At 42.5% G+C, this 144,179-nt stretch overlaps 5 protein-coding genes across 9 annotated transcripts; 4 read left to right on the forward strand and 1 right to left on the reverse strand.

The window, feature by feature from the left end:
* Nucleotides 1-21,880: 21,880 nt before the first annotated feature.
* Nucleotides 21,881-29,787, reverse strand: cndp2 (carnosine dipeptidase 2). Of its 2 annotated transcripts, none has more exons than XM_018750308.2 (12): nt 29,648-29,787; nt 28,877-28,973; nt 27,849-27,992; nt 27,476-27,638; nt 26,893-26,981; nt 25,517-25,717; nt 24,793-24,877; nt 24,360-24,520; nt 23,839-24,003; nt 23,312-23,453; nt 23,060-23,207; nt 21,881-22,708 (listed from the first exon to the last, which is right to left on the reverse strand). In XM_018750308.2, exons 2-12 carry the CDS (start codon nt 28,934-28,936, stop codon nt 22,642-22,644), a joined length of 1,425 nt encoding a protein of 474 aa, XP_018605824.1. In that variant the 5' UTR covers nt 28,937-28,973; nt 29,648-29,787; the 3' UTR covers nt 21,881-22,641. The 2 variants fall into 2 exon arrangements, with proteins under 2 accessions (XP_018605824.1, XP_018605823.1); XM_018750307.2 differs by having other exon boundaries at nt 28,877-29,015.
* Nucleotides 29,788-30,408: 621 nt separating this feature from the next.
* Nucleotides 30,409-34,426, forward strand: LOC108933331 (zona pellucida sperm-binding protein 1). The gene is made up of 11 exons (XM_018750298.2): nt 30,409-31,531; nt 31,612-31,730; nt 31,840-32,389; nt 32,469-32,591; nt 32,691-32,863; nt 33,207-33,304; nt 33,478-33,620; nt 33,690-33,867; nt 33,949-34,087; nt 34,162-34,228; nt 34,310-34,426. The coding sequence occupies exons 1-11, from the start codon at nt 31,054-31,056 to the stop codon at nt 34,312-34,314; spliced, it is 2,073 nt and encodes a 690-aa protein (XP_018605814.2). The 5' UTR covers nt 30,409-31,053; the 3' UTR covers nt 34,315-34,426.
* Nucleotides 34,427-35,761: 1,335 nt separating this feature from the next.
* On the forward strand, nt 35,762-41,337 carry dus3l (dihydrouridine synthase 3-like (S. cerevisiae)). 3 transcript variants are annotated; one of them, XM_029248190.1, is made up of 14 exons: nt 35,762-35,879; nt 36,227-36,340; nt 36,462-36,741; nt 36,909-37,577; nt 38,053-38,094; nt 38,184-38,336; nt 38,720-38,836; nt 39,310-39,375; nt 39,597-39,707; nt 39,877-39,973; nt 40,076-40,151; nt 40,243-40,431; nt 40,765-40,893; nt 41,049-41,121. In XM_029248190.1, the coding sequence occupies exons 2-14, from the start codon at nt 36,231-36,233 to the stop codon at nt 41,119-41,121; spliced, it is 2,112 nt and encodes a 703-aa protein (XP_029104023.1). In that variant the 5' UTR covers nt 35,762-35,879; nt 36,227-36,230. The 3 variants fall into 3 exon arrangements, with proteins under 3 accessions (XP_029104023.1, XP_029104024.1, XP_018605808.2); XM_029248191.1 differs by having other exon boundaries at nt 36,253-36,340; XM_018750292.2 differs by having other exon boundaries at nt 35,762-36,340; nt 41,049-41,337.
* Nucleotides 41,338-41,966: 629 nt separating this feature from the next.
* On the forward strand, nt 41,967-119,628 carry LOC108933336 (cyclin-dependent kinase 14). Of its 2 annotated transcripts, XM_018750305.2 has the most exons (15): nt 41,967-42,209; nt 43,556-43,587; nt 57,027-57,272; nt 61,801-61,895; nt 63,133-63,212; nt 65,269-65,363; nt 65,865-65,927; nt 67,478-67,601; nt 71,276-71,396; nt 73,287-73,380; nt 79,437-79,500; nt 81,566-81,614; nt 87,916-88,055; nt 90,990-91,132; nt 118,390-119,628. In XM_018750305.2, the coding sequence occupies exons 1-14, from the start codon at nt 42,095-42,097 to the stop codon at nt 91,103-91,105; spliced, it is 1,434 nt and encodes a 477-aa protein (XP_018605821.1). In that variant the 5' UTR covers nt 41,967-42,094; the 3' UTR covers nt 91,106-91,132; nt 118,390-119,628. The 2 variants fall into 2 exon arrangements, with proteins under 2 accessions (XP_018605821.1, XP_018605822.1); XM_018750306.2 differs by lacking the exons at nt 41,967-42,209; nt 43,556-43,587 and adding an exon at nt 51,014-51,191.
* A 3,467-nt stretch (nt 119,629-123,095) lies between these two features.
* LOC108933334 (frizzled-1-like) lies at nt 123,096-125,260 on the forward strand. The gene has a single exon (XM_018750302.2). The coding sequence runs from the start codon at nt 123,402-123,404 to the stop codon at nt 125,076-125,078; it is 1,677 nt and encodes a 558-aa protein (XP_018605818.2). The 5' UTR covers nt 123,096-123,401; the 3' UTR covers nt 125,079-125,260.
* The last annotated feature ends 18,919 nt before the right edge of the window (nt 125,261-144,179 follow it).

The raw sequence follows: 144,179 nt of genomic DNA on the forward strand, positions 1-144,179 counted from the left end.
AATGGTAATGCAGCATTAGTTAAATTAATCAAAAATTCAGTGTTTATGTGTATGCATTCCCATTAATTTTCACTCTCATAAAAACACATATATGCTATTTGCTGAAACATATTGAATAGTTTATACTGTTAAAAAGTAAACTGGCGCCATCTATCGATGGAACCAGTCATAGCAACAGTCCAGTCCATGTAGGCTGCAGAACACATTCTAATTGGGAAATAATTGTGTACTTCTAAAAAAAGAAATATTTCATTTCATTCTCTTTTATTTATTTCAGTGGCTCTTTTTCCGTAGCAACACAAAAGGGTAGAACTTCAGTTGTCCGTATTTTTAAAAGACGGCCTTATTTTCTACACGTTAGGAGCAACGCGCTCATATCTATGAAAATAATGAGTCTCAATTAAAAAGAAGAGCAAGACTGAGCCAATTATTTCACCAACAAAGTCTCTTGGGTTGAGAAAGCAGGAGCAACAGAGTGAAGATGTGCTTTCATATCAACACCTTTCCGGCAGCCCGTTTGAGCCGGAGCTGCAGCTATGGTATTAAAAGGGTAACAATCGAGGTGCTATCAGTTTGTTAGACTCTTTATAGATGAGTTGTGCAGAAGCCGTTATCCTGCGACATCGCAAATGTCTCTTTAAATATTTCTATCGTCGGCGCACGCCCGAGACTTTGTTTCCTTGGCTTTACTCGTGCTGCGTTTGCTCACGGCGCTTTTGCCCTCTTTAGCGAAGGAGAAATGGACAAACACACATATAAATGCGTTAGTTATTCCTTCATGGTGATTCCACGTATCTGTTATGCACAGATGCTCGCGGCGTTGCGAGGGTGGATGTTATAGCTGCACAAAGTGTTTTCGCAGAGGGCTTCTTCTGGGTTACTTCTCCGATTTGCGGCCCGTGCCATCGGAGCAGACTGCAGAAGTGACACTCGTCTGCCCCCGACACACACATGAATGAACAGGACACACCCTTGCTTGCAGAACGCGTGGGGTTCGCGCAGTGTTAGCGCCTGGTGCTGTCATCAACCCCCCTCGTGCTTCATAAGCGATTTATAAGTGGTCCGCGGTGCTGTTGGGAAGATCACCGGGAGTCACTGAAGATGTGCTTTGGAAGCGGGTCGCGCGTCTCGGTGCGTGCGAGTGAGTGTGTGTGCGTGCGTGTGCGTGTGTTTCTGTGGGGTGACGGGAGCAGAGACCAACTGATTTGAAGAGATTATCCGTTTAGGGGACCAGCCGTCCCGTACGCTTCCATCGTGCTCTAGGAGAGCTCCGCAGTGCTTGGACACTCCGCCAAGTCTGAAGGACCTTGCTCTTCTGTCCTAGCAGCCTGGAGCAGAGCCCACGACCCTTCGTCGCAGTGCCGTCTGCTCCTCTCGGAGTGTCCCTCACTCCTTCCTGATTCCGTGTGAGAGCGTCTCTGCCTTCTGACCATCAGTGCGTATATGATTATTGTTTTATACACACACACACAAGTCAAAAAGTGCCCGCAAGCAGTGTAAGAGTTTATAAAAACATTATTGCGGACTCTTTTCGACTTCCACCAAATGTACGCGTGTGGATAGACGCGGATGTGGATGCTCGCTGTCGCATCACGTTGTGCTGTGGATTCATTTGTGCCGACCGTTAATAACAGGTGCGCCGGTGGTCATCGCAGAGGAAGAGCCCCGCATTCTTTCTCCCTCGTCCTACATTACAGACGCTGCAGGCCTTCTCTTCGTGAACTTCGCAGGAGGATCTGCTCGTGAGTTATGGGCGGGCGGGATTCATGGCCCCGGCCGCTGATAAACAGGATCCGGAGGAAGCGCGTCCGCAAGCCTTGGGTTTTTACTCCCCCTCTGGGGTCGTAAGCCACCCGCGATGTCACCGCTCTGCGCTCGCAGTCAAGGACACTGTGAACATCACTCACCGGCCCTTATTTTCCCATATTTAAAGATGGAGGCTGCCAGGTACCAGGGGTGCAGTACGCCCAGTCTCTGGAGTTTCGGGGAGCAGAATACACCGCGATTTCATTGTTCTGGTAAAGTTTGTACTGAAACCCAGGGAGGAGGGATTGGGATGGAAGACAGGACACAGGGTCGTATATGATGAAATGGGGGTACAGGGTGTCTTTACTGGCTGATACATTATGTTTTTTCCCTGTCCTTTAGTCAACATTCGTGCCAGGAATTGCTAATAGTATGCCGGGCACTGGTTTTCTTTCGGTATATTGAAGTCGTTCCTCAATTTAATGTCAGGACCTTTCAATGTAATATCAAGACATTTCTATACCAGATATCCATCGCGGGCAAGAAGTGTCACTGAAGAACTCGTGGTTTTTTTTTTTTCTTCCACTTTTAACCACTGGTATAATCTCTAAACATGTCACTTTCAATGATTTATTAACATCTACTGCATAATGAATGTTAGATAATATACAAAATGGATTAAAAGTCATATTTTTCTGGTTGTCAGAAGGTTACTGGACCCCTGGAGGCTGCCATCATAAGCACTGGCCATGTAAGCTGTAATTAGCAGAATGAGCAAATCATGTGAGGATTGCTCATTTCGATGTGGCAACACCGATGAAAAATCCAACTGCGACGAGTGCCACCGTGTCAGGTTCAGCAGTTCGGAGCCAAACTGTAAGACGTACAACGCAGCCCCTTTCAGCCCATAATGACCTTTTGCACTCTGGAGGCCAGCAACCATCCAGCAACCATCCTGTCCCGGTGCTCCAGGCCACTGCGGCGTGAGAACAGTCATTAACTGTCCTAAACTAAAAATTAAAGCACTTTTAAAAGCAGGCTTCACATATTACGCGTATTAATGGTAGTGCCCACAGTGATCGTTTGGCCAGTCTAGTGGTTATAGAACATATGATAAAATGGGGGACAGTTTGTTAGCACAGCAGGTGACACCGGGGCTCTGGGTTCAGATATGGGCTTCAATCTGGCTCGGTCTGTGTGGAGATTGCATGTTCTTCCTGCATTTGTGTGGGTTTCCTCGGGGTGCTCAGGTTTCCTGCCACACTCCAAAGGCACGTGTGTTCAGGTTAACCGGTGAATCTAAATAGCCCTTAGTCTGCGTGAGCCATTGAGTGCGTGTGATTGCCCTCGTAATGGACTGGTGTCCTGTCTAGGGTGTACTCTGCTTTACTCTCTGTACTTCCTGGATAGGCTCCAGACCACCACAACCCTACATTAATGAGCTATAATGATAGATGCATTCTTATGTGAGGCACCTGTATCTAAAGAGACATACACTACCTATACCTGGAGGCATGGTGGTTAGAGCTGCTGCCTTTGGATCCCTAGTAACAGGTTCCAATCCCACGTCCAGCTGTATTACCCTTGAGCAAGGAACTTACCCTAAATTGCTCCAGTAAAATTACCCAATGGTATAAAATGTGTAAATAATTGTAAGTAGCTTAACATTGTAAGTCGCGTAGAAGAAAAGTGTCAGCTAAATGAATAAGTGTATTTAGAGATTTACCTACTTATACATCAGAGACAACCAACGTACCGTAACGGTGTGGTGTTCTTTCCATGGTGTTCTCTGCATTACAGGATAGGTTCTGGACCACCGCAACCCTGCACTAGAAAAGTAGTTATGGATGGATGGATGGATGGATGGATGGATGGAGTCAAGCACCATACTGATATAATCATATAAATGCGAAAGATGGAGGCTTAGTAAATGAGTTTGAATGTGAAAAAGAAAATGCTTGAAAGCAAAACTAGTTACAGCATTAGAGGCACAAAGCGTAATTTTAAGAATCAAAGTACTTTTTAAGAATGTAGCTCTTACAGGGGATTGTAAATGCCTAGGATTTTATACGATCCCATATTTTTACGTGTCTTTGGACAGTACAACGGTTGCAGCAAACTCTACAGCTGGAACATCATTTCAGTTAAGATAATGGAAATTTAGGACTCGAGGAAAAAAAAAATCTTTGCAAGAACCCGATGCCTCCGCTGCTGTCATGACATCTTCCCCGCGACCTGCTACGAAATCATCCATACCTACAGGAAGTCAATTAAAAAGTGCCAGGGGAGATTAAGGACGTGGCGAGAGCTCTTAGAGGCTGGGACCACGTGTCCGCGGCGCACACCGGGGCCAGACGCACCGCCGGGTCCCCTTAAAAGCCAGCCATGAATATTTAAACCCCCCGGCAAGCAGCCGACTCCAATGCAAGTTTGCAAAACACGGTAATGTCCCTGTTTGCCGCGAAGTGAGTTCACTCCCGTATCAATAAAATCATGAGCCGTCATGCTGATTGCTCCCTTTGTTGAGGGACAGCACATTCCCATCTACGGATCGGCTCCGCTTTATGTCACCCGAAAAGACAATTCATAATTCCTCTCTCCCGGGCAGGAGAATTGAATGCACAAATTACATTCCTCCACCTTTTACTCCCACTAAATCTTTCCCTTTTTCCACTTTGCTGAGCCTGAATATTTTATTCCCTCCATCAAATATGCATCCCATTAATTAAGTTAAATTACTCCTGACTGCCAAATATTCTCCGCCGATGACTGTCAACACAAAATGCATGGCTGTGAACTTCTAATGGCACAGCCTCACTTAAACATGAGTTACAGCCTTCAGAGCTGCATCCGCGGGCAAATTATCAGCCTCTTCCCCGGGACCCGGCCTGAAATTAAGTGCCGGTTTCTTTTTCCTGAGCTTTTAACAAGTACACAATGGATGACACGCACACTTGACAGGCAAGAACTGCAATTTTAATTACATACCTTTTCCTCATCTTTTAATCGCTGTTGTTAATCAGCCATTAACTTCTTCCCCCTTAGTGTAAGATTCCTAAATCTCCCACAACACATTTCAGCTCAATAAATTCCATCGCTCTTCAGCCCTAACGTGTAATTTCATATATTTTTAAAACTGTCATTTTTCTAAACAGGGTATTTTTAATTTGTTCTCAGAGGGTGACAGTAACGGGGTTTTAATCATAACTTGCATAAAATTATCACTCTGAAATCTATCAAGACAAAAACAATTCAAGAGCGCGTTAAGGGCTTGCTATGGACTCATTGTGCGCCAGGCAACACTGGCATTACCACTGACTGATTCCAAACAACTGTGATTGAACTGTCGGGTTATTTCCCCTTCTGTAATTCCAACCTGTCCAGAGGGCTCGGGAACTGAATATGAGCAAAACAAATTAGCTACAATGGGTTTTTGTTTCTCCCCGCTGAAAAGACACAGATGTTCCTGCAACACAGACTTCGAACCGTGCGAGCCTAACCCGCGGAGCCCGCGGAGCCCTCGGAGACGCCGGCAACGCACCGCCATGCCATGCGGAACGCGCGCTGGCGCAACGCGAGGCTGTAGGGAACGCGGGCCTCGAAACCACAAACGCGGTCGGGTCCTTCGCGGAGGTGGACGCGGTACTGCCCGCGTCCCCGGGAGAACCTTCGCGGCTCAAAAAACGTCGATGTGTGAAAACGAAAAAAAAAAAAAAAAGTTCTTTTAATTTACTCTTTAGTTCGTTTTCTTACGAGCGGCATACGACTGACGGGTTTTAACTTCGTTCGGCAATCCACGAGCCCGTGATCGAAAAAAAACCTCGAGATCGTACTTAGAATAAACATCAAGATCACGCTCATGGTCACAGAAATGAACATTTGCTACATTCGGCAAAGCTGACTTGTTTATTCCCTGAATAGCTTTCTGTTTTTTTCCTGTTCAGGCTGAACGGATGATTCGTGAATGATGTTGCGAATGAGAAGAATCGCGAGTGAGTGACTGATCTTGGGCGACTCTTGAATGAATGAATGAATGAATCTGTGACCGTTTAGAGGCCATTAACGTTTTAGAAACACAATGCTTAAAATTAGACGAAACGTTTAAAAATAGCAAGCGGTGCCCAGAAATGCTTGCCGGAGGGAGTGTGTGGCAAAGAGCCAGCCGGGCCACTCCCAGCAACTGCTCCAAAACGTAATCGGTGAACACACTCAGGTGTGAACTATTAAGCAATAATTATTTCATTAAAGTTTCTCCGCTGAACCACAAGAGAAGCAAAGGGTGCTGTTTTGATCCTTCTCTGTGTGTGTGTGCGCGCATGCGCACAGCAAAAGGTGCTTTTGCTTCACGGCCTTTGCTTGGTATTTATAAAAACATTCACCTGGAAAATACAATAACAGCCCTTCGTCTTCCCACACCTGATGACTCGTGATCAGGAAGCACCTCCTCGCTCCACACGGCGACGCCATTCGGGTTTTCGTCCATTACCTCCCATCCCTTTGGAGAGCACTAATCTTCATCTGTCATTCAGAGGAGCTGTGACAGGATCTAATTCTCCCTCAGATCCCCGAAGCAGGATCTGATTCTCTCTCTGGCTCATTATAGGCTCATTATTTGTTCATTGTTGCGTACGGGCAAAAACAGAGACGTGTGTGTAACTAACCAGCGTCTAGAGAAAGGGAAGAAAGTCACTTGTGTTGCGAAGTTGCGCCCGTTGCGGTGACACGTGCCTGAAATTATCCGATCTGAGGCTGGGTTTTCACGAGCGCGCTCGGAGCGCTTAGATATTTCTTTGTTAAACTGTCTTTGCCATCACGCACGCGCACGCACGCACACACACACACTCACACTCACGTTCACACTCACGCAGCATACTGTAGTGCTAACATGCAATTACAATCAGTGAGCTAGCTGATTATTTATGACAACAGCAGTTAGGCTGTGCAGCTTGTACGTCCCGTGTGAAAGGTCCTTTGTGACTAATGAAGTGCCTGGAAGCGTATGATTGTTGGGTGTATGCAGGGAGCCGGGAGATATTCTAATTCAGTCACCGTGCTGACAAGGCTGAGGAACGCCAGGGCCGCCGTCCCCTTTCACGCAGCCCGCAACCTCCGCAGCGTCTCGGCCCGGTTTGTCGCGAACGAGCTCGACTTCGCGTCCTGTCGATTTTATTTCGTCCTTTCGCCATTAAAAGAAGCACGGGGTGGGGAGGCCGCATTGCACCGCTTTCAATGACTTTCGCCGAATATTATAATCGAACGTATGGACCGCAGCGTGACGGCTTATTGAATTATACGAGAAAGGCAGGCGAGTCATTTCTGCCTCTGTCACAATGATCCTTAGACTTCCTCAAGTTATACGCTGATTCGTCAGTTGTAAAGTAAGTCCTTACGCCCGAAAGCATCTAACAATGCTCAGTGTACGAGTAAGTCCCACTTTTGACAAGATCTCTGAATGTTTGAATGACGAGGGGGGACCGAGACCCTTGCTGCTCCAAGAAAGCCTTTAGGTCTTTCTAATATGGCGTATTCTGTGGCAATAAGGGCATGAATGGGCTCCTAAAGCAACAAAAAAGGGGTCAGTTTTAATTAAAATCTCATTCGAAACCTAAAAAACCTGCCCTCTTGGGTGTCGCACACTCGGAAATGGTCCTCTTTTATGTACAATCTTTCATTTTAACAGCAACTATTTTATCAGCTTGTAAGTTTAAGTGGACCCTCTTTTACTCATTGTCCTTGGGGGACATGGAAATTGCCATGAAGGGCTGTGACTTATTGGAGTGTCAAGCAATTGTCTGTAATGGATGCAAGGAGACAAACCCATATCATGAGTTATCAGTGCTGCCACTGCCAGAGCATAAATTAGCAAAGGTCCACTTTAGCCTTATTTAGGACGAGCTGTAAAAATTCACTGCTACATTAAATTTTCCACATCATATTTAAAAATACTTATTTTTAACATACAGCTCTCGGGCACAGACAAAAAAAAAAAAAAAAAAAAAAAAAAAAAGGAAAAAAATGCTGTTTAAGATGAGAGAGGAAGCCGTGCTGATAGGCTGTAAATTTGCATTACACACTCAGATGGGTCTTCTGTGCTCGCAGTCCTCCCTCCCGTCATCCGCACAGCTTGGAAGAGGCACGGGAGAATACACAGTGTGTGATAAGTCCGCTGGGGAAACGGCGCACGGCGCTGCCGCTGCCGGCGCACATGTGCCAGGGGGGACGAAAATGAGCTTCAGAAGGGGATACGCAGACAGTCGGACGAAAGCAGGAGACGACGACGGACTGTGAGCGATGCCGAGTTTGGTCCCAGAAGTCCTTTTGCCCTAACTGGGAGGGACACGGTGAGCACAGTGTGGTGTGTGTTCTCCCGGTGGTATGCGCTCTTCACATTTATTCTGCGCGGAGGGGTCATTCGTGCATAAGATTTTCTCAGCGCATAGGTGTGATCAAGGCGAACGCGAGCCTCATCCAGTACATTTGTCATGCGGAGTTATACGGCACCGGTTAAACGCTTCGCTTTCAGCCCTTTCCCAGAAAGTATGGCCTCAATATGGCCTGGAGAAAAAAAAAAAAAAATAGCCGGACATCCCAGCAGTCCACATCGCATCTCCAAACTTTCTTTAAGTGCTGAGCGGGGCCTTTTTCTGTTTGTTTTGATGAAGATGCCGTGATTAGGCCCCGTTGTGACCAGTAAAGCACCAGGCACCCTGTGCCGCGGACGCCGCCACACCAGCTGAAGGCATTATTAAAAAGCACAAGATAAATAGATGAGCGGGGAGTGTACGAGGAACACTAAAGGACAGGAACGCCTAATCAAACCTGGGGCTCGAAATTACAGTAATATCACACCCAGAATGTTGCTTACAGCACAATTGCACCTAACAAAGACCCAACTTAAAAGTAATGAGAAACTCGGATAAAGTGCTAATTAATATGCTGAACCGCTGCCGAAGTGTACGTCACTAACGGAGAGCTTGTCTCTAGGAGTCGGTGGGCCCTGCCAGAGAAAAATAACACTGAACGTCTTACACTCCTGTGAGTAACACAAACGGCTCAAAGGTTTACTTGGGACTTTTTGCACTATTCGGCCTAATACTAACCCCGATGCCGTTCAAACCGTCCCCTTCCCGGCTCGTTCGGATAATTTGATTATAAAATTGTTGTGCGGTTCAAGCTTGAAGATTTCTGCCTCCGGCAAGATAATGTCCCCACAGCTAATGAGCATCAGCCTCCTTGAATGCCGAAATTGATAACATTAATCTGAATACTGGGTACTGGTGCCGCTCGCTTCCGGTGTCCAGTTCCATTTGGCTCGCTGTAAACATTTACAAATGCAGTCGTAACATCTGACCCGCCGCGAATAGCTTTATCTTACTAGAGGAACCAGCTGGCTGTAAAGCCATCTGTTTCGAGGAGAGCTTTCGTCTCTCTCAGTCCTCCACAGTCGCACTGCGGTCATCCGACGCAATGAAACCAGTCACATTTTAAACCTCAAAATATTCTTGTTAACACTATTTCTGTTACCTTTTTATTATGAACCAATATTCAGCTAATGCCTTTCTGCAAGTGCCAGGTTTATTTTCTGAGCTATTATTCATCCATTTATACACCTGGGTATCTAATACTGCAGCCATTTAGGGTAAGTACCATGTTCAAGGGTACTACAGCAGGAGCAGAAATTCAAACCTGGGTCCTTCGATTTGCAGGCAACAGCTCTAAATACTCTTCTATCCACTGCCCACATTTGTGCTGTTCGGTATGGAATAAAGGATGTGCCATAGATCTGGCTTCATTACACACAGTGTTGCACCGAGTCCTTAAAAAATTTCAATTCATGTAGCTGACTCTATCACCAACGATTTTTTTTTGTCATACGAGCAAAAAATTCAGGCATACTTGATGCATACAAACATAAGTTTTTCCAACAGAACATGACCGCATCTTAGTACCTGAAATGTACGTGAAGCGTTTTTGCACCACTTTGCATTAATCCACAAGTATGCAAAAAAAGGACCTTGTTAAAACATAATTATTTTGTTTACTCCGAGGGAAAACAAATTTAAATGCTTAAAGATTTGAGAAACACGCATTAATTATGCAGCAAGGAAATACAGTACCCAGCATCACTCCCTACAATCTCAGCTTCCACTGTTTTCCGTTGCTGAATTCACGTTTACATTTACATTTATGAATAAATGTAAATGCATAAATGTTATTGCTAAATATTTTCCTCTTTCTGAAAATTGCTCCTTTTCGGCACCTCGATTCATTTGCTTTAAGATTTTGATTAGCATTTATTGGGTGTGCCATGTATGCTTTGAAAAGCTCTGCTTGTTGTCCTCTGGGCCACAAATAAAGGGCTTCCACAATTAGAGGTTTAAATAATGGAGTGTATTTCCTGCTCATCTTCAAGCAGAAGTCCAATAAAGTTGGTAACTCAAATACCAAGTCTGTTGTTCAAATTCTGACAGGCAATAATTTGGTCCATTATATTCTGCCATTTAATTGCCTGCTACGGACAGCCTTAGACATATTATGAAGCAATGATTTACAATTATTCGGGCAGCGAAGATCAGAGTGACATTATAATCATCTACATAGGGATTCCTTCCCCTCTGCAACAACTGTTACTGAAAATAAAAATAGTTTTAACTAGATTCTATTTGAGGATTATAAAATATTACCATGGAGATAGAGCGTAGACAATACGAGCTAAGTTAAGTGGTGGCTTCTTTTGGGATAAGCATACTGAGATTTGTGATTTCTGTCTGGCGCCAGAGTTCTTACATATATACATGAATGCATATTCAAGAGGAGGAAGAACATAACTGATACTTTAATCAGGATCACACAGACAGCGCTTACAGTCACCAAGAGCGAAAAGATACAGAACTCCGTTCATATGTACAGTACGTAATAGTCTGAGGTTATTACAAAGCATCACTTCAGCGTTCTAATACATGGGAGTCATTTCAGTCACCCAAGAAAAGGAATTTAAGAAAGATTTTTAAGAAAGGAAATTTAGGGGAAAAAGTGTAATTGAGTCTCAAGATCTGTCCAAGCTAGTCTGGACAGGAAGTCATCATAAAAGAGAACTGAGAAATCCTTAGAAATAAGAAATCACAGCTGCGCAAAATATTACTCTTAAAGTAGTATTTTACTACATCTCATGAGCTGAAGGACTTTTCTCATTGTACGTCTATATTAAACCAATGTTTCACAGTGTTTAAATTTCTGATACATAATTTAACATGTACAAAAAAAACGGCTAGCACGGAGACTCTTTGGGGAACAGTGGGAGTGGGGATGCAAGAAGGGGCTGGGGGGGGGGGGGGGGGGGGGTGGAATCCAGGGTCTGTTTTAAAAATGATGGAGGAGCAGAGAGAACTCTCATTAAGTGGCTTCACTTCACCGTGAGCACCGCACGCTGGAGGATTACGAGAAAATCACCGTCTCACGCTCCTGCATTAAATATGAAGGCCCTCATGATATTAGCTAGCAGGGAGTTTTGTTTGGGTCATCTTCAGCGCTCCCCTGCTCTTGTTGCGGGTCACATGTCCGCGGCTCCATTCTTATCTCAATCAATTGCTTGTGTGTTTTTGCGATCGCAAACACCTACCAAGGGTGTCTTTAATGGAGGAACTCATTTTCGAAAGCTGATAAAGCCAAACGCTGCAAAGTCCGCTGAGGTCAAGCTGTTTTATGACTGAATATGTTGCACTCCAGCTTTTGCTGCTCCCCACCAAACAAAATAAGACTTCTTTCCTGTCCCACTTACACATATCATGTGATAACAATGAAAAGTAAACAATTAAAATGTCATTTTCAGGAAGCCAGCAATTACGGTTCACAGCGCACACTTATTACCTCGATAAAACAAAATGTCCTAAAGCTAAAATAAAGATTTTTTTTCATTCTCGCACTTTTTTTTTTTTCTTCATCAAATGTCTAAATACGATTTTGCATCTGAGCTGACACAGTTTTAACACCGTTTGGTTGAGGAGACCTGAACTAAACATGGACTAATCGCTCAAAGTGAGCGCACAGCTGCACAGCAGAGGACACGGCGGCGCAGTAAAACACTGTTACCTGGACAAGCAGCCGAAATGTCCGATACAATACAGCTCCAGCATACAACACCAACCTATTTCATCGTAACGGCCAGGGACGGAATGTAGCTACGTGATGGCCTTCCATCACAGATTGCCGGTGCACATCAGTGATCAGTGTCTTATAGATGAGTGCATCACGCCAAAGAAAAAGGAGTTACTATTAAAGCGTTGCTCATAAAGCAACTTGATTCCACTGAGAATCACTGCTGGGGTCTGGTTGTCGGACGGTTAAGTCACACAAAGCTGTTCTCTGCAGTGCTCCAGCCTGCACCACCACTCAATTGGGAGGAGAGCATCCTTGAGGTGCAGGCGCCACTTCTACACTGTTCAGACTGAATGAAGTGCGGTTAACTTCAGACTCAGCATAAACCACTTTATTATTAACCATTACTCAGTTGATGCCTTTGTCCAAGGTACCTAACAATGTTTGTACACTAAACCGCTTACAATGATTTACCCATTACTACAGCTGGGTAATTTTACTGTATCAATTCAGAATAAGCACCTTGATCAATGGTGCTAGAGCAGGAGCTGGGATTCCAACCCGGGACCTTTGACCATAAGGCGACGGCTCTAACTACTATGTAATTATATACGACGCTGTACAAACACGCAGATGTTTAGTCATTTCTGCAGAAATCTTCAGAAATGTGCTTATTCTGTCCACTTTCGGCAGGGCAAACGCAAAGAAGGGATATTTCATGAGTTTAACATTCTGATCAAGCTGCGGGTGCTGATATGCAAAGGACACAGCTATTCATAGGACATCCACCTCCAGCTTCTCAGATTTTAGCCTAAACTGAAAAGGATTTGCCCTTTCAACACATATTATGAGCCATGCCTCTAGTCTGGCTCTTTCATGAGCAGTGTAAATGTACTGATAAAAAAGAGCCCCTTTTAATACTCGTTTACCCTGCTTGATTGGCAGGAGGGTCAAAGTTTCTCCCTGGCCTTAGCCTTAATTTACATTTCTTAATTAAATGCCACAACATCCTTAAGTATCAACAACTGCCTTCGATCTTCAGTACAAACATTTTTTTTCCCCCGGTTCCAGGTAAACAAGGTCGACAGCTGATGTACATACAGTTCCTTTGGGGCGGTCTGAATCATTTGTGCACGCTGTCAGGTTGAACCGCACTTCCCCCGGGGTGGCTACCGACATGCCGAGGGAGCGGAGGAAGCGCTCCTCGTTCGGCTCATTTTCAGATGTACGTTCGGGAAGGAAGTTGTTCCACGGTGGTGCGCAAAGGTGTGCGGTGTAGCAAGCCTTTGAGATTACGCACTTGACTTCAGTGACTCGTGGAATCGGGAATTCAAGCAGGAATCTCATTAAGAACATTTTGGATTAATGCTGTGGGTTTCCTTCTCCACCTAAAAGATATAAATAATTTCAGTTTTAATGCCCGATATGATACATAACAATAGGAAGATGAGGCCCGCTGGGCTTAAGTGTGTCAGATATTAGGAGGAGGAATATAATAATGTGATCGGCCTAGAAGGATCAGAGCTGTGGAGCCCGCTGGAGCTCGAGACGGCACTGCCACGGTCCCGCGTCTCGAGCAGACAAAATGCAGAACTGTCCGGTTTTGGGAAAGCTAAGCACATCTGAGTGCGTCCGACTTTACTTCTAAATCTCTCGTAGCATGACAAAGAAAGGGTGCCGCTCCGAGGAAATGCTCAATGCCGCGGCACAAAAACGCGCCGGTCGATCTGGAGTTTTCCTAACACGGACGTATCTCATACAAAACGCTATGGGAAAGTGCTGAATTATTCCGAACTCACACCTTTAATGTGAAATATATAGCTGTTCTTGACACCGTGAAGTGAATATCCTATAATTTAGTCAATTTACAGATTACAGGTTGGAGTTCACTTCAGAGTCAAAGAGCGGCGTGTCGTGTGCTGTGCCGAGGGATAAATTATCGCGGCATTGTACAGAAACAGAACAAAGAGCCTGTAAGGCTGATGGGTGTTTTCCTTAGCGGGTCTCTCTAAAGATATTTCTGACAACAAAAGCTTGGCAGCATCGAAATCCAGCTCTCCTCTCATTCAGTGTCCCAGCTGTTCGCCATATGAGTCCAACCAGCGAAGCCCGGTGCATCTCCATTCCCAAACATACATAATGCCTCCTGCGCGCGTCCTTCTGCATCACCTCCACAAATACGCAGCTGCAAGGCAGCGCTTAAAGCAGACGGAACGGAACGACGTGATCGCTTAATCCGAGATACAAGGTGCTAGTAAGGTTAGGTTATAAACAAATAAATGCATTACTTCACATGCCCGTGCCATTTTTACTCGGAGATGAACAGAGCTAGGATGAATAACTTGATTTGCTAAAAATACCAGTGGACATTTTCTTCTTGTTGGCCTCAGTTCTGTGGCTCTCGTGGATGCCGTATGTACCGACTCGCTTAGATTAAAGATGATTAATGTTTACCAAATGCACGGTTGTTGACTTCCGCCATCGTGCCTTGTGCCCGCTGAGCGACACGGAATGAAACAGAACCGCGACACTGAGAACTGTGTGAATAATAATAATAATAAAAAAAAACATCGACAAAGCGATGCAGATGAAGCGAGCGGCAATAAAGAACCACGACCGCGACCTTTCGGTCCGAAGTTGCTCTCTTCAAAAAGCCCGATGAGAGGAAGTGGCGAAAGACGCCCTCTCCACCGGGTCGTCGCTCTCTTTCCCCGAACTGCGCGTCGCAGATATCGGATTCAAAAGGTCGGGCTCGACGCATAAATCAATCCGGCACATCCGCTGGCCGTTCCATCATTAAAGCACTAATCACTTTGGTTTGGTTGTAGGGAGGTTTATTCCTAATTATTGTCATTAATAAATAAGAGGACTTCAGCTGACTGGATGAAGGAGCATATGGCCCTGTCTGCCATTTATCAATAGAGCGCAGTGCTCTTGTGGAGTCATTAGCCGTCTGCGAGCGTCGGTGGAATGAGGAGGCGGATGGGGCCCGCCGGTCGTTCTATGGCCACTTCCAGTTCCAGGGAGGGTCAGCTCGCGGATTAAGGGGTAAACAACTCCGTCGCCGACCAGAAAAAGCTCTTTAAAGAGGGTACAGCTGCGAGAGATTTCCTCCTCTTGAAAACGGGGCCGGCAGACACGGCAGACAGACGGATGAAGAACGTGCGATGAAAGAACGTCTCCTTTCGATAACCTAAGACCCCTCTGCAGTGTTTATTTCAGGGGTGCCCGCTGATTTGATTACGGACTTTTCTGTGTAGATTGCTAATATGCTCATACACGGTTCGCTAGCTGAGAGCTTAAAGTACAGCGCATTGAATTTTAATGCACTAATGAAGACTAAAAGGAAAGGGCTTCTAACAAGGGCCAGAAATGGGGGGGAGGGGATGTTTCACAGCTGAGTGCCAGTGAATGGTCGGTGGCGGTGGGGGGGAAGGGGGGGGGGGGTGGCAGCTCGCCGTTCACTGCTCTCCCGTCACAAAGCCAAGGAAAGGAACGGGTCCCGGGGCCAGCGGCGCCCTCGGAGTCCTCACAGCTTTTGTGCGTTTTAAGAACGCCGGGAGGAGAGAGACACCGCGTCTCTCAGCCATCACGTCTTATCAAATTAAGAAAGTCCATTCCACTTAAATGAGTTCCGTAAAACTGAAATCGACCATTAATGCAGTGTCATGTTAAATTAATACTGTCATCTAAAATGGTGGTATGAATCTTTCACATTTGAAATGAGACCAAAAATTATTAATTCATTTTGTAGAATCTCTGATGTTCCTTTCCATCAAAAAAAAAAAAAAAAAAAGAAAAAAAAAAGAGAAGAAAAATTCCACTCGCCCCCGAACCACCCCGCCTCTTTGGAAAAAACAGTTCGGAATTTATTCCCGCAACTTATGGCGCACACTTGAAGACGTGACAAAGATTTCTAAGAGTCCCAAATGTTCGTGTCAGAAAACAAGCTACTAATGTCATAATCGGATGGATGTTATGCCGGCTTAAACTAAACACGCTCCCCATTCCGGCATCGCATGTGACCTTGTGTGACTTGCCAAAGGAAATCCACCCCATCACCCACCTGGTGTCTAACATGTAACGGATGAGCCGGTGTCATCTGTGTTCGGAACCTGTACGCGCCGGGCAATTATCCATTACTCTTGTCTGGTTCATTGGCGGTCAGCTGGTTCTGAAGGGGGAAAAAATGAGTAATTTCTCATAATGCAAATCTATTACTTTCTCATTGGGAAAATGCACTTTTTGGGAAACTGACAAATACTTCTGCAACCTCCCCTTCCCCAGATCTTTCTGATTAATCAAGGAAAAATGCCCTTAATTAAAATGCTCTGGATGTGTTCCTGGCCCATCAGTGGTGTACTTCATGTTAAACAGTCGTGGGGGGAAAAGAAAAAAAAAAAACTATTTGCAAAATAAATGAAACAAATTGATATGCTGCTCACTAAAATCAATAATTTAGGAACATTGTAATGGTAATTGTGTTCACATAAAATACCTGTGTAATAAATGCATGGGAGAGGGATAATAAATGAAGTAATTACGCTAATAAAGTCTGTAATCGCAGGCGCAGGGGATGCTGGGAAAGGACAGGAGTTCAGGTGGTCTGGGAGTCCACAATGCACCATTACCATCACAGATGATGCCACATGGAGAGCGGCTGTTTTAGGAAGCAGCAGGAACTTCTCTATTATGGATATCCATCGTTGGTCGCGTCTCTCTTGACAACATAAAGCTCCAGGCTCGGATCTCTCGAACCTCTAGCCAGAAACTGCGAAATGAACCTCCCGAAAACTGCAGTGAGCTTCGGTCCCCATTCCTGACCTCTTCAGATATCCCGGCAAAATGAAATCTAATTAGCGGGTAATTCCGGCTGAACAGTTTGTACAAAGAGGTTTAAAAGTGCATCAGAACATATTTGTTTGTATCATCATCTTTATTTAATTGTCTGTCCACTTGCGCTGTTTAAATTCGATCTGACGAAAGGCCAGATGTTGGAGAGGCGGTGTGTGATGCTGCTCCGCTGGGTGTGAGTGCAGTGCCGGGGAACTGGGCTATGCAGGTGCGTGTTGTTCCCCCCTCGGTTGGCCGGGCAGCCGTCACAAGGGCAGAATGATGGATCCCCGCCGTGTTGAAAAGAGCTCCCAGACGCTGCCAAAAAGGCCTACAGGTCAGTCTGATTATAACCATGTCCCACTTACCTCCTCCTCCGCGTCCACGGTGTGAAATATTCTCAAAGCAAAGCCTGGAGGAGGAACCCGATCAACCCAAATAACGCGACAGAAGAGGGATCTGCTTTGAAACAGCAGAAAAGCAATTTTCTTTTTCTGTCTTTATATATCCTGTTACCTGACACAAACTGGACACAGACTCAGAACACAGCTGAAGATGATGCCGGTTGGGTTACATGCCTTTCAAGTTTATCGTTTTTCGAATCGTAAGGCTATGGACGAGAACTTGTTACATGAATGGCTCAAGTACGCAGCCAGGAGGATGCTGTATGTCAAATGATGGGAAACACAGTACACACTCCTTCGATTACATGATTTTACATAATAGGTTATATCTAACCCTGTTCTAGTCTTCGCCCGGTCAAAACTGCTGGTAGACCTATCCTCATGTGACAAATAACACAGAACAGACATTGCTTTGTTATCATTTATGGTAAATGCCATCGAGGACATCTATGGTTTACTTGGTACAGGAGGGTACAGAGGTCATTTTGCATGAGAAGGACATGCAAACTCCCCACACTGAGAGCTGGGCTCCTGCCTGTGATGGAAACAGCAGCTCCAGAGCTGGGAGGCACCACCATTTGGCTTTTTCGTTATTTATTACCTCAATCGAAAGTCAACATGTAGAGGCCAAGTGAACAAGGGCGCCTCATGGCCCAGTCTTATATCCTACAGTGTGAAGGAAGTCAATAGGGCGGCAGTTTGAGTTTTCACTCAAAAGATCTAGATTTGAACCTCTGCTCCTGCTGTAGTACCCTCAGTCAAGGTACTTACCCTGAACCAATACAGTAAAAATGACCCCGTTGTACAAAAAAGCAAAAAGTTGCAAGTAGCTTTTTATTACAGCCTAACATCGAAAGTAGGTATCATTATAGTAATAATAAATCTGTTGTGAATCTCGTGTGTGAATGGGACTTGGCGAAGTCGATACTGAAATGAAAATTGGTTTAGTGTAGTGTTGTGTAAGAATATTCCATTAACACTGCAATGAAGATCATCAGAGCAGGTTCGTGCGCTTCAGTGCGGCATTCAGCTTAAGTGAAAGAGCTAAAGGTTCACAACCGTAGAGCGAATATCAAACGAGACCCTTCAGACTTCGGCCACCTCGCCGGAGCTTTTTGGTACGTGTCGTACTGTCGCGGGCCGAACAGGTCAGTGTCTAATTGAAGAGACCAGAGGCACCGAAGAAAGCATTTTAAGAAAGGTAGGAAGAGTTAAGCGAACTAAGGGGGGGAGGAACCAACCGGCATTTATAAATGTCTCCTTTACTTCCCGGGTCCGCATTAAGGCGATTTTAAAAGCAATTAATACACATCGTCAAGAGAGAGTAATGGAGTTCATTCGGCGCTTAACCTAGCGATGGTTCTCAAGTCGTACCTGAGGCCAGTGCAAACCTATTTAGCATTACAAACGACAAAATAAATCTTAATGGATTAAGAATGATCAGTTATCCGCACACAGGGGAAATTAAGTGCTGAAAAGCCTGCGTTGGTTATTTCAAATGAGCAGTGTTACTCTCTTTTGGATTTCGCATGCTTTTATTGAGCTTAAACCCATCGACAAGACTTATTGACTAAAATTACAAGAGAATTCAAGTAATGGACACATCAATTATAAGTTGCACAGCTTGACCAGACATTGCACACAGAATCCTAATGTATGTCCAATTAGGACATTTCTGCACGGCTCTTGATTCTTGTTGCCTTTATTCCCTTCTTAAGTTAATATGTAGTATATATAGAGAGATTGCTTAGCCAAAATACACATGGTTTTGACAGAACACATGTGGTTCCAGCATTTTAATGTGAAAATGGCGTGAAAACAACACAGCAATGTTGATCTGTTGATCGCTAGTTAGACGTGAACACGCGGGAATTAACAGCAGGAGGACACGTCACGGCTATAGTCTTAGCATGTCTTTCTGGTATTTACTTGTATCGGCGAGAACATGCGATTCCTACAACGGGTGGCGGATTGCTGCCTGGCAGACCGCTGACCTGGAAGCACATCCTCCGCTCCGAAGGGTGAGACAGGATCGTCCACAGGGTTTGCTCAGCCACCGCAGGACTGGGGAGGCCTCTTCCACACGCCTGGAAACCTGTTTGGTCAAAACAGCCGGATCACCGCAGCTTCCATCACGAAACTGGATGTGCCAGAGCTCAATTGAATAATCCTGGAAAACGGTACCAGACACGGATTCCAAAGGTAAAACAGCTTCCCAGCCCTTAACGCAGCCCCCAGTGGCTTCCCTATGACCAACTAGGCCTTCTGGATTCTTCCTGTTTGTTGCTCCTATTTGAAGGGTTCTCTGTGCAGGTTCAGCTCAAAGATGGTGCCCCCTGCCTGGTAGCGACCTGAGCCTTATGAATGCAAGCTGTATAAAGAGGTAAATAATTGTGAATAGTTTAACAATGTGCCGCTTTGGAGAAAAGTGTCAGCTAAATGAATAAATCTAAAAGTAAAAATAACCAGGTTTTGCAGTTGGAAAGTACCACGGTACTGGAGACTTAGGTCAAAGTAGACAGCGCTGGTGCTTCTGCTTGGCTAGAGGTTTCAGTCAGGTGTCCACACTCACTTTCCTCGGGAAGCTTTGCTTCTCCTTCGGCGCTGGTGATCTCTTCATTCCCTCAGACTTCATTTTTCTGAGTAGAGCTCAGTGTACTTAGGTTGGGATGTTTTTGCGAAGAGCTGCTGCACATTTCTTCCTTTTTTGTGCATGCATTTGCTCGGTAAATTGCCCATAATGTTTCTGGAGTACGACAAGGCCTCACCTCAGTAACTGTATCTCCTCCTTGCGTCCACCTGCTTCTGATACACTGTGCTGATCCAGCTCTCATTTCTCTCCTCTGCTCATGTGTGTAAGGGTCACCTGTGGGGCATTTACCTTGATTCCACAATTCCTTTATCCACGTTCTATGTCCTTTACAGGTTCGATATCGTTATATGGCCCGTATTGTTTCCTTTTCGTTACATCATTTGCGGTACGTCCTGCTGTATCGCCTTCGAATTTCGGCCGCGCAACACTGTACGGTCTACTGCTAGACAGCAACTAGTAGCATACTGAAGATTCTTGCTCTTTAGAAGACTTTGCATTTTGTTACATCTTGCAAACAAATTGCTATCGTCTTATTTTTTAATTGATACAGAAACTAGAGTAATGTGAACACAGTCACGTGGCGGTTTAAGGATGCAAATTCTCAATTCCAAAAATAACCGTGAATCTGTATTTGAAACATTTTTAAAGAAACAGATGGCAAGCTAGGGTGCATATAATTATACGAATAAAGTCTTACATTTTCTTAACTCCGTAACATGGCAGCTTGTGGCCTTTCGTTTCATACAGAGTAACGCAGTTATTTGTCTCCATCTAGTGCTCACAGAACATAAGGAAATGATTCGACATTTAGGTTGATACTGTACACCTCTGATTTGATAAGTATAGCCCAATATACTATGGTAAAGCTTTTTCAGATATATATACACAATGTGTCATCAGGATTTTTCAACAGTACTTTTTAATTATTACAAAACTGTTATTTTTTCAGACAATTATTAGTGCTTTCCCATACAAATAAATATACAGCAGTGCACAGTGGTTCAGAGCAGCAGGATCCAAACCCTTGATCAGGATACTAACAAGCGAGCAGAATATTACAATATTTTTTGTTCTATTTAAAAAAAGGGTTCAAGCAAGCCTGTCCTAGAAGCTGTACTATCCACTGTATTAAAATAACCTGTAGACCAAGAGTACAATGCAGTTTTTAACAATGACAGTAACATCCATCTTTGCACAAACTACCCTATTATCTGGAAAAATGTGCCCAAAGCCCCAACCGAGGAATAAAACGCTGCTCTTTCCTGCAGCATCCTGCACTTTGTCACCTTTGCAATCCACCCGATCCCTGTCCTTGCTACGGTAAACATAGGGCTGCCCTCATCAGGTGTGCAGCTCCTCACCACGCATAGGGTCTGATGAAACACTGGAGCGGTACCTGTGGTACCGTCAAAGGGCCACGCGAGCACCACACGGTCCTACAGCCTCCAGCTCAGGACACACCTGTGCCCTGCAGAGAGGACCCATCAAGGCAGAGGGTGAAGAAAATCTGAAAACAAAGTCAAAGCAGAATCTTTAATGGATGTAAATAACAAGCAAAGGGAGAGGAGGGAGTTAAAAGAATAATAAAAAAATTCAGGAGAAGGGATGTGACGTCCAGTCAGATCTGGGGAAGGCTCATCAGCTGAAGCTAGCTGCCTGAGACAAGTTTGTCCATTCTCATTTATCCACCTCTGCACACACTGGCTTTACTGCACCCGGGGCACCGTAACGGGCCTGTGACATCAGTGACCTCTATGGTGTGCGGGGAAGCAGTGGCTGGTTGCATGTCATTCTACCTGTCCTTGGCACTGGCGTGGTGTAGCAGTCATTCGCATGCGTGTGTATGTTGTGCAGGGGGAACTGGCTCTTCTCACAAAGAATTGTTCTGTTCTTTCCCACCAGATGCTGAGGAAACCATGCTGATGTTAAAGGGCAGAGAAAAGTGAAGCAAAGGTAACAGCAACCACTGGCCTTACAGTATGCGTGTGTCTGCATGCATTCAGACAGCATTTTTAATTTTACACTGGATTTAGAATGCCTTTCAATGACGCATCCCCATTGACCATGTAGGCCGGTCAAAGACACAGCTTAATCAGCATCCGACAAATGTGTAAGAAATCGGAATGTCAGTTTCAAATGACAAACTACAGTGCTGTATTGATACACATCCCAGTGATCAGAAAAAGCAATAAAAGTAGCACTAACAGGTAATTTTGTCAGTTTATTATCACCTTCTGGTTTCACAGTGAAAAGATGACAAAACAGGAGGTAAAACTTAATCATTACAGATCATGTTAGGGTTCCAAATTCATTCAGTCTCAGTAAACCACTGCTAAAACCTCAACATACCACTCAGGAAAGCACTGCTTCTGAGAACAGAGAGCCACTACTACAAAATGAGGAACAAAAAAAATTTCACTTTGATAATGAATAATAACACAGACAAATATAGTAAGTGTAAAACTTATGTAATGTTATTAGAACAGAACATATAGCTGAGTGGTGTTTAGCTCTGGTCCCACCATGCTTATAAGTATACTTCTTAATTTGAGCTCTGCAGGTATCACTCAAAAAACCTGATCAAAACTCATACATACAGGAGCTCCATCCTTTGGACAGTGTGTTCAGTTTGACACTATTTGAACCATCAAAATAACCAAAAAGCTTAATAAAGAGATGAGCTGCAACAATAACCAGCATACACATTGGTAAGTGAGGACAAAGGTTGATAAGCGTTTATTACAGAAAAGAGTGACTTCCTTTCCCTTGTGATTACATGCACTGGTCCACCTTTTCACCTTGCCATAGGCAGGCAGATCTAGCATACAGGCAGTAACAGTGTTTACTGCTGACAACTTGATATGACATTTAACTATTTCTTCTCAAATGAAAATTGATTCACAGCCGTGAGAAGAATATAGTCCATTATTATTTTATTTATGGCTGTTAAGGAATGTGAAGCTGGTCGCATTACTCAAGCTGAGAAACTTCATGGAAATAAGCACCCAGCATCTTGATGCCTTGGATGTAGTTATACCTGGAAAATAGAATGACAAAACTGAATTCAGTAAATGGAAATCAACATTTCTGGGCTCACAACTGTTCACTCATAATTAGCAGCTTGTGTGTTCAACACAAGTACTAATGTACCCCTGCGTATGGTAGGTCCCCGCCGGATATCTCCATTACACTTTTCTTTCTAAAAACTGATACACTGACTCATCAAGATAAAAACTGTCAAATCACAAGTTTTCAAAGACTCATCTTCCATTTCATTTATTTTTTTTTAATTACATTTTCTTCAGTTATCACACACAAAGCTACACAAAAGAGCAGAGTTGAGACCTACTGATAATTCCAATCCTGAAATCCTCAGGTACAGACATACCGATTGAGTTTCTCGTTCTGCGAGTGTGCACCATCATCAGAGGAGCCCACCGGGAGCAGCATAACATTGCAGCCAGTGGCCTCCTGGAAGGTCAGAGTGACTGGGATGCTGCCGCCCTCACGGGTCAGGTCTGGCTCCACCCCAAACACTGCTCATCGCAGAGGAGAAAATGAGCAAACTTTAGTCCGACGCTGACATCCATTTACACTGACTATGCAATGCACTTGTTGAAAGAGTCCGCATTGCCCTTGCCTGTCTTCATAGCCTTTCTGCCGGCCATGTAATGGGGGTGATTGTAGTCCGACACCCAGGCCTTTGCACCATGACCCGAATACACCTTCAGCTTGTTGGGACTCTCGAGCTCAGCAAACTTCTTCTCCAAGTAGCCAATCACCTTATGGGGGTGGCAACAAAGTCTTTGTCAAGCAGCATTTATGCACCACCAGTAACTGTGCAGGCCTCAGACTTAATTCTGACAAAAATAAAACTGCTTTGAAGAGAATCTATCAGTATGTCTAATTTTTTCATTGCTGAGTCAATAAAATGAAACATTTTTGTACAAAATGCACACTTTTTCTACGGAATCCTGTTAAGGTCTGGCAGGCATTGGTAAAGGTTTACAGAGAAGTGTACAATTCCCATTTACAACACAGGAGGGAGCTCATGCGTAAATTAAACTTATTTGGTTTGTTATCCTAGAAATGCACTTTACATTTTTTTCTGGGGGGCGGCACTCCTGTCTTTTCACCCTTCAAATCCTAAATAAAATGAGCTCATACCTGCTTCTCCACCTTCTTAGGATCCATGTCAGGGACCAGGCGGATGGAGAACTTGCCAATAACCTTGCGGGGGATAACCGTCTTGGCTCCAGCATCAGAAAAAGCACCCTCGATGCCATGGAGAGAAAGGGAAGGGTATCTCCAACGATGCATAAGGATTTGCTCCTGTAAAAGACACACATATGTAAATGACCAATCAAATTATCAACCTGAAAGTTTTTGATAATGGTTTGAGGGAGATTAACCAACTCTGCACAGAATTTCCTTATAAAAAATAAATGATACCTAAGCCACAAAACATCATACCAATTATACTTTATAACATGTACATCTAACAAAGGCCAGCAGGTAGCTGAGTAGTTAAGGATGTGGATCTGTAAGATCAAATTTTGTGGCTGAAGTTCCAGGTAGGACTCTGTTGTACTTATTTTATCATATTTACAGCTGTAGGATAAGTTTCACCTAAGCATCTAGACATTAGTCATTGTGTAGTGTGACATAGCAAGGGGTGCCTGCCATACTTTGGTATCATGTAGCAGCTTGCAGGCCCCAACATCCTTGCAGTACTCCTCCATGTCAAAGTCAATCTTCTCATACAGATTCTTTTCCTCCGGTGAAAGCGGTGCCACATCATCATATATTCCAGGGACCAGGATTTTGCCCTTCTTACCCACAAGACAACCTTCAGACATGACACAAGACAACTGATTCCAAAGCAAATATAAAATTACTTCATTAAGCAGTGTTCTCACACTAAATATTTTACTTCATGTCCTTTAATACCCACTTGAAACTGACTGAACTAGACTAAAATGCCACTATTACTGTCATTGCCTGATATAATTTCTTTCTGGGATACAACGTCATCTTTTCCTTACTTTATTTTCATTCACAGACTCATTAGCTGGAATGCCACAACTCAAAGACATATCCATTCTGGTGATCTGCACTCACCCATCAATGTAATCAGATCTGTCATGGCTTCATGTACAGAACCACCAAACACTCCAGAATGAAGATCCTTGTCAGAGCATTCCATCTGTGTACAGCAATGACATATTCACTGAGTTTGGAATCATTTTTCATTTTCTGTCAGGCAAAGATTTAAAGAAACAGAAGACAAAACAAGTGCAACCAGATATTTACTAAGATAGGTATACAGTAGCCCCCCCTTATCGATGGGGCATATGTTCCAAGACCCGCAGCAGATGCCTGAAACCACGGATAGTACTGAACCCTATATGGGTGTGTTTTTTTTTTAAAAAAAAGAGGTTACTTTAACACAAGCACTGCGACACCACGACAGTCGATCTGATAACCGAGACGGCTACTAAGTGACTAATGAGCAGGTAGCATATACAACGTGCATATGCTGGACAAAAGGATGATTCATGTCCTGGGCGGGACAGCACCAGATTTTATCATGCTACTCAGAACGGCGCACAACTGAAAACTTATGAATTGTTTATTGCTGGAATTATCTATTTAATATTTTCGGACCGCAGTTGACTGTGGGTAACTGAAATCGTGAAAAGCGAAATCGCGGATAAGAGGGAGATCACTGTAGTACCTTTAGTTTTAAATATTAACACAGTGGCCTGAAAGCATAATTCTGCACTGTTAGGGGACTCCTCCTCAGCTACAAAACAGAGTGGAAGAAAGTCAGATTTTAACATACCTCTAGGAAGAAGTAAGAGATACCCCTCAGGCCATATGTAATGCAGGGCTTGGTCTTCCCCAGCCAATAGTTATCGGAGATGCACACGTAGTCCACACCCTTGAAGAAGGAATCTTTTCGAGCAAAAACCAGCTGGTCCAGCCCTTCAGACCCAGATTCCTCCATACCTTCAAAGCAGAACTTAATGTTGATTGGCAGCTCCTGCAGCATAAAATAAAAGCAAAGACAAATTGTATAGTAAAAAATTAACTAGTATTTAAAAGACAAAACTGTACAAATGATCACTCCAATCATTTTAAAAAGTGTTATACTTGTATTACACTTTACAAGAAATCTTATTGTTAATCAAGAGCCTTGACCAAAATACAGAGGTTGAGTTTTTTCAACTGATTTGGATAAAAACTGATTTTTCTTGTAGAATTTTCTACAAAAATATTAAAAGCCAAAATATATGTCCATCCTCTTTGACTATAAAAACAGACAGGGGGAGGGGAAGACTTTGGAAATGATACCTGAGAAATATGGCTGAAAATCTGTTCAAAATATAGTTGAATTTACTCCGGTATAATCTCACACACACACACACACACACACACACACACACACACACACACACACACTTTCTGAACCGCTTGCATTTCTTAGATTACAGCAGTCATTCTCTGAATGATTAAGGCCATAAATTGACCAGTATTGATAATATTACTGATGCAGACTCAAAGGTGCACTAAACACTGAAGTGTGCAGACCTTTGTACAGCTAACTTAGTTTATAGACCTTTGAACAACTTGCTGACAACCTGTTTCACTGCTTGGGTACATCCACTTGTAATCACCACAACGAAGTCTTCAAAGATAACCTGTGGACTCTATGGAATTCTGCCCATTTCTTAGCAAACTTTAATTTCTCTCAAAGCCAATGCACTGGTAATACAAACTGTGAACATATAAAGTACTCAAAAGATAAATATAAGATTTAAGCACAAAAAATAAAATACACAGTCTTTAGTTAAATGGATGCAGCTGACAGGTATTATTATGCAGATGACCTATACTCAGAATATTATTAAAACTGTCACAGTCTGATGTTCACCTGAGCCAGAAAAATGGGTAAGCAAGGTAAGACCTGCTATATCGGTTCAGTTAGCATCAGAACCACACCCTGACTCTTCAGACCAGGTGTGGTGCAGGTATTCAGACACAAAAAAGAACAGCAGAGGTGACTGAACCTATACACTTCCTCAGTGACAGTAATACCATCTGTTACTGTCCACACAGACTTTACTGAGCTCACTCAATAGCATCTAACTGAGGATCCTAATGCTGACCAGGAGGCTAGATAAGTTACAGTTACAGAGTCTGGATTTAGAAAATAACCTGTTGGGTCTTCTGATAGGCCTCGATACAGTTAAACCATGCCAGGACTGGTCCTTTGTCATCTGTGGAGCCTCTTCCAAAAAGCTTCCCTGTTAACAAAAAAAAAAGCATAAATTATACCCTGAAAAAAATCTTTTTGAAGAGACAGAACATGAAATTCCCAACAGCTAGAAAACCCTCAATACTTAAAATTATTTTTTGTCCAAAGAACCTCTAAACAGACCTTGCAACAGGGAGGGAAAAAAAAACAGCAACTTTTTAACCATATGAGTTCATATGGTTGTTGGACTGTTTGTGCCAGTTTAAAGATAAAAGGAACATGTGCCAGGAAAGTGCACAATTTACAACACAACAAATTAATTTCAGTTCCAGCTTTTGAGTCTATCTCAAGCAGACATTATCAAAACTTGCTTTACATTGAAGTTTTAGTCTTTCCTGTGACTTCTCATTCCTAGTCAATTTCAAACTGGACTCTAAACTTCACCATGTTTTAGATCCCATCAAATAGACAAACCTTTATTTGTAGACTTCTGCTTCTAAGGCATTACCTGACATGTCAAAACAAAAAGGAGCTTCTTCTCACCATCCTTCTCCACCAAGCAGAAAGGTTCTGTGTCCCAGCCATCCTCAGTATTGGCTGGCTGAACATCCAGATGGCCGTAGATGCACACAGTCTTCTTTGATGGATCAGAACCAAGCTGACCCAGAATGATAGGAGGCAGGGGGATTTCTTCTCCACTAGGCAGCTACAGCAGAATCATTAAAATGAATTAAATATCTAACCTATAAACACTGATAAAGCAAGTTAATTCATGTTCATACAATGTGGGATTCATATCTTTTAGAGACAATCATTTGAGCCATATGACATTCACATTACATTTAAGTTTGACTATAATTACATCACTTTAAAAACATACTGTACTTCTCAACTGAGTGCAGCCGGCAAGACTCACTTTCTGCATACCGATATCAACCACCTCCACGGTGCCTCCCAGCCTCTCAATATCCTTGGCCGCCATCTCCATCATCTTCTTGATCTCCCCACGCTTCTCTGGCCATGCCGACACGCTCTGTACAGCCACCCATTGGGCCAGCCGCTACAGGGGGATGTAACGTGTTCATAAAGGATATGCATCAAATTCTTTAAATTACATTTATTTAACTTTCATGTAACTGGTGACTCTATTCAAGGCAATTTACAATGTCAGATCATCAGCCTTACAATAATTTCTTAATTTATCCAGCAAGGTACTGGTACTGTATTAATCGGGGATCAAGAGTACTAGAAGACAGACATATGCAGTTGCAACTTTCAGACTACAATCACAGCCCTAAACATAACACTATCTACTAGACACTGATCTACATTGCAAAAAGTGCTAAGTCCACAGACATAGCAAAGGCCAAAGGAGGAGGTACATGGAAAAAGAGGAATCATATTCTGAAATATCGCTGACCAAAAATAAGATTTATAAACAGGTAACAAAGTAACTGTTATGTCTTTTTGAATTTAGTTACTGTAACAAAGTTCTTCAACAAGAATCTGAAAATATACACAAGAAGGGAACGGTTTATTTGATTCCTGAATTTGGTTAAACATCATGTGTCTACTAAACAGATTGCTGCCTGTGCAATAAATACTTCTTGTTGGGTAATCATGTGACAGAACAGTAACATGCTGCATGGACTTCTCGCTTGTAAGTTTCACAGCCTGCTTTAAAGGTGAACTTATGAAAGTTTTTGTGACTGACTAAGCAAAGCATTTCATTGACATGAACAAGAACGATTCAAAAAAAGGTCTTTTTTTCCTTTTTTTTAAGCAAGACTACTAAACGTTTATGAATTTTTAACTCAAACACTCCTCTAATAGCTGAGCCTTTGGCATGATTTGGATCACGGACTGGATTCCGAACTGAACTGCACTTTTTCAACAAGTGCCATGCGGCACATGCTGTTTAACTCTGTGAACCAAGATGCTGACCTGGATGTATTCCTCCTGATGCTCGTCTACGTATTTGAAGAGGGCTGGAAGACAGGCCATGTTGGTCCCAGGTGTAGCCGACAGGGAATGTTGCAGACTGGAGGGTCGAGCAGACAAGCAGCGTGAGGAGTGCGTGGACCTCGAAAGAAGAAACCGAAAAGAAAGACTTCACGCGGTTCTATATATAACAGAGCCTCGGATCTGGACTCCACCCCAGCAGCCCGTCTGAGTTTTGCTGACACGCAAAACTAGCAAAGAGGAGGAGGTACGACGATGGGGGAAAATCTCTCACTAGGACAACAAGTTAAAACTGGAACTACCAGATGACTGTCCAGATCGGATTCATTCATAGCAAATACTCAGTTATTACATTCCAGTGGGCACTGATTGCTTAATAAAAACAGAGCACATCACGGTGTGATCTCAAGCTGAAATATAGCCTATGATTCCATTCCAGGCTGAAAACTTAAATGCGCCCAATCCGACGAAAGATGTCTAAGTGTGCAACACAATCATCAATTCAATTCAGTTCAGTTTGTAAATGTTAACGCTTTATTTGCCTGATAGGGAGAATCTTGTACCGCGGCGCCACGCGACGTAATTGCGCGAGCTATGTTTCCAGATAAAGCACGTCTCCACTAGTCTGAGATAACGGGAGAGAAGATAAGACTAAGAGTTCCGAGTTCTGACACCCTTCGACGCGTTAAGCAGTGAACTGGCGGACTCGTCTTTGGATGCGACGCTGAAAAACCTGTGAGAAAAAGTGTTTACCTTTTAATTATATTAAAAGGCCGTTGGATACCCGGCTCGCGCCTGTGACGTACTCACAAGCTGACAGGATTGTTTTATCTAATTTTTTTTTCTTTCGGGAAAGGCACGTGCTACCACTTCCTGGTTATAAGGAGTGACGTGTTAGTGTCTACCGAGTCCGTGACTACCATTTCAGGGTTGCCAGGATCCAGCCTAAAATCTCCTTTCCACGATCTCCAATGCCAGTGTTGTTGCTATCTGCATGCATTAGAAGTCAATTCAGCTTCTACTAGATTATCATATTTCAACTTTTCTTCCGTTTCCTCACTTACTAGGAGATAATTGTTATCCAGTTTTACAGTATCCCTAAATCTCTGTTCTATCCATGCATCCTTTCACGCCAACCTGGCAACTCTAGTCGTGAGGTCCACTCTCAAGGGACCCAGCAGTGTGCGCGTGACTGTGAAGAGGTTCCGGCTGCTGACACTTTATCGGCTTTTTATTTTTATTTAAAATAAAATTTTCATCTGCCGTAGAGCTGCATGCTGTTAAGATACTATGTATGCGTAAATAACGTCTCAAATTGCATTTTTACTTGTTTAGTGTTAGAAGAGACTGAACTGTAAAAGTGTGTCTCTGCCTGTTCCAAGATAATTTTTCAAGTTGTTGTTGTTATTATTATTATTATTATTATTATTATTAAGTATCTTCCTTGGCCCAGGGGTCATAAATGAAACGCTGCTGTGGGGACCTCCCCGTGTACGCGAGCGTAATTCATGAACATTTATTTATTAACTGACACGTCGTTTGTGAATCATTTTAGAATAGAAAACCACAAATAACCCATTTATACAGCTGGGTATCTTTTACTGTATGAAATTTGGGCCAAGTACCTCAATCAAAGGTACTGCAGGAATGGAATTTCGAAGGAACTTTTATCCCAACGTGGTAACTTTGCACAGAACACCACCTGCTCTTCCTGCTTCCGCACTGAATCATGGCCATGTATGCGAAAGTGCGCTGAACTATAGTATTTCACACGCGCAGTGCTCCAACGAATAGGGCTGTATTCCCACCGTTTGCAGGCAGCCAGTGTCACTTGACTCAGTCATTCTGTTCTTGAGTTCCCTTTTTGTTTCCTCCCGAGTTCTACATCATGATCATCGCCTCGACGAAAATGGTTTACTAAACTCATACACGTAAATTGCGTGTTCTGTTCACGTAAGGAAAAATTAAAAATCTTCATACCACCTAAAGCCATGGTAGTGTCATTTCTTTGCGAAAAAAAAAGTGGCATGCCTCGATTAAGTCTAATGAGTTATTGAAACCCATGGGGTGTCCACGTGAGAATGTCGTGATGTGTTGCCTGCGGTGGCTGGTCGTCACGTGCCGAACGGACAACATATATTCTTGAGGGTGGGCGTGTAATGGGTTTTCGCATCTTTGTGTTTAGTAGAAAACAGTGGTTAGTGGCCGGCCTCATGGGTTTCATTACGAAGTCCGCTGTTGTGTGTTTTATCTTAAGTTGGGCTTGCGCGAAATTGAATGTAACGGGGTTGCTTGATGGCAGATATGACTACGGTAAAATACATAGCCTCTTCCATCATGAGCTGCCTGAGGATCTTGATAAAGCCTTATTTTATCCTTCGTATAATATCGATTTTGGGAATTACAGAAAGTCATCTACAGAGCAGTTGGATCACTATGATGTTCCTAGTGATGACTACTTCTCAGACACTGAAGCTGATATAGAGTTTGAACGTGTTGTACAGCCTGTGAGAGGTTTGGGAATGCTTCCTTTTCCTGAACAAAAAGACCCACCTGAGCCCTTAACAGTCCTGTGCAGTGAAAAGCAAATGAAAGTAACTTTGCCTGCTGGGCCAATAGAGAAAATTGGTATCCTGGGTAAGCAACTGTTGTATGTCAGGCTCTTTTGAGTATTGTCTTTCTTTCTTGGAGCTGGTTTAATGTGTGTTATGTATCAGGATCAAAAGGATTCATTCCAGTGCTGAAGGCCCCTGAGTCCTGTGGCTATATTATTAGGAAAGGTGTAGCTCATAACATGTTAACCATCCCTTCTCAAGGTTGCCATGTTACAGTCAAGGTAGGCTTTCTTTGTCTTGCTCATATTCTCTGTACTTTGGTATACTGTTCAATTAATTTGATTGTACCAATGAGTCATCTGTGTTAATGTGGCTGAAAATGTTTTGCAGGATGGCAGTTACACTGTCAGTGTGACTTATCAAATAGATGAAGAAAAGGGTGCTGTCACTTTGTCTTGTCCAAAAAGTTCTTCTCCACGCTCCAGCGATCGATTAATTCATGGGAATACCCAAAGAGATGAAGCTGCTTCAGGGGGTACCAGAAGGATTTTCCCTTTGGCTTCAAAGGATGGGGCTGCCCAAGCCCATAATAAAAGTGTATATCAAAGTTCTGGTACCTCCCAACACTCTAGGTCCTTCATTGGTAGAAATCCTTGTTCTAGTTTCCAGCCCTCTTCCAGCTCCAATGTTAAAAAGGGAAATCTCTGTACCAGCACTCATAGCTCCCCAGTTAAAGGTGGACCTCCTGGCTCCAACAGGCGTAGCTCCTTTGGCTCTGGCACTCGTGGCTCCCGTGTTAAGGGTGGCCCACCTGTATCTGGTACCCGCAGCCCTCCTAGAGCCACTGTGAAAAGTGCAAAGCCAAGGTCCCGTAGCAGAGGTGAACGGACATATTCCAGCATGCAGTTAACCAGCTCAAATCCAAATTTTATGCGAGAAGGTAAGTATATATGCTGTGCACTATTGTATCTGCATTGAATCTTAGTGATTCTAAAGTTTCTTTAAAAATTCCTGTGCAGGTTGCAATATCTTGCAAAGTCAACAGGTACAGTGTGGTCCTCCAAAAATATCAGCATCTCTTTGCTTAGCTAGAGGTTGCTGTGTAGAACCTCAGACCTCAGCTTGCTTCTACCCCATGGATGGTAAGATTAACCACTGTGGTAGTTTGTTTTATTTTTGCATTCATTTCTAAATCTTGTCAAAGCTTAACATTCTAATTGAATCTCAATCTTTCTATTTAGAATGCACAGCAGACAAAAAATTTGTCTTTGCTGTTTATTATAATGACTCTTCGTTTCCTGTGGATCCCACCAGCTTGATTGTAGCTGGAAAAGGCAGCTGCACTCCAGTAATAAAATCAAATGACTTTGCCATCTTCATGTTTTCAGTAACTGACTGTGGAACTCATACTTTTGTGAGTACACAAAATATTAGGCAGCAGACCTCAATAGACATCTAATTTTCATCAAAGAGAAAGTCAATAGTCTGACTTGGATGTAATTGAGTATTTTTTTACTACATTTAGGCTTGACTGACTTGAGTTTGCCACAAATAAGCTAAGCTGTAACGATTTCACTTTATTTGTAAGTGCATAAAATGTCTGATTTTTATTGCACCTTAAATTGTGCTTTGGATGTGCAGGGAATTAAATTTGTTGCTTTCACTATCCTGAAATTCATGTTGTGCTCTTTTGTATTTCAATTTGATGCATGGAATGTTTACCTATGAATACAAGATGAGACTTCTTGTGCCCCCAGGAAGTTGGACAGACTGTAGTGTACCTGGCCGAAGTGCAGACTTCTGTAAGAGTTTACAATCTGAAATATGGTGTCATCAGCCGGGACAGTCCCCTCAGGTCAGCATCTCCTGGTTAGTAATGCCAGTACTGCTCATATAAAAACATTTGAGATGTGACCAAAAAAACATGTAAAACTGCCTTTCTGAGGCACATGAGGTGAAGACATAATTTGCCTTACTGTGTAAAACCTGTGACTCATCAGCCCTTGTTCGTTCAATTTCTTTACACAGGTTACTTGTGGAATGTCGGTACCCAAAAAGTAGTCTTGGAGAGGCTACCTTGGTCAGTGTTGGATACATGGTCATGAGCCCTAGCTTGCCACCATCTGTGGTATCTGGAGGATTGTTTGGAGTACAGCTTAGGATTGCTACAGGTGTGTGCATTTCCTAGCATAATTTCTTGATGTTATAAAACTATTGCCATAACATGTGGTCATCTTCAGACAGGACATACACAAAGTTCTACCCTCATTACCATCGGCCCCTCAAGCTCCTGCTTGGCAAGTCTGTGTTTTTAGAGCTGCGCCTAATGGCCCAAAATCGTTCTGCAGTACTACTGGTGAACTATTGTTTAGCCTATCCCCGCTCGGCAAAGAACGCCCTGGTTCTCTTATATGAAGGGTAAGAGCCTAAAGTTATTAAGCTACATATGTGGATATCATTTGAGTGACTACCCCTGGGCCAATTAACTCTTTACTGCAGATGCCCTAATCCACTGGATGGTGTGCCTACCTCCATCCTTCATGTCAAGGGCTTGCCTCAAACCAAACATAAGCGCCGCTTTGAGATAAAAGCATTTCAGTTCATGGAGCTGAAGTCTAAAAAGTACCTTGATGAAGAGGTAAGAACTTCTCCAAGATGGATACTTGAATAAATATCTGAGTTGACTAATTTTGTTTTTCTTGTCCCTCCCAGATCTATTTCATGTGTTCCACAGAAGTCTGTCTACCTTCTGAGAAGCAATGTATAGAAGGCTGCTTTGGTAATGATTTTAGATCTTTTAATGGGTATTTGGTATCCTGCATCATATATAATGGAGTAACTTTTTCCTTTGGTCTTTCAGGCTAGGCCTCAGCATTCATTGGATCAGCCAGAATATCAGCCTCCAATAAAAACACTTGGAGAAGGCTTATGATTAATGGATCATGTTTTGTAATTAAAATGCAAATAAATTCTTTACCTACCATCTGGAGGCAGTTTGTCTTCCATCAGTTTCATGGTTGATGCTGTTCAACTTGCTGAATGGAGGTTTTACTATAGATCCTGTGCTTAAAATTGTGTCCACTTTTAAACTCTGTGTAGATGCTATGGAGTTAACTGCAAGTGAACTGGTTTCACCAATGTGTAGGAGCAGATAAATGAATTTTGAATGTGAAATTATTCCATTTAATGTGTATGACTAGAGGTACACAATGTTCACACTTAAGATGCTGATAGGTGAAAACATGTATGGTGAAAGCCAAACAGTGTACAGGTATCAAACATCTCCTTAACTTTACTGCCATGGTTGTGAAGTCAAGTTTTGACAGGCAGGCTTGTAACAGTTGAGTGTGGCCAATTACTTGTGAAATGAATCTTTAGGGGAATGTAGCTGATGTCTGAAACGTAAGACTACTATGCGTATATGCAATGATGTTCTTTTGGTAAAATATTGCAGTAGCGTGACCTATGGTAGAACCAGCTAGCTACCTTCTGAAATGAGGTTGTAATGGTGCTGTGCTAGTGTGAAGGAAAATGTAAGAATGACCTGTAGATGTTGTGATCTTACAAATGGTTTAACTTATTTGCATTTCAGTAGGCCTACAGTTGAGAAAAGAGCTTTAACTGGGTACTTCATTCAGGTAACAAGCTAGTTTGTTAATCTCAAAGCATTGATCCATCTGAAGTAGTCTGACTTTGAGAAACAATTTAACTTGCACAACCTAAATATATTAAAAACATGAGTTAAAAGGAGACTTCAGAATGTTCTGCTTTGCTCTTAACAGTTGGGTTTTCTCAAAGTAAAGCTCCACACGTAGAGTTCAAATAGTTCACTATAAAAAGTGTTTGGTAAACTTTTTTTTAAAAAAAAAAAAAACCTTTTTTTCAAAAAAAGGGTATGACTAAAATATCCTCTTCCTTGGTGTATTTCATTTAAATTGGAGGGACATTTTTCCCCATGGAGGAACTTTTTTTTTTTTTTTTTTTTTTTTTTTTCCCGCCCCTTCCACCCTGCAGAGGAGAAGGGTATAATAATGCAAAGCGAAAGGGACGCGATTACAATTAATTCCGAGAGGATCGAATAAAATCGCTACAGGATTAAGTTTTAACTATCGCTAGTATGTTTTGGGAAGTTGCCAGCGCCAATCACATAACTGTGAAATGTGCATCTTACATCATTCATTGTTTTAATTCAGATATTACCTTTTCCGAATCTAATTGTCTATAATAACAGACTTCGTATTTTATTTTTCAAGTAGGAACCACAGGGCTATCGTACGATGCGGGCCGGAACAGTAATGCAGTTACACCAACATCCCACGCGCTCATGAGAAGTAGTTGAGAAGTGTGCTGCGCGAGCTGAGCGAGTAGCGGCCGGACAGCATTAGCTTACATTTTCTGCTAAGGAAGAACAGAGTCGAACTCCTTGCCAGGTTCGTACTCTTGTGTCCAACTGTGCAAGATCACTAGGCTTTTAAACTGCCTGCTTCAAAACTTACTGCCTGCTTCTGAACTGAGCAAAATGATCTCCCAGAAGTGGATGTTTTCTTTCATGATTATGATCGTATAATTAATAATTTCAGTTTAAGCTTGTATTTATTTTATATAATATATGATCTTAAATGTTTGCTAATGTCAAGGATTTCCCCCCCAATCAGCCATTATTATAGATTATTTGCTGAGAAGACTTTATAAGACTAGAACTTCAGCTAGTCAGCTCTTTCCTCAATAGACAGACTGGTGTAGTATTCAGCTAGTAGTAACGTGGCCTGCTGAATAGGAGGATGTCATTTTCTGCAACAAAAGGATCAATGGAGGAAACGGCCAACAATGAGCCAGTTAAAAGCCTAGAGGTCAGCAGTTGGGACAAAGGCTCGGCTGCCATCAAGCAACAGTAAGTAAAGCTGTATGTTTTTTTTTTTTCTTTTATTTAAAAAAAACTGTTTTTCACTTTCTATGTTCTTGTGTTAGCATGCAGCCTTGTCCTGTCTAGCTTTGTCCTTTTTTGCTTGCAGGTATGTCACAACTAAAGAGAAATTCCACGAGTCCATAGACTCAGCGTGGCAGAAAGAGGGAGTCCAGAGGTGTGGTGGCAATGGCCAGTCTGCACAGGGGGATCGAAAAACTCAGGAGGAAGATGCTGTCGAGCCTCCGGGAAAGAAGATAAAACTGGAGGAGCAGACGGAGGACAGGAAAGAGAAAGAAGATGGAAAGAAAGCCAGAGGGCAGTTTAAGTGCAGACCACACCGGAAACCTCATAATTATGACATAAGGCTGTGCCCCTCAGTAGTTCAGGTACGTATCACAGACATTGAATGAACTAGAAATTGTACGTATGTGTACTATATTTTCTGCATATAGACTAGTGTCACGTTTATTTTCCTGTACATTTCAGAAATGCTAAGATCTCGTCATAATAATAAGCATAAATCCTAAAATGTATGTGTTTTTCATACACTCAGGAGCGCGCAGATAAGTGTTTTTATGGAGATAAATGCAAATTCTTCCATGACATAGCAGAGTACATGTCAGTGAAGCCTGAAGACATTGGGGAGCGCTGTCACCTCTTTGACACTTTTGGAAGGTGCCAGTATAGCGTAACGTGCAGGTTTGCTAAAGCTCACACCGGCGAGGGCTTCAAGAACTTGGTGAATGAGGAGCTGCTGAAGAAGCATGAGGGCAGGCTGATGGTAAAAAATGCCCTGGACAAAGACTTGCAGCGGCGCCTGCGCAAGAAGCAGGTGAGCTTTAAGGCTTCGGAGGCTTACCTGAAGACCATTAACAAAACGGCAAGTCAGGGAGCTTCGAAAAAGAAGGCTGCTGAGTGCCAGGCACTGCAGTGCTCTAATGGGGATGCTTCTACAGCTGGACAGGATGGACAAAACTGCACTGCTGAGGACGCTGCTACAGTAGATGGTTTGAAGGCTGAGTCTGTTGCAGAGAAACAGACAAGCGCAGAAGAGCTGAGTGGAAGTGCGGGAGACTGTGAGAAGAGGACTCCTCATGTTGAACCTACAGGCTTGAATTCCAGTGAGAAAACACAGGACACCCAGAAGCCGTCTCCTATAAAGACCGTTGGCGCTTTGACTGATGCTGATCTCATAAAACTTCGCCCTTCTGAAAAGAAACAGGTAAGTTTAAAGGTTAAGACCAAATTGCTGATGCTTGTGATCGCTGTCTGCAGTCCAGTCCTGGGTGCAGAGCGAAGGCCAGCCTCTTGCCTCGAGCCGCCGGTCCCTTGGCTGTTTCATACATATCCCGGCTGTCTTAGGTCGTGTTCATAGCCAGTGAATGTTGTCGCATTTCAGTTGGAGTTTAGTTTTCCTGCAGTTTTTCTTGACATGTAAAGGAGACAGAGCTGACAGGAACTGGAGAAGGACCACATGCCTGCTGTCTTTTCTTTCTAATGGACATAAATTGCTCCATAATTAGACAATCTATTCTAAGTTTTTGTGTGTTGTCTTATAAATTAATTTACATGTCTTAAACTGCAACTGGAGATGATGAACAGTAATTTAAAAATTTTTTTTCCCCCAAAAATCTTTTTCAGAGGACTAGGAAATGTGTGTTAGAGAGACAAATCTAACCACCACAATTTCCTTTTAGGTGGATTTTCGGGATAAGATGTACCTTGCTCCCCTGACAACTGTAAGCACAGTTTCATTTCACTCAAATACTGTTGTTTGTCAATGACCTTTCTTCAAAGCTTCATACCTGTATGTCTTTGTCTCTTACAGTGTGGGAACCTTCCATTTCGTCGCATATGCAAGCGCTTTGGTGCGGACATCACCTGCGGGGAGATGGCCATGTGCACCAATTTGCTGCAGGGCCAGTCGTCTGAGTGGGCCTTGCTCAAAAGGCACGAGAGCGAGGATCTCTTTGGTGTACAGGTCAGAGAAGTCATCAGGCACTTTGAGCTGGGGTGTGCAGTTTGACTGCTGAGGTGGGGACTCCTTAGAACTCTATGCCATCCATCCATGTCAATCAGATATGCCTTCTCAAATACATAGTCATTGTAGCTGTAATTATCATGGTGCCCATATTGTTGAAAAACACAGTTGCGCATAATTTCATGAAGATAAAGGTGACTGCTTTGTGCTGTGATGAATAAACTGGGCAAGAAGGTTTATGCATTCTGAAATCTACAGATAAAGATGTTTTTAGTTCTAGTATTTTAGCTAAAACAGCATATCTTTGTGCTGTGATATTAGTTTGAAGCGGAAGAACAGTTACACTCTATTGGGTTTGTGAAAACAACTCCATTCATTTTCAGCTTGAGGGCTGCTTTCCTGACACCATGACCAAGTGCGCAGAGCTACTCAACCACAACATTGAAGTGGACTTTGTTGATATCAATTCAGGCTGTCCCATTGACCTTGTGTACAAAAAGGTAAAATAACATCTTTCAGGATATCTGAAACTGTACAGAGTAGAGCATCCATTTGGAGCATAATTATCAAAATAGCTGGTGGCACGGTGGCACAGCGAGTAGCGCTTCTGTCTCACAGTGCCTGGGTGGTGCGAGAGGACATGGGTTCAATCCCCAGTCGGTCTGTGTGGAGTTTGCATGTTCTCCCTGTGTCTGTGTGGGTTTCCTCCGGGTGCTCCGGTTTCCTCCCGTAGTCGAAAGACATGCTGTTCAAGTTTCCCCAAAGTGTGTGAGTGACAGAGAGAGTGTGTTCCACTGGTGTATGGATGAGTGACCCATTGTAAGTAGTGTATCTAGCAGTGTAAGTCACCTTGATGAATAAGGTGTGTGGGCTGATAACACTTCATGGAGTTCATTGGAAATCGCTTTGGATAAAAGTGTCTAAGTAAATAAATGTAAATAGGTTAACTTTTGGAAATCCATTCTTCTTTTAGGGAGGTGGTTGTGGACTGATGACACGCACTCATAAATTTGAACAAATTGTCAGAGGAATGAACTCAGTAAGTCATTATTTTCAATTGACTGTACATGTATACTTGGAAAGTAATTAAGCAGTAATCTTGAATCATTATGAGGCGTGCTAATACAGATACATTTCCAATGTTCTGCCCAGTCAGATTATTGCTGTATCACTGTTTTCATATGCTGCAATCTCTGCAGTGCAGTTGACAAGCAGGCTACAACTACACATCTGTCGCTTTCGGTCCATTTCTGTTCTTAGGTCCTTGATGTCCCTTTAACGGTTAAAATTCGGACCGGTGTTCAGGATAAGGTCAACATAGCGCACAAACTCATCCCAGAAATGAAAAACTGGGGAGTCTCCATGATTACGGTAAGTTCTGTAATGTTAACTGATTCAGAGGGTGGGGTTAAAAACAAATTCATTAATTCATAATTGTTTAGTAGAGGGTAAAGGATCTATAAGGTCAAGACAAGATACACCGTGGACAGGATGCTGGTCCATAACAGGGCTAAAAAATAAATATTCTTTCTTTTTCAAGCTGCATGGGAGGTCTCGGGAGCAGCGCTATACAAAGCTGGCTGACTGGGAGTACATTGACAACTGCTCTAAACTGGCTAGCCCGATCCCTCTCTTTGGTAAACAAAATCTTCATAATAGCTAGCGTGTTCATGTTGGTATGCATAACAGAACTAGCTGTGAGCCATCAGATGTGAAAACAAGGCCTTGCATCCCTACAGGCAACGGGGATATTCTGTCATACGAGGATGCGATAAAAGCCAGAGAAACCGGTGTGTCTGGAATCATGCTGGGAAGGTAATGTGAACTGATGGCGATGTGCCTCTTCATGTTTGGCAAGCTGTGCTGGAATAACTGAAGTAAATAGCTTTTTTTTTCTGTTTTCCAGGGGTGCTCTGATCAAACCGTGGATTTTCACGGAGATAAAGGAGCAAAGGCACTGGGATATTTCCTCAAATGAGCGAATGGACATCTTGAAGGACTTCACGCGATTCGGGCTAGAACACTGGGGTTCAGACACACAGGGCCTGGAGAAGACCAGGAGCTTTCTCCTGGAGTGGCTCTCCTTCTTGTGCAGGTAGAGAGGGCATATAGGAAGTAACCTCACTTCTTCCAGAAATAAAACCCTTTTTGATCTTGCTTTAATCAGCACATTCATAAATATTTTCTTACATTTTTGATGCCATATTGGCCATAACCTTGACTGCCTCTAGTGCTGCTATGTTGTGTTTGGCAGAGGTTTTTCTCCAAAGTGACGTACAGCTGAGATCATATGAAGAAAACCAGCTGATAGAGCATTTTTTTAATTTAATTTTTGAGAGACTTCTTAGATGATGTTGTCACAGTAATGTATTTTTATTATAATTTTTAATTACATTTAATTACAAGAGTGACCTTATTATATTTTTAGGTATATTCCAGTGGGACTGCTTGAGCACGTGCCGCAGAAGATCAACGAACGGCCTCCTTACTATATGGGCAGGGACTACCTGGAGACCCTGATGGCCAGCCAGCATGTGGGAGACTGGATAAAGATCAGGTAAGCCCCTTAGATGTTTGAGTTTTGAATTCTGACTTTGCATGAGGGGTGTACTTTTTGCATGCATAAAAATGTAAATGTGTACTTTGTATGTCTTTTCTGACGCATGTGCTTTAATGAATAAGGGTTAACGTAACTTTTTTTTCTTTCTGCAGTGAAATGTTGCTTGGACCAGTACCACAAAATTTCAGTTTTCTGCCTAAACATAAAGCCAATGCTTACAAATAACTTGTCTAAAGATGGCAGTGTTGTTCTGTGTTTGATGAATACATACATATACGCTAATTTATAGAAAAAAGTTTTTATTGTGATGTAGGACATATGTTCTTAAGTCATAATCATGATTTTAAAAAAAAAAAAAAAATCATGTAGTATTGAATTAGCCAAAATAAAAAAATGGTTTATTGTCTGATGATACCTGAAGATTGCTAAAAATTGTACACTTTCAAATGAACGATTTTATTAAACCACCTATCTATACAACGACATACGCGTATAATTTTGTTGGTCTATACTCATACACCCACGTTGAAAAAAAATACCAGTCATAAAATCCTTTAAATATTCAATATTTCCTGAGAGTCAAAAGGAAAATATTGTAGGAACCCGAGAATGTACAGATGTAGAAGAGTAAGTCCACAACATGAGTCTAATACACAAGTGAATCAGCTGTTTCCTGTGCTTAAGTAACTTAATGATATTACCGTATGTCCCAAAAACTGCCGGACCGGAGTCAAACTGTTCGATTGACAATTGGACTCAACCAATCAGCAGACGGTATGAGTGCCTTTGTGTCCAATGGGAATATTAGCAGGGCGGGTTTTGTAAGAGGAGAACTACTTTTTCCTTTTTAGCGGGGTGAAAATATGTTCCCCAAAATGATAACAGCACCGGTGTCGAAAAGGAGGAAGATATTCAACAAACCGCTATTTTACCGTTCAAGAGACACGCATTTTCTTTAATTTACAACGACTGACAACCGTATAATTGATAACAGCGTTTAGGAATTATAAACCGCTTCAAGAAATTACTTTTATTAAAAGTTTCAGTCAGTGCTGTGCAAGAGAAACTTAGCAAAAATATTTCCATTGGTATTTCGAAACAAAATAGACTTGAATAACTTAATTGTAGCGAAACATAAGATAAGTAGAGGAGAGTCGGCAAGTCTGCAGCTGGGGTCCTGCGCTCGGACTTAACACAAATGATCAGGTATTCCGCGATGTGCGACCTTATGCCCGCAGCGGCGCGCTCTTCCCACAAAGCGGGCAAAATGACACAGTTGCGCAGGACTCTGTCGGAGAGTTTCCGTCGGGTCGGTAAGTAATCATTATGTGTCATTATCATGTGTCACTCTCTGTATCATTATCCGTTGTTCGCAGCGACTTCCAGTCCTCCTCGCTCACTTCACTCGGTCATAGCCCCGAGGCTGTGGGCTCGAGTCCCACTCTCTGCCAGGCTACCTTTTTGCAAGCCTGCCTGGTTTGATTCACTCGGAATACCTTGCATGCTGTACACACCACAGTACTCTGCTGTCGCGAACATTTATTATTATTATTATTATTATTATTATTATTATTTATTATCGTAATAGTATTACTCACTCACTTTCTGAACCCCTGTCCCATACGGGTCGCGGGAAACCGGAGCCTAACCCGGCAACTCAGGGCGCAAGGCTGGAGGGAGAGGGGACACACCCAGGACAGGACGCCAGTCCACCGCAAGGCACCAGTGGGACTCGAACCTCAGACCCGCCGGAGAGCAGGACCCGGTCCAACCCACTGCGCCACCACGCCCCCCTACTATTATTATTATTATTATTATTATTATTATTATAGTAATACTATAATAGTAAAGCAACTGTTAAGTGTTTCATTAATTCCCACAGTGTCGCAGGTGGCACACCGAAAAGTGTAAAAAAGTAGCCGAGGAGATTCACTGACCGACTGCCGTTCTGTTCCTTTCGTGCGCGGGCTGCTCACCATCATCATCAGCTCCCAATTCAGTTTTTACAGTGTTTTGTTCTCACTTCACAAAAACAATACTTTCACATCTCAGATGTGTTCTTCATTTCGTCCGTGACAAACAACCGGCCTGTGTGGCGGAGTTTCGGAAATCTTCTGAACAGTTATTAATTCGTGTCACGTAGTTGTTGTAGGATTGATGATGATCATGATGTACCTCAGTTACTGGAAAGCTGCTACCGTTTTCTTTTGGGGTTAATTCTATCTATCTATCTATCTATCAGGATGGCCGGATAAACCATGATTATTATCCTGACTGTGTCCCGTCAGTCTTGGTTCGTTTGACCAAACCCTTCTCATTTGACTCTTTCCAATTATATTATCATTTGTTTAACTTTTACATATTAATCTGTACTTTTTTATGTGGAAAAGTGGTATTTGCATGTCTTTACTACAGATATTGTTGCACAGGTCCCCCCATAGTGTGTGAGTGACAGAGTGAGTGTGCTCCACTGATGTATGGATGAGTGACCCAGTGTAAGTAGTGTATCTAGCAGTGTAAGTTACCTTGGTGAATAAGGTGTGTGGGCTGGTAAAGTGTCTGCTAAGTGAATAAATGTAAATGTGCTGTATGTTTGTGTACCTCTTGAGCTGCAGTATGGTGTTAAATGTCTTCACCTGATTTTCGTCTCTCTTCGCAGCTCCCAAAAGGGACGACTTTGGATTTGATGAGGTTAGTAAGCCAATATTTCCAGTGGGTACGAAGTTATGTGTTATTGACCAAAGCCACATGAAATGCTCAAAAGAGGAGAGATGAGTCTTCAGTATATTCTAGCCGTATTCAAATTAAAGTTTCTCCATCAGTTTAAAACATCATGATTTTTATGCACGGTTATTATTTTTTAATATCACATAATGTTTATGAGGCAGTTCTCTGATTTAAAAAAGATTGTCAGAAAAAAGTAAAACCTTGGCATCTGCCGTACATCGATGTGTGAGATATTTTAATAATATTTAATATTTTAATAAATCACACAATCTATCCATCATTAGTAACTGCTTGTCCGAAGCAAAGCCAAGGTGGTCTGGAGCCTATCCCAAAAAACATAATGGGCAAGGCAGGACACACCCTGAACGGGATGCCAGTCCATCATGGACTGATTCTTTTCTGCATTTTTGAAGCACTGTTTGGAAATGTGTAAAATGGTTGTTGTATGTGTTTACGGTTGCGGTTGGTGTAATAGAGCAGTGTACAGTGTCGTTGCCTACACTAGCTGCACTATTTTGGTTTGAATCCCAGTGCACTTTGTGGCCCTGCCTTGTGCTCTATACCTGCTCCTGCTGATTTCTTGTAGGCTACATTGAGTACTGAAGCGGAATGAAAACTGTTATGTTATCAAGGGCATGTATAAAGTGTTCATTTACATATAATAGAAAAAATTACTGGATTTATCATTTGTTAGGTCTTTGTTAGATTAATAAATGTGTTAGAACACATTTATTGTAATCTGTTTCTTTTTTTTTTTTCCCCACATGACTTCAACAGATGTCTATCAGATAGCAGAATAGCAGTTGTGTTGAAACCAACAGGGTTTTTAACCATTCGTGCAAGACAGTTTGGGTATTGCGTGAACATATTTCTGTTTTTGTCTTAACATCATGAACAAATTTTAAACCCTGCTTAGGGACTGATGTCATTCTTTAAAAACAAAGAAATGCATGGAATGCTTTGTGTCTTTATGTCCTGAACTTATGAGTAAGAACTGCTAGCTCCTCCACAAGGTGGGGCTCTCTGTTTTTTCAGATAAATTACTTTTTGTTCACATTTTAATGAAGACCCTCAATTTCAAATTCCAAACACTCCTTTCTTCAAGTCTTTGGTTGTATTCAATGTAATAGTCAAACCATTAGCAAATACTTGTTTTCTGCCGATTATTTGCAATAGTAATAGAAAGTATAGGGAAACATGATAGTTTCAAACTGTTTAGAAGTGAGGTGGGATAAATTAGTTTAACTTGTTGAACTTGGTCTTTCAAGCTTTACTTAAATAAAAATGAAAAGTAGTGTAAAAATGAAGAGCTTCACTGAGCATCTAGTATATTTCTTTATTCATCCATCTATTTATTTATTAGTTAACCAGTTTTCCGGAGAAACTTGAAGAAAGATTGTCAAATAAACGAGATAACTATATCTGATTCTGTGTTACAGATGTAACTGCATGGCAAAGCTGTGTAACCTTTTAGTTAGCTTCAGTATGCATTGTTTTCAGTCATAAAAATCCTTTTAATTCATGACAGTAAACGTTTAGGTGAAGACATGTTTTATTGTTCTTTCCATTTCCTTTCCATAACATCACAGTCTTTAAATATCTTGTAGATTTTTCTCATTTGTCATTTTGCAAGTATTTCCCAATGAGTCTTGCTGTGTATGAATCTAACTGCTGACACAATATGCGGTGTGCAAAAAAAAAAAAAGCTTAAAATATAACTTCATCTGAGCTACTAAGCAGTTTTCTGTTATTCTTGGAAGAGAAAATATTTGATCTAGATGAATGGAAATCTTTTTGATGAACCAGCAGCAAAAAAAAAAAAATTGGTTCAGATGACCACAGGCAAACAATAATAGACTTCTAGCTTGAATAAATTATCACTATTGGTGCTTTCAAGAAGCATGCCATTGAAGGTGAAATTTTTCAGCCTGTGTCATTGTTTTAAGTGTGAGATCTACTATATCATTCCATGGCATCAAAATAAATTAGTGTCTGGGCGGATTTGTGGTAACCTGTGTCTTGATTTTTTTTCAGTTGCTGAAGTAAAATGTTAAAAATCAGCATTAAACAGTAAAACGGGCTTATTTGAAAATTTAGTTTAAGTAGTTTCTAAAACCAACATTCTTAGAAAATAGAAAGTTCCATAAATTGATGTGTATGAGTGGTGCTTTGCACTGTTTACTTGATACCTAATTGATGGAGTTGAAACCACTGTGTGCTGTTATAATATTATGAATTTTATAATTGTGATGGTGATTTTACAGCTTACATGGTTAGTAAACATAAAAAGTGATTTAATAAACACAAAAGTGTGGTTACTGCAGTAAAACTGTCTTCCTAAAACCTGAGACAAAGACATCCAGTCTTAAAAGACACATTATTGTAGAACTTTTTGTGCTGAAAACAGCAGTTCTGCAAGTCTTCCGCTGAGCAACTTACACCTCCTTCAATAACAGAGATTGGTCCTGAAGTTCCTTGCTGTGTCTTCCTCACCGTTGCTGAGGGATTGTACTTTCCTCACTGGTCCTGGTGCCCTTCTCTCCATCTCACTATAGCGCCTAGAATGAAAGACCACCCAGCAACCATGGGAATGCTCCACAAAGTCACCCCATTGGGTTGAATAGCTGCATGGTCCATTAGCTGGCTGGGTGGTCTCTGAACAGACCTGTGGCACGTTCGGGACACAAAAGCGGGAGGAAGATGACATCACTCTTTATATCCCCAAGTCTTCCACCAAACACTTTGGTGTGAGACTTTATTGACGTGGCTGACATTGGACAAACTCGTTAACTAAAAATCCCATGCTGGGCACGGAGACACGGAACTGCCAGTACTTTAGCTGAATCACAGTTGTGTACGAATATCTGTTCATTTACCAAGTTTTATATTCACAGTCTGGAGTTTGATGAATGACTTAGTATGAAGCTTTTGAAGCTGAATGGCATTGTGTGATTTGGTGGAGGCAGTAACCAAAAGGGACTCAATGGATTTCCCTGGAATTTTTAAACACTACTTTTGAGGTCTCACATTGAAAAGAGGTGACTTGGGTGCTTTAATGTATCTGATACCTTGTCGAAATATGTTTCAGTAAACCCTGCTTTGAGACTGGTATATTTTAGACTTCATCTGTTAGATTTAAATATACAAATATTGGATTTCCAGAAATGGATTAAAAAGAAAAATCAGATTGTGTTAAATCCTGAATGGGTTAAAATGTCTGCATTTATTATTTTAAATATTATTATATGCTTTTTTGTGCTTATATATAATTGGTATATTAATATGTAAATGCTATGCCATGTTAAGCTTTTCAGCTTGACCTGTACCTCTTCCAAGAGGTCACAGTATGGATGTGTTAGCATGAGAACTGTCTTATTGTACAGGGAAACATACAGTACCAGTCAAAAGTTTAAGTACGATTCAGGCTTTTCTTGTATAATCAATATAATTTTCTGTCCCACTCGGAAGCTGAATTCTCATAAAACTAACCCTTAATTTTAAAAAGGTAAAAAGAAAAATATGTCCTTGAGCCACCAAAGTTTCACCTATTTTTTTTTCTCCAGACATCCAACATTGTTTCTGTATATTTTAAACTTGGAGAAAACCTGAGTCGAAACAATGAGAATATGAGAACCGTTGTGGACACCTTTTAATCCAGTTTTAAGACACACATATTCAAAATTTTTTTTATAGCGTACATGTGCATGCTCATTTTGTCCACATCATTTGTCTTACTTTTATCTATTATTTTTTTGCTTTTATTCTGGTATTGAGTTGCACTTGCCCTTTGAAGGTAAAGTTGCTGTGATCCAGAGCCTGTCTTGGAAGCACTGACTGCGAGACAAGCTCCGTGTTGGATGGGGTGCCAGCCCATCACAGAGCATTCACACATGCCCCCACATAAGCTCACAGAAATATATGGTAAGGGCAGTTCTACAAGGCACAAGTTCACCCAAAACATGGTATCTTTGGACTTTGGGAGGAAACCAGAGCACTCAGTTAAAACCCAGCATGGGGAGAACATGCAAACTTCACACAGAATCAGATTCAAGCCTACATCCTAACACACAAGGCAGACTCTGCGTGGCACCAGCGCTGTCCCCTGTGTCCCTTTGTTACTCTCACTTCAACTTTTAAGCTGATAATTAAGACTTTCCTGTGCCTTTTCAACTTTCAACACTTTCTTTAAACTGCTTTGATGTAGAGCTCATTATTATAATACGTGATGGCTTTACTCTATGATAAAAAGTAATGATTTCTCAGAGATCCTTTCTACTGGTTACTTGGCTATGAAACAGCAGAGATGCATAAGAGAAGCCATGTGGGATAAGGCTGCTCACCTCATGTGGTGCTTGACCTTACTAAGGCTTCTGTTTTTAATAAAAATTTCTGATATTGTGAGGCATTTCTTGTGTAAGTTGACAGATCATTAGGTGAATTTTACGGGACAAATTACATGTGGTTGAAAGTCATCAACCTTTGATATATGAGTGAAGTCTGTCCATGTATGGGACAAACTGAACAGAATGGTAAAAGCCAAGTAACCCACAAGTGTCCTACATCTCTGGGAAATGCGGCGGATGATTGGATGTTGGATGATTTCCTAGTCTAACTGTTAATTAAATACCTTGTGAAAAAAGTTACCACCAGCTGTACTCAAACTTTTCATGTAATGTAAGAAGAACATGGTTTCCTGGAGGTCTAGGCAGGCAAGACGATGTGGTCAGAATCTGGGGTTAGATTTGGTGAGTTTGGTTTCATGTGGTCTAGTACTCATTTTTTTGGTGGTGTGCGTTTGCAGTGAGGCGCTGCTCGCGGTACTGCTTGTAATGGGACTAAGAACCTTTTGTACTGAGGGTGGAGTAATGACGTAGTTCTGCATTGCCCGGACTTTATATTTTTGAGAAGGTGAGTACAGTTTAGCGTTGACCCAAGCCTACTCATAAATCCTGACACAAAGAGATTAAACTAAGTTACGGGTGCAGGCGGTCAATGTTTGTAAGGCCTGGTGTTGTCATCAGTACATTCATAACCAGTCTCAGCTTGACAGAATGATGCAGTGCTGTTTATACTTCTTTTTCTCAGAGAACCTCTTTACTCAAAGAGTCACATTATGACTTGTAGAATATGTCCCTGTTTATATCCGATGCCCCTATTGTTGATCATACTGACTGTGAGCTACCATACCATTTCTTAATGTCGATTGTCTTATCTTGTCTTATGCCTTTAACCTATATGATGGGAATGATCGTTGTTTGGAGAAGAAAGTAATCTTGAATGGTCTTTTCAAATGTTTGAATTGAGTGTGAAATTGAGAATCCATTTTCAAAGTCATAACCGTTTGACGTTTCTCCAAGTTTTATTTTCATTTTAAAATTAAAGATATAGTAATGATATTCACACCTCCCGAATGACCTTTTAAAGGTCTCCAGTGTTAGAAGTCTGGAGAAGTTACATAGCCAGTAAATGGTGTTTTATGGATTTATTGATCACCTCTTTAGAGGAATCAAGTTAAGCGCTTTCACAGCTGTACCAACAGTGACACTTCCTCTGTGCTCTGTGTGATCTCCACTTGGCAGCTAGAGCAAGATCCTGAGACATATTACACTCCAGCCGAAAATGTCTAAAACAGAAACTAACTAGACTAAACTCGCCACCGCAAGTGAACTGAATGTTTGCAACTGTGGTCTTGTCCTCTAAAACCCTTGGAAATTTGGCAGCTTGACATGGGAGATGAAGCTGGATGACGGGAAGGAGTCCTGTCAAGGAGGGGTGCAGAGCGCCATGAGCAAGCTGCTGTCAGCTTGCTCGATCTCGGAGGGAATCCAAACCGTCTCACCTTCGTGGCTGAGGTGTGCACGTGGCGTGCGGCTGGTCCATCCCCTGGATGGATGTGACAGCTGTTGCTTTTTTGGATGCCGGATAACACCATTCCATCTGCATCTCAGTCCCTGCAATGCACTGTGGTCCTGCCATGCCTTCTGCGTGCATGCGTCGTGTCCGTAGCCCTTGACAAGTGGGAGGGTGTAAGATGATCGCCATCAGCAGTGCACAGTGTTCTTTTCCTACAGAATTCACAGTTCATCTTAACCAAGGAGCAGCACCTTGCAGTAGAGCACTGTGGGTGATGAGTGGTAGACTGCATCTCACAGCCAGTACTCTCACATTAATCATATCAGTGGTTTTCAATGTAGAAACTGTTTTGTTTTTCTTGTTTTGAAACATTGACTGTTGCTGATGTATGAGTAGGTAAATCTGTAAATAGTGTTTGTCTTTTCAGATAGAGGTGCCTCATAATAATCCATCCATCATTACTAACAGCTTCTGTAATGCAGGGTTGTGGTGATCTGGAGCCTATCCAGGAAGCACAGAGAGTGAGGCAGGATACACCCTGCACAGGACACCAGTCCATTATGAGGGCAGTCGCACTCACTCGTTTGCTCACACACACGCTAAGGGCTATTTAGATTCACCACTTCACCCACAGCACAAGTGTTTGGACTGTGGGAGGAAACCAGAGCACTTACAAAGATGGGGAGAACATAAACGATGTCACACAAACTAAAATGGATTTGAACCCATATCCAACTGTGAGTCACCAACACTACCCCCTGTGGCACTGATAATAATGTGGGGAAAATGGTGCGAGTCTTTCATTTTCATAGAAACAGCAATACTCAAGGTCACCAATGGAGCAGAACAAGGTTCTTCTATACATCATCTCAGTGTCGGGAATCAGTTGTCTTCCCCCCTCAACTGAGAGACACCTGTGTCAGGGTAGCCTTTGTTTCCTCCTAAATTTCATATGCACACTTCATTTGATTAGTGATATGGAATAAACAGTGGATGTTGAGCAAATATGCAGCAATGTTATTCATACTGATGTGCGAAGCTAGTGTGCACAGAGTATGAATGTTAGTGTTTTATTATTTTACAAGTTTTCTTTTTTTTAGATTGCATAGCCTTGCTCCCTTTTAAACAAATTACTTATATCAGCTGCAAAAATTCACAGTTTAAATGGATTACTCTGTAGAATGTGTTGTTCATAAAACATTATGTCTGCAGGGTAAAATTTCATCTTTAATTTAAGCTGTGCCCCACCGTGAGCGAGTCGTGCGTTTCCGAGATGGCACATGCAGGGCTGCAGTGATGCTGCGCAGGCTTGCCTCTGTCAACTTCCTTGAAACTCCACAGGCCGGCCCATCCGCCCGCAGGGTCCGCGCTCGCAGGCTGTTTCCCAGCGCACGGCTCCGGGGCACCGGGCCAAGGCACCTGGCACGCGTCACGTCGCATTCGAGCCGTATCCTCCCTTGTGGACCGTGCAGATTGGCTTTTCTGGGGTTGACGCTTGAGGATGGTGGCACCTTTATGTGCCAGGGACCCCCTGTCTTTGTGCTGCTGTAGTACAGCCTCCCCGTTTCAGACTGCCTGGGTGGAAAGATGTTTTGAGTTCATTCGCCAAGAGTGATTGCAACGCATGTAATTCACCGACACTCCAGCGGAGCACAGTCGCCAGGCGTGCTTTTTTTTTTTTTGTCATTGTTCCTGCAAGTGGTCCCTGTGTTAAGGTAAGGTGAACCGTCCGCTTCGATTACACCCCCCCTTCCTCTCCTCTCCACCCCCCGACTCCCCGACAGCCCGGTCCATCCACAGACAACGTGAATGCATGTTGATGCTGTCACGCAGTTTCCGGTACGGCGAAGCCCCCTGCGCAGGGCTCCGTGGGGACGTGCTGCCAGGAGGCAGGCCCCACCCCCCTTCATCCCCAGCACGGGGGTTCGAACAGGAGTGGGTTAGCGGGACCCCAATAGCGGTGCATGCATTATCATTTCAAATGTGCATGCTTTTTGTAAGGAGTGTTTAAACAGTTTGTTCCAGTGTGCGTTCGCACTGTCCTGGTGTGGCTCAGGGGGGGAGTGTGTAGTCTCAGTGTGCGCTTGGATCGGTATCCTCTGGGACCAACGCTCCGGGAACGTGACGGAGAACTTTCCCATCTGGGGATGCTGCACAAGTCATCCTAAATGATCAGGGGTTTACCGCAATACCTTTCACATCAGAGTTTTAAAAGAGCTGAGCCACAGCTGGACCACAGCTATGGGACGAGATCCTGGGCAAAGCATAGCTCTGTGTGACTTTCTCCACACCACGGTAGAAGACAGAGTGCTGACTGAGGGTCCAGTGGTGCCGTGAACCACCGGGGCTGGAGTAAATTTCATATATCAGATTTTGCTTACCGTTACCACAGCTGCGCGGCGTGTGTGTGTGTGTGTGTGTGTGTGTGTGTGTGTGTGTGTGTGTGTGTGTGCGTGTGTGTGTGTGTTTACCTAGTGCAGCGCAGGCAGGATTGCAAACGGTGCAGTGGGCTGAACCACACCATCAGGGATCACTGAAGCAAGGGAGTGCCGCTTCGGGCTGCTAATGAGGCAATGGGAAAGGCAAAAGGCATCGATGGTAGAGCTCATAATTTATACCGTTTATTCTGTAAGGAATGGAAGCTCTGATTAACGGTCCTGAATGTGTCCAATATTTCAGTGATCCCTATGGTGACGGAAAGGTAATTTAGATATCCAACCTATTATGAGCCTAACCAAAGTGATGTTTTTCATTTGCTCTATATGTAATGAATATTATATATGTGTATTCGCTTGGGAGGGTATGAACATTCACGGCTTTGTTTTGTGCAGTTTGTGTTTCGCTATTTTCCCCTTTACTGGAAAATATTTTTAGTCTGCATGTAGTACAGCTTCCATTGCAGGCCTGTCTGTAGCTACTGGTAAATAGTTCCCAGGAACACTGCATAGTGGGCCAGCAGGTGGCACAGTGGTTAGGACCACTGCCTTGCAATCTGATGCCCCCCTGTTTGAACCCAACTCCAGCTGTAGTTCCCTTTATCAAGGTACTTACCCTGCTGGATAAACAACTGATTTTCTGAAATTTTACGTTGCTTTGGACACAGGAGTCAACTAATTAAAGATTATTAGTTATAGCACTGCTATAGGAAAATGTGTTATAGAAACAACCTGATAAGAGAGCTGGAAGTTGAAAAATGAGGACCTACTGAGCAGATGGTGCATTTTGTAAAACATTTATCTTGGAATATGCAGCTTGCAATTTTTATTAACATGCCATTTTTAATCACTCACTCATGCACTCACTGGCAGTACCCACTTATCCGAGTCAGGGACATGATGGTCCAGAATCTGTCCTAGAATCACAGGGCGTAAGGCTAGTCAATTGTACACCCTAGGTGGGACATGAGTCCCTTGCAGGGTAGTTACTCACACAGTCACCCATTGCAGACTATTTAGATTCACCTTTCGACCTGAAACACTTGTCTTTGGACTGTGGGAGGAAACAGGAGCACCTAGAGAAAACACACAGGAACACGGGGAGAACATGCAAACTCCACGCAGACTGAGTTAAGTTCAAGCCCACATGTGAACCCAAAGCCCAGGAGCTGTGAGGCACCAGTACTACCTGCTGCTCCACTGTGCCACCTTTACTAATGACAGCGAACTAAAAACAGTAAAATGTATATAATGGACATCCTCTAATAAAGTGCAACTTTGAAGGACGGATCCTGTTTTGTAGTCACATCACATTTCAGGTGACCATTTAATGCCTACACTGGTAACCTGGTGAAATGCTCTACACAAAGTACTTGTTGTAATCAGTGTAATTTTTCTTCTTTTCTGACATGAAGCAAATCTCTGATGTCTCATATATTCCTCACCAGATGCATAAAGCTGACATAGATCATGATGTGAAGATGAGATGTGTGCACGGAGCTGTGGATGCTCATGATCCGCATGAGACTGGCCATGAATGATCTGGACTCATTTCTTGCAAAGTACTTTTGTTTATTGGCAGAGCTCCAAATGCTACTTAAACTGTGAACTTCATTTAGATGTTTTACTGAAGCTCTGCAAGTGTGTCTTTTTTTCCCTACGATTTTCTGTAGCTTTTGGGTGTCCTTTTATTGGTTTCATACCTTTAAATGGTGATGTTTGAAGAGAATTCTAAAAAACACTGCTCTAAATAAAAGTATTTGTGGGGATGAACAGGGAGATACAAGGACGTGCACAGTGTTTGAATGATTCACATGAGTTATTCCCGTGATCCAAGATCAGCACAAGTATGGACACTTGCCAGCTCTGCCATTAATGTTTTTTTTTTTTTTTTTTTTTTTTTTTGTGCTGTAATGTCTTTGCCAGATAATCTCTTTTAATCACATTTTCTCAGTCTACAGGTAAAGGGGAATGTATTTATTGGCAGAAGACACAGATGCGATTATACAGTATGCCCTTGTCAGATTTAAAATCATTTCCGTCGTTCCCTTTTAACGTGTTGTGCAAATATAAACGTTACGTCTTTCAGTATTTTACTGATTATATTGTTTATAAATTCTCGGTTTTCCAATGCACAATGGCATAATCAGTTGTACAACTGAATAGTGAATGAAAGAGGATGGATTTCTCAGCTATCTAAATTACATGCCAGTCTTTTGAAACACTTAATAAAGTAAAATTTTGTATGAAATACAGTACCTTTAATAACACCAGCGTTCGTCATGCTGCACGCTTTCATAGCAGTACCTACATTTTTGCAGATGCTTATATGAGTATGTGCATGGTACAATTTTTGGGAAGAATCCCTAAAGAAAATTTGACACATTCACAGCAAAGCATCATTTCTTTGTAAGTATGATATAAACATTTCATGAAACATATTGTTCATGTCTAGTGGATTGAAGAATACTTATTTTAATAATCACGTGTTGTCTGGCAAGTTAAGCGCAAGCCGTACGCATTTATGCGATCTTCATTATTTATGTAGCCTAATATGTTTAAATGTCTTTTGTATTGTACTGTAATTGATAAATCAGAGCCCTTTGAACCTGTTTGCTTAATGTATTTGCAAATGCAGGCCTGTAGCACTCTCCCTTCCGTCTTAAATCTCATTCACATATTTGGATTTTCTCAGTTAATCATAGGAGCAGGTGCCTCTGTCACTCGCTGCCATCATGTTCTCATATTTTTGTGCCTCAGCCGGTTGTCTTCGTATACCTGACTGCCTCTTGCCAAGAGCTTGATTTAGTTACAGTAGATAATTGCTCCATAGCGGAGATGCACGAGTCATCCATATATGAACTTAGTGTTACGGATTCTTTGGACATGCGTCATGCTATTAGCCGTTTGATTGATTTATTTATTGTTTTATTCTCTTGTTTCACGCCTCACCTCACCACTCGTTCTTGGACCCTCTGAGCATAACCTGCCATCTAAACAGACCCTGAGCTTCTCTTCCCACGCTACAGCCAGGATCATCTTGACTTTTTAAACCATACTTTTTGTTTTGCTCTTTCACCCGAATCGTCTATGTTTCCGGCACCGAATATTTGCATCTTCTTTCCTGTTTATTATCTGATCCTTTTCTGGGGTAAAAAAAGGAAGTGATTGCTGAGCACGTCTGTTATTAATACCGAATCTAGGTCATCTCTCCATGTTTCATTATTTCCTTCTTCACGGGATGCTTATTAGGTGAAGGGAGACCATTCAATGGGAGTACGAAGTGAGATTAAAGCATGTGTGTGGAAAAAAAGTGTTTTTAGGTGGCCGGCTCTGCCGCACAGCAGGGAGTGCTACCTGTCCAGTGATGCATTCTGTCTAAAGTTACTCTTCAAGTTGCTTCTGTACAGTACTTTCATGAGTCTGGAATTCTAGTGATGTAACACTCTGCCTTTATGGTTTTTAGTTTCTTAGCAAACAGTAGATTTGCTTATTGCCAGGAAATAAATATATTTTCACTTACAGAAAGCTTGGCTGTTTTCTAATTCAAATTGATGATTCTGTAGCATATGTAGACCGTTTAAGCGGTTGAAGAGAATGTGACAAGTCATTCGCATAAATTTTATAAATGAATTGCATCCACTGCACAGCACAAAGAGTCGAGTCGTCAGATGCCTCCTTTGGGAAATCATTTGGAAGAAAGCTTGTCTATGAAGAGTATTACAAAGATTTTCATTTATTTATTTATTAGCTGTTCGGCTTCTCTGTGCCGTGGTTTTTAAACTCTTTTTAAACCCTTCATGGGAACAATATTAGTTCAGGTGCTCATTTACAGAGTAAAACCAGCAAAGTACTTCATCTGCTCATCTATTGATTTCCATTTTTTTTTTTTTCTCAAAGATGTCTGCTTTAAAGCAGAAAATTGATTTTCCTACTACGCTGACGAGCTGTTGAGACTGCACCGGTATTTTGCAAGGTCTCGCAAATGACCCCACGTACAACCCGGACAGCGTAGTTTTCATGGGTTTACGGTCTGCGGAGAAGTCATCTCCTCGGAAATGCCGTGTCAGATTGTGCCGTTTTGTTAGTGTAACATTGATCGTACATCTGTGCGAGCTTTTAGATGAGACAGCATCACGTGACCAAGATTAGCTTTTTTTTAAAAAAAAAAAAAAATACTTGCAGAAAAGAAACATAGCATTTTCATTCCTTCCGTACTGCACCTCAGCCACACATTTTATCTGTTTGTTTGGACCTTCCGCCACGTGTCCCTGGGTTCTGTTTACACATCAGCATATTAAGCACACTGAGCCCGTGCATGAGCTGGAGGACTTCTAGCTGGCCTGTCTCTGTCACGCTCTGAATTTTATATACCGAGCCACTCCAAAGAAGCATGTAAGAAGAATCACGTGGCAAAGATTCCACGTCAGCCTGCTAAGCAGTGCGACGCACATAGTGTTTTTCTTGGCGAGAGGCAGGGTGCCCGACGTTGGATCCAGTGTGTAAGGGTAATTAGGATTTCAGTGCCATGACAAACCAGGGGTTAGTTTTCACGCTGCCTGAAATGTAGCTAAATATTTAATCTGTTTAGGCGGCTACAGGCATGAAGCAACCCCACATCTGATTCAGAGCTAGTTCGTAGTTGCGTTTGACAAGCATCTGGGACACCTCTTCCACATGGAGTGGCCGGTGGGTAGAGGAAATTTGGAATTTATTGTTTGTAATGAATAAATTTTTTATGCACGTACTTGCGCGCTGAACATCGGTGCATATAGTGGAAAGAAACGAGCGTAAGTTTGCTTAAGAATCACACGTCTGCAACCGTGTCTCTCTCCTAATGTAATGCACAAATTGCATTTTCTATGAGATGTACGTCGCTTTGGAGAAAAGCATCTGCTAAATGAATAAATGTAATGTAAATATGAATAAAATTGAGTTAAACACATATCTAGTGGACATTTAGTGTTTGACCGCAGAGGGCAATTTTGTTATGAAAATTTCCTTCCGTATAATTGCCAAAAAAAGGCCTCATTTTTAAAGCAGCATGTACGTGCTATATGGAAATGGTGAGCGTTCTTGAGTTTGTCCTTCACCTTTGCTCTTGCCCCGTGGCAGATATGTGTCACAAAGATGTCCACAAGAAATTGCCAGGGAATGGACTCCGTCATCAAGCCCCTGGATACCATTCCTGAGGACAAGAAGGTGCGAGTGCAGCGGACGCAGAGCGGATTTGACCCCTTCGAGAAGCCCGCCAGCCAGGTCAAGAGGGTCCACTCGGAAAATAATGCCTGCATCAATTTTAAGGGCTCCTCGGCCGGGAAGGAGTCCCCCAAGGTGCGGCGCCACTCCAGCCCTAGCTCGGTAGGTTGTCCTCCCTTCCTGCTCCTAGTGGGACTTGGGAGACCGGGAGCGTTTTCTCTGACGCGCTGATCGTTTGCAATCTGCAGCTTCCCAAATCCCAGCTCATGAATGTGCGTGAGTGAGGACGCATCCCCCACTGAGTACACCGATAATGAAATAACAGCGACACGGTCTCTTTGAGTATTAGAAGCCAAAGTTCACCGCACACACATATCTGCCTGTATTTCTCCAAATCCGTTGAGATTGAAGAATGTTGTTCACGTTCGTTGGTGTAACAGGTGAAGGACACCTTACATTTTCAGGCACAAATGCAGCAGGATATCAGGAGAAGTAGCTTTGTGCAGAATGCGCAGCCCTGAGGAAAATGTATTGTGGCCTAATTACATTTCGGCTGGGTGATCACAGTTTTGAATGAAATCTACTTACTAGGACTAATAGCATTTCTCTTTTCTCCTGGCAGTTCTAAATTGGACAATTTAAATGTTACTCATTAAGTAGAAATTGCATGCACTTTTGGGAAAAGCCAAAAGAAATTCTTTGAAAATGAATTAGAATAAAACATTTTTTTTTCAACTCATACAAGACATTTTTTTTCATGCTAAATTCAAGGTTTTTCATTTTCTGTTTATTCAACAAAGTTGACCTTATTTTTCGTTTGCTTTGACCATTATCGCGAGAGCTTTGGAATTATCCTCTGAATATTGCAGGAGGCAATTAAAAAATTAAAAGGAGGGAGGCTCTACTAACAGCCAACATGGCCACTCTGAGGTTGTTGCTGCAAAGAGACAATGTGGCACCAGTGGAAGGATCACATGGTGGCAGGGTCATCTCCAGTTGCACAGTGCAACTGCTGTAACTGTATCCACAGGCCGTCACCTACACCGTAAACGCCCAACCGACCCTATTCGCAGAGCAGTTATAGGCCTGGTGTGTTTAGGGAATTAAGAATGAGCCTGTCAACAAACAGTCAGCGAAGATCTGAAACGTGCTGTTGGGATGTTTCGCGATGAACCTGATCGATTAGCCGTTGTAAGACACGCAGTACACAATGTAGGTTTATGCTGTCTGTCGAGGTCAAGGTTGCCTGGTGTGCGTTTGGACAAAGTGTATTTTGCGCCATTTGGCAAAAAAGTTTTATCCACGGAAAGGACTTGTTCTGAGTGTGTCAAAGGACAGCGCATTTAATGGCAGATTGACAGTGATGAAATATGCATGAGAACATGAACCACTTAGCATTTCAAAGGAGCAGCTGTGTATGCCTCACTTCTGCACTTCCATTACTGTTCACTTAAGAGAAAATTAAACTAATCCTCAGGATTCTCTCCCTGGACTGAGAGGACGTCCAATCAGATTACACTAAGGCATAAATATAGGCACCAGATTCCGTCTGAATAGCTAGATTTTACCGAGCTCTGCAATATTTCTGTAACACTCACGGCTCTGTACTGATCTTTTTTCACTTGCGAGTCTGACCGTAAGTTGTCGTTTCACTTTGTCTCCGAATGAACTTCTGTTTAGGAGTGACACAAAAGGTTTAAAACAGTTTCCATACAGAACCAAAAACAAACCGAAACGGTTTTATAAATTTGTGAATTTATAACTATGGATCATTCATGAATCAACAATAACCTTTGACTACACTAGTAAATAGTCTGTACAAATAAACTTTTTTTAAACTAATTTCTTCAGGAAAATGAACTCATTAAGCTAATTAAATTGGGAAAATAACTTTGGACTTTTCCGTAAATCAGTTCCGAGGCAGATAAATGGAAAAGGGATTCCATGTGACAGGAAATGGCTCACATCATTAATCGTACTGTACTGCACCGTGCAAACTGGTGCAAAAAATGTATGTACACCTATTTAACTACATAATAATATGCATTCCTGACATAATGTTTAATTATTTCTAGGTTGGTGTGTTTTGACAGAAGTCATATTGTGTTATGTTAATGTTTTGTAAGCTCTCTGATGTATTTCTCTATTAAGTCTGTTAATCATATTTCCCTCTTGGCATTTTTTTTTTTTTCCCCAAGTTTGGATAAGTTAACATTTTATGGTTGTAGATGTTTTCTCCGTGGGGTTTTTGCAGCACTTTTTATTTTTTTTTACAAGTGGAATTGCTGTACTGTTGTACAGGGCCCAGCAGAAAACATTGGTTTCATCCTGTGAGGAATTCTTCCTCATTTTTTAAGTAGTGACCATACATTCAGTGAGTAAAACTGTTTTCTCTTTAAATTCAAACTTGATCGTTGTTACCTAATTAAAAATATAACTGTTAAGTGAATTTCAGTGACGGGGAAACCCAGTATGGTTCAGCTGTTCTGTGAGTGTGTCCTGTGAGGAAGGCTTACTGGCTCTCTGTCTCCTCATTTATTGAATTTATTTTGTTTTTATTTTTCTACTTTATTAGTTTTTTTTAGTTTTTTTTGTACTTGTTTTTAGTCTTTTTCTTTGTTTTTCTGCTTTCAAAGACATCAGCTATACAGAAGAACTATTAAAGAGCTTCTAGAACATTTTTTTGACTTTGAATGAATCTTTAAGACTTTTAAGAAGAACAGTACAGGTGGTCCCCGATATACGATGGGGTTACGTTCCCCGAAATCCATCATAAGTCGAAAATTTCGTAAGTCGAAAATGCATTTAATACACCTAGTACACACCTCTGCATGACGGAATGGGAAATGTGGATCGCTGTCACTGCCCAGCACCGCAAGAGAGTATCGCTTCGCGTATCGCTTGCCCGGGAGAAAAATCAAAACTCAAATACGAAGTACAGTTTCTACTGAATGTCTATCAACAGCTCGCCATCGTAAAGTCAAAAAAATTGCAGGTCGAACCATCGTAAATCAGGGACCACCTGTAATAAGCTGTCTGCAGACCACATTTTCTTCTGTTTCCAGTCTACCTGTAAACTGTTCAGTAGTAATAAAGTGTGTAAGGGAGGAGTGTAGTTAAACTAGTCACCGAAGCATCGCAATCATTTTTGCCATTGTATTTATTGTAATATTTCTTCTAATAAGAAGTAATTTTCATTCGCCCCACAAACCCCCCCGGACCTTCAGCTTTCAACGCCACCCATTACAGCCCTCATTACCCGCAGGATATATCGCAAACTGATTCATCTCCGTCGTACAGTGTGAAGTGTAATCCAATTAAGCTGAAGTAGAAAACAGAGTGGGAGAAAGGACTGTGTGGAGGCAATCTAATCTTTGTGGACTCCATGTTTCTAGGCTACAAGAACAACTCTGTGGCGCATCAGAGGTTTTGTTAAAAAAAACTACCAGTCTTGTTGATTTTGGACCACCACACCGGAACGATTATTGCGAAGAGGAGCAGTGCGTCGGTCAATACGGGACAGAGTGCGATGCGTGGGATGTGGTGAACGGGTTCACCGCCCGATTTAGCGTTAGGCCTTTTTTAGGTGCCCTCCCCAGCTTCTTAATAATGGAAGAGTCGGGGGTTTGATGCAGCACATCCACCTGTACGTGTGTGTACATTAGCGTCGGACCTTCTGAGGTTCAGTATATTCTAGGACTGCCTTTTATTCCCTTTCTCCACACTTCCCCTCTCTTACATCCTTCCCAGTGAGGATACTTTCGTATGAGGGATAATTTAAAAGCAGGACATTTTTAACTTCAGACTTTCAGTCTCTTCTGTAATCTTGAAAATAGCAGTTGGCAAGATATTATCCAGCCATATTCTGTATTTCTAAAATGTTAATAAAAATGACCTCAGTTGAAAGATTACATTTGCCATCGTGGTAATAATTTTATATTCACTGTTCTGTCAGACTTTTAAGTAGTTCTCTTTGTAATAGAAGTATTTGACTTCACATAAGTCAATATGTTACTCCACAAGATCTTTGTAAAAAACTGCAGAGGTGTCCTTGAGGTCACACTGTACACTCGGCTCCTATTCTTAATCCAGAAAGATTTTTCCCTGCCGTGAAATGCGCAGAGCTGTGTTTGTAGCAATTATGAATGTACTCTAAAGTGGCTTGCGGGTCTGAATGTACTGATTTGTTTTGCGGAAGGAATTTTTATGGAGAAGAATTGAATTCCCTTGCCATGCATGCCCATGAGACTGCAACCTGGTTGAGTGAAAGTGTTCTCCATTTAAAGTAAAATGAGTCATGGTCAGAACTTAAAATAAATAAAGCAATGTGCGGTATAACAGGAAACAGGCCATGTGTGTTATTCGGTGCCTCGACTCTTAAGTGAATTACAGTTAAAAAAAAAAATTGTTAACTACGTAGCAGCCACACCCCTAATAGCAGATGGCTCATTTAGCCTGTAATGGATTTAAATTATAGTATTTGATAAAAGATCTGTCTGATCTATATGTTTAAAATCTTTATTTAACTTCTCAAGAAGTGATTGACGTGCAATAACAACGCTAGGTCAGAGGTCTGGGTGAAGGTCAGTAATAAATGGAAGTCATGGAAGTCTGATGCTGTAGGTTTTGCTGCTTCTTTAACCTGTTTTTTTTTTTTTTTTCTACCTCTGCTGTCCTCCTTCAAATGCAGCCAACAAGCCCTAAATTTGGAAAGGCAGACTCCTATGAAAAGCTCGAAAAGTTGGGAGAGGGCTCCTATGCCACAGTTTATAAAGGAAAGAGCAAGTATGTTCTCCTTGAGAATTGTCGACATATGTTTCAAAATGCTTGCGTGTATATTTCTATATGGAATGCCTTTTTTTCAGCGTTCTATCACTTTATATGTTAAATTACACAGCGACTTTGGGTTAAATGGGAATTATTTCCCATATATTGGATGAAGATTATTGAAATTAAAGGAAGTTATTGACATAGTCCCCTCATTTTTGGGTACCACAATTTGAATCCTTCACATTATGTACAATAAAGCAGTCAAGTTTTGTGCTTGATAGCATATCTTTGACATGTGATGTCAGTCTAAAGTCTTCTTTTCATAGACATCATAAAACAGTACCTGTCTTCTTTGGGGATGCCTGTAAGGCAGCCAGCTTTACTTCCTACTTGTCTTTCTTCGCATTCTCAGGGGAGTTCAGATCAGGTGACTCACTCAGTGTGTCATAAATGTATGATTTTTTTGGTGATAAAAAAAACTCGTGTTACAGTAGTGGTCTTCGAGAATGCTCCACATATTACTGTGCGTGCCCAAGACACACAACCTCCAAAATGTTTAATAGACTCTATAGAAGAATCTTAAACAACCCCCACCATGTTTTACATACGCTGTGGTATAACACTACCTCCACCATGTTTCACAGACCATGTGGTAGAATCTAACACTACCTCCACCATGTTTCACACACCACACTTTATTCTTTCCATTAGGGTACTGCACGTCTTTATATGTTCATAAGACTTTATTCCAGAGCGCTATATACTCTTGTAAGCCTTTCTATTCTTTTCTTCTTCTGACATATGAAATTTCTATGTCTCATGATAGCCATCTTTACTTGTTTTGACATTTCTTAGGTCCTCATTTTGTTAGACACAGCAAAAAATTTCAGTGGCAGCAAAGTCAAAGCCTAGAATCAAAACTTTCTTCAGCTTTTGGTGTGGAAAAAACCACCTTCCTCATAATAAACTGCCAACTGTCTTTTTTTGGCGCTTTAAAATAAGGGGCTCTATACTGTCCACCACAAGTGACCCAGTAGTCATTGTGTAATTTCATGTCTAAAAGTGCTGGAACATAAAACCAACACAACATGGAATAAAATGACTGAACATCATTTGGTTTTCTTTTTGTTTTCCCTGTTGAATGGATTTAAAATATACATTAAATTATTCTTATTGTATGTAGTGTGTGCTTTAGGTCACCATTCATTGTCTTCAGATGAGGCATAAATGAACTGTTATTTATTCACTTTAGGGTGAATGGCAAGTTGGTTGCACTGAAGGTGATTCGACTTCAAGAGGAGGAGGGAACTCCATTCACAGCCATAAGGGAAGGTGTGTCCACATAACCAGCTCTGCCTCCATCAGCTCATGTATCACATTTAGTGTTTCTGATACTTGCAAATAGTGTAAAAATTGCTGCTTAATTTCAGGGAGTGTTATTACTTTCATCTCTTAATCCTCATGTGGCGGCAAATTATGTCAGTTTTTTCCCCATAGCATCTCTAGTAAACACAGGGAAGGTTTTATTCTCTGAGCACTGTCTCATTCAGTAATTGCAATGTCCTTGTTCATCTACTAGATGGTCTTCTCTTAAATGAGTATGCATAAATCTTTGCAGGGACATGGACAGTGAGTGATGGGTAGAGCAATTAAACTGGAAGTGAAACTTTTACTGAAACAAATGAATTTTTTATTACTTGCTCCATATGGCAGTCCGGTCTTCTCACACCACGCAAGCTAGTGCAGATCGAGAGGAGAATGTCTTTGGTGTGCCTCAGGGGCCTCTGCTGCTTTTGAGAACCTCAGCACACATTCTATAGCCAACAACGGAACTTGCATGTGAGCCTGGTCTCTGCTTTTTGAACTCAGGGTTTCAGCTCTTGCTGCTTCACAGTGTGCAAAACACAGAACTGAATTACAGAAACATGTATTCGTATGTTACGTATAACTCGGAGTAAATAAATAAGTTCTTTTCACATCAGGTGAAGAGCTTTAGATACAGACAGACGATTATTAAAGCACAGTTAGACTGTCTGATACTATTGTTTTTGCTGGTGCACATTATACAAAAAGCTGCATATAGAATTATGTCTGATGGAACAGGTGATCTAGACAGATGGTGTGATGTCAATTTATGGACCTTTCAGGACATCAAGAGAAAGTTAGTCTGAATGAGATTTGTTCTAATACCCTTCTTGAATTCTGGGAGGGATTCAGCAGCTCTGAGGGACATAGGGAGCTCTGAGCCAAAGAGAACCTGCAGAGTTGACTGAGAAAGCAATCAGTGAACACCTGAGATCAGCATGGCTGGGGCTGGGACATGGGAAGAGCACTACACACTGTACATATTTAAGAGAGCCATGGGACAACCAAAAAAGAGCACAGACTCAGTTGTTTCCCTGCCCCCATGTCCAGCCCCCCTCCCTAGTGCTTCCAGGTGGCCCCCTGTCTGCTCCAGATACTGTTCCCTCCCCTCAGCTGTTCTCATCTGCTGCTTTATGCTGGCAAAACCGGGGGTTGTTCTGGTAAATAATGAATAACTCCCCACGTTCTCAAAGCAGACCTGATCTCATTTATGCCTTCTTTCTCACAGAGATAAAGATGTGTGCCTGCTGTGTTAACCACTGTGGGAGACAGTGTAAAGGATAAAAAACGATTGTTTATTTTTGTCTACAAGTCATACGCAGCCAAAACGAATGTTATACACACATTATTCATTCACATTTGCAGAAAGAAATATTCTATTCAACTCAAAGGAGCATACATTTAAGTTGTTAGAAGAGGAATGAAGAATAACAACAGCAGAAATAAATGCATTGCAAATGAGTAATATAATCTGTTATTGAAAATACCTTTAAATCAGTTATGCACGAAGGAACAGCCCAGTAAAGCTGGTGAGGCTCTCTGTTATCCCTTAGTTGTAGTTGTCTTAATTTTTCTCTCTTGGCTGTGTAATTTGCGAAACTCTTAAACCCGGCTTTGGTCTGCTGTTGGATGGCTATGTTGCAGAATGAGAATTGCGTTGCCTTTCATTTCTTAATTGGTTTTACTGTTCATAAAAAAGATGGATAACATCAGAAGTGTAATTGAGGAGAGCGAGTACACGACTGAAAGAAAGAATGGCAGAGCTCAGCGAGACCCAGTAAAACTGCTGCCATAATGACGTCACCCCACCATGTCAACGCCCGACCTTGAAGAGTTAGTTGTGTTACGTTGAGCGCTGCAGTATTACGTGCCAGGAGGTAAGGACGAGGTTACTGAGGGTTTGAATTTGATTCCCATCCTGCCTGAGCCCTTATGAATTGAAGGGAGATGCTGGACTCTCCAAAGGAAAGTTTCTTCTGAGTTTAGCAGACACAGTGATCATCTTCCTTGTTTATCTCCAAAGCATCCCTCTTGAAAGGCCTGAAACATACCAACATAGTGTTGCTCCATGACATCATCCACACCAAGGAAACCCTGACGCTGGTCTTTGAGTATGTTGTAAGTACGAGGAGCGTTGACGATTAGGAACCACAGCCCTGTGGAACAGAACAGCTATTTTTGTTCTGTAAGACTGAATTTGATAATTTTTTTAAAATATTTATGGACTGCAGTTAAATCTCATCAGCCTGTTTTAATAAAGCATACATAATTGCTTAATTTTTGCTTTGCTTGATGAATTATGAAGATGAAGTTTGAAAGCTCTTTGCTGTATTGAGATTGCGTCTAGGGGATCCTTAGCATTTGATGAATTTTGTTCTCTAAGATGCATTTAGGACAGAAACATGACACAAAGGAGCAGTTAAACCTGTCTCTGGATTTTTTTTTTTAACGTTTACTTCTTCGGTACGAACACCAACTAATTTTGTTAAATTAGAGCTATGTAGATTATTTCTGGTATGATTTATATAGTGCTCATGTGTTTTTTTTTTTTGTTATTATTATTATTCTATCCCAGTGTGGTATATGGTGATGAACATCTCTCCTCTTTGTGTCCTCCAGCACACAGACCTGTGCCAGTACATGGAGAAACACCCTGGAGGTTTGCACCCAGACAATGTGAAGGTAGGCAGGCGAAACACCAAAAAGTCAAAAAAAAATTACAAAAAAGCCTTAACTCAAGGCAGATTTCCTTGGTGTAATCCATCTGAAGAAAGGAGGCACTCTGGATACGTTGCGAGATATAACAGGGCTGATAGCATGTTCACCAGTAGCTGAGGTCTCCATACAGGGGTTTATGATAGATCACTGCAGTAAAGCATCGCCAGATACATCACCAGACTCAGAATGTCTACACGCAAACCCTGAGGTGCAGTAACTCGTCCCATTGTTTCGCTCTGTGCTTGCGGCTGGTAGCGAGGTGGGTAAGAAGAGGAACTTTTAATACACAGGAGTAGCCCTACTCTTGTTATTTTGAGTATGCTGGTTAATCTTAGTAGCTTCATTGGAAAATAGTTTTATAAAAAAATATAATAGGTATATTATATAATGTTATATAAAAGTGAAATTTTAAGTTGCATTAAATGAAAAAGATTTTTAACTTGGGGGTAAATTAAAAATGATCCGTAACCGTCTCTCTGTGTACTAATCAAATAAATGTACATCATTGCTGACACAGTCATCTCCGCTACTTACTCGGGTTTTTGTAACATTTTCATAACGCGAATCGAGTCACTCGGTTGGTAAATAGCTGAACGATGTCAGCGTAGCGAAAAGTTGGATCATGCTTTGTACTAGAAGTGTGTAATTCTCCATTTTCGTATTATTCCGCACCCCAAACATGAGTACATCCAAGTGACAAGAAGATGGCTAAGAAGTGGGCTCGGGAAAAAATTTCAGACAGGGAACGTAAAAGAAAAGCTGTAACACTTGAAGTAAAAGCTTGATGTTATAAAGCGTTTTGAACTAAATGAAAGGACGTGTGATGTCATTCGCGCAACTGGCATACAGAAGTCAAGGGATTTCCAAGATAAAGTCCTACATTTACTTTAGTATTTCTGATGAATTTGACATGTATTTAAACTGTGCTAACATTTTTATTAGAATTGTTTATAGAACTGTTAATGCTTTTGTTACGAATTTGTTTAGGTTTTGAGTGGTTGGCCCAAGCCCTGTTTTTCCTGTAATCCATCTTATTTTAACATTTACATTTATTTATTTAGCAGACACTTTTCTCCAAAGCAACTTCCAACGAACTCCATGAAGTGTTATCAGCCCACACACCTTATTCACCAGGGTGACTTACTCTGCTAGATACACTGCTTACACTGGGTCACTCATCCATACATCAGTGGAACGCTCTCTCTTTCACTCGTTTTTGTACTTATCGTACGATTTTCCATAATGCAAGGTTTTAAAGAAACAAATCTATCTCGTTACAGCAGAAAGGACTGCACTTTTTGACTTACCCTTCTAATAACACAGTAACTGTTTGTACGATTAGTCTACTGGCTCCTGCGGTTCTCCTATTATTTTACAGCTCCCTATTCCCTCGTCCTGTTGTGGTTTCTCACAGGCGGTACACGGACACTGTGGGGCCCCCTGGGACCGGAGGGACCCCCGCAATGGTAACATGCCGCATCCACACTGAGCACAGTTCTGCTGTCGCCCCGCAGCTCTTCCTGTTCCAGTTGCTGCGAGGGCTGTCCTACATCCACCAGCGCTACATCCTGCACCGCGACCTCAAGCCCCAGAACCTGCTCATCGGTGACACTGGCGAGCTGAAGCTGGCGGACTTTGGTACATCCGCAGCCCCCTGTCTCACTGCGGAAGAGTGCTGTCAGTTATCACCACCACACATTTGCTGAGAACATAAATGCATTACCTCTTTTTAGCTGATGCCTTTGTCTGAGGCCACTCACCATGTTAGCTAATCAATTCTACAATGACTTTCTCATTTGTACAGCAGTGTTTTCTTTCAGTATTAATTTATAGTAAGCACCTTGATCAGGAGTTCTTCAATAGGAGCAGGGATGTGAACCAGGAACTGTCAGATTGCAAAGCAGCAGCCCTAACCATCAGGCTACCTGCTTACGAGAAGCTGTGATGCAGGGAAGAGAGACGTGCCCTTGTTGGCTACATGCCACAGTGTGCAACTGAGCTCTTTAATCTTTTGGAAAAATTCCATATCCTTGTGTGGCTACATTTCAAAACGAAGGTATTAAATTAATGTCAAAATCTATAATCTGCCTTCAATATAGAGCATAGTTTGGAGTACATTGCTCTATATATGTGTGTGTGAAAGAGATACCTTCTTTTTACACTCTCCAAATACTGTATGCTGTTCTCAAGAAAATCAGCAATTTTTTATTCAGACACGGGTGTATTCAGCACTGTCCACACAGAAGAAATGTCTCAGGGGGAGGTTGTGTGCTCCTCCCATGCATTCTGTACCAGGTCTTGTACCTCCTTTACTGACAGACAAGTTACAGGGAGACGTGCAGGAGAGCTGGCACTGATGAGAAATGCTCCTTTTCGTGCATGAAATTGGGCTATTGAGAAGACCTCAGTAGTGTGTAGGAAGTGTTTCTGCAGGGGGCCAACTTCCTACGTCGATGTGAAGAGCATCTAAAAACATGATGTCTCTGCATTTTATGGCATATCTGCTGGGCTTCAGGCATCATGTGATGCCTTTTTTCTTCTTTGTTGATACTAGGCTTTAAGGTGAATAACACTTGAAAGTCTCTTGAGGCCAAGGTTGTTTATGACCTTGATGGCCTTCACCAGTTAAGAGATGCGTTCCAAGTTCAAATTTAAATGTACAAGGTTTGACGCTCGTTGGCCGAGACGAGGAGCTCTGCTTCAGAACTGATGTAATATTGCATGGAAACACAGTGAACACAACAAGCCTCACGATGAACACTTTTTTCCTCAATCGCCAACTCCGAGGACCCAGGGGTTCTGCTGACTCAGTAATGCACCAGAGATTAACTGGTTCAGTGTAGTCGCTCTCCGGAGAGGCATGACGGAGTGGAAGAAATGCTGGCTTTGTCTAAAACATGCATCAGTTGTTTTTTCATCCACTCCCCCAATGACAATATGTTCTATGCAAGACAGGACAAATGTTTTAATATATACAGGCATAGTGGTGATTCTTATAAAAAGCAGAATTGGGGCTATAATGTGTGGCTGTAGAAATTGGGAGCTGGAAAAGTTGCATCACTCGTCTAATTTTGTTATCTAGTTTATTTATTTGTTTTTTATTGCATTATCATGTTTTTTCCTGAGGTTTCTGTGTTTTTGTTGGCACGTTAAGTGTTCTTCTGGGTGCTCTGGTTTCCTCACACAGTCCAAAGATATGCAGTTCAGGTTGACTGGCGATGCTAACTTGCCCATAGTGTGTGAATTGGTGACTGAATGTGTTATTGAAATTGGATGGATTTGCACACCTAGTCAATAGTTGGTTAATTTTGTGGGAGATTGAATTTAACGAAAACAGCAAAGTTTTACAAAGTGTTTTTTCATTATTATTACTGCATCCAAATCCAAGATTTTTAAAGAACCTAATCATATGTCCCACTTTTCAAACTGCTCTTTAACATGTTTCTTGCGCTTAGTAGTGTTCGCTGTTAAAAAAAATTATATTTTGGTCACTCCTAGAGATCTTCATGACCAAGTCTCAGTGACGTTTACTTTATGAATATCTGTTGTTTTGAACACCCTTGTCTCATAAGCCGTTCTCATAACAGAATTCATTACAAAAGCACCACGTCTTGAAATCCTGATAAGGGAGGGTAAAAATATTGTAAATAAATCAAGCATGAAAAAACACAGTATTAATCCTCCTAAAAGCTCCGTTCGGTCCGCTCACAGAAGCAGCAAATCATCTCGAACGTAGCCGGTCCCTGCCAAAACTGTTAAAAAGCAGCGCGGGCCCCTTGAGACTCTCAGCCGCGTCGAACGCTTGACGACTGGGGATACAAAAAGGACTGTTATCAAAGCTCTCCACTTTTTATGTGTTCCAGCAAGAAGGAGAAAGTCCATCAGGGCTGTTGCTGTTGAATCTTTTTTGAAGCCTCCTCTGAAAAGCCGAAACGTAATTGTGTCCGTGCCATTATCTCTTCCCTTTTTTGTTTCCCAGCTGTCTAAATTGCGTTCGGTATGACAGCGTATAATAATAAACTCGTGCTGAATCACTTGGATATTATGAAGTGAGACCCTCAGAGTGAAAACGCTTGGCAGCACGGTGTGACGCTGTGTCACGGGGTGGGTGACTGACACTGACCACATGTGTTTGAGGTTCCCCATTCAAACGTTCTGGACCACTTTGATGCCCAGGGCCATGTGATGTATAATTCACAGCACCAGGTCCTCCTGACCTTCGTTCCAGGGAAAGCTACTTTGGCAAAAAAGGGAGGTCGGCTTTGAGCCAAAGCAAAATGTTATTCGGAGCACCCACCTTCGCGCAGTGGGAGTCACCGTGCCAAAACCAGTGGCCTTTAGAAAAGAGGTGCCATGTAAATGTACAGCTATAACGTCAGCTGGCCGAGCGCTGTCCTTTCCTTTAAAGACAGCGAGGCTCCCCCCGTGGCGTAACCATGACAACAGCCTCGGGATGAGCGGAGGAGGTTATTGTCACACTGGGCCTGGTGGAGGCGCCATGCTGAAGGCACACTGACTGCCATCCACACCCTGCTACCTCCTTACTGCCCTCCCTCCCTTTGTTGCCTTCGTTTGTCCAGACCCCCTGGCAGTGACAGTCTTTTCCAGAACTGTAGCTGCTGCTCCTCGTGCTATAATTCTGCTTGACAGCTTCAATGTGGTTCAGACACCTACCTCCCACTGAGAAAACGGTGCTCTCGTTCTGTCGATTTTTACACATTCTCTCTTCTCGGAGAGTGCCTTTATTTAGGAAGCCCATAATATTGACTGTAAATGAGCAGATCTTTGTCTTTTGAGGTCTTTGGCACTATGCTGGCTTTTAGAGTGATTTTTAGTATGGAATAGTATGTACGTTAAACATTGGATGACATGAACCGAATAATACTTTGAGATTTAATAACCTTAATATTTTTTCCTTGGCTTTATTGCTGGCTTTTTTTGATATTCATATTATTATTTTTTTCTCTTATTACCAAATAGTGGTTACAGCCATCATATTGCAACTAAATGTACCTGTTTTGAATCCCCACTCCTGCTGTTGTACCCTTGAGAAAGGTACTTGTCCTTAATTGATACAATGAAAGCTACCCAGCTCTCTAAAGGGCTAAATCATAGTAAGTGGCTAGACATTCAAGCTTCACAAAGGTGTCAGCTATGAATAAATAATGTAACAGTTACATTTACTAAAGAGTCTTTTGTCATTTTGATAATTTTTTTACTTTTGAAGACGAGCTCCACTGACAATACCTGCTTGGAGAGTGGATGTAGATTCTGTGTTAACGCGCTCTCTACGCCCTTTTTGTGATGGACAGGGCTGGCCAGGGCGAAGTCAGTCCCTAGTCACACATACTCCAATGAGGTGGTCACGCTGTGGTACAGACCCCCAGATGTCCTGCTGGGCTCCACGGACTACTCCACCTGCCTGGACATGTGGTGAGTCCCCAGAAGGTGATGTGTCTTTTCCATGTAGGCGCTAGTTGTTCTTCAGGTGGACTACTGGGACACTATTTTACTGCAAGGGCTTAAAAAAGGAGGAATGTTTAAGACGGAAAACAAGTGGGGGGGAAGATAAAAATATGTATCAAAATGTGTTTTTACTGAAATGTTTGTCAATAAAGGTTTCTTTGCATGTCATGTATATTATATTTTGTCTGATTATGCGATCAGTCATTAGGTGTTTTGACTGTAGTGGTTATTTTTAAACCGTAGTATTAAGTAAATATGCAGCGTAGCTAAATATAAGAGAGAATTTTAATAATGGTGACGTTCTTCTGGCAATGCTATAGAGACTGCTGCTGCAGAAATTTTAGCGAATAGGACACAGGAGAAGACCGAGGATAGTATAGTTTGGGAAGGAAGAGTCTCGGTCTCCGTGTCCTCAAATGGGCTGAGCCTTTCGATAAAGGAATCTGAGCTGAGCCATGGACAGCAACCATGGACAGCAACCATGCTCGTGCAAGAACTTTTTGTAGTTTACAACATTTTTGTCCTATTTTAGCGATGTTCAGTTAATTATATCTTCCCTGTGAAGTACGGCACCAAGGCCACGGGAGAACAAACGCACACCTCCTCTACCTTGTGTGCTTCATTGGGTGACATAACGTGGTTTGATGGAAATCCACCAGCAGCCCTGTAGGCACCCATTTGTCTCCCCCGTTCCTCCTGATGATGTAGAAATGTGTCATTTTCACTGGCATGAAATGGTTATATTAGCCAGGTGTTGCAGTGCTACTCATCTTCAATATGACAGTAGCCAGAAGCGGAATTCTCTGAAAGGAAGCGTGTGCTGTTTATTGGGGAATGGATTGTCATGGGGCATTCTTCACAACACGGCTTCTTTCTGACAGACACAGGCAGGCCCTTCTGACCAGTAGGATGGGATCAGGCACATCAGCAGCAGATCACTGTGTTCAGGGTAAAAAAAAAAAAAACACCCTGGACCATAGTGTCTGTGGCCGCTTAGAATCAAATCAAAATCATGCCGGTACTAATATAAAATGTGCCGTTGTAACACATTTCATTGTTGACCAGCCGCTTGAAAAGGGCTTTTGGACCAAAGACCAAAAGAGCTCTTCAAGTATATAATTGTTGTTGACTCTTGACTTAACAGTAAAGCAACTAAAAGATGAGGATCTCTGTATGACTTTATCCCCTGTCCATATTTTATAGAGTGCTCCATATGTATATGTACATGTTCAGATGTAACAATAACTAACATTCAGAATGTGACTTTATAACCATTTCTTTTTTACTTTTGAGGGCATTAAGGTATTCAGTACATCTAAGTTGTGTGGGTTTCATTACCGTAACGTTGATCTGAATTATAACCGGATGATTTCTTGGCCAGCGCTATGATGCACTGAGTAGTGCTGGTGCCTCGTGGCACTTGGGCTGTGGGTTCGGTCGTGTTTTGAATTCGGTTCGGTCTCTGCGGAGTTTGCATTTTCTTCCCTTCGCCCGCTTCACAGGTATCATACACGTACACATTTCCTCCAGGTGCTCTGGTTTCCTCCCACTCTCCAAAGGTGTGTGTTTCAGGAGAACTGGGTAGTCTGAACTGCACAGAATGTGCGTATCTGTGACGAAGTTTGTGTGTTACATTCTTCTGCTCTGTAGAGTGTCCAGGTAGATAAGTGCAGTACATCTGGCACCGATAAGTCACCTTGGATAACAGTGTCACCACAATACTAGTTAAGAATCACTGTACATGGCTTTGCAGAAAAGTATTTCATGAATGAATAAAATGGAATCTGACTGAGCCCATTCCGTGCTCACCGTCTGTAGTTTATAAACCACTCTGTTTCTTGCGATGTCTTACTGCAGGGGTGTGGGATGCATTTTCATCGAAATGATCCAGGGCGTTGCTGCATTTCCTGGGATGAAGGATATTCAGGACCAGCTCGAGCGGATATTTCTGGTACGTTGGCACAGCACCTGCACCTGCTCTGCGGGGTTGTCAGTTGAATGCAACGTCTCAGCGCTTCTCACGTGGGCCTGGGTGGTATTTGTATTTGCGTGCCAGCCAGACGTGTGTGCAGTGCTCTCAGATCTCCATCCCCATGTAAACTGGAGTTGCCGGCCTCAAAGCTTCACACAGATCGTTGACAGAAGCAGTTGTCTGGGAGCCTGCTACCCTGCTCTAATGCTCTGTTAGAACTCATTGGCGTGGGGTGGCATGCATGGGTATGGACCAGGTGAAAAACATCATTGGATTATACACCACTGAATACACATAGGGGGGCGCAGTGGTGCAGTGGGTTTGACCGGGTCCTGCTCTCCGGTGGGTCTGGGGTTCGAGTCCTGCTTGGGGTGCCTTGCGACGGACTGGCATCCCGTCCTGGGTGTGTCCCCTCCCCCTCCGACCTTATGCCCTGTGTTGCCGGGTTAGGCTCCGGCTCCCCGCAACCCTGTAGGGGTCAAGCAGTTTCAGATGGTGTGTGTGTGTGTGTGTGTGTGTAAATACACAGTTGTACTCAGAGGGTATAGGTAATCATCAGAACTGGAAACAGCAGAGGTCAATGCATGTACAAGCTGTGTCTTGACTGATGAGAAATGACTGGGAATAAAGGCTCGACGAATGAGTAAATTGAGCCTTTTTTCAGGGCTGTTCAGGAATTCCTAGACACCTTTAAGAGCAGCTGTTTGAGTAGCCTGAGTAAAGCAGGTGTCATCGATCCTCTTGTTTGCTTTAGAGAGAGGAAAGGAAGCTTAGACAGAGGGGCCTTATTGGCTACCGCGAAGCCTGCGGCCGGTGTCGTCTGATCAAGGGCAACGGGCTTTGTGGGTGGAATAAAAATCGTTGTTTGGCTGTGCTGCTATTCTGCTGTCATCACAGTGTCCATCTGTTCTTAAGGAACATATTATTTACCGAATGGGGGTTTGGTGAAAATTTAAGATGAAATATCTCTTGCTGTGACAGTACACTAACATGCTGCCTGTCCCTTTTAGAACAAGAATCATCTGTCTTTTAAACTCTTTGTAATATCGGATGTTACGTTGAATATGCAGAGCGGCCTGATGGGTGCTGCAGTGACAGGCCGTGATAAATGTGGGCAAAAGCTGTTAATGTGTCAAACTGCTTTGATGCAACATCACCCTTAATGCCCTCCCAGCAAAGGGCAACATTTTGGCAGAGACCCAAAGCAACATTGTGTGGTGCTGGTCCATTAGCCGGGACGTTGAGATCGAAATGGCTGCATGTGCTGGAAGGGTTATGCTCTTCTCTGACAGTCAGGGAAACACACAGGAGGGACTCCGCTGAGTGCTGTCCCGCTGCCAAGACACTGCGATATGTACAAAACACTTACAGACACTGTTAACACCTGTTTTCTGGACTAGATGTCGGGAGCTGGTGGAATATCGGTAGGTCTGCAAGAGTGCAGTTAATATTTTGGATCTTTCGACCTGAGACACTCTTTCACAGGGGACCAAACCAGGGCTGATCCAGGGACTGCTACTCTGTTCTATCCCCAAACTGATAGACGCTGCCACCACCTTGGGCACCTAGTTGTAGGACCGATGGTAGCAGCCCTCGCTCGGCGCTTTTAGGCGGCTGCTGAGGATGTGCGCCGGTATTGCCCTCTTTCAAACATAATGGGCGTGAGGGAGCGTTTGGATCGAGAACTTTGCACCTTGGGGCTCTGCTCTCCACAGCTCTACCCATGAGACCTTACAGGAGGTTTGCTACCTACCAACACTGTGTATTTACATTTATTCATTTAACTGGCTTTTTTTTTTTTTTTTTTTAACAAAACTCTACAGAGCTGAGCTACTTACAGATTCAGCCATTTATAGGCTGGGTAGTTTTTACCATATAAATTCAGGGTTAGGAGCGATGAAGTGTACTACAGCAGAGGTGAGATTCAAAGCCGGTTTCTTCAAGTAGAAGGCAGCAGCTCTAACCACAGCTCTGTTTCGTGCCTGCTTTCTACATCTTTCCATATTACTGCAGTTATCTCCTTAATACCACACTAAATAGAGTATTTTCAGAAATTATGCGCAGGGAATCCAGTGTAGCTTGCAGTTCTAACTGGTATAATTAACCGTATTTGTTTCATGCCTCTCATATTTAGGGTTGTGTAGCTACGATGTAGAACAGGTGATGACCTGTGTAATTGTTATACTTTTTGAAATGAACTTTTAACTGCATGATTTCACAGGCACTGTTATTAGAAAATAAAACCAGTAAATGGAAATCATCAAAAAATACCTGCTCCGGGGATCCTTGTGGAGTTTCAGAACTAGCAAATCGTCACGTTATGTGTTAGATCTCTTTAGATAAGTCTGATCTAGCTGTTTGTACTGTAGTTATTGCGGGCACCTCCAATTTATCGTCTTCTAAAGATATTTTATTTTGATTACTTTTATCCTTTTTTAAAAAAAAAAAAATTCTTGCACCTCCAGATTCCACCGAAAAAGCATCTTCTTATATGGAGTATGCAATATGCAGGGCTAATAAATTCTTCTTGTACTACTTGGATGTGAAATTTAATTAAATCTTAGAAACAGTTGTGCAGAAAACTTTACTAAAAGTTTCATAAAATATATTACACCGCAAAGTTAATATCTGTAAAGCATTTATTTATTAGCTGATAGCACAAGCTGGAACATGGATAGAGGATTGGATTTGATTTACTGCCCCTTGTGCTGATCGTCACCCGAAAATAACCAGCTGCTCTCTGTCAGCCGCAGTGTCTGGGTGATGTAGAAGGCAGCTGGTCAGAAGACTGGAGAAAAATGAGAGACTGAAATTGGAGCTCCTGTGATTATTTAGTTTTTTTTTTTCCCTTCCATTTAGCTGATGCTTTTTTCCAAAGCGACTTAAAGTGTTATGCTACTTATAGTTATTTATCTATTTATCCAGCAGGATACTTTTAGTGGAGTAACTCAGGGTAAGTACCTTGCTCAAGGGTAATACAGCTGGAGTTGGGAATGGAACCTGCCACCTTTTGGTCTAAAGGTAGCAGTTCTAACCACTACACTACAAACTGCCCCCATAATTTTTTTCCTTACAGTTTAAATTGCTGTTCCTCTTTAGGTTTCTCTGTTCTACTTAAATGGGCAGCGTCCCCATTTTTGTTGTTTATTGAGACTGGTTTTTGTGCAGTATTGCTGTCTGCGGTATCAGTGTCAATCCCATGTGGCCCTTCTCTCCCACTCTCTGGGCCCCAAAAGGTATGAATAATTTAATATGCAGTGGTGAAATATAAATCTAATGTAACTGCCCAGTCACAGAGAACTATAAAATTTATATGGGGTTTCAAATGTGCCTCCAGAACTAGCTGTACTGCAGCTAAATATACAGCCGATTACCACACACAGGCTTCCCTGTAATACAAAAGTTCTCCTTAGTTTCTTGTTTTCAAACAACTGTAATTTATGTCTTATTTTGCTTACCACATTATTGCCTTTATGAGAAATTGTTTCCAATAAAAGTACATGATAGGAAGGACACATTGTAGAACTGGTTCTGTTCTTATGTTTCTGCCAGGGTGTCTCCTTGACCTGACCGTACACGACCATGATCATGCGCTTAATGGTGGAAATCCACGCCATCACCTACTCATGTATATGATGTTATGGTACTCAGTGGATTGAATTTTGTCAGAAAAGGAGCGGTAAACTTTGAAGGAGCCTCTTGCTCAGCTAAGCCATCATCTGGGTTCACTGCTTTGGGATGGAGGGGCGTGGTGGCACAGCATGTTTGGCTGGGACCTGCTCTTGGGTGAGGTTGGGGTTCAAGTCCTGCTTGGGGTGCCTTGTGATGGACTGATGTCCTGTCCTGGGTGTGTCCCCTGCACCCTGTGTTGCTGGGTTAGGCTCCGGTTTGCTGCGATCCTCCTTGGGACAAGTGGTTGTGGACATTGTGTGAGCTTTGTGATGCAGTAAAATTTAAGGGATTAGCAGTAAAAAGAAACATGGGGGTGTTCAAAATCGAGAGAAGAGGGTCCTGAAGCTTCAAGTTATTTGTTATTGTGTGTTGATTATTCCTCGACTTCTTTTTTGGGGAAGCAGGGCGTCTGTTGTGCTGTGTGAATGTGTGTGGACTTCCTGTGTCGTGCCACCCTCTGCTGGAAACGCAGACCTCCTGCGCCGCTCATCTCACGACAGGCTACTTGGGGACGCTCCTTCCGCAAAAGATACGTGCAGAGAAGACGGGCTGTATGGACAGACTGATTGTGCGTGTGGACATGGGTAGTTCACGCGTCCGCAGCGTAACACTGACACGAATGAAGCGCCTCGAACGCCAAAGCTCGCCTTCAGATTATTCACGTTTTCACTGAGTTTGAAGGCAAGAAAGAAGTCAGACAACGCGATGATTGATCTTCCATTTTTGTGCAAACCCTTGAATGGGATCAAATACGGGGTTGCGCAAGCACGATGAAAAACAGCAGTAAAAGTGAAGCTGTGCAGTTTCATTAAAGGTGAATAAATGCGAGGCTGTGATTTGGATTTGCTCGAAATTGATGCGCCGCAGTTAATTATAAGTAAGTGTTTGTCTGGGAGGTGCGGCTACACGTGAATAATCTGGAAGTTTGCACATTGTATATAGTTGTGAGGCTCTGCACTTAATTTGATGGTGAGTACGTCTGAGGTTTTTCGGCCGCCTGTCCTCCCGATGCGCTGTCCTATCGGGCCGGCAGACACACGATGGCCGCAGCTCTGTGGCTCTTGGCCGTCCTCGCTGCTCCAGAGGGAGTCCGTCCCATCTCAGGCTCTGCAGTTCGGTGATTTTGACTCCCATAATTGCAGCTTTTCTTTGAACGAAGCCCAAACCTCAGCCTTCCTTCTAGCTGTCAGCTTCAAACGCCTTTTGCTGTTGACAGTCTCGCACGCTTGCCAAGGCTCTGCTGGCGGTGCGTTTATACGGCTAATTTTTTTTTTTTTTTTCCCCTGCCGCTGCATTATACAGTCCCTGTAACGAAAGGGCAAGCAGGGGGATAAACACTCATCATCAGCCTTAAGTTGATTACCTAGAACTGTTGAAAGGGGCTTCGCGATGTTACCTTTGCAGTGTCGTATCTGTTAGTACTGCTTTTGACAAGGGTTAGGCGTTAGGGGCGCAAATCATTTTTCTTCGAAAATAAAAAAGGGGAAAAAACTCAGAAAAATGAGGGGTATAGAGGAAAAAATGAAAGATATCTCAGTCTTTTTTTCGGTTTCAGTCCTCGACCGATACCTCAGAGTCATCGCTCTCTGTGTGTGTGTGAGATCTGTCCCTGAAAAGGTTTGCTGGAGTTTTGTGTGCTGAGCCTGTGCTGCTCTGGATGGTGCTCACCAGAAACGTTGCCCTGGCTACATCTGCCCCGCTCCTCCTGCCATTGTTCAGCCCTGGGGGTCCTGTCACTTCACTCCAGCCCCCCACCCCCGTCCCGCTTGCGCCATCCTGCCACGGCCCCCCTCCGCGAAGCAGAGCGGTCTGCAAGCGGTGCTGGTTTTCTGACAAAGCCACAAATAAGCCGCTGAGCTGCTGCCTGGGTGCCCCCTGGCGAGTCTTGGCCCGTCAGACCCCCGTCAGTGTGCTTGGCAGCGCTGTGAAGCCTGCAATCTGGAACTCATCTCCCTCCACCACGCAAGATCGGGCTTGGCTGAACGTGGACCCCACCTTCTGGGCCTGAACTTCAGGAGAACGCAGTACTAACACAGTAACTCATGGAGAAAAAACACCGCATCTCTTACAGGTTTCAAGCGAGATTTCCTTAACATTGCCAGAAAACTTCAGTTAACTGGAAACTGTATTCCTTGGCAGTTCTTCCTGCATTCGGAATATTTATTGAGACAGTCAATTAAGCATAAAAAGTACTGACTTCCATGAATATCACCCAGTTACTGTGTTGTGATTTAGGATGCCCCTGGTTTAGGGCTTTATTTTCATTCCAGAACACACACACACACACACACAAACCTGCTGCGCCCCCCCCCCAGGTAAAGGTTTATTGATTTATTTATTCATTCATTCATTCATCCCGACAGGTTCTGGGTACCCCATCTGAAGAGAGTTGGCCTGGGGTCCATTCCTTGCCACACTTCAAACCAGGTGAGCAGATGTTCACGTTCGGCACACAATCCTGGTTGTGACTTCCTTCTAGGAAAAAAAAAAGAGAGAATGAGGCTTAATGATATAATGTAATCGAGTAATACATTTGGAGCCACCTTTTGTCCCAAGTTGTGCTGATCTCATAATATTTTTGTTACAGAAAAAATGTTCCGATGTTGTAGTTGGTGTCATGCAACAGCAGAGGGCGCTGTTGCTTCGTTAAGTTTCTCACTGTTCTCGTAATGTTAGACAAATGAGCACACCTGACCAAATTATGAACATTACATGCACAGTTACACAGCAATTTGTAAAACCTTTCAGATGGTTGTGTTTATTTTATTCTTTTTTTTTTTTTTTAATGCTGTAAATGTATTTGACATTTTTGGGAAAAAAATGATATGGGAACTTACGGGAGTCGTGTGGTTTTGTGCATTACTACATTTTTAGAGAGCTGGTCTCGCTGTGACAATAGGAGCGTTGCAGCGGATGTTGGAAGCTAATGGAACGTTAAATAGATGCTCACCAAAAAATGCTCACCAGAAACTGTTATAACCGGTGCTGAAGTCTCCAGAAAAGACTGAAATGAAGTGTTACAAGGCCAGCGCTCACAGCGGTACCTGTATTTGTGCTTGCGCTTTATTTATTGTGAGCACAAAAGTAATGACACAACGATGTTTGAAGTTAACCATTAGCGCTACAATGAAAATTAATATTATTCTTAAAGTATGGCGTGTCTGCCTTAATTTCACCATTCTGTACTCCCTATCTGGCCTCTGCTCTGTGGAGCCTGACAGCCTGGGGTCATTACCCTCAATGGGACAGAATACTTCACGCAGCTGGGTCTCGCAGGAGGCCACTGTCTCACGGACTGTACGACATCGCTCCTAATCAATAGCTCCGCAGTAGGGAGGCAAACAAAAATTAGAGCTAAGTGAGCATTCCCAGCGCTTGTTAGTGCAGCCCGGCGGCAGCGGCAGAGTGGCCCCCGGCCAGAGAGAGGGGGACGGCTTGGGAGCCGACACTCGGGCTGATGAAAGGAAAACTAGCCCCCATGTCAGCCACCTCTCGGCTGCCCGACTCCTGCCGCATCCCGTCTCTCGCTGCACGTCGGCTCACTAATAAGCCCACCGGTAGGTTCGCGTTAGGCTGGGGAGCACCTGCCTCTTCCTGGAGGCCTGTTTTTCCCTTACCCATCATCTACTCCTGCATAATGAATGTCGTCAGGGGAAGAGCGAGGATGCTCTGGCCTCCGGTGTCCACCTGTGGAGGGGCAGATGGTACCATAGTAGTTAGTGCTGCCGCCTTCAGACTCGAAGGTCGCAGGTTCGAAGGACTCTGTTCGAGTCTGACCTGCTGCTGTAGTGCCTTTGAGCAAGGCATTCACCCTAAATTGGTCCAGTAAAGAATTACCCACATGGATAAATGGCTAAATAAATTAGTGTAAATACTTTTGAAGAAATGCATCAGCTGAATGGATAAAGGTAAAGAGCGTTGTCCTGAAATCATCCGTTTCCTTGGAGAAAGACTGGACAACAGAGCACTGAAACGGACTTCTTGAGCATGTGCTCAGAACACACCCGCAGTGACTGAACTCACATAGGTCTTTGAGCTCCTGGGGGGTCAAGGTGAAAGCGAGCTCCATTATGCGGTTTCCTGTATTTAGATGACTGAACAGGCGTGTATCCCCAAAGCTTCATTTGCATATTCCCACCAAGCTTTGTTTTACATTACGCGAACTCATTTAAGGGCCGCACGGTTTCTAAAGATTCGCCATTTTTAAACAATGGCTGCGGCACAAAAGGCTCAGTTCGTTGCCCGTTTTGTTGAGAAGGGGAATCTTCTTCTGTTGACGTCTTCTGCTGTGGGCTTTATTGTAACGCGTACGGTGACTTGCGCCACAAATGAGAAACGTGAGAAGGCAGCATCACAATGAAAGAAGCACAGTAAAACCAAGACTGAAAGCCCAGCCCTGCAGCCAAAAACACACTGATATCCTTCGCCCTGGTGTTGTTAAACACTGAACGTGCCAAATCAATCACACGGCAGCGTGTTTTCTCTTTTTCAGATCGCTTTACTGTGTACAGCCCTAAGAAACTAAGGCAAGCATGGAATAAGTAAGTATTTCTGGAGTTCTTTTCACTACGGATTTATTTATTACTCTCTCACCACGCCTCGCATCACCTCACTTTACTCCGTCTGTTGTTTTCACGTATGTTTGCTTATTAATTCAATTATTTGTCTCATTTGTTTGTTCACTCTACATCTGTATTTATGCGTGTATTTCTGTTGCATATTGTGTGCTGCTGCAGCCAAATTGAATTTCCCTCTGGGGTTAATGAAGTTTCATTATTTATTTGTTTATTTTACGTTCCGTTGTGACTGGAATGTTGGGTTTGATTGCAGTGAGATACCAGGTAAAAACTCTTGCAAGGTGTGTGATCACTTAAAGATGCAAAGTGTACACAAACCAATCCAATGCATGACTTAACGTTTCCTTTAAAATAAGATCTTATTTGCCACTCTGCTGTGCCCGATGAGGGAGAAGTGGCAAACCCCATGGCATGACAGAAAGGACACATGAAAAAAATGCACAAAACACAACTACTTTCATATTCTGCTGCCCACCTTACTTATTTGGCTTGTTCTGCACATTCTGCCTCTGGCTACGAAATGCCCCGTATTCTTCAGCATATGGAGTCCAGAGTTTGCAGCACTGTCAGATTCCTCCAAAATTCCTCACAATATGTGCAGTAATGGGCTACGTGCTTTTACCCACGCGTTTTGTACGAATGTCGGGATTCATCATTACGGGCAAAGAAAAGCTGCACTCCAGGTTCATATTGGACTGTTTAAATGATCACCTAATTTTAGCGTGTCAGGTCTGAAGGTGTAAGTGTGTCTAAGAGCTGAGCGGTGTTTAGAGGATGCACGTGCCCTTGGAATTGTGAAGCGCACTCTTGTCACTGTCCTCATTAACTTTGACTTGCCACACGACACATAGCAACAGGGTCCCCGCTCCCACGGCCGCTATGTTACCAACGCCACTTCAATGCCGTAAACACTCTCGGGCCGAGCGGTGTGTGCCGGAGAGCGCTGTGTCCAATGGCCCCCTGGAGGCGGGGGGTGTGTAAGGGTGGTCTCCAGCTTTTACGCTGGTGACTGCATTTTCAAAAAGCCGTACTTAGCATAAAACACTCCAGTGACTTTTTTCTTTTTCCCCAAACCGTGCCTTCATGGTCAAGATAAGTCAAGACTTGTGTGGTACGGCTGTCTGTTTAGATGATCCTTCACCAGCCTGGAGGAGACCTCTTCCTTAGCTTACTGAAGACTAGACATAACAGTCCTTCATTTTACATACCAGTAGTGCCCAGAAATGAAGGAGGGCTCTACTGGTATTTAAAGTGAAGAAGTAAAGAAGTAAAGCAGATGGTGGCTTTGTAGGTCTGACTTGTTTTCCACCATAAGAGAGACCAGACCAAGGGCTGTTTCATTTCAGAAGAAATCAGTCATTAAAATGCTATGGATATCTAAATGTAAAAAACTCTTTAGCGCATCTTATAAGCATTAGAACATATTTGTGATTGACTGGATGCAGTTGATCATTTGCTCCACTGTGTACACTGTAAATATACTCTGTGATTAACACGCTGTGTGGGTAGTGCTGGTGCCTCACATTTCTGGGCTTTGCGCTCGGGCGGGGGGGTCTGTGTGGAGTTTGCATGTTGCTCTCCATGTTTGCGTGGATTTCCTCCTGGTGCTCTGGTTTCCTCACGCAGTCCAAAGGTATGTACTTCAAGGGAAGTGAGAATCTGAACTGCTTCAGTGTGTATCAGAGTTTGTGTGTAGTATAGAACAATGAATATACAGTAAGTACTGTAGTTATCAGTTATGCATTACTATACTTTTGTTATTATTATTATTATTATTATTATTAGTAAGTAGTGCATTACTGATTCTGATGATGATAATAATTTCATGGTCGTACAACCTCTCACCTTCCTTGTCTGATTCTTGGTGCTTCACTGCAAGAAGATTTGCAATCACACATGACAGGAGGCAGAAATGGTTTACCAAAGCCATGCAAAGGGAACCTCTCATACCAGGCTTTCCACATCTAGTCTGGTGTACAGCGATAAACGGTGGATCCTCCAAAGGCGACTGAGGAAATAAATGAGCACGCTGTCTATATTTAAAAATGAAACAAAGCGGCTTGAAAAAGCTCCATTCCCAGGGAGAATGACTTCAGTGGATGTTCTGTGCCGAGCCCCTGCTGTGCCACACGTGATTGTTGTGTAAAAAAGTCCCTGTGCGCGGCGTCCCAGACCTTGGCTTGCCCACTGCGCCGCGGAAATAATTGAATTGGTGTCTTTTTTTTTTTTTTTTTAAATACCCCTCAAAGTATCGAAAGGCTAATGAGGCCTACTAATGATGTGTGGATCTAATACGGAATCTGAGTTTCTGAGAATAGAAAAGAATGGTGTGCCTTTCCGGAGGGATGTTGCTCTGTTTTCCTTAGTGTGGAAAGTAAACACCAGATGATTGCTACATACATTTCTTTTAGATACAGGAACTTGTATTTTTGTGTAAGTTTTTCAGTGTTAGCAGCTTACATTTTTTTGCTTGTATTTCACATTACCCCCCCAACCCCCTGCCAAGGAGACCTACTGCACTGGCACTGGCCCCCTCTTACCCTTTTGCTTTCATCATGACCGTAGTGTTACTGGTGTAACGATGGGAGGTGGGAATGAGCTCTGAACTCACGCTCAGCGGTGGACTCGGGAAAGCTGTCGGGTCCTTCTCTCTTTCCATCCCATTTGCGGGTCGGAGGCTTCCCCACCCCCCCACCCACGACCCACAGTCCCAGATATAACTGAACGATCCGCTTTGAACTCGCAAGCCGTCGACCCTTTTCGTGATCCGAAGAGTGCGAAACACCCTGAAGTGAGTGGTTACTGTACTTCATACGAGCGAATGCTTGTAAAATTTGTAGAGGAATTAGAAGTGAACGTGTGTTATCTGCGGCATGTGTAAAAGCGTGCGCGTGTGTGTGTGTGTCACTTTGACGTGGAAAACGGTCACACTTGTAAACAAGACCTGTATGGAAGGGTCTTGAAAGAATAACACTTTTTCTCGTAATTAGACAGTGGTCTGCTGAAGTGTCTCTATGGTAAATAGAGTCCACACTTGGTGTATCACTTAGGGACAAGATAATTGCAGTCCTGAACTTAAAAACAGATTATTAGTAGTTCTCGGCATCTGTAATGACGCTGCATAGTCAACGTCTGGTTAAAGAACTTCGCATAAGGATTTGCTAGCAATGTATCGCCGCAAGATGAAAAATTATCAATTATTATAAATGGCAGAATTATTATTTATTTACAGGTTGCCCTCAGTTTATGACGCACATTACTTACAGTGATCCAGGCCTACGACAGCAGTCTGTTTAAACCAACCAATGTCAACAACCGCTTGACCTAAATGGGGTCGCGGCGAACCGGAACCTAACCCGGCAATGCGGGGCGCAAGGCCGAAGGGGGAAGGGACAAACCCAGGACGGGATGCTAGTCTGCCACAAGGCGCCCCAAACAGGCTCAAATCCTAGACGCCCCACACAGCGGACACCAGCCAAGACTTCCGCGCCACCATGACCCCGTTGCCTTAACACCTAACAGTGACCACTCCATCTGCTGTACAATAGTATTAGATGGCCATACTTGTTGTTGTTTGGGTCTCGGTCAGTGTTTGGGTATTTAGCAGCGACTGTGTTTTGTTTAAAAACATTTTAGTTTGCTGTTCCCTTTAAGTTTTTTTTTTAAATGGTTTGCCAGCGAAAAAGTGAGTGTTCTGGTTGTGCTGAAAAGAAAAATGGGTTTAGAATAGACAATAGGCTTAGAAATAAAATTATGCAGCATAAAAATATGCTACTGTACTGTAGGTATACTATTGTACTGTAATGTTATTTTAATATGAAAAATGTGTGAATTTTGTGAAAAAGTATAACAAAGTCTTTTATACAGCGTGGCATCGATTCATGTTAATTGTTTATATATCCTCATGGTTTTTATTGTACAACGTAAGTTGATTTGCATCTTACCATGAAGTTGACTAGACTTAGGGTGAGGTTGGCGGAATGGACTTTCAGTTTATCCTCCCAGTTTTGGAACCATATAGTAACAAAACTGAGGTGCTGTCATGATTTTTGGAAAAGTCACCTAAAAATCTGTGGTGTACAAATTAATTTGGTTCAAAGTGATCTTGGACAAGACTTCTGAGGCGTGAATGTTTTCATGTTGGACTCATTTGCAGTGGACTGAGAGGCGACAGATCTGCGGAGGGCGGTTCTGTCCGTGGACAGATTGCGATCACCTCATTTGCTTGTCTCGGCTTCAAAACTCTTTCAACTGTCAGCGGTGCTGAGCCGGGGCATGGGCGAATTAGCCGGTGCGCCATGACGGAACCTCACGTCGCGATGGGCCTCCTGTGTTCCGCTGTCTCGTTTGTTCTCCTGGACCCTGTCCAATCAGAATGCCGGGGAATGTTAACCAGCACGGCTCGGGAGCTGCCTTTGATTTCAAGCCAGATTTAAATTAACATAATATACATGGAGAAAGAAGTGCAAAACCAGACATGCGGAACATAAATATGATTTTGCTTGTATACATCTGGGCTCCAGTCCCACAGAATGCACTGTATGCAGATTAGTAAAATGTGGTCAGAGTTGGCCTTTCATGGTGTTATCATCTTATGGGGTTTGCACAACCAACGCATTCCAGTTGTCACGTATTCTTTAATTCCTGTATTATCCGTTAATCACATTTTCAGTATTGTCACAGTATTTGTGAAGACTTTGGGATTTACAAACTAGTGTGTATACAAATGGTATATGTTTTACTTCGTTGCAGAATCTTGACCAGGTTTAATCAAGTACGGCACGTTTGTGCCTGTTTTATTATGTAACAAGCCGATTTCATTCTTACTGTCCGTAGAGAACCGGTGTTGGTGTCTCTGCGGTGTGCCACCATGTTTCTCTTCAAGTTTCCATAACCAAAACATTTATGTGGGGTTTTCTTCGGAAAAGTAACGTGAAGCTTCCAGCCTCCAAGACAGGAACCCCACCTCTAATGAAAATTAGTCATGTGGCTTTTATTTACCAGGCTGCTTATTTCAGTGAAAGGAGGGCATTATTTGATTGGGATATAGATCAGGTCTTTATTTGGATGCTGAATTGAATGGCCTTTCTGCTGAGCTTCCTGAGTGTGAACGAGGGGAAACGGGTCAATGGAATTGGCGCCGGTAGACGCGTCGCATCAATGAACTCCCGCCATTCCCGCTCTACCATCTTTATTTATTTTTTTTTAAATGTTAACTCTCCCATAAGCTCTACTCGGACAGGTTAGAGGAGGAAACGTTTACCATGATGGAAATATTCTTTCCTCAGTGATAATCTCAGAGGCCTTCAGGATGTGCTGCAGATTAAATAAATGAAATAGAAAATGAAAATTATCGTTCAGTCGTTCAATGAATTGATATGGGAATAATCAAATGGAAATCATCTCTGCCATTAAATCTCAAGTAGATAACCTCTCTAGCCACAAAGCGTTTTAGAGAAGTATTTGTTCTACTTTAAAACATGCTTTAAAACATGTGTCCCACCAAGTAGAAAATTAAAGAAAACAATACAGCAGACGACAGTCCTGGTCAGTGTTATCTGTGAAAACACAAAGTTCTTCTTTGGAATAAGTTAAGCAAAGCTCTGTTGGCAGTTGAATTAAAATCCTAGAGCCCTGGAGCCCCATGATGATTTTATGTAATCTATCCCTACTCACTTTCTTGATTTATTGCATCTCAGCATTTTTTTTTCCACACCCGGCAAGGGATTCGGGAGGTTGGCTTCTCAGCTCGGATGCAATCTTTTCCACATTTCCACGCAGGGTTCCCAACTCTGATCCTTGCGGGAGTTGTATAGACGTTCCATCTCTCTCTGAGCTGCTTAAAAACCGCAGTACTGTGAGACAAGGGGAAAAATAATTAATTTGTATTATGAAAACATGCATGCGCACAAACCCCTGTGAGCACCAGAACTGGGGTCCCCTGCTGTGACCTGGGATCAACAGTCATGACCTTGACACTGAGAACCTGATGCCTGAGAGCCTTGACCTTCTCAGTGACAGTTGGGGCCACCTCAACAGCCTACTTCATTTCTTACTGTTGTATTCAGGGGTGTATTGTGCTGTTATTTTTTTTTATTTTTTCTGAAATCTGCCAAAATATCATTAATTGAAATGAAAATTCTTCACAAACGTGGTGAATGTAAAATTGAAGAAAGAGCTGAAATGGCAGGTCTTTAGGCAGGTATTTATCTGTTTGTATTCTGTCCTTTGGCTGATCATGTGTCTGTCTTGTTGCTCGTTGTAGGTTGGGCCATGTAGACCACGCTGAGGATCTGGCCTCCAGGTTCCTCCAGTGCTTCCCCAAGAATCGTCTGTCCGCCCAGGCGGCTCTGAGCCACCAGTACTTCAGCAGCCTGCCCCCGCGGCTCTGGGACCTGCCAGACAGTGCGTATCCCTCTGTCTCCTGTCCTTCACGTCACCTGGGAAAGATGGTGCAGATGTGAACACAGAAGGACATTTAGGACACCACGTTAGACTGCTGGCAGTGGAGTTTTCATCGTGTTTGAGCTTAAAATGCTTTAGGGTTAAGTTTAAACTTTCTAACCTAAGAGAGTATGATGTATATTTTAGTTTTATTTCTTAAATATATGACTTTTGCAGTCACAGTAAACGAAATACCTGCCCAGGCTTACATATTTCTTCTTTCCTTCGCTGGATTTTCATAATTATGTCAGTTTCACCCAGGGAAATTACTTGAAAAATAATTATTTTTGTTCCATCCTAGCCAGTCATCACTGTCAGATTTGTCTAATACATCATATTTACAGTGTATGGAGGTACCAGTGTATGGTGAAGAGGTGGTACAAGACGTCGATGTTGGCTTTTCTAGCCCACACAGTAACACTAACATTCTGCAGCTATCAACATATTTGAAGGAGAACAAATGCCGATTCCCCTTGGATCGGAAAGAGCCAAAAAATCTCGCACTTTGCTACATTACACAAAAGTTAATAGTTTAGATTTGTAAGAACTGACATGAAAATGTAGTTGAGGAGTGAGGCTGACAGTGGCGGCATTGACGCCGGCGCCTTTGATGTGCCATCTCCCACTCCGTTTCTGGTTACAAAAGCAGTCACGGTGGAGCATCCAGCAGCAATAATTTAATGGGTCCTGTCGTCAGTCGTTTTGAAGGGCGCAGACGCCTCGACTTTGCGACAGATCCATGCCAATATGAAACAAGAGATCCACACACGTGGCGCAGATGAGGCTGAGGGTGTTCACGCAGCCTGCTGTTTGAACTCACCAAGGCACATTTCTTGTGGAAAAGTAAAGCGGAACAGAGGCGGTGGGGTGGGGGTGAACATTACAGTGGAAGTGAAGACAATTACATCTACATCTCATCTGCATAAGCCTTTTGTGAAGCCAACAAGGCCTGATGTGGCAAACGGAGCTCGCTCCGGCAGAGCCGGGGCAGGTTCGCGTGTCCCGGGGGGACCGAGGGGGCGGGAGTGGGGTATGGGGGGGGTGCCTCCCACCAGCATAGGCGCGAACGCAGGGGGCCGTTCACCAGGGGCTGACGTCTTCATTCAGCTACCGGATCGCGTGGGGAGCGAGGGGCCGCATGGCGTACCAGGGGTCCGCCGCTAATGTGGGTTTATTACACAGTCGCCACTTAGTTTTATCAGTCAGCGGCTAAACCCCGATCTGGCGGCCGAACCCGTTTCCCGGCACATTATCAGACTTGAGCAGGGCTGCCAGAGGAGAAGGGCCTGTCTGAGTCATTAACTGCCACAATGTATGCACAATGCTGGAGGGGAATTAAAAAAAAAAAAAAGAAACGCAGGAAAGAAAATACCTCAGGGGTGGTAATTTTAATATGAGAATTTAATTTGTAATTTCACAGATTAAGATTTTTTTCCCTGTATTAATCCTTTTATCAGCGCACAGCAGGTTGTGTGCACAAGCGCAGAGCACGAGGCGATAGTCGTTGGCAGAGACACGTCTTTGCATAACGCTAAACACTCGCAAAAAAAAAAAAAAAAAAGAAAGCTGCAGTCTTTTGAAGAGGAAAAAAATAAAGATGAAATAATTTAGTTTATTTTTTTTTTTTTTTCTTTTTTTGAGGGAGCACCGAGTGCCAGCAGTGGAAATGTACTGTACATCTGGCGTAGCCAGGGTTGGGGAGCGGGTTTCGGGGCGTGTTACACTGCGTCGTCAGATTACCGAGACCAGAGTTCCACACGTGCGCTCGGCCAAAAGCGTTCGTGAACCGGAGATGGCGGGTCGCCAGGGCGGTTTCAGAATCAAACCTGGCTGCAATCGCGTAACGCGTATGCACCCGTGTTATATAATTGCGTCGACTCAAGGGATCACCTCCGCATACCCTCAGCGTGGCAGATTAATCTCTTCGTGAGATTCGTGGACGTTAAATGGGATGGTAAAATGCAACCGCCGGGTTTCCTCAAACCGAGGAAATCGGTCCCCCTTTACACTGTAGCACATGCGCCACAAGAGGTGTTTCCCTGGCACAGCTATGACGTTCTCTTCAAGGACACGTTTGCTTACTCCTTCTGCAAAGGCAGCCTGTATATGACACACAGTACTGCTGTCTTCTGCTAAACGCAGCCCTGAAAGATCGTTTCAGTAGTAAGGTTTCTTGGTAAAGGATACAGGTAGAAATTCCATGTATACTTCTGTTATTATCTAATTTTTTGATAATTTTGTTCAAGGTGATTAACCATGGTAGCTCTGCAATACACTAAACTTCCTACCGTTTGTAGCAAAGTAATGCACACACTGTCACACACAGACACACACACACTGAGGGCAATTTAGAGTCACCAATTCATGTGAAATACATGACTTTGGACTGTGGGAGGAAACCCGAGCACCTGTAGGAAACCCACGTGAGCATAAGAACGTGCAAACTCCACACAGGCTGATCCGGATCCAAGGCCACGACTGAACCCACACCCCAGGAGCTGTGAGGCACCAGTGCTACCTGCTGTTCTGCCCTCCGGCCCTTTATCAATAGGGACGGCCTTAAGATCACTCAACTACAAATTTCTGGCAGCGTGCTACGGATGTATTATACATTACACATAATACAGTATGTGTTTTGTATCTTAATGAATCCTGAGTGTGTAATTTGACAGACTTTTTAATTTTAGCTAGATCGTTGTCTGTTAACAGAGCAATTTTCTGACTGCCGTAAACGCGATCACTGCTGTAATGATAACGCTAAATCTTCAGCATGAAGGACTTGATTTAGTCCAGACCCTTTCTGATCCCAATCTAAAGCCTGATAGGATGCGTGTCCATGAAAACACGAGGAAGCATTCGACTGACAGCGTCTGTTTGCCTTTCTGTATTCTGCAGTGTCTTCGATTTTCACGGTGCCCGGTGTGCGACTGCAGCCCGAGGCTGGGGGCAGCGCTCTCGCCTGTGGAAGGACCGGCAGCCAGGGAAAAGGGAGCTCCGGCGGCAGGCAGTGACTCCTGCACCGGAGAAGGACCGCGAAGGCAAGTACGGCCAGGATTGAGGGGCCCATAGACACGTGTGCCGGTTACATGTTAAGTGTCCCGATTTGGAGATCGTTTGCGTCCCTTTACCAATAATTGAGCGAGATACCATGGTGGTGGCAAGTGCCCTAGTTGTTAGCACTGCCACCTTGCCCTTGAAGAACCCAGGTTCGAATCCCACCTCATGCTGTAGTATCCTTGATCAGGGCACTTGCCCTGAAATACCTTTGTGAAATTGGCCTGCTGTATAAATGGGGTGCGGTGGTGCAGCGGGCTTGGCTGGGTCCCACTCTCTGGTGGGTCTGGGGTTCGAGTCCCGCTTGGGGTGCCTTGCGACAGACTGGTGTCCCGTCCTGGGTGTGTTCCCTCCCCCTCCGTTCCCAAGTTAGGCTCCGGTTCGCCGCCACCCCGTATGGGACAAGTGGTTTCAGCCAGTGTGCGTGCATAAATGGGTAAGTTATTGGAAGTCACTTTGGAGAAAGCATCTGCTAAATTAATAAATAAGAAGATGCCTTTCTGTTCACTTGAAACAGTGGCTTTCATGTCAGAATCAGGGGGTTAGTATGTAGAAGTAGTGACTGATGTGTAATTTTCTCTGAGTTCAGATGGACCATTGTGAGAAAAGGAGTCAAATGAACATGAAAGAGTCCGATTTTGGTGGTGAAATCTTAAAGAACGATCTGCAGACCAACCTGACATCCTGATATGCTAGCTATGTCTACGCTGGTGAAATTGCATTTTAAACAGAGGGGGAAGAAAACAGCGAAAGCAAAGAGGATGAAGTATCTGTTCGTGATAATGAAGGTGATTTTTATTAAGCAGATAATGGGCATCAATTTGCATTAATTGAGCTGTGCAAAAAGGCTTGCAAACCAGGAAAAAAAAAAGTGAAAGTAATTGACAGCCAGCAGCTGCAAATAATTTAGGTGTTAGTCCAGTAATGACGGCAGTGAGTGAAACTGAAATGAGCGCATTAAGGTGAGGATTAAGTCTGAAATTACTGGCAGGTGCACAAAGGGATGTGTGGTCTTTGAGGGCATTTTAGAGGAGCCCCTCCTTTTCTCCAAGGCTGTGGTGGAGCCATGATGATAGGCTCCTGCTGGGCATCTGTACCAGTTTGGGGGGGGATTAGCTGGGACTGGGCCTAATTGAAGTCATTAGGTTTTTTGTGGGAGACCACTCTCTGGAACTGAGTACGAACCTCGGGCAGGTCACCGGACACTTCCTCAGGAGCTAGCAATGGCAGCAGTGTGGGGTTGAAGGTCGAGGAGAAGCATACAATCAAAACTAATGAAGACTCCTTTTCGTTGGTCTCCCCCCCCCACCAAAGTGAATTTATTTTGTATGTGCCTTCTAACTTCATCATCGCATGTCAGGATTCTCCATCTGCTTTGCCCTTAGATTACAAGGAAATTTTGTTCTAAATGGGTGGCGGTGCGATCTGGGGGCTTGAGGTTGCAGCCCTGGTGCTGACAATGAACGCGGTGCTGCGATTTTTCAGCTCTGAACGGAAAGTAGCCCACTGCGAACTGCGTGCAGGCCTTGCTCCGGCATTCATATTGAAAGCGCTCCTTTGTTAAAGGCGGCCGAAAGCCTAATGGAGTGAGGAACTACCCGGTGTGATTTGTCTTCTGTTTGCACACTTACGTTGTCTCGTGAAACGGACTCTTCGGTGTGCGCGTTCAAGTCGAGAGGGAGCACGCCATGAGACGTAATCGAATGAAATCAAGGTTAATGCAAGCGTTTTGCAAAAAACGTTGTGCTGGAGAGAGCAGCCGGAGTATTTATTTTCCTCTCCGTCTGTGGAATACCAAGCAGTGCGGCCAGAGAGGAGTTTGGTATGCGTGGAGCGAAGCCTACTAGGACATGTGTGGGTTTTTATTGTATTGCGTGTACGTGGGCTGAGCCGAAGCAGGAGTTTGCAGGAAATTCCCACTAGACTGCCTTTGTGTTCTCAGGCTGCCTTAAAGAGGGCTTCTACAAAGCTCACATAAAGGACTGTCTGAGCTGATAGCCCAGAACCACGCATGAATGCGCTGAGGACAATGTCCCTGTGACAATGGCCGGCGAAAGAAAGGGAGGCGTCGATGCGCGGAGGGCCCATTCTCCTCTTGCCGCTCGGCTCGGCTCTCGTTTCAACCGCGGCCGGAGTGCGAACGCCAAAGGAGGAGAGAGGAGCCTGGCCTGGAGTCAAAGGGGTGTTCAAAGGCCCTAAACCTGGCAGAGTAACCGGCTTTGCAAGTAAAGTAAGAGAAGCTCAGCAACACATAACCGTGATGGGGGGGTTAGCACTGACCTTCTGTTTTTTGCGGATTCCGAGACTTTATCTCCCTTTAGTTACTTTCATATTTTTGTTTTCATGCAGTCTTAAATGAGAATCTTCTTCCAGTGAAAATGGCTTTCAAAGAATGTTAACTTCAATCCGCACCATGATCGTTGCTTTATTTTCCCAGGTCCGATACGCGCATCTTTACTGACTTGTTGATTAGACTTTTCTAATAAATATAAATAAAACGAGGATTGCCAAGCTCATACAGTTGTACTAAGATATGTGGCTGCCACTGGTGACCCACTATATATGTATTTTCATTGGTTTCAAGGACGTGAGACAGGAGGGGATGCAGACGTGCAGCCGGAGGCGGAGGAGCGGGACGTGACCGGAAGAGAGAGGCCTGTGCCGCCTACTAATGAGCGCTGGGGTTGCAGGATCCGTAGTCGGAGCAGAGGAGGGAGGAAGAGTCGAGGGCGGGCGCTGGGGAACACGCATCACAACGTTGTCTGCCGAGGTGTTAACACGCTCGCGTTAATTGTGGAGGCTTGACGTGTGCTTGAACACACAAACCTCACAGGTGTATGTTGGCAGTATTGTGGAAGCTGGAAACTGATAAACATGGGACATGATGCCATTGAAGGAACTCCTGGGTGATCGTGTTTGGGAAGCAAATTAGACAATAAAGTGAGACTGATGGCAGGCTGTGTACGGATGTCTCTGGTCAATCCCAGCACCCAGCAGGGATCCCTGTGCTTCCCTTCCTAAGGCAAGCGGGTCCCTTATGGTGGTACAAGGATGAGGGTCACTTGCAGTTTAACTAAGGCATAGTATTTTACTGGAGGGGTGGTCATGCTAGTGGCTGAAAGGACTTTGTACGGTTGGCTGAGTTGTCTTGAGTCATGTGACCTCTTTGCAAACTAGTCTGACCAATAGGTCAGATGTACCCTGTCTCCATTATAATTCACTTTTGTCATTATGTAAGTACAATGAAATTCAATTTCTGCAGCTCCCAGGATGTGATGTAACATACAAATTAAGACTATATATAGTACTGCCAAGATACCACATACATAGTACATAGAATACTATGGGGCAGCTGGCTAAAGCTGCTGTCTTTGGAGCCAGTGGTTGCAGCTTCAAATTCCACTTCTAGCTCTAGTATTGTTGAGTGCAGTACATACCGTAATTTCTCCAGTAAATGTACCCATAAATGGGTAAATAATTGTAAGTAGCATAACACCATAAGTCATGCTGGATAAAGGTGACAGTTAAATGTAAGTGTAATGAAATATAAGTGAATGTCAATACCCATCACTAATACAATGAGAAGCTCGAGTAGAGTAATTCCGCAAAAGTTTTTTTTTTTTTTTTTTTTTTGAAAACTGCAGTAAATCTAAAAGAATTAGTGAAAACAAAAACAAGTAGTAAGCAGACATGCTGCACACATGGTGGGGGTGGTACTGCATATAATTACAGCAGCTGCAGGACAATGAAGCGTGGACTGTAACAGAGATTATACTGATGACAGCATTGAGGGAAAAAAACCTGTTCCTGAGAGGTTGTGTGGCTCATATGGGTCTGTACCTCCTCCCACATGGAAGGGGCTGAAACAAATGATGGTAAGGGTGAGTGAGGTCCTCGATGACGTTGGCTGGCATTTCCTACACACAACTGTGTTGCTACTTCATTATGCATATTTAATCTATTTTTAATGAGGTAAAATACAGGTAGCTGGACAATATAGCGAAAGCTAAAGTGGTTGTTTTGCCCCAGGAAATTTACAGATATGATTTGATTGGTATTTATTCCCTTTCGCTGGATTTAAGGAATGTGTGCTGATTTAAAGACTCATTTGCTCTTAGTGTCTGGTGTCTGTTAATCCCTTGCAGGGATGAATAAAGTACCATCCTGTCCTCCTGTCCCGTCCTACTGGGAGTTCATCAGGAATTGGAATTCTTGTCTATTTTTATTGCTGTCGATTCCATATGAGGAGTGTTTAACCCCACATCTTTGCTCTAGTAAGTCTAACAGGCTCATTATTCCTGGATTAGCGTTCCTTCTCCATTCTGTGAGATGTGGTGCTTTCTGCTGCCAGCACAGCTGCCATCACACACACGTCTAGAAATGGGCAGCCGTTGGGCTATGGAACAACGTACACAATAACCTCGTAAAAACAGGATTCCTCATGACTGGGCCAGGGTGATCGGTGTGTGCACAGGTTATCAGTCTACATAAGAATCAAAATCCTTTCAGTAAGTTCATCATTTCCCTCACAGTTGCTTTTCCCGTGTGTCGCAGTACTAAAGTTGTGTGAGTGCTTTGCCATGATTGCTTCTAGAGAAACTCCTGGTTGTACAGTGTAGTTGTTGCGCTTTGAATACTTACTGAATGCTTTTTTTCCTGATGCTCTTTAAGTGACTTATCTTGTATAGTCAAATTAAAGTATTTTAAAGTACATTTGAAAAAACAATGCCGGTGATCAAAACGCAGGTCCTAAGGCAGCTCGTCAATGGCAGGACATTCTGGTAACGTTTCTACAAAACTGCCTAATCTGATTTGCTTTTCATTTAATTTTCCACTGGTTTGTGTGTTCGGACACATGTGGAGCCTCCGCAAATAAGGGTGAGAGTCTTAATACCTCAGCAGACAATGTTGTGATGCTGTGTGTTCCCCAGCGTCCGTCCCTGACTCAATCCCTCCCTCCCTCCTCTGCTCTGTCTGCGGCTCCTGCAACTGGAACCCCAGCGCTCATTAGTAGGCAGCCCAGGCCTGTCTCTCCCGGTCACGTCCCGCTCCTCCGCCTCCGGCTGCATGCGGGTCCCCCCACGCCCCGTCTCCCTGAAGTCCGTCTCTGAACCCCAGGAACGAATGCAGGGATCTGCCCGCTGAAGCCATGATTGACAGCTCGGGGGATTCTGTCCGATGAGTTCCCCTCCATCTGCAGGTCAAGGAGGCTACTTAGCAGGAGGTGTGGAGAAATGCCAGCAGCATTCCAAATGGGGGCGGCGCAACTCCTGGGCAGGCTGTGCCCCCTCCCAGCACCGAAAACAGAACGACCCTGGCTCATTAGCCGGAGGGAGCAGGGGAGATAGTGCCCAATGGGGAGAAATATTGTGAAAAGGAATTGATTTCATGTATAATTTGTTTATCACTAGAGGGTACAAACGCCGTTCCTCTGACATGTGTTGAGGAGGTTTGACTATGAATGAGATAAATTAACATAATCTTCTTACAGAGCTTTCGTAGTTTTGTGAATGTCTTTCTCTCTCATACAGATACAGACACACACACACACACACACGTATGCACAATAATTAAAGTTCAGCTCTCGGGACGTTAAAGCAGACCACTGGGCAGCGTTTGTAGAAAACTTGAAAAACTTGTTCAAACCAATTCCTGTAGCCCCTTCAGGTTTAAAATACATGAGTATACTGTGATATGTCCCAAAGCACTGTTGATATGGGGTTTCTTCCCCTAATTTTAAGAAGCATATTTTGAATCTGTTTTATGTTTTGATAAAGTAGCACAGCATCACACATCATTGGTGAATTCTGAGCCTTAGTTTATTTTTTAACAGATTTGTTGAATAAAAATTTATTGTAAAAAAAAAAAAGGTCTTAAACCAACTCTTCCTACTGAAATTTTACTGCTGCCTGTTGCCATAGACCAGATGTACAACTGTAATAGGTAGCATGCACTGATGTACATCATGTTTCCAAAATGAGAAATGTATGGTTTTATAAGGAATGCTTGGGTGTGATGTTGGTGTCAGATGCATTAATATATAATATAAAGGCAGAGAGGAAACGGTTGTTGCTTTGTCATTAATTGCTTCACTTTTAGGTCTACGTGTCATAGTTACTGTAAGTATGCATTAGTTTCTTATTTCCTAACGGTACTATGACTTTGCATTTGTCTGAGAAATTGTGCAGTTGTGTGAGCCAAAGTAAAGGGTCCCGTAATCAGGAAAAATAAGACTTCATAGCACAGATTAAATAGAAGCCTATCATACAAATCTATTTTCATAACATATGGGCTTGTCTAATGAGCGGCAGCAAGGGGTTATTCCTTTTTTTCCTGAAAAAATTCAATCTTCTGTGATTGAGCCAGCTTTCACCAGATCAGCTTCATTATTTCTCAGTTTTCTGTTTTTTTTTTTTTCCACCTCATTGTTTGAATTTGCAATTAAAATTTCTGCCTCTGCTGTAGAGCATTGCACCAGAGATGATTTGCCATTCCCCCCCAGAAGTCTCGCTTTGATTATTCCACTCTGTGGAATCTCAGCCACGCTTTTGTGCAGTCATCCTTTTCCTAACTTAGCAAGCTGGCCAGTGGAAGATAAGGGGAGTTTAAAGGACAGCCGGCATGGATAAGTCAGCTGTTAGCTTTTTAGAACAATTACTGTACCACTGGCAATTTGCTGCAAATGGTTAATTACTGGTAAAGGAGATCTTTTTAGAACCAGTGGCAGGCCCCTGGATCAGCCTCTTAGGATTGTGAAGGCTGGTCCCTCTGTCAGCCAGTGGGATGGGTCGCTAGAGATGTATAATAGACAGGAAAAAAATGATAGCTATTTTCGGAAGAGTGGGAGAGCGATTTGCATACTTTCCCTCCGAAAGGACGGCGGGTTGGAGGTGGGGGAGGCCGTGGAGGAGCGCTGCCTGTGGGACGGGAGGTTAATCCGAGAAAGCGGCTTTGAGGGCTGTCAGCTGGGCTTTGTTCCAGGGCAGGCGCACTGTGGAAGAGCGAGGGGACAAGCCCCGTCTGAAAGCCGCGGCGTTGGCCTACAGGTCGATTTCGTCCATGGATACGATGAACGCAGGGCTACGGGTGTGTCGGCCTTTGTGTGCCACATCCAGGGAGAGGAGGGCAGGGAGAGAGTAAGAACTATTATGTGAATCGGTTAACTTTTCGAGTGAAAGCCTGAGCTAATTTTACTGTTTTTTTTTTCGACTTTTCTAATGGAACAACTTGAAATCTAGCTACTCGATGAAACTAGTCTAAAATATACCGTACTTTCAAAGATGTGAATGTGACTTCTCTGACAAGCAGACTAAGGTGTTATAAAAATGCAAGAATTAAATCAAGTTTAAAAAAAAAAATCACAGCAATTGCCAGTTGCTGAATTCTCTTGCTTTGTCTAGTTATAACTAAGCATCAGTATAGAAACTAGAATGGTAAACATCTTGAATGATGACTTTAGGTCATCAGTAAAATAAATAAATGATAACTTTGCATTCTATGATCATATTATTTAGAAATATCTCTGCATCCTCTGGTTCAGATCAGTTGTCCTCTATGCTCATTTTATGTGTAGTGTTTGTGGAACGGTGAACTAAGCTTTTGTTTACATACATCAGCTTACCTTTCAATCTCCATTTTCGTCTTGCCATCATTTGGAGTTTCAGAATTCAGTTAGCAATTGTCCTTAATGTAAGCGTAGCAAAAGACATCTGTAAGGAAATGATGAAACCACCCGTGGAAATTAATATATTAAAACTGAGAAAGCTTGTTGTCCTGAAGCCAATGAAGTTACAGCAACGTTAATGAAACCATGTGCCAGAGCAAATCCAGCGTTCCTTTAATGTATTCACATGATGAGGTTCTTTGTTGATTGGCATAACCTTCAACACTACTACATTATTCCTCTTCACATTGTCAGCTGGAAGTAACCGTCTCTTTCTCTGGGCATTTTTCACTCCCTGCGAGAAGCATGTCAGAAAGTTCCGGAGTGCGAGTGTGCTTTGTTGCAGTGCTTGTTACGCACAGCACCGAGTGTTCGTTCTCACCAAGAAGGTCATCCGGCTCTGGATGGCTCCATTTTCTCTCGTGACCCTACCCCCACACCTCCCGCCTTGTCCGACAGCGGCCCGGGCACTCAGAGCCGGGCCTCGGCCCAGCGACACGGTGCCCCTGGCTCCCTTCACGGAGACTCCACCATTGAGCTGCTCCGCTGAACTGCCAAGAGAATCGAGCGCTTGCAGAGAGGCTCGTGTTTATTCTTTCATTTGCGATGCAGGCAGCGCTTCGTTCGGCTGCTTACTTGAGTTTTAAAAGCGGGTTTGTATGCGTCACTCAGAATATAACCAGCAGAAATATCTTTACAAATGAGTACAAGCATAAAAAAAACCTCCCACAAATGAAAGAATGACATTTTCCAAAGTTCTATTGTGACCGATTTTCTTTTCCATCCACCAGATTATTTATATTATTTCCTCAGAAATGTTACCTCAGTGAATGTGTTCCTCAGACAAAGCATAATTATTGAACACCACATCCTAAGCTGCGTTCTGGAGGAATGGGAATGAGGCTTATGCATTATTCATCTCTTGATAAGGTTTAATTAAAAGTGCCTTGCTGCATTGTAATAGGAATGAATGTGTGTGTTTTCCTTGCTGTAGCTGTGTTATTCACGTTTGTTCTGCTTGGGAAATCAAAGGATAGCCTAAAGATTGTATAATGCCATGGCTCAAGTGAAATAATTACTAAAGGAGCTGGCTTGCAGACACTTAGTGGGTGCAGAACTCCACGAACCCAAAGTACCAGCGTAAGGAGAAGCTAATCATGTTGAAAACCACCGTAGTGTAGGGTGTTACGCTGATAAAAATCTGTTTATTTAGTGTGCATGCCAGTGTCGAAACCATTCTGATAATCCCACTCTGTACCCTACAAACTAGTATTTATTTAATATATAAACATAGATTTCTGTAGTATATTCTGAATTATTTATGACAACACCCTGCAGTAATTTCAAGATTTTGATCTGACTTTCTGAGCAGCCTGGGTATCTATGAAATATTCACTTGGCTCTTGTTAGATGGTGCTAAAAATGAAGTAAGTGCATTGTGTTTTGCAGCTAATTTGAGCAAGTCCCAGGACAAGCTGCAGTGTGTTGTGTTGGGGTTGGTGGAGCTGCGGGGGGAGGGGGGGGGGAGTGTAGACAGGGGTGTTTCTCTGGATGGCTCTTGAAAGCAGTCTGCCTGAGAGCTTTAAAAAATAAAACAAGTGTACAAAGGCCCCATTCCCTGGCCACCCTTAAGGTGCGTGCCTTTAATGAAAAAAGATTAAAAAAAAGAAAAAATAGATTGACTCGAAGTGTTGGGATTGAAGTGGAGTAATTTTACGCTTGGTTGTTGGCTAACAAGACTCCACAGTCTCAATGCTGTGAGGCCTGATTACCCGAGCTGGGGATTGTGTACGGCACGGCTGCCAAGGTTACTGAGGAGACGGCATGAAAGGCCTGGGGGCCCCATGGGTGATCAGGATTGTCGCTGCCCAGCAGGTGAAGGGTAGATCTGGGATAAGGACGTGGTGCAGAACTTGCTGGCTGCTCTAATTTGGATTCATAAAGCAGATGAATGAAAACAGGACAGGGAATGCTCAAAGTTTGCAAGACGGACTTATTAACCCGTGCAGGCTGTGGTGCCTCATGGTGTTTTATGAGAGCTGAAGACTGCTGCTTGAAAAGTACAAGGATTTGAGTAAATACCCGGTGGGGAAATTGGGAGGGAGATGTCAAGAAGAATTGTCTTGCTGATACAGTCTGGGCAGTTCAGTTGTATTCACTGGATCACTGGAATTTAATATATTTGCCATGCTTTTTTAATGTCTATGTAAAATTTTCATTTCCCTCTACTTCCCCAGCATTTATTTTGTATGACTTAGGAAGGATAGTATAATACCTTATACCTTATAAATACCTAATAGTAATAGCACTCACTTCTTGCTGACATTATATCTAGGGAGTTATGCCCTAAACCTGTATGCGGGTGTACGCTGTTAGAAATCGGTTTCCGAATGTGTAATGTATTTGAATTAACCTTTACCACGGCAAAAAAAAAAATCCAGGTCACGACAGTTTCTGCGACCAGTCATAGCCAAGTAGATAAATGTTGTCTTTAGCCATCTGACATTAAGCTGCATGCTGCACATAAAGCTATGTGTGATTGGCGGAAAAGGTGATAAAGCGTACGTACAAGGTGCGCGTCCTATAGTATCCACAAAATGCTCCGTTATTGCAGCATAATGAACACTTTTTCTGCCTGATTTAATACATGGCCTCGTATCACCGGCTGTAATGCTCTTACGGTTGCGCTCCGTGCTGCGGATCAAGCTTAGTCCATACATTTCCTCCCAAAGAGGATTTCTGGGAGATGAGCGACATGACACATGCTGCCACACAATTAAAGGATGTTTCTTAACTCAGAAATGTCCTCTAATTGTTTGAGTAGGAAGATCCATAGCTGAGCAGCAAAGGATGAGGACTGGGGGGGGAGAGAAGGGGCACTCGCTATCCCCTCTTTGGCTGGATTAGGGCTTGGAAGCCTTATAGGTTATGCCCTGAGCAGTATGTAAAGGGGGGGGGGGGAAATAAAAATATATATATATATATATATATATATATATATATATATATAGTGGGTGATTGTAAGAAAACCATAAGAACCTATGAAAAGCATCAGGTTTTAATTAGTGATGGGGAGGACAATGATGTAAAGTCAAATAAATTACTGGAACTAAGGCATCTATGCACATTTCTGTGGCATATGGAGGTACTGCTCAGTCTCCCTTTTTTAGGCACATTTAGGGTATAATACTGTGTGGGATGCCTTGTATGCCTCAGCCCAAGGATTGGAACAGTAGATTTAATCCCCTCTGGGCTCGCTGTGGTCCACAGAGAGTCCAGTCACAGTGGAGAAGTGTGGGCCTATCCTGCATGAAACCTCGGAGCAAAAACACCAAAAAAGGTAGAATTTCAAAAGGTTTCCATTTCGTCCGTATAAGCAGTGTTGTGTTGTTCATACCAAAAAGAATAACACCTGATGTTTATTACTTGTACACTTATTCTGGGGGTTTATATTAGCACCCATAAATAACTCAGAAGCGCTGTCAGCATCCCCTTATTTCCAGACAGAATTAGCACACAACGAAATTCCTATCCATCAGTCCGGTGGAATGGGTTTTTAAGTAGATGCAAACATGCAACAAATTTTTAAGCAGATTTACTTTTCCTTGGCTCCTCCCTAATTGTTATTCATACTCTTATTCATTAAACTCACTGGATCATTACGCTTACATAAAATAGGTTAATTAATACACAAGACAGTATGCTCTTCAGGGTGTTGGTGGATGCTGAACGAAATCTTCATTAGACTTGTAAATCATTGCTTTACACTGGGAAATTCAGCTTCTCCACTTGTCACAAAATCCTCACAGCTTTTTGCCCTGTTTTTTTTTTTTCTTTTGTTGTTTTTTCCTGTTTGTAAGGTGCTGGCTGCTAGTTGGCAAGAGATGATGGTTTCCGTGCCCAGGGTGAATGTCTCACATTGAATGTTTTAAGGGAGCAGTGGCAAAAAGAGGGTACAGGGCAAAATGGAGGAGTTAGAGTTTGCTTTTCCAACTAACATGTTAAAGAGTGAATCAGAGCTCCGGTGGGTCATCAGTTTAAAGGGGTAAACAAGCGAGACAAGCCTTCCTATCACTGAGACGGGAGCAGAAAACAAATGCGTGGCAGAAAATATGCGTGTAGGTTGGGTGTTGCTTTTTCCCTCCCCCCCATATCTTTCCAGAAAATAACATTTTGAGTCTTTCCAAGAGCTTAGCTGATGAGCTCAAACCCCAGCCATGGAAGAGAGCCTCAGTGTGAGCGCCTTCACTAAAGAGATTGAGGCTTTCAGAACAGCGGAGGTGGAGGAGACTAAGGAGAGCCTTACCTGTCCTTTTGTACTGTCTCCTAGTTAATAAATATAGCAAGCGATCTATGTGGAATAATTGAGCTCTGTGCCATATATGTCTAATTTTGACTATAAGGATTGAAGAGTTACAGAACCGGAAGTGACAATGACTTTCTTACATTTATTCATTTAGATGACACTTTTCGCCAAAGCAACTTATAGCATTAATCTACCTACAATTATTTACCCATTTTTACAGGTGGATAATTTTTACTGGAGCAATTCAGGGTTAAGTACCTTGCTCGGGGGTACTACAGCCAGAGGTGAGAGTCGAACCTGCGATCTTTGGGTCTAAAGGCAGCAGCTCTAACTACTATGCTACCAATTGTTCCATCCCTTTCTTATTTGACTGCGTTGACTTGTTCCTTTCTTGACTCGCATTAATCAATGTCTGTTGTTCAGCAGCTATTAATATTATTATTAAATATCCATCCATCCATTGTCAACAACCGCTTGTCCCGAGCGGGGTCACGGCAGGCCGGAGCCTTAACCCACAACACAAAGCGCAAAGCTGAAGGGGGAGGGGACAAACCCAGGATGGGATGCCAGTCTGTTGCAAGGCACCCCAAGCAGTGCTGGAACCCCAAACCCGCCACACAGCGGGCACCAGCTAAACCCACCGTGCCACCACGCCCCCCATTGTTAAATATTATAGTATGAAATATACAGACATCATAAATGGAGTAATTGTGTATTGCAGTACTGATTTTTTCCCAAGTTACTATATTTGAGCAGATTGGTGACTTCATATTAATATTAAATTTGCATTGGCTTACAAGATGCATTAAGGCTTTGCATAGTAATTGTGGGCAGCTGGTTTCTTCAGACATGTACAGTAAGTCTTATGTTTTAGCATGTAAATTTGTTTTGTTTTCCAGAGTTTGACTACAACACCCTGAGAGATACAAAGGTCATGCTGAGGTTTTTTTTTTTTTTTTGCATATGACCTCACATCCGGAGCTCACGAATGAGCAGGTTCTTTCCTGAAATAATAATTAGCAGAGTGCTGCACCTATTTATATTTCGTTGCCCAACAAAGCAGCATACTGTGCTTGGAGGTCCTCATGGCTTCAGGGCTCATTCATATTTAATATGTAAACAATGCATTGTCATTATTTTCTCTTCCCTTTTTTTATTTGTGTATGAAAATAATCTGAGGCTGCTGTTTGAGGATTGATGGATGGAAATTCACCCCCAACCCCTGTTCCCCTGCTCCTAATGACATTACCTACACTCCCTCTCTATGTAATGTCATTAGGCACACAAGGATAAGGGGAAATTTTGGTGTTGATAATCCCTTTTAAAAGGGTTTTAAGTTTAAGGGGCTCGAAGGATTCACATGTAATTTCTGTCTTGTTTAGGACTGTAGGATTGTAGTGGATTTCTGACCTAAAAATCTGCTTTTGGACTTTGCAGCACAAGGCTTGTTCGTCACGTAAAGGTTCCACTATCTGAGCAGTTTACCAACTTGTGCAATATTGAATATAAATGTTAAACAGGTTTTTCATCACGTTAGGTACTCATTGTTGATTCCTTTTGAAGTCATTACTAGCATAATTATATGCTATGTGTAGAGGTTTGTGGGATATAAAAAAATATATGAAAACTGAAGTCAGTCTGCAGGTTGCCTCAAATCTGGTCACATGCCATTAATTTTTCCTCGCATTCGGTGCAGGAAGGAGGTGACAGGAGGTACAAAGTGGAGTCTGACGAGTTGATCTTCAAGAGCAGGTGCTGAACACTTGTTTGTTCAGTATCTCCAGCTCATTCCTGCAGAAGGGTTGCTTGACAGTCATCGGCAGTGACCTTTTGCATCAGTATTGTCACAGTTTCTGAGTAAGCTAGATGGAATCATGATAGATCCGTGACAGCCTTGATGCCGACGTTAAGTGCAGTACAGCCATTTTGCAAGAACACCATATCATTTGGGTGATGTGGTCTGTATACCACACATTTGGAGATGTTCTTCACACATATGTTGAGATACATGAAATGTTGTTTACAACTTGGCACAGGCTTTCAAAATAAACAGCATTAATGTGCAGACCTTCCTTTATAAGTTGCAGAGGAACAAATTTATGTCTTTGTATTACTAATTTCTCCACCAGTGGAATTGATTTCTACTGTTCTAGTGTCTACTGACACTGATGAAGGCGGTCTTTGGAATATATCGGTATCAGTCGTTTCCTAATAATAAAACTAATAATAGTGGAGGTGAAAGAATTTAGCTCAAATGCTTCTCCCTATGCAAAAAGGTATTCATATTGACCTGACTTATGAAAAGCATGTCATTTTATTTGATTTTTCAGACATTTTAGTGTTCCAGTTGGAAGAAGTTGCAAATTCTTTCTTTTTCTTTGTTAATAAATAAAGCCTCAGCTGATGTTTTCCATGGACACTTTTAGAGAAAGAAATGCTCTTCATCAGCTTTATGTTTAAACTCATAGACAGTAACTAGAAGTTGCAAAAGGTATTGAATTATTTCCAGAGAACTGATCAGCAGCGGTTAAACCATCGTGCTTTTTCTGCTGTTAGTTTAATTGCAAAAATCCTGCCCTCCGAAGGAGGGAAAGTGATAGAAATGTAGAGCTGGTCTCTCTTCCACAAAGTTGCAAAGTTCATAATGAGCAACTCTCACTTTAATACTGGACATGAGTATGTTCTCTCATCAGGGGAAGGTCAACGATATCCTTCATTTACCAAATCCCTTTCTTAAAGGCGCCCAATGTTGAGGAGAGCACGGCGAGTGTCTGTTCGTAAAGAATAGCCTTTGTTTTGAGGATTTGGACCGGTGCATCGATCGGGCACCCAGTGGGAATTCAAATACAAGCCAGGAAAAGGCATTGTGTGTGCGGGGGCTTAGAGCACTGATTTTAAAATAACCAAGACTACTGTCCCACTGTGGTTTTCAGTTACTTTCAGGCTCAGAATAAATCTTGCTGGAATGATTTCATTCTATGCTGTCTGAATGATTCTGTTTAGTTGCTCACAAATTAAAGCAATTTTGGTTCATCAGTTGCAAGCAACTGCTCAGTTTCTCACTGTCACGAGATCATCTTTTAGTCGAGAGAGCTTTCTCTCACACACAAGATGTGTTCTCTAAATCATTGGCCTAATTTGTTCTACTGGGTACAGCACCTTGGAAAACGTGCATTGTTTTGGATCATATCCCAAAAGCTTGTCCTGCTAATGAAAGAATAGGTCAGTTGTTTCTGAAAAAATAAAGAATATTACACAAAAATATAGGGCTCTACATGGTGTGGTATTGTCGGTGGATTTTATCCGTCACTATTTGCATATTCTAGTATCTTTGAGCCTTTTAATCCATGAATAGTTGAAGTTAATCATTTACAAACTTTTTTTTTTTTCCATTATTAAATATTTCAAATCCAGTCTCTCTTTGTGGGTTTCTGTGGTGCATTGCATTGTTACTGAAGACACATATTTTAGACTCTCTAAACAGCCACCGCCGCATTATGCAAAACAAAGACAGATGGCAGTGTATTAATTGTACGAATAGGCCAGGAATGGAGCTTCCCCGAGCCACAAATAGAGGAGTTTAATGTGACAGGCTGCACAGCCGTGTCTGTCTGGCAGCCACACGCGGCTGCGTGTCCGCAGATGCTCAGGAGGCCTGGGATGCATTTTGCCTGGAGGGATGGGCAAGGATAAAACAACAGCTCCCTACCTATTGATCCAGCCGTGCATGAGATGCTGGTTTAAAGAGCTCACCAGGGACTCCTGAGACAGCCTCATTTGGCCTTGCAGAGTACAGAAACTGACCCACAACTTGTGGCATTTTGTTTCATGGGAGTCCGGTTGCACCGCAACAACCGTGAGGCAAAAGCAGTAATACAATATGCTGTAACATGGATTTGCTTTGCGGAGGTGTTCCGCCATTGTGTGCTGAAGTCCGCCTGGATTCATTGTCTTCAATCAAAGCCCCTTGCTGGAATTTAACTCACTATAAAGCAAATTAATTTTTCCTCAGAACGATTTACGTCATGCTTGTTAGGTGGCTGCGAATGCGTCTTATTTGGACCGAAGGACAGCATCTGGGTAAAAACAAAAACGGTTCTACTTCAGTTAACAATATCCAGAACAGCTTAAAGGAAATTAAAATTGTGTTAATTGTGTGTGTAATTTTATTTAATTTATGTATTTCATTCGAGTTTATGATTAACCCTGACTTGTCATTGTTTGGGCTCATTATCTGGGGAATGGAAAGCAATTTGCCTGACATGTTACAGCCAGACCAGTTCAGCTGCCCACTCTCAGTATCTTAGTATTTTTTTTATTTTAACAGCTTCTACCTGTCAATATGTCAGCATTCCCATTGCAGTAAAATCCAGTTGAAGAGACACCAGAACTAATCAGCGACGCTAAAGTCTTGAGTTTTCGAAACCTATGTTTCAGGCAAATGTTTTTTCACGTGGGTGAAACGGTAGGAAAGTCACTGCTTTCAAAAATCTGTTTGATTTTCATTTATTAATTGCGTATACTTTTTTGAAACCAAATAAATAACAGAAAGAGTAAAAAGTAATTGTGAGCACCATTAATAGGAATTGTTTCGAAGCAGTCGTATACACAGAGGGCTTGAAAACCTCGAGCTTGTGTATGCAGGGGGCCTGCGAAATCCACATACCGTACAGAACTTGGACACGAGTCCAATACCTGGGGTACTTGGACCTTGAACCATTTTGGGTCAGACTTTATTTTGTACATTTTGAGAGCTTGCATGTAGTGTTGTTGACTTGCTTTAGCAGAAATAAATTTAATGTGCCTGTAATCGTGTCCAGCTAGTTTTTGTAGGATATGTGTGTACTATAATATCTGTACTGTACTATATATGTACTGTATGCATGTATGTATTTTATATGAACAATTTAAGCAGCTGCTGATAAGTTGCTCTGAAACATGTTATTTTGCAGTTTTGACCTACAGTGTGTGTAGTCTTAAAATCGAGGATGCTTACTGTCGTACTATCTGGAGGAGGAGAAAAAAGAAAACGCCGTGCAAAGTTTTTTTAGCCTACAGTAATTTATTACCCTATATTGAATCCATCCCCAAAAGTCACATATTCATGAGTTGCAGGTTTTTTTTTTTTTTTTTTCTTTCAGCAAATGTAAAATGTCTGGCAGCCAGAATTATACAATGCTTTGCATATGCAGCAGACTATATTTGCAGATGGATATTTTTTTTTTTCATAGCAGAGTTGATAGAAAAAAATTAAATCCTCTCCAATGAATCTTGGTGTCCTTTCCCTGTTCCCTCCCCGAGGACATGACCTAGTTGAACATAAGGGAAGCATTGAAGCAAACCTTTCATAAGCCCTTTCTCATAACACGAGTCGCTTGGTGTGCACAGAGCTTCCTGCCTCCCTACTCTTGTATTTTCTGTTTTGTTTGTTTTTTTTTTTCTAGATTTCTCAACCAAAAGTGAACGTACAGTATGATATCTCCTGTTTGTATTATTAGAAACGGGTGTTTTTCATAAGGTGTTCATGTCTCAAGCAGTAAACACATTACTGACAGTGATGTCAAAAGGTTACATGCAGTGTTTTTGAATGTTTTACAGCCTCATGTGTAAATCTTGCAGTGATCCACTGGGCTATGTATAGTATAGATAAAATTTGGAGACCCTTTGCAGCACATAAAGCAGATATATATATATTTTTCATCAGAAGCACTGCAGAGTACCAGTCAACCTGGGTTTTTCACAGCCTGTAGCAGCATCTATACACACATCCTGTGTAATACAGTAGGACCATCATTTTTACACTCTTACTCATTTTGCTGACCTAGGTGTTGACTTTTTACTTAGGAATCTTTGCAGTTGCTGAGGAGGTCTTGAGGATGCCACCTTGCTACTCAGCATCAGCAGCAGACAGTGTGGGGGTAGATTCACCGCTGAAGGGTACATCACTGTGTGAGACCACTCAGTTCTACCAGAATGGGGAAGTAAAAATTTTAGCAGAATTAAAATGCTGATCAGAACAAACAGAACTCCGTTGAAGTAATTAGGTCTTACTGTACTTATGTTAGAACTTCTGCGGTGGAAACTATTTATTAACTCAGTTGCATTTACAGCTTTCTGTGTACTATATATGTGCATGCTTTTTAAGTTTTAATGGTTTAATGGTTTAATAGATGTACTTTTTTCTCAAGTCAGGAAATAATGCAATCACTACAGGTTCATGAGATTATTAAGATTAATGTAATATATTGATTTTAATTTCTTAATTTTATGCAGATTTCTTATGAAATATGGCATATTTGGACCATGTGTTAATGAATATTGTGGATCCAAGCAGTGGGTACGTTGGCTGTATTTGCAGTGAAGTGTTCTGGAGTTAGACAAAGGAGAGAGATGCCATCTTCCACCTCAGGTGCTGGTGGACAGAGAGTGCTGCTGAAAGGGCTGCTGTGGTTATCAGCCCAACTTCCAGCAGGGACCACTGTTCAGGCAGCGATGCTGGGAATACCAGCTGTGGGCGACCGGTGTCCCATTTTGGTACCGCCCAATCCGCCCCGAGGGGTCGCATCCCAGTGGGGTTATCCAGCTGCTGGAAATGAACTGCCAAAACTGCTGTCTCCCTTCAAGCCCATTTAATGAGTCCCATCCCTGCTTACTTAATCCCGTTTAACACCACACATAATCTTGCAATGCAGATGACACGAAAGAGTCTATTTAGACTCAGACCATTTGTGCGCTTGCAACTGTAGATAGTAATATTAAATTTATATAGCTCCAGATCTTCATGTTCATTGAATTAATATTAAAATGCTAACAGAAATAGTCAGCACTACAGGAGGAATAGTAGTGGTAGCATTTTGTTTCTTTGTCTAAGTCAAGTCAAGTTAACCTTAATTATTCCTTTCTCGCAGAGGTCTTCGGTCCTGGTCCCAGTGGTCTGCAGGATGTGCAGGTTCTGCAGCTCTCCTTTAACAACCTCACTAATCACATAGACCACTTAATTAATTCAGTCTGGGAATTAGTTGAATTAGGGAAATAATGAGTTCAATAAAGTGCCTACGTGTTCAGGTACGGTGGAAACCGGCACATGCTGTGGGCCTCCAGGACCAGGGACTTTTTATGAACTTGAAGAAGGTCTTCATTAACCCCCTTTTTCTTCCTTAATAAGCACCACTGTGACTTTGGCAGTTGGGAGTTCAGTCACATTTTGAAGGACAGAGAGAAAAATCATTCATGTTTTAGATGGAGATGGGATTAAACTAATGTGCTTAAATGCTTCTTCCTTATGCTTTCCACTGCCCACTTTTTTGGATCATCCATGTAGATGTACTCTTCCAATACTGTAAGTGAGCTGTCCTTCAGTAACCTATGATTTTTCAAGCAATGCTTTTCTTAGCAGTGTTTTTCCTTAAGGCCAGATACACAGTGATATCCACATCTTTAGAACATTAGGCTGTGCAATAGCTATAAAATACATTACAGTTGATGTTACAGTACATCTCTCCATGAATCTGTTACCGGTAGTGTTGTGATATCCATTTGTGGTTTTTCCATGGGTCAGCCATGTAATAATGGTGCATGGTTGTCTGCAAGATATAGACCAAGAGCTGCTCTGGGGTTTACCACAGTCCTCTGCTAGGTGGATTTCAGAATTTCCATGTAAGCTACAAGGGGAACACAAATTTCAGGCTACTTTGCTTCCTCCTTGTCATCAGCTCAGAGCACGTGGTGAGCAGCATATAGGACATCCCAAATCGAATTTCTGCGCTATAACTGATTTTGACCTTGGAGGACTGATTCCTGGCCTCTGTTTCTTACTGGATCCAGTCACTGGTCTACATTCTCTAGGTTAGGTCGAATGGGCTTTTGTGGGGCAATGCTCATCCTTGCAATCCCCACCAAAGTGCCCCTAGTTCTTGTGGCTGTTATTACAACAGTGCATGTTCCACCAGTTTCATATCCGTGCTCACAAAGCTGCAACAGAAACGGAAGGGAAACTTTCATATAAATGACAAAAAGATTGACCAGGAAAATCTATACACATATCATTTGTATGCCTTTGTCAGTGCTGTACTACTGCTTGCACTGTGGTGATATGATTTCCCTCACCACAGGGGAAAACCAACTTTTGGGTTGCAGTGTCACAGCTGTGTACATTTGCGCAAAGGCTTAGCACAGCTGCGGAGCTGCTGTAAAGGTGTTTATTTCTGAATACCCAAAATCCATATATTTTCATGGAAGGCAGAACGGATCGGAGGGGTGCTCGTAGCTTGGTTCAGCCTTGTTTTTAATGTTTGGAGGGAAACCATGTCACGTACGGGCGGTTTGTTTTAACGCGCTGTGCCGCAGGAGATATGTGCGCAGAGCTATTGTGCGTCTTCCCCGAGTGCTTCTCCAAATCAAACCGATTGTCACTGTGCTGAAAGGCTTTTACAAAACACTCACCTGAGAAGGCAACACGATGCAGACCTTTGCTTTCGGAGTTGCTGCTCCATCAGGATCTGCTGTCTCACGCTCGTGTTTTCTAACAGAACGCGCCACATGTGCTTGAAATAAACCTGCTCAAAATGCTTTATGAGCCTGTCAGTTGCGTCCAAGAGGCCAGTGGGAATGAGTTTGCGTGCCCTGCAGGAATGTCAGAATGTGAGTTTGTGCTCCTCTACATTTTACGACACCGTTTAGCTCGTCCGATGCCAGATTTAAACATGCGGAAAGGGACCAGTGACTCCGTGCAGCCAATGAAGGACCGCTGGCTCTCCATGGTAGTTAAAATATATGGAGCTGGAGGGGACACAGTGTTTAACACAAGGGTCGGGTCCGTACTGTACCGCTGGCTTCAGACACTGTTTTTTTCTTTTGTTTTACTGCTTATGGGTTCTGCTCTCAAAAGGAATTTTGTGGGAGGGTGTTACAACTAGGTCAAAGAGTTTCTGACCTCTGTGAAGACTTTTATTATTATACTTTTTCCTGATGTGACCCAATTCTTTAATAGCAACAACTCTGTTGAACTGGCTTCCTCATTACAACAACGTAGATTATGCAGGCTATTCATGGAGGCAATGTTTTGTGCAGCTACAACAACGTTTTTATGAAGTCTGCTTTCACTTTTGCAAAAAAAGGCAAAAAAAAAAAAAAATATCTTCAGCTCCAGTGGGTGAAAGAGTCAATTGCTTAGTTAACAGAACAGGCCAGACAGCACCTAAATTGGTTTAGACAGTTAGTGCACAGTTTGTGGGCATGTGTGTGCGGCTGGGTGCATTTTAAAAGCAGGGGAGTATTTTTACTTGAACACTTAGATAGGAAACTGACATAAAAACTGCTGACACAAGGGAAACTTTGCAGTGGGAGACGGGCTGCCAGATCATTAGGAAATAGAAAACAAATGTATCTGTAACATGCATGGCTCTGCATAATGGGGTGCCGGTTGAATGTCAAGAGATGTGTTTGTAAAGATCCAGTTGTAATGATGTTCAAAGGGAGGTGTGCAGGCACAACATGTTTGCCCAATCTTTTTTTAGTCCCACAGAAAATTTCACATATTATATATCTGATCGCTGAGAATATATCCTTTGGGTTTTATTGCAGCTCATTTCATGAGGCAAAATTATAGGTTGGAGTTATAGTATGGAGTCCCATTTTTTCATCTCAGTGTTGCTCTGGCCAATATGTTTCACATGTAGCCCACACTGCAGAAACTGTTTGCAGTTCAGGCTCGAGTCCTTAATTACCCAGTGATTCAGGCTAACTATTGGGCTTGAGCACACAAACACAGCACGATCCACTAACAGGCTCCAGCGAGCGCTACTTCAGTGAAGGTTGAGACGGTGGGGAACTACGGGAGATGTTCTCCTGAAGAGCAACTTGTGAATTAACAGAGGAAGGAGAGACAATGACAGAGGGCTGTTGGACTCCTTCCACCTTCAATGACCCATTATAATGTCCTCCTTTATGATGGCTAACACAACGTTTGACAGCATACTGTATATACGTATGTTATATATAATAGACGCATTGCACCATGTTGCACATTCAACATAATGGCTAGGAAGTGAATAAAACTTGATCAATGCAAAACATCATGCATCTCAGCATGTCTCCTACCCCCGATCCATTCCCAGCATCGAATATCGACAAGAAGAGCTCTGGAGCATGATGGGTCGGCAGCCTCCTGGGCAGACTTTGAAGCGAACCCGAGCTAATGGAAGCCAAAATATTCCTGGAGCCGCTGTGTGTTGATATTACCTACAATGGGCAAATGGAGCTGTTTTCATTCCTTCCTGTCAGCTTGTTGCTTTAAAGCGTCAGTGAGTTAAGACAACTCTCCCCTGAGCCGATGAGCTGCACCTCCCTCTACGGCAGGCCTCTCGCTAATGACAAAAACGACCCTCGCCTTCTATGCAATTGCGAGTTTCACTTATTGCTTCTGTTACACACACAGTCTTATAGAACACACTAACCTTTTCCTGTTGAAGGAGAAACATAAAGGCCTTGGAGACAAGTATTGATGTTTTTTCCTTCTGACATGTCACACTCCTTCTTGTGTTTGAATAGCACTATACTCCATATACTGTATATATCTTTTCTCACATTTCACATTTGTTACATTTCATTAATAAAAAGTACCAGAGCTGAATATGATCCTTTTTCTTGTTTTCCTCAGTGCCAGAGCTGGAGGCGGCGACTCGCCAAGAGTTGAACGCAGCCTACATAACAGGACAGGCTTACAGTTGAGACCAAGCAGAAACATTTGCTCTTCACTGAGCCAACAGGCCGCTGCATGTTTCTCTTCCTGCTGCTCTTCTTCAGAATATCAGTGCTGAAGAATTACCCGTAAAACAAAGCCTAATTGTTTCACCTCACCGCAAATTATCTTGATTAACAAATTGCTCCTTGAAGGTTCTGTTTTGAAAACTCCTGTTGCTTTCTGGCAAGGCAATAAAGGGGCAACAGAACGCTGGAATCCATGATTAATTCTTGGGCACAAGTGTTTCCCTCATCATATTACTAATAAACTGGCTAAAAGAAAATGGGACTGAAGCATTAAAGCTTTGATATCTTTACCACTGCTTTGTTTTTATACAAGCTGTATGCTTTCCCTGGAAACTTGTCAAAGTTCGGTAAAGCTCTTCCCATTCCAAAACCTTGTTTAATTTCTTAGAGACTCACAAGTGATGTGCTTTAAACAACTTGTTTCTTTGATATGCTGTTACTTAATGAAAAATGTGGTATATACAACCTAACATTAAGTTAGCTATAGACTAGCAAATCTAAAAACGGAGGAGTTGGAAAACTTAAAAGCGTTTTATTTAGGAAAATTTCGATGGCATGAAGGAAGGCACATACTGCAGTAAAGAAATAGTCTTGATGGCATCTGATACTTCCAAAAACTCAGAATGTGTTAAAATAAGTGAAATTCTGGAACGATATACAGTACATGATATGAATCTTCTTTCATTGGGTAGTTTCACCGTGAATTAACCTTTTCTGTGTACTTCACACATCTTCAAGTTAAGCTGCTGTAGTCACAGTAGTTGACAGTTTTTTTTAAAAAATTGTTCTACTTCAACAAATAACTGGTTTTTATACACCCCATGCCCTGCTTGACATTTAACTTTCATTAGGTGTGACATGAGGGTATTTGCACTTGCAAGCAATTCATAAGGAGAAACAGCATCCAGGATCACATCAAGGTGGTCTATGGTGGTACAGTGAAAACTGTCATGAGTTTGCAACAGCTGGCTTTAGATATTCTCCCTAAGTTTATTGTACATATCAAAAGTTCCTCATTAAGAAAGCCAGCAGCTCCTCCTTATTATTCCTCCGAATTTGCATAGAGGAGACTTCCTCGATGTTTCCATCGCTGTGATCTGACAATGAGGACGGGGCTTTGATCAGTTAGAAGCAGAGGATGAGGGGGAACAGTATAGCTGGGCACAGTTGGCCGGCCAGAGCAGGGCATCAAGGTGCTCAGACTGGAGAGAAGCTGGGCTTTGTGTCCCTTGCTCGGGTTCGGGGGGGTTTAGAAAGGAGCTGCGGTGGAGGAAAACAGACAATATGGTATTATTTGGTACCTTGAAAATTGCCGTAGCCTGTTTTCGTGTCACGAGGAACAGTTTCCTTACAAAATTAGCATTTGTCATTTGGAAGATGCGTCTCTGACAGGTGACAGTTAAAATTAGTACTTTTAAAATTAGCACTAACCAGATGCGGTCCTGTGTTCTGTCATACCCACATTTCTCCTGTTAAATATAAACCCTGTGTTTCACCGTGCCTCCGCGCTACTGAACCTTCAAGTGGGGAGGAATTTACAGAAAAGCAGCCCGATAGTACGGTAAAAATAGTTTAAAATGACTGAAATCACGGTGTTATTAAAATGTGATTCGCCATTTGTTTTCCCCAACAGACTAAAGAAAGGCATATTCATAACAAACATTTCCTGAATGTAGACGTTACAAGCGTAACTTGCTGATGCTTTGACATTTAATGTTGTTTTGTGAAAGCTGCTGATCATAAGGAGGCACCAGCCATTTGTTGGAATCCAGATTTATCTTGAGGAGTAACAAATGCCTCCATCAGTCAGTGCCTTTCATTAGACACCTCGAAGCAGTCCTCGGTGCTTTCAGCACACTGAAGAATGAATAGTGGTGAAACAGTGCAGTGTACACACAGCACAGCCAGACTGCAGATGGGTATCGCTCGCGCTGTGCAGCCAGAACCTTTAACACGATCCGAAACAGTGACCGGTGATATAGACGTAATCGCCGCTGCTGTGCTTTCCATTACACCTGCTTTGTGGAGACTCCGAAACACCTGGGACCGTTGTGCTGCCTTAGCCCAGAACACATGTTGCCTTCCTAACAATGCCATTGTGGTGGGATTTAAGGACTGCAGTCCGTTCTTAATTGACAGTTGCGCTATGTACGGGTAATCGTCACAAAATTACCATCCATGCCCTTCTTTTATCGCATCACAGTCGAAATCTTCATCTGAGCCAGCCAAAAGAACCAAACGAATATTAGGTTTAACTATTTTTGAGATTCTAAACTAAGGTCTAGCCAAAATTCGAGCTTCTCATTTTATGCATGTGGGGTCATGCCATAGGTGGTGGATGCGGTGGTTGCAGAAGGAGTAGCTGCTCTGTAAAGGAGAGGTTTGACCAGAGATCTAGCAGCTCTCAGTCACTATTCTCAATTCTCGTTCTGAATGACTGCTCATGCTGTATGACGCTACTCAGAGTGTGGCACTTCTCCAGTGTACAACAGGCATTTTGCATTCCAAACAAAGCCTTGTTTTACCAGCTTGTTAAGGACTTGAAACTAAACAAAGGACTCAAAGCAAACTTTCCGTCTTGGACAGGTCTGCCAAGTTCTGCTCAGCTCTCCTGTTTGTCCTCACTGTTACCTGCAGTGCTGATAATGGCCAGACACACTCAGTAGGAGCGAAAGAGCAGCACGTTATGGGTTTCCCAGTGGTCCTCATTGGCACGTGAACTACTTTCGAAATAAGTGACTTAGTACAACCTGAACCTACGATGCCCATCAACCTTATTATACCATTCTGGAGTCTCGATATTTGGTTGTTATGTGTAACTTTGACCGCTCCATCTGCCCTGCAGTGACTTCAGGTGAATGTGCTGCCACAGGGCGCTCATATTTCTTATTGAGTCAGTCAGCGAGTCTTGTCCGTGGTTGCATTTTATTTACAAACACTGTCCTTGTGTTCCAATTCGAGTTATGTTTTGCCTAGCAAGGGAAAACATGAGTATACTAGTGGTGCAGAGAAGAAAATGCGAAAGAAAACAGATTCAGAACCGAAACTGGAAATAATAATGCAGCCTGGACATATAATTACCGCATATTATTATTTTATATGAGTATTAACATGAATAATGTGTGCAATTACTGAAAGAATGTAACAAAGGCCCCTTCTACAACGTAGCATCATTGCATGTACTTTTTTTTTTAAATATATACAGTATATCCTTATGGTTTACGTTATACAGCATAAGGGGATTTGTGATTTATGACAAAGCTGTCAAAATGGAACCCTGGTCCAAGTCAAGGACCACCTGTATAATTATTTTTGGAACCCTAGAAGTTGACAACTACAATATAATTAGGCTAATCGATACGTGCGGCGAAGTGAGCTCAAGAATGCACCCCGAGCACCATCCTACCCCTACTTTCACTGATGGCTCACCTGTGCAGGCTTCCAGCCTTTCTGTCAGTCTTCCTATATCCTTCGTTGTTTTCCTCGCCTCATTGTTCCCCAGGTATTGTCTAACACTTCTCTTCTTCTGTCTCACTCACTTTCCTCTCTATGCCACTCCCCTCCTCCCTCTCTACCAGGAGAAGGAGACAGCTGCTCCGAGACAGAGAGAGCGGTGAAGTCCTATGCAAACCATACTGAATTGAACAGCCACCTGGGGGAAAAGGGGGGATGATTTAATGGTCAAATTCCTCATTATTCCGTGCCTCGACTGCTTGTCCTACTTATCTGGAGAGCGGAGGCCCGGCAGACACGCTCGCTTGAATCCGAGCCGGTTTACAGGGGCCCGGCACGGCTGGCCCACTCAACCAAATTACCCATTTCTGACGTGCTTTCGGAAGCGGCCTTGAAGCCGTCGCAGGGAACACGGCCATTGGAGATTGCTGATTACAGACACGGGGAGCCACAGGTCCTCTGGGAACTGATTGTCCAAGGCGGTGACTAGGAGGGGGGAATGTGGAGAGAAATACATTATTCAACAGTGCAGGGTGGTAACCCCGGAGAAAAAAGAGGGATTAAGGACTGACAAACCAGCCAGAGCCATCGTGTTGGTCTGATTCTTTGGCAAACACCGGCAAGTGTTTTCAGGACTGCACACTGGTGTTTGCCCAGCTCTCAGACATCACTGGCCTTGGGATCTTAAACCTGTCTAGGTGTTGCTGTCAAAGGAAATAATAACGCTTGTATTTGCTGAGCAGCCTAAAGTCAGCAGTAATATTTCCACAAATGGAAACCACATTTCCAGCTGGCAGTGAGCTGCGTATCATCAAAGTGCACCAGCAAAGACTTCCGTATGAAAAATAATATGTTGTATGGCTGCTAATAAAGTGATAAGAAATGGAACAACCAGAACTGAGGTTTTGGGGGGTCTTGTAGTTAGACAATCTCAGTTCATGTGCATGAGGATGTGCGATGGCGAGGAGTCCATCTCACCAGCACTCCATTCTCTCCGTGTGTTGGGCACAGACGCACGGCGAACATGCAGAACTTGTTTTCTTCTGTTTCAGGTCGCTGGTGTCAGCAGCACGAAGGGGAATCCGTTGAGAGGTGGTGAAGTGCTGAAACCAACCGAGTGCCCTTGTTTCTTGTTCTTTTTTCCTTCCAAAGGACTTTGTATGTGGCATGACTCCCCCCCCCCATCCCCTGCCGAGCAAACACACGTGGGTTCGGTGGTGTGTGCAGTCCAGTGCAAGCACGTGAGTGGTACCACCTCACCCTTCAGTGAGCTGCCTGTAATATTTATTCTTTTACTAGGAATGCACTGCTCTATGGCTTTCATAAAATCACACCATGTATGAGTATCCTAACAGTTTAATCCTTTAAGGGCTGTGGTAATACCCTAAAACGCTTTCAGTAATACTTCAGATAAAACCAACATGTATAAGATGTGTATAACGGTTTGTAAGCCATTTTGCTCTTCTATTTAGGTGAGGACATAGTCAATTTGGAATGGTTTTAGATTAGGTCGCTGTATGGAATGATCAAGGCAATAACTGTTCATTTCAAATGGACTGTTTGTCCAGGTAAATCAGTTAAGCAGTTCTTCCCGAGAATGTTATAAAGCAATGAATATCACATACAAAACATAATGGTCAAGACCAGATTTACGGTATGCAACATCTTTGATAAAGTTTGTACTGTAAGCTTATTCTGTCTTTATAAGCATAACTGTTAACTTTATATTGGCAATACAGATGCACTGATGGTACTGTGTGTTCAATACCCAGATCCATTTGAAGATTTTGGTCTTATTTGTACATTTATCTCCTCCTAGACTGTGAATGCATCTGTCCTGCAGTTCTTATGCTCCAATACTAACAATATTTATTTTCACACAAATATTTCTAGTGATTGTTCTGCAACCCAGTTTTCCAATATAGTACTGGAGTGGAATGGGCATGGCAATTAGAATATTGTGCAACATTCAAAACATGTGAATTTCTTTGTTATTAAGACATGCATAAAGGAATATACAGATACATATATCTTTTTTGCACTTTTACATCCCAAGACCATGTGCTCTGACTGCCAACAAAATACATCAATAAATCCATTAAAAATAGTTTTACCACGACACATTTTGAAAGCGCTAGGTCACAATTTTTTTGGTGTGAAAAGCTATTTTATTTCTGTTATTTCAGTAAAGCTTTAGTACTACTCTTCGATGATGTAATAAAATAGAGAAAAATGTTAATATAAGATCAGACTAGTTTTTCTTCTAATGAATGCACTTTTAATTCTTAAACATTCCAGTCTAAAGTTGTCATCTTGCACTTGTCAGTAATGTCAGTAAACAAAAATGAACATTTTATTCACTCCACATTTTATATTATATATATTTTTTTTAAATTTAAAGAAATACTTGGAATGGTTTATCATCAACCCATTGTAATTCTACATTTACAGTTATTCTGAGAAATAGCGGACAATGGCCTTTGTGCTATTAAATAATATAACAGACTGTCAAGGTGAGTAGGTACCAGGAAAATTGAAAAGGTAGCCTTGAGTTGCGTTATTTTTTACAATTCTCCACAGTGAGTCATCCAATAAAAATGCAATTTACATACTTTTATATTTATAACTTTAATTTTGAAATCATTGCTTGAATTCACTGTTCAATGTCAGATTTGTTACATATTTCCACCGCGGCAGTCATATTGGTGTGTATGTAAGCTGGCTTGTGCTAATTCTAGTATTTAGCGGATTCATTCCTGAGATTCTATTGAATGTTATTCTGGACACCCATTACAGAAAGTACAATCGGATACTAGATGTTGTATTCTATACTTACAGTCACCTGTGAATACTGATCATTTTAATGATTATTATAACCTATTTAGACTGTATATATTTGGGGCAAATTGCCTATATAATAATACTTATGCTTAAACTTTTGCATTTTGGGACACAGATGTCCTTTTGGCTGACATTTATTTTTGGCCTGATCCTTTTTTCTGTATTATATATGTGTATATCAAAAAAAGTCCTTTCCATTCCTGCTAGGCTGACTTGCAGTTTGGAACATGAGTAAAAACCTTGTCACTTTATCAACTTCGTATAACTTAGCAGACTAGCTGGTGCTGTCATTTTTTGGTTACAACCTGTTTGTAATGTTATTACAGGAGATGTAATGTCCCTCTGTAACTGTTGTTCACCGGTACCTGAAATAAACTGAAAGTGAACCTCCGAGTCCCGACTAACAATTTCACGGCTCACTCTCAGCTGGAAAAATTATTTTGTACAACTTTCTGGCTATTCCCTCAACATGTACCTATTTGAGTAAAACCCATCATAACCTTTTTAGACAAGAATTTGGGTGGTCAAAGACTTTACTTGTATCACAGCCAGCAGTAGTGTTGCAGTACAATACGATACAAAAGTTCCAGATGTCTGCAGCATGTGTTTTTAAATGTATTCACAGCACTCTCCAGTGGACCAGTTTCAGCAGAGTGAGTTTCAATTGCCCTCCTCCCATGATGACTTGCCCCACAATGCCTGGTCCTCTGAATCCGAGGGACGGCACGGCTGCCCCGCCACCACCTCCCCCCAGCGCCTTGTTAGTTCTGCAGCCAGATCACCAGCCAGCTGTGAGCTTGTCACTCCGCAATCTGCTTTAATTTCACACTTCTCCCCATCCGCCATTAATCCGGCCAGTGGAAGCAGCCCCCTGCGGACCAGCTGTACGGCTTTATCTGCACCTCGCACTTCCATAGCCATCTTTGGCATCACTCATAGGGAGCCTGGAAGATCACAATTACCAGCGAATGCTTCATACATGCGCTCATGCTGTAGCCCGGATTCGGGACTTCCATGGGGCGGCACACACTTTCATTAGCTTGTTTACCTGAAATTTTCTATTAAACATGGGACAAATGATTAATGCGTAATTGAAACAGTTTATCGTAAAGTAACACCTAGACTTAATTGTTTGAGCATGCTTTCTTCTTTTCTTCACATCTTTGAAAATTGCGTTTTAAAATTCTTTCAGAAATCTTGTTTCATGTTGAGCTGATCTGCAAAGTAAAAACCCTGGTGCAGAACCGGTAGGTTCCCATTCAAAATTTATCAAAGGATTGTGTGTATAATGAAATGCTCACCTCTGGTCGCTGTTCAAAGTTTAAAAATATTTGCATTGAAGAATATGAGGAACATTAATAAAGAATTTGAGTCAAAACTCTTTTCTCCAAAGCGACTTCCAATAGAGTTCACTGGAAGTCAATTTGGAGGAAAAACGTCTTCTAAATAAATAAATGTAAATGTAAAACATTTCCCCACAAAACTGCTGTCTAAAACACCACAATTTTTATATTATTAATTCTTCATGAAGCTGCATGCAGCCTTTCCATATTGTATTAAAATCCACAAGAAATGAAATATTTTTCTTTATTTTTTCACTTAGCCACATAGGTGTACTGTGACTCTGTGTTATAAAAAAAAAAAAAAAAAATCTCTAATTCTAAAGTTTAAACCCAAACTAAGCATAATTAGCATTTCTGATATTTTATTTTAACATTGGACACATGCTACAAATTGATTCTATATCTTTTGTGGAGGGGAGATTTCTTTATATAGCCTTAAAAAGTTCATCCAGGTGAGCACACAAAAAAACCCCACATAAACTCAAATAAACCATTTCACTGGAACTTATAGGTCGTTTCAGCTGGAAGAAACATTTCGCAGCCAATCAGAACGGGAACTGGACTTCTCACTTAGGGACCATCGCTAATTTATAGTTGAGTTTTTGAAACAACGATTTCTCCTGAAATTTCTGGATTATTTATTTTACTTTCCACTGTGTCCATCATGAAAATGTTTTCCTAGTATTTTTTCCAGCATTGATTTATTACAGCTTTGTTAGTCTTTCTGCCCTTGAGAAATACTTTAAGATAAGTAATCAAAAATATGACTATGTCTGATTATAATTACAAAAACACATGTAAAGTGAGAACTTTTATGCTAATATCACTGTATTTAGAGATGATACAGTACAGTATTGGAGTGGTCAAAGGGGAAAGAGAAATTAACATTCTGTGGATAACGTTGACAGGAGGAAGGAGAAGGTTTGGGTTTTTTTTTTTTTTTTTTTTGCGTGGGTTAATGTTCATTATTTTCAGATATTGTTTTGAAAGCTTATTAGGGAGTATATTGCAATATTGTATTTAACTCTATTTCAGTGTACTTGGTTGTATACCTTTTGCTTATTCTTTACAGTCTCGGTGATCGTGTTCAGTGTTCACTGGTGTAAGATTTTATTATCTCTCAGGCAACCAGCCTTTACATAACACTGTCTGTAAATACAATTCAAGCTTTTTAACGGCGTTTAATAGGCAAATTGTCATTTTAAATGTGCAGAATCTGTATAAAAGCAATATTTGTTAGTTACATGCCTCCTCTACATTAACATTTGCTCTCGTAACAAAAGGCGTGAGAAGCATCACGAATTGAAGATGGATTAAAGTGGTAAAATACTCAGTACATACGCCACTGGTTTTATATAAAGACGAAACGGATCGTGCTTCACCGGCGCGATGAATAAAATGAGTCGTCAATGTGTTCCTCGTTTGTATGAATCAACCGGTAGGCTTTTCAAGACACGCGCTCACGAAACGTGGGAAAAAGTAGACGCTCCCTTAAGGCGCCATCTGTTTCAAGGTCCCTCCTTTTTCCATGTGAAGGAGAGACAGTGGGGCGCCTGGAAACGGGGCAGAGCGGAGCTCGAGGACCGAGGAGGGTGGTGAGGAGAGGAGCGGAGCGGAGCCGCTGCAGCTACCGCCACCGCCGCCGCCGCCGCCGCTTCCAGCCGCACGGAGCCCCGCAACGAGTCGTACTCCGTTCGGTGGCTGGAAAAAAGTCCGACGCTGCAGAAGGCGCGGGGAACAGCGAACGCGTCCAACTGCAGAGACAAGAAGTTTGGAATATTTCCGAAGGCGAGAGCGGTTCGGGAGGGGGGAAAAGCAGTGAGTGTGAGCGGCGAAGAAGTTTGATAGTCGGGATCCGAGCGCGTGAAAGTCAGCGCAGCATGGCCGGTGGAGGTGGTCCCGCGCTGGGGACTTCCCGCCGCAGCCGGACACAAGTTTTAGCCGTCCTGTCGTACCTCGTTGCGGGACTCGTGCGGGTGAGCGGCCAGCAGTACGGCGACCGAGGGATGTCGGTCCCGGAGCACGGCTTCTGCCAGCCCATCTCCATCCCCCTGTGCACGGACATCGCGTACAACGAGACCATCATGCCGAACCTGCTGGGTCACACGAACCAGGAGGACGCGGGGCTCGAGGTGCACCAGTTCTACCCGCTGGTCAAGGTGCAGTGCTCTCCGGACCTCAAGTTCTTCCTGTGCTCCATGTACGCGCCCGTGTGCACGGTGCTCGAGCAGGCGCTGCCGCCGTGCCGCTCCCTGTGCGAACGCGCCCGGCAGGGCTGCGAGGCGCTCATGAACAAGTTCGGCTTCCAGTGGCCCGACAGCCTGGCGTGCGAGTCGTTCCCCGTGCACGGCGCCGAGGAGCTGTGCGTGGGCCAGAACATGTCGGACAAGTCCGGCCCCGGCGTGAGCCCCACGGCCGACGTGACGGAGCCCCCCAAGGAGGAGGGCAACCCGGGGCACTTCAGGTGCCCCAAGGTGCTGAAGGTGCCGCCCTACTTAAACTACCGCTTCCTGGGCGAAGACAACTGCGGGGCTCCCTGCGAGTCGCTCGAGTCCAAGGGCATGTACTTCTCCCAGGACCAGCTCAACTTCTCCAGGCTCTGGATCGGCATTTGGTCCGTCTTGTGCTGCGCCTCCACCCTGTTCACGGTGCTCACCTACTTGGTGGACATGAAGCGCTTCAGCTACCCGGAGCGCCCCATCATCTTCCTCTCGGGCTGCTACACCATGGTGTCGGTCGCGTACGTCGCCGGCTTTCTGCTGGAGGACAAGGTGGTGTGCAATGAGAAGTTCGAGAGCAGCGTCCGAACGGTGGTGCAGGGCACCAAGAAGGAGGGCTGCACCATTCTCTTCATGATGCTCTACTTCTTCAGCATGGCCAGCTCCATTTGGTGGGTTATTCTGGCCCTCACGTGGTTCCTCTCAGCTGGGATGAAATGGGGCCACGAAGCCATAGAAGCCAATTCGCAGTATTTCCACCTGGCCGCCTGGGCTGTGCCGGCCATCAAGACCATCACCATCCTGGCGGTGGGACAGGTGGACGGGGACATCCTCAGCGGGGTGTGCTTCGTGGGGATCAACAGTGTGGATGCCTTGCGTGGATTTGTGTTGGCTCCGCTCTTTGTCTACCTCTTCATCGGCACCTCTTTCCTGCTGGCCGGCTTCGTCTCCCTCTTCCGCATCAGGACCATCATGAAGCACGACGGCACCAAGACGGAGAAGCTGGAGAAGCTCATGGTGAGGATCGGCATCTTCAGCGTGCTCTACACGGTCCCGGCCACCATAGTCATCGCCTGCTACTTCTACGAGCAGGCCTTCCGGGAACAGTGGGAGAAGAGCTGGGTGTCGCAGGCGTGCACGAGCTACGCCATCCCGTGTCCACGGCACCGTCACCCCCACATGACCCCCGACTTCACCGTCTTCATGATCAAGTACCTGATGACTCTGATTGTGGGCATCACATCGGGCTTTTGGATTTGGTCTGGTAAAACGCTCAACTCTTGGAGGAAATTCTACACAAGACTGGCTAACAGTAAACAAGGGGAAACGACGGTGTGACCTCAGTGGTAGCCCACCCTGGTCGTTCCCCATCCCTCATCTACTTTCCTCCAAGTACACTTTTATATGAACTGAAGAACAGCTTTCTGTGTGACAGTGCTGGTGGACACACTTTAACGTGTTTCCTTGTACATAAGCATTTTGAGATTTTTTTTGTAAGTATATATTTGTATTTAAAAGAACACGCATTCACTACTTAAAAAAAAATCAACATGTATTTTGAACAGAAAAGGAAAAGGTACAGATTTTTTTTTTTTTTTTTTTTTTTAAAATTCTTCCTGAAAATTGGGAATAACCTAATGGAATGTCTGGATTTTCTAGACTTGTCCACATTCGTTCTGCTTTTATATTCACAATCATACTGTGACATTAATTCATATTCTGTCTTTTGGGTCCAAAAGCCTTCTGAAACAATGTACTAACTAATATTTACATTATAATGAAGTTGAACATGATGATTTAAGCCTTCAGTGTAAGCAGTGTATAAGCTGTGTATAGTTAAAGGGCTGATATATAAACCTACAATGTGTATATCCTTTTCTTCAAGGGCATACTTCTTTGGAAAGGATTGAGTCCAGAATAAGTATGAGGTTATGAAAACCTGGTATGCTGCCTTATCTTTCTGTGGGTATTTCTTGAATTGGGCAATGGTTCAGTCAGACTTACTATTGAAATTATTTGTTCAACTTTTCTGAGGCCTGGGAATGAATTTGGTGGTGAAATTAAATATGTTCCAACAGATGGATAATGGCAGATTGGTCCACACTGCCCTTGAAGAATTGAATTAAAAGAAAGAAAAAAAGTGGGAAAAATCATAAAGCAATACAATCAGCTTTACCTATACACAGTAAAGGAAAAGATTTACAGTACGACATGTGTTCCACAGTTGAGAGCTACTTGTGAATACTGAGAGCGCCACACAGTCGAGTGCCTTTGTTCTTTTTTTAACTATTGGGTGAGAACTTAAAATAGATGAGTCTGTGCTACTCGGAGGTGAAGACCAGAGGTTCAGCTGTACTTGTTCATTAGAGGCTGGTCCACAGCAGAAAGACCCCCCCCCCCCCCCCCCCAACTGAACCGAAGACTGTTTACACCTGGCTAGAATTGCACCCAGGTTCGGTTGAGCACACGCAAAAGTAAAACATCACCCTCGTTTTATTGAAATAGCCAAGGGATTTAACGAAAATAAGTGAGAATACTGTTTTTCACGTCTTATTTACGTGAGTTACAGCCACTAAATTTGACACGTATGTGGGACAATCCGAGATGGCACTTGGTACGTTCCGCCAGCTGGGTGCAAAGGGCTAGGCCACTGCTTTCTGCAAGAACACTACCTTGACCCTTGTTCTAAGGATTTCTGTAGCGGTCCAGAGGTACTTATTAACCAAACATTTAATTTACAACTTTTTACCCCTATTTACATGAATGTAATAAATTTGCACAGCCTTCATTTTTGATCATATTTTCTTTAAAGATGTTTAAAACTGTTGAGAGCCTTGGAGATGTGCCCTTTGCTGCAGAAGTTACTGGTTCTAATTCCATTGTGTTCTGCAGTCTGAGGGACCCATGTGCTTGTATTGATCTGCTGTGCTTTATGCTTAGTTTCAGTTCCACTGTTCATGGTTCAAATTGCTCCCACAGCAGTAGTAACAATTGTCACATTACCAGCTCAGATGTTTTGTCCCAAGAGTTTAAAGACATACTTGTACCGTGGAGCTGATTCAACTTCAGTGCCAAAGTGCTACCATTGCCGACTTAAGGCAGTATTAATTTTGTCAGAATCGTCAGCCTTTTTCCGGTTAAGTGAATGTTATCAATAATAGTCTTGAAACAAGACCTTAATGGAATGAACCCCTGTGTAACTGTACTGAAGTACAGAAGACTATATGCCATTAAACCAGTTTTATTTCAGTATAAAATGACTGCCTCATTTATGTAAAAGTGGGTCATTAGTTTTCTTACTGGCTGGAAATGCTTTCCTTAAATTTGGAAGTATTTTGCTCACGTTTTCATTTCAAAATCCTTTTTTCAGCTGAATACATCTTTTGCATGGTTCAAGAGAAACATCTGAAAACATTAAAGCCTATATTAAACTGTACTTTTTCCACACCTGTTGATTTCTTTGTGGTGTCCGTTATTTTAGAAGTATGGGTATGTGCTTTAATTTCATGAAAGGTTAAAATTTTGTGAGAAAGTTATAGTTTATACTGTGTATTTTGTATTAAATATTGTAATTATGTGGGGTAAAATCACCTGAAAGAACATTCATTGAATAGCCATTTGGGTGATGTCTTTCAAAAATGTAGAAGAATGTTGTAGGTAATTAGCCAGGTAAAAAGCAAATAAGTTTCCACCAATTATTTTTCCATATACTACAATTAGTTCATTTATTTTATATATATATATATATATATAAGATAGAGGACCAGCAAGTGAGCAGTAACTGATTATAATAACTGTTTCTAAAAATGGGCTCTTGTTATATAAAGATAATAGCAAGTGAAATTTCTTAGTTATTGTTATGGTAGGTCAGTGTTTGCAGATGGTTATCAAAGTAATGACATGAATTTGCAAACTTAAGATTTGCCTTTATTTTGCTGCTTATTTTCATCATAATTAAAATTAATCCCTGTATAATTAAAATCCTTTTGGTAAAAAGAGCATCAAACAGCTTTTTAAGTGAAAATATCAGAGATTTAAACCTTTAGATTATAGCAAGAAGTTGTTCTTGGAAAAAGTAATTGCCTGACATGAAGAATTTTAATAGTTTTTAGTTTGGCTTGTTTTTCCTCAATAAATGAGTTTTTGTACATTGGAATATGTTTAAAAAATAGCTAGTTATTTCAGTTGGTCAAATTTACTCTAATTTTGGGGTGGCGTGGTGTGGTGGCTCCACAGGTAATGCTTTTGCTTCCTCTCTCCGGGGTTGTGGGTTTGAGGGCGTCCTCAGCTCTCTTTACTGGAGTTTCCCATGAGCTCTCTGCTGTGTTGTGTTTCTGCCTTGCTGTCTCTACACACACTGTTCCCGCTTTTCACTTGCAGTCCAGTGTCTTGGGTTTTCCACAATGATTATGCAGTGTTTTATTATAGGTAATGATTGTTTTTGTGCTGTAGCTGTGAATCACATGAAACCTGAGGATGTTCTGGCAACAGTGGACTGCAAGCCTAGGCAAGCTCTGAACACAAAGGAGCACGGATGAGTCTCTGGCACTTATCTACATAAACTTCCACGTTCCATAGGTCTGTCTCTGTTTTAAGAAAGTTTAAAACCATGCACACTTTTAACCCTGCAGAGTCATCTTACTGTGAACTTAGTTCTATTTGTGTTCTCGTCAAAGCCGAGCTCTGACCATGCGTACATTTGTGGATTAAAAAGCGTTCCAGCATATTGTTCTTTCTCTTTTTCTTTTTCTTTCTTTCTTTCTTTCTTTCTTTCTTTCCACTTCAAACTAGAAAGGTGATGGACAGAGGAAGAAAGCGGGCAGACAATGAAAGAGGACATGGCGATATCCCTTCCGTCTTCCGTCGTTGATCGACTCGTCATTTTTGCCAGCAAGTGTTTATGAATAGTGGGCCAAAGAATGTTCGCACACTGCATTCCAGGCCTCGCTGACGTGTCTCGCTCCTCGCCTGGAATTTACGGCTTGACGAAGGCGCAGCTAGGCACTGGTGTCAGTATGTTCTTATCTCCTTGGACGGCACCGAACCTCGCTTTTCACACCCATAATCCGTCAACTACATCTACGTTTGCCTGGCACCTTATTGTCAGTTAATGCTGTCAGTGGGGAGGAGGGCATGGGGTGTCCCAGCTATCAACGTGTTAAGCGATATTTATTTTTAAAATGCATGTATTTCAAACGTGTGCATTAAGCATTTGATTTCCTGGTGCGTACGTAACGCTTGGCTTGCTGTAGATATTTGAATGGCAGGGAGGGACCCAAATGACGTTTGGCTTTTGAGATCTGAGCAAAGATAGTGAGCTCACCCCAGTGTACGCGCACTTTGGTGCTGAGAAAAGGGCGCAAAGGACAGGAATGAGGAGCATACGCATCCTGCGGGTGGGCTGTCACACCCTCCAGTGCCGACAGATGATCGTGGGAGGAAAGAAAGTGAACGCTTCCTCGATGACCTCCTAGATTTATGGGATTGGTAGGACATTTCTGAAGTTCGACACGACAACCCAAAGTTATCACAGTGCGGAATATGAGCCCCCAACACAAACCAGTCAAGAATTTCACTCCGATTAATGCGGCTTCTGTGCAGTTTTCTTTAATCTGGTGAGTGAAAGATAACTTACATATGAGCAAAAAAAAATACATGTGTACAGGACAGCATTGCTCTTCCGTTATGGCACATGCATTTTTATTTTGAAACTTCTTTTGTTTGAGATCGGACGTGTCTAAAGACAAAGCAGCAATGACAAGTGTAATTTCATCCTTAGCAAACTACTCAATATGTGACTAAGGCATATTTGTTCTACTCGATGAATATCCAAGGCATGACAAGTTCACACATAGTACACCCACGTTTTAATTTGGAACAACACAGCCTTGTTGGTACCAGTCTTTGGTATCTAATCCTTCTTTTGTTCCTGTGCCGGTGAGTGGCCTCACCAGGTTGATTGCTTGTCCTATTGTGTATTGACCTGTTAAGAAGCCAAAAAAATAATCTCATTAAACACATTATAAAGACGTAACGCAAAAAAAATGTTAGAAAATTCATGGAGCTGTGATGATGGGGTGTAGAGTATGAAGCCCTTGGTGCAAGATCTAGTTTCTGAAGGTGTGGGTTTGAGCTCCTGGGGCCAAAACTTTTTCTCTGGCATACTTTACAACTAGCTTCTATTCAAAATTGAAATGAAATGCTTCAGCATCCATCCATTTTGGAGTTACATTATTCTATCAAAACAGTTCAAGTTGCATAATGGTTACATATGGTATGTTATGGGGCCAAAGATAGTGGCTGTCAGAACGTGACCCATATTTTTTTTCCTAACTGATGTCAGTGCAATATATTGACAATGATGGACTAATGGTCAACATTAAGATATGGACAAGAAAGTGAATCCATGGCACTGAATTTGTTCTAAAAGGTATCTTCAAATTGATTTGCAAGCAGTGTTGCTAGATTTGGAACTCCCAAGTAGAGTACATTCCTTCCAATAATTCTCTAAGTCTTCCACAACATTTGTCCTCCCCAAACGTGACCTCACTCTAACATTTGTGAAATGAAATGCACAGCGAGCAAACCCAACAGAAGACCCACGGAATTCCAGAAATCCACTTTCCCCTCTGTTGTGGCTCCCTTGCAGCCTGAGAGCCTCCGGGCCGATGCTGGTGACATCTGGACAGCATTTGGAGTTGGGTCCTAAGGACGTGGTGCTGTTCACCTCTTCGGAATCACATTTACATGGCAGCCTTTTCTGCACCAATCCATGAAAGACTTCTCTGATCCATCCATCCTAGAAACTGTTGGCTAAAAATAAGTAAGAGACATTTACTGGACAGTCTATGACAAAGGGGATTCTTTGGTGGGAGGGAGGGAACTGTTTTTGTCAAGAAATATTCCCTTAGGACCCAATGGCAATTCTTTCATCCTAATTTGGGGTGGCCACAGAAGACATAGAGGATTGTCTCTAAAGCCTCAGATTTCTTGGGGGCCCTGTGCTTTTCAACATTCAGTGTTAAAAATTACAAAGTAGAATTCATAATTCAATTTTAGGAGCATTCACTATGTTTAAAAACTAATACCAAAAACTGAAAATATGGTTCCCTGTGGAAACAGTTTGCCTAAAGTCTACAGTGTTATTAAACTTGGCAGCTGACAAACTCATGTGTCATTTCCCACTGCCTACATTGCTGTATACCTGATAGCAAATACAGAGCAAAATAAAGCATAATTAGCTTTACATATTCGAACTATAATCTTCATAACAACTCATTTGACTGTAGTCACGTCGTCTTTGTTTCTTTGTCTGATGTGTTTGTTTCTTTGCCTTATGCCTGTGTTCGAGCGGTCTGTGTCCCTGCATGAGAAGAGCGCTCTATAAAATTAAATCGAATTGAATTTGACTACTACAAACACATGTACGAAATTGTTTGACATTCAGGACTTGTGTATTGAGCGTTCCTCTATTTTGCTCGTATAGCACAAGCTGTACTTGTGGAACAATGTGACCCACACAGAACCCAAATATAATTAGAGTGTGATGTGTAAAAACTGGAGGCCCCACCCTTTAGTTAAGATAGTTTTCAAGATCTGCACAGTGTCCGGTGTACTGAACCCAGAGCTGTACACGCACGCATTTTGAACTGGGCCAGAAGTCCTTAGACCTTAGGAGCTTGCTGAGAAGTTTGAACGTGAGCGTCCAATGACATGCAGTCGAGTCACACAGGCTGCTTCTGCCAGGAGGACCTGAACGCCCTTAACCAGGTGTCAGTCACAGGGACCGGGACCTTGAGGACGGGAGGATGGAGGCTGAGTGGAGGGGGAGTGCCCTGCACTAGGCTTCTCATGTGGCAGACGGCTCTATTCCTCCGTCCAGAGCGAGGAATGTAGCGCAGTCCTTTCCAATGGCTCCGCCGTGGGGAACTCTCACAGGGATCATAATTACACCGCAGCCATATGGCCTCATTTATATTCTATTACAGGTTAAGCTAATATCACTGAGGAATATGCTAAATACCTTGCAGACCAGTAAGGGAAGCCCCAGAATTAATCACTCATTTGCATCGCCTTCTTTCTGGCATCGCCTTCTCTCCAGACCCGAAGAATCTAATTAATCATTCATCTTGTGTCATTTATTTATTTATTTCTTTGTTTACCTGCACGGGCATTTGCATCACAGTGTTTCGGCTGCCTCTTGCTCCTCTGGCATTATGATCCTGCGCGGAGTTTTCATTTTATCTACGGTAGGTTGTTTACTTGAAAACTCATCATTTTAAGGCTACTTTGTAGTAACCTACACATTTCAGTGGAAATTGTGACGTGTGTTTTGGAGCGGTAAATTGCACCGTTACAAACTGACTTGTGTAGAGCCTTGTTAAACCCAGCTGGTGTTTGAGAGAGGTTTACAGTAGATCTATTTAGTGCCTTTGGCACAGCAGTTAGCCTGTCTTCCAGCTATATAACATACTTCGGTGATACAGTATATAAGATTTGCTAGAGCAGCTAAGGAAGTTATTCTCAGTTTACCCACTGCATTGAAACCATCCGACAGCACTCCAGATAGTTTCGTGAAGGCTCGCTGCACTCTGTAATGTAATATGCCACTCTTCAGCCTTGCCGTCCCTTGCGTTCTTCTGCTGCTCAGATTAACGGAAAACCCCAACTTTCCGAATCGTAATTTTGTTTTCGTCATTTGATCTTTAAGCCTTTGTGTACTAACAGCTGTCTTTGTGTGACTTTGGCCTCTTAAAGAAGAAATCAAATTTGACCACATAAGTGGAATCAGGCAAACTAGAGACAATAGCCAGTGGCAGGTGCCCAGTCCTATTGTACCAGCTAATACACAGTGTCGTGGACCTAAATTTTAGCTATGTGACGTGACGTGCATAGAAAGAGGGAACGTTTGGAAAATGCTAACAGCGGAACTATTTTTTCCTTCTTTTCTAATACGCGGTGTGTTTTTCCGATTTTTTCGCGCTCATTCCTAATCAGTTTTTGGAAGTATTGTCTCAGTCTTCGAATTTCATGTCCACTGAATTATGTATTTCAAAGCAAGTCAATTTTTTATAATGTGCTTTTTAAAATTCTAGCTGCAACCAGTGGGAGACCTGTACTCATCCTCTGAGTTGCTTGAATAATTTTTTCCTACACTGTCCAGTCGGATGGAAAGTTCAAGGGATAAACACATGACAGAGCACCAGTCTTGGGCAAAAGCTGATTCCTTCTGTTCTTTCACATTTTTTTATCAGCACACATCAGTCTCAGCGCAGGTACGTGGGTCTGGCTTCAAGTTCTCCTTTACATGACGTGACCTTTGCACCTACTTCCTTTGCACTTGCATCAGCCGTTACGCAACGTGACCTTTCCACAAACTTCCTTAAATTTGAACCCTAGTGACCTGTGTACCATCTCACGTCACCTTTACGTGGACGATGAGATTCCCAAAACTGCACTTCTACATCAACCCTTCTTTTCAGTCCTACAAAAAACGGCTACGAGCAAATACATACTGTTTCCATTAAGAAAATTTCATGGCTGCATAGTTTCATTCACTCTGGTCTGAAAAACAGACCCTGTGGATAATTTTGGAAATAATTGAATTTGATGTGTATTTTCCTTTCTTACCCCTGGAGAAACCTTTTTGTAGCTTGTCCTGTTCATCTAGCGTGGAGCTCTGCATGAACACGGTCCTGCTGTTGTCTAACACCAGTTTGGCTCTTATGCAAAATTTCTCACATTTAGCACTCACTGCTGCCAAAAGCCTGAATATGTTTAATCGTATGCCAATACAGAATTCTAGGAAATACACATTAAAAACCTTTATTTGGACCACGAAGAGAGTAAAACCAAAATATGCTCAGCATTCATTTGAACCACAGCCGACCATCACACAATCACATTGGTGTTGGATGCTTTGGTGGTACTGAGTGGTATTTCCCACATAAACTATATTTATTTTCATACTTACTTGTAATCCAAATCTAATGAAGAGATGCAATACTAGTCAAAAGTTTGAGCGCAGTGTTGGAGACTAGCTTTTTTCTTTCGGCTCTCTGCATCATTATGACCAAGCACTTTGTAATAAATACGAGATTGCTGCAAAAAAAAAAAAAAACAACATTGCAGATAAGCTGTGCCACTTTCAATGTAATTTTTTTTTTAAAAAAAATCTTGCTGATCTACAGAAAGTCCAGGAAATCATTTTTATTTCCTACAACAAGAACAACTGGGAGAGCATAAGTTGTATAGTTAACTGTTTATAGTATATGTATATTTGCACTAAATTCAGATTATCGACTTAGTAAATTAATTATGTAGGTCTAAAAGCTGTCCTTAGGTCTAGTGTTGCATGTTTATATTTATGCTTATTTTACACAGCACCGTGGTCCTGCGAGACACGACATTTCGTCCCACTGTATGTCCACACATGTAGTGGAATGACAATAAAGCTTGACTTGACTTGACTTGACTTGACTTGATAACTCTCATACTGGAGTTATTATTGTTATCTTTCTATTAAACTTTTATTTCTTTTTTAATAATTGACAACTTCTTCCATATTATATATTCGTTGTGATTGACCGTTTTCATTTATTCATTAAGGAGATGCTTTTCTCAAAAGCCATGTACAACTCATAGGAAACAAAAGTGCACATTTGCAATATTTTCATTTCCATTTAAGACTTACATACTTGCGATACAGTCACACAAACAATCATGAACAGCCTCATTTCAAACAGGTGTGCTCAAACTTTTAACTGGTACTGTAGTAGAAGTCATCTTTAACAAAAAATGTACTTCATCTATAGTCACATGATTGCATTTGCTTTGTCTAATTAAAAAAGTGTTTCTAATGATTTCTAATGTGACTGAAACATTGAACGTTAGTGCTTCCCTTTGCAAATTCACTGTGTCTCTCCACTGCAAATTCACGCGCAAATGTTCACACATACATATTCAGATGTAAAAGCTGTGAAATTTTAAATGAGTACCCTTTACACGTAATGGCGACAACCTCAGTGTTTACGTAGATTTCTGAAATTGTGAATCTGGAGTATTGCCTGAGCAGCTGTATCCCAGGTTTCTGCGTTCTCTTTTCATTTCCTTCTGTACTTCCAGAGTGTCCTGCTGTCAAAAGTCTGGACCGAGGAGTCTGACTTGGGCCTGTTGCAGTTCAACGGGTGAAACGGTCACCTGGGTCATGTTTTGGCAGAGCTGAGAGGATGAAACATGTGACATCTGCTCCTGCTGAGCCTCACGAGTCTGTATGTCTTTAGCCACGGAGATGCAGTTTGGGAGCGTTTAATCGCACTGAGGCTCACTTTCTTAAAGGGTGAAGGTATATAATAATAACATAATAATAATAATAGAAGCTAAATTATTTCATTTCACCTTGGAGAGTATACACTTGTCCTAATGACAGATTTCAGTGTATGTTTTCGACTGATGCCACACAGATTTAAGATGCTATTCATTTACTTGAGTTTCCAGTGGAAAACCTATGGTATGTTTCCCTAATATTTCTCTTTAAATTTTCAATTAAGGAGAAGCACTGTATAATATTATATAAATGATGTGAGCTTGACTATCTTAAAGTGCTCATGTCTTATGTTTCCGCGATTGATGCTGGACCAACATGATTGTGGCTAGTTGATTGTGTTACTGGCAATTAATGGATTGGACCCGTTGTTTCTGAGATGTCGCCCTCAAATGCATGTTTGAAAATAATATTCCAGTGCAGCTAAATACAGGGGGAGTTTGCACGTTTGCATTATACTAAACACAAGCTACATGATCTGTACAAGGACCCTGACGTCACATGGAGAAACTACCACCTACTTTCTTCAAATTGGTTGCATCACATTTGTATGGCTTATCATGTTTTTTCTTTTTTTCCCTACATCTTTAATATAAATTCCACTTATTTGACAGAGCTTTGGTCTGACAGCCATTTATTCTGTGCTCTCCTGAGCAGAAGTGCTGTTCTGACAGAGGGCTGAATCTGTAGTATTACATCAGTGAGCATGAAGACCTAAATTAATATCCAGAAACAGAGCCAGAAATCGACTTTTGGTGATTCATTAGAAAACCACTGAAAAGAAAATTCAAAGCTGTGTTACAGAACATCTTTTTTGACTATGATTATGTTAAATGTTTGGAAGCTTAAATTTTCAGCACTAAGTATTTAAGCAGTTTATGAAATCTGTATCATCCAGCAATCCGGCTGATAAGATGGGTTGTGGGTACGAAAACGTCAAGCATTTTGTCACATTCCTACAGAAAGGTAGCTTGATGATAGACTATACAACGTCCACAGGGTTGTCCATTTTGATTTTCTATTTTCGGTTTTCTTTTCCGCTGACTTGGATTTGGAGGGATGCCTATCCATCAACATCAATCCAGAAGTGATGGCCATGATTTGCTGAACCCGAGGGGTGGAATTTCACATGGGCTCAAAGGGAACTTCCTGGAGGCTATTTTGGGAACTTGCTTGTGGAAAAGATATTGAGGTGTAATATTTTTGATAATGCGCTCTCTTGCTTGCCTTTTTGTCAGTTAGCATGCTTAGGGTTAGTGTTTAAGGTATGTACATTTATATACATTTATGCACATATATACATTTTGCTATTTAATTTCCCCTTAAACTGTTCTCCAGAATGTGAATATCTGTGTTTAGGAGGTAGCTGGACAATTTCCAGTGTCAGAGGAGCTACAGGCCTCAGAGCCAATGAGCTGTAAGAAAACACACATTTGAACCCCTTCTAATGCAAAACACAGATAAGGTGTATAAATAGCCTCTTGCTACGTCTTATGTGAAACAGTTTCCAAAGGGGGGCGTCTGCCAAAGGACCCGAGGCTATCATCTGGGTAATGAGAACTGTGCTGAAGCTCCTGAAGATCTCCCGTGGGTCCATGCATCATAGCTAACCGTGCAGAGTCGCCTAATTTAGCCGTTTCTGGAAAGGCACTTTTAGGAAATGAGGTTATTTACAAAATAAGTTCATGTGCTTTTGTAAATCCATATCACAACAGAAATTAACGATTCATATTTCTGGATCTCATCCTCAAAAGAATGTGAATGTTGAAGAAACACATACAAATGAAGACGAAAGTATTCTATAAACTCCAAGAGTCTCACAATCTTAAGATAAGGACCACTTTGTATTTTCTGGTTATTTGTACTACCTGGGCAATAAATAACAATGAATAATTGTTAATAAACAAGTAAAAATATATATTTTTGTTTTTCCTTACATTGGTTAACTTTAAATGAAGACAGACGTATACCACACATCTGTACAAATCGGATTTAAAGAAATTCTTAAACACAAATGTGAAGTTGCTCGGCAGAAGCAAATTCTGTATGTTCTGAAATAATGCCCATCCCTGTATAATTTATGTGAACAAGTCGGACAGGCACTGAACCCCAGCTGTGCGCTTGTATTGCCAAAAGCGGTACTGCATTTGGAGTGTCATTCTCATCCATCACATATCATCGGCGGCAGACGTGTTGCCATTTTATACTGTCCATGTGCCAATTTCATTTGAGGGAAAACTAAAATCTTTTCAAAACCTGTTTATAATATCATCTGGCAGGGGTTACTGGGAACACTGGGAGCCAGACGAGAGGAGCAGTAGGAAACTCTCTGAAGTGGTTTAACCTTTTGTGCAAGCACTGCTGCCAGCTAACTAGTTTCAGTAAGCGACATGCTCTCCCGGCAAACTGTAACAATGAAATCTTTTGTACCAGTGATATGATTCTAAACTTCGGCCGGGTTTGCTTCTTGTACCTTTGTATTTATGGATAATATTTAGGAAACTAGTTTTTATGGCTGCAAGTATCTAAGATGAAATTTGGGCCCTCACGGCCAGACTGCGTAACAGTTTCTTCCCCCAAGCCATCAGACTCCTCAGTACCCAGGGACTGGACTGACACAAACCCACACACGCAAACGCCCATATGCTGAACACCATACCATACACACACACACACACACACACACACACACACACACACACCCACACACACAAAATCATCTGAGACCATTTGTCCCATATGGGGTCGCGGGGAGCCAGAGCCTAACCCGGCAACACAGGGTGTGAGGCTGGAGGGGGAGGGGACACACCCAGGACAGGATACCAGTCCATTGCAAGGCAGCCCAAGCGGGACTCGAACCCCAGACCCACCAGAGAGCAGGACCCGGTCAAACCCACTGTGCCACCGCGCCCCCCGCGATACCACTCCCTTGGCAATTTTTTTTTTTGCACTGTTCATTTTTAAACTGCTGCTAAAATCTAACTAGTATTTACATTTACAGCATTTATTGTGTATTTATTGTTTATATTTATTATTATATTTATATATATTAATAAATATATTTTTTATTGTTTATTGAGTAGATAGCTCTGAGTTGTTTCTATGTAACACCATGGTCCTGGAGAAAGGTTGTTTCGTTCCACTGTATACTGTACCGGCTGTATATGGTTGAAATGACAATAAGGACACTTTGACTTTGAAAGATCAGAGTAATTGTTCCGAACATCTAAGAAAGGCTGCTTTGACAAATATTACAAAAATGTTGCCATTTTGTTCATTAAGGTTGAACCTAAGCTCTCTATATTCATGAGCATATTTTCCACTTGAATTAGTACTTTTTAATGCTTCAAGATACTGAATTTATTTATGTCTGTGTATAAATTCATGAACCATTTCAATAAGGCTGCAGGCTGTGTGAGCGTGTATTGGGCAACACCCTCTGGCACACCTGAACGTGGCCTCATGTGGTTAACCCCACTCAGGTGTGGCCCATCAGCAGCTTTTAAACACTGCTAGGCTGTGGAAAGAGATGATGGAAGTGTGTGAGATTCTGAGCAATTGCAGCTTCTCAGACATCTGGCAATGGTTCCCCTGCCTGCTTTACTTTATAGATCAGCTTTGTCTGAATATGTCTGGTAAAGGCAGGAAGTTGGCAATAATGTTCAGGGAATGTTGTACTGATGTAGGAGCTATAAGCTGAGTTATTGCCTATTAGTCATTCTTTGTTAGTGTCATGCTTTTGAGTACTTGCAGTACTTGTTCTGAATGCTTGGAGGGGTGTTTGGCTGGCATGTGGTACTGAACACACATAGGGGTAATTTGCTAGCATATGCCAGCTGAATATGTTTCCAAATGAAAGGTATCTGGGCAGCATTAACCACTGAAAATAACTGATATGCGGTGATGGCACCTATGAAGATATTCTATATAGTATCAATAATGCCAAAGGATCCTCTGTGCAGAGCTTCCCAAAGAACCTGGGTAGCATCAGTAGGTTAGGGAGCTGTTGTGCATGGTGGAAGGTACATAGTGGTGCATTGACATGTGACACAATTGTGTGAGTATGTGGAAATAATTTTCATAACGCATGTGGATCAGCTACAGTCGTGTGTTTATGCACTTACTGTTGTGGAATCCATGACTGAGTGAGTAGGTGCTACCCCTGAAATGTATTATTTTTGTTTTAAATCTAGAAAATATTTAGAATGGACTCTTTGTACTCTGTCACACAGAAGGTTCCTCTCTTTAAGTAGAAGTCCAATAAAATTGCATTGGGAACTTGTAAATTGGTATAAGAGCAGTGTTTGACGTAGCCTTTGTGGACATGAGCAACTTCAGAGCACTTCACTGTTTTCGTGAGGAATCTTAAAATAACTGTGACCATTTTGCAAAGGTTTTCTTCACTGCTTTTTATAATGTGATAATTATTCCATTGTTTCCTGAGCCCTGCTTCAAAATTCTAAAGCAACATTCTTGGAGACAGGTTCAGTATTGGCTTTAACACAAGAACAAAGAAATTATGGGTCTACTGCTATAGTCTGTATTGACCTACTATATGTTCATACCCAACCGAAACAATGATTTTATTGTAACTTAAACCAAACCATCACTTTATTCCAGTCAATAATAGCTGCCTCTGTAGATTGTTGGGACAAGACTGGGGAAATTATACATTTGCATTCCACAGACTCAAGAAACACTCAATTAGTTCTACCTGAATGTGAAACCGCAAAACAGGTTGATCCAGCAAAGCACCAGACTATTGTGCTTTCAGTTGGACTAAATGGATCCATTTAGTGAAAAGTCAGATCTAGTGAAGATCATGTTGGATACTCCTGCCTGAAATCTTAATGCACTGCAGTTCTTCAGGCAAAAAAATTATCAACCATGACTGACAAACCGCTAAAGGTGAGTACCATGTCAAGGTGAGTTTTTAGTGTATAAAAGAGATTTAAATACTTGTCAGTGGCTTTCTGATTTGATATGACAAATCAATTGATTTTACACAGCTAAACTGGTGTATTCATTGAAATAGGCTGCTTTACAAGAAGCATCTCATTATGCTTTTTTTAGTCTCAACCTAAGGTGTTAAAATGAGGTTATTACTGTGGTGCTATGCTCATTTGCAGAAACAAAGCTAAATGAGTCATTTGACAGGGTAAAGCATCATGTGGACACTTGAGTTTAACTGCAGATTTCATTTAACTTCTTGAGGGATTTGCAGAAAAATGAGAAGGTCCAAATTTATTTTGACTGCATCCACTCCTTTGAAAAATTATAAATGTGGTTTATAATTGCTTTTAAAAAAACTGACATGAGAATTCAGTGATTCCCTTCTTAATATTTTTATCCATCAGTCATCAATTACTACTTGTCCAGTACAGGGGTGTGGTGGTCCACGGCCTGTCCCGGAAGCATAGGGAATGAGGCAGGGAACACACTGAACTGGACACCAGTCTTTCACCGACCAGTTGCACACTGTCCTTCCCTTAAATGTTCACTCATATATTCACATATGGGGAGTACTTAGAATAACTAGTTCATCTGGAATCCATATCTTGAGACTGTGACAGGAAATCTGTGTTACCCAGTATGACACCCTTGATTACATTTCCTTAATCCCCTTATTTATACTTCTGTGGGCACTAAATTGCTATATGACCTGATGGCAAAACTAGAGAGAAACTGTGTTGTGCATCTGTTAAAAAAAATATATACACATTTTCTGAACTGCTTGTCCCTTTCAGGGTTGCAGGGAGCCAGAGCCTAACCTGGCGACACAGGGCATAAGGCTGGAGGGGGAGGGGACAGGATGCCAGTCTGTTGCAAGGCACCCCAAGTGGCACTCAAACCCCAGACCCACCGGAGAGCAGGACCCGGTCCAACCCACTGTGCCACCGCGCCCCCCCCCCCCCCATATATATATATATATATATATATATATATATATATATATATATATATATATATATATATATATATATATATATATATATATATATATAATATGCATTATGATGGCATGCTTTACATGAATAATACAATGGAATGAACTGTTGGACCAGTGCATCCCTCCTGGTTTATTCTGAGCACTCCACCCTGAGTTCTCCATTGCCCCCTTGCCTCCCCTTTTCATTTGGACCTTAATCAGCTCCAGAAACCTGATAAAGATTGGTGATGGAGCCAAGCTGCTGTTAGACCTGCTAACTGCTGCCTTGAGTAGTAACACTGTAGCACAGGTGGATGCATGGTCATCTATATAGTATACGCCCAAAGCCTGTGAGAAAATAGCAGATGGTGCAGGGAGAAGAAGGATGAGTTGCAGTTAGAGTATCTGGAGAAAACACTGATTCATTCATTTGTTGTATTCTGGTCACAGTGAGATGTTGAGAAGCTGTTGTTTTCTCTTGCCATATTGTTAGCGCTCAATGCAAACAAGATTTTGAACACACACACACTATTTTTATATAATGACAGTTCCGTAAGCAAAGGATGTCCATAAAATGCAACAACCACCAGCACTGTGACGAGGTGAGCTAGCCAAGAGAGGGGGAGGCACAAAGGCTCCCTGCAGAGGGATCATGTTAAATGGTCCCTCCTTCAAATGGGACAACTTCTAGGGGGAAAAAAAGCAGCTTGACCTCTTAAAATATCCTTATGTGTAACTGGAGCTTCATTGCAGCTTGCTGGTCTTTTGATGGATGCGAGCAAAGGTGGGTGATAGGTCAATCTCTACAAGCGCCATAGAAGCACAGATAGCCAGCAGCATGCTTAGGAAGGCATTCCAGGCGGGACACGGGTTGTTAGAAACACTTCTTGATTGGCAATTTATAAAGTCCTGGATGAAGTTCTGTCATGTATTTTCCCCTGTAACCCACTTCCTCCCAGAGTACCTCTCTGTTTATCTCTCGGTTTTAATTGTGCCCCATGGATGTGTTCGGCTCGCGCTAATGCTCCCTGTTCCACATTTGTATTCCATCACGGATTTCTGCCTGCATTCGATTCACCTTTCATATGAACCTGCATGCCTTTTCAAAGCAAAGCTGTGCTATTTTTTTGGTATTGATTGGCTCTGCTAAACTGGCATAGTCCTACAACTGTTTGACAGCATTCTTCCATGACTCATTCACAACAGCTGTGTTAAACAGAGCAAAAGGAGGCTTATTTAGGTCCCTTTGTGACTTGGCATTACATGTATATCAGCTGCACACGCATATTAGCATCTGCATATTTTGCGATAGACAGATTACAGTTGCGTTCATATTTATTTTTAAAAGATTCAGATTGTCAGCATTCACGTGCTTTTTACCCTGCTTCATTCGGTCTTCAGTGTAAAGGTCTTCTCAGCGTATAGTTTATCTGGAGTCTCTGCAATGGCAGAAAATCTCAGTAAAACTGACACTTCAAAGTCATGAGATGAATTAAACATTTGAGACAAAATAGATTTATTTTAATTCAATAATAACCTTAAAATCTAATAGCTCACCGCTTAATTTGTATGGTGCTCTTCTCACAACTGTAGTAAAAATGCAGTAATAGAACAAGTTTTATTATAAGTTTTGTAACTCTGCAACACCAGGTTTAAAGCTCACAGTTCTCATCACACACAATCTTGCCTTTTCTACCACTTGCTACCAGTGTAACTTAGTCGTCAAGCTCCACTGTAAAAGGTTGGGAAGTGAATCTGAATGGAATTTGTGAAACAAGAACATTGACAAATATCAACTGCTTGAAATGCAGCTGCGATGTCAACAGTGCTTGTATTTTTGCGAACTTGTTTTTTGAGTTTGTGTTTGACTGATCATTTCAACTTGACGATTCCTCCCTCAAATGGTTAGAGCTGGAGGCCTTACCTCTCTTTTTAAAAATGTGTATCTCTTATTATGAGGTTTTTATATCATTCTTTTCTGACCCTCTTCACAATAAATGATACTGTTTTTGATTAACTGCCGGCATGAGAAGACTTCAGCAGCAAACACTCCAGGAGCAAAGCTGAAAACCTAGCTTTGTTTTTCCACAAAATTATACCTCTTACTTTAAACCAAATCTATAATAATAATTATACAAAATGTGCCTGATCTTGGAATGTTTGTTTTATTATTACGATCATTCCAAAATCAGGCACATTTTTACTACTACACATGTCCATGCTAATGTAATATTTTCTCCCATTTGTTAGTGTTTAGCATATTGTTAAAATCTTAAAATTAAGTTTAAATGTCTCCTCCAAATGAACCATTACCCTGGGTTTTAACAGTAAAAAATCTCCCACTTAAAATATGTGTAATTGTGTCTATAACACTTCAAATAGAAGATATCTGCAGTATTTACTTTATATAAAAATATTCTCACTTACTCTGACCAAATATCAAAATGCAGGATTAGGGTGGTCTGGGGCCTATCACAGAAGCATAGTGTGCTAGATTGAGTAGGGTAAATCTGGGACAGGGCACCAGTCTGTTCAGAGCAGTTACACACATACACTCACACAGCATGGGCAGTTAAGAGTCACAAATTCACCTGAAGCATATGTCTTTGATATGTGGGAGGAAACCCATGTAAACACAGACTGTGCTGGGATCTAACCTACTTTTGAACACACAGCCCAGGTGCTGTGAAGCACTGGTACTAAGTTCTGCACCACTGAGCTACCCCCCTTTTATAAAATAAAACTTTGAATTTACCTTAGGTGATTCGGCTGGCTGTGAATCATTCTTACAGTTGTCAAGTTATCAGTAGCATCAACATAATAGCGTGGGCAACGTCTTGAGTTTTTGGTTCTTTGGGGATTCGTCCTCGACTCATCCAGATACATAGGGCTACTGGAGAGCCCTATTCATGTGCTAAACACTGGTACTCTTGATTATGCTAATGTAAAAAATAACTTGTTGTAGCTGCTGTCAAATGTTTTTTTAAATGATTTTTTTCATTGCTGTAAGTGCTTTTAATGAATTTAAAAAAGTAATTTTGGTGAAAACGTAATTAAATAATATTTAACTAGACTGTTAAATAATATTTAAATATTGTTTTTACATTATAATATTTAAATATTGTTTTTTCATTGTTTCTGAGAAAATATTACTGCAGAATATTCTTTAAATACTACAGTTAAATAT

The sequence above is a fragment of the Scleropages formosus genome, chromosome 23 (assembly GCF_900964775.1).
Source record: "Scleropages formosus chromosome 23, fSclFor1.1, whole genome shotgun sequence".
Lineage (NCBI taxonomy): Eukaryota > Metazoa > Chordata > Actinopteri > Osteoglossiformes > Osteoglossidae > Scleropages > Scleropages formosus.

Excerpts from the sequence above, each read along its gene's own strand:
- LOC108933334 (XM_018750302.2), top strand. The coding sequence starts at position 123,402 with ATGGCCGGTGGAGGTGGTCCCGCGCTGGGGACTTCCCGCCGCAGCCGG.
- cndp2 (XM_018750308.2), bottom strand. The coding sequence starts at position 28,936 with ATGGCCTGTCTTCCAGCCCTCTTCAAATACGTAGACGAGCATCAGGAG. Across the intron at positions 27,639-27,848 it reads TTGATATCGGTATGCAGAAA|CTGCCTAGTGGAGAAGAAAT; the intron begins GTGAGTCTTGCC and ends ATTCTGCTGTAG. Across the intron at positions 24,521-24,792 it reads AGATCTGATTACATTGATGG|GTTGTCTTGTGGGTAAGAAG; the intron begins GTGAGTGCAGAT and ends TCATGTCTGAAG.
- LOC108933331 (XM_018750298.2), top strand. The coding sequence starts at position 31,054 with ATGGGTTTTCGCATCTTTGTGTTTAGTAGAAAACAGTGGTTAGTGGCC. Across the intron at positions 31,532-31,611 it reads AGAGAAAATTGGTATCCTGG|GATCAAAAGGATTCATTCCA; the intron begins GTAAGCAACTGT and ends GTTATGTATCAG. Across the intron at positions 34,088-34,161 it reads AAAAGTACCTTGATGAAGAG|ATCTATTTCATGTGTTCCAC; the intron begins GTAAGAACTTCT and ends TGTCCCTCCCAG.
- LOC108933336 (XM_018750305.2), top strand. The coding sequence starts at position 42,095 with ATGATCAGGTATTCCGCGATGTGCGACCTTATGCCCGCAGCGGCGCGC. Across the intron at positions 43,588-57,026 it reads ACGACTTTGGATTTGATGAG|ATATGTGTCACAAAGATGTC; the intron begins GTTAGTAAGCCA and ends GCCCCGTGGCAG. Across the intron at positions 63,213-65,268 it reads ATTCACAGCCATAAGGGAAG|CATCCCTCTTGAAAGGCCTG; the intron begins GTGTGTCCACAT and ends TTATCTCCAAAG.
- dus3l (XM_018750292.2), top strand. The coding sequence starts at position 36,231 with ATGTCATTTTCTGCAACAAAAGGATCAATGGAGGAAACGGCCAACAAT. Across the intron at positions 39,708-39,876 it reads GGGGAGTCTCCATGATTACG|CTGCATGGGAGGTCTCGGGA; the intron begins GTAAGTTCTGTA and ends TTCTTTTTCAAG. Across the intron at positions 40,432-40,764 it reads TGGCTCTCCTTCTTGTGCAG|GTATATTCCAGTGGGACTGC; the intron begins GTAGAGAGGGCA and ends TTATATTTTTAG.